At 44.1% G+C, this 130,754-nt stretch overlaps 10 protein-coding genes across 20 annotated transcripts; 6 read left to right on the top strand and 4 right to left on the bottom strand.

The window, feature by feature from the left end:
• Nucleotides 1-15,744: 15,744 nt before the first annotated feature.
• On the top strand, nt 15,745-41,940 carry aard (alanine and arginine rich domain containing protein). Of its 11 annotated transcripts, XM_086149350.1 has the most exons (44): nt 15,745-15,819; nt 16,672-16,953; nt 17,415-17,529; nt 17,626-17,799; nt 18,128-18,234; nt 18,315-18,452; nt 18,593-18,753; nt 18,910-18,936; nt 19,226-19,262; nt 19,339-19,408; nt 19,582-19,633; nt 19,722-19,912; nt 21,987-22,176; nt 22,314-22,369; nt 22,474-22,561; nt 22,816-22,911; nt 23,512-23,600; nt 23,682-23,745; nt 23,847-23,891; nt 24,533-24,760; nt 24,851-24,907; nt 24,992-25,062; nt 27,808-27,989; nt 28,160-28,231; nt 28,743-28,773; nt 28,887-29,028; nt 29,405-29,618; nt 29,767-29,950; nt 30,721-30,867; nt 30,993-31,455; nt 31,957-32,462; nt 32,559-32,711; nt 32,793-32,968; nt 33,075-33,168; nt 33,333-33,359; nt 33,743-33,820; nt 34,548-34,682; nt 35,410-35,522; nt 35,915-36,032; nt 36,140-36,430; nt 37,016-37,251; nt 37,344-37,569; nt 39,393-39,438; nt 39,519-41,940. In XM_086149350.1, exons 2-44 carry the CDS (start codon nt 16,754-16,756, stop codon nt 39,644-39,646), a joined length of 6,018 nt encoding a protein of 2,005 aa, XP_086005476.1. In that variant the 5' UTR covers nt 15,745-15,819; nt 16,672-16,753; the 3' UTR covers nt 39,647-41,940. The 11 variants fall into 11 exon arrangements, 10 of the variants coding, with proteins under 10 accessions (XP_086005476.1, XP_086005477.1, XP_086005469.1 ...); XM_086149351.1 differs by lacking the exon at nt 18,910-18,936; XR_015106363.1 differs by lacking the exons at nt 15,745-15,819; nt 18,910-18,936 and adding an exon at nt 37,876-37,933 and having other exon boundaries at nt 16,885-16,953; nt 19,722-21,770; nt 39,519-39,610.
• Nucleotides 41,941-42,839: 899 nt separating this feature from the next.
• On the bottom strand, nt 42,840-46,192 carry LOC147232490 (uncharacterized). Its single transcript, XM_086148787.1, has 4 exons — nt 45,988-46,192; nt 45,609-45,698; nt 44,930-45,016; nt 42,840-44,064 (listed from the first exon to the last, which is right to left on the bottom strand). Exons 1-4 carry the CDS (start codon nt 46,046-46,048, stop codon nt 43,820-43,822), a joined length of 483 nt encoding a protein of 160 aa, XP_086004913.1. The 5' UTR covers nt 46,049-46,192; the 3' UTR covers nt 42,840-43,819.
• A 678-nt stretch (nt 46,193-46,870) lies between these two features.
• LOC147232489 (uncharacterized) lies at nt 46,871-49,384 on the top strand. The gene is made up of 6 exons (XM_086148928.1): nt 46,871-47,167; nt 48,251-48,365; nt 48,453-48,626; nt 48,816-48,922; nt 48,997-49,134; nt 49,219-49,384. Exons 1-6 carry the CDS (start codon nt 46,998-47,000, stop codon nt 49,382-49,384), a joined length of 870 nt encoding a protein of 289 aa, XP_086005054.1. The 5' UTR covers nt 46,871-46,997.
• Nucleotides 49,385-49,541: 157 nt separating this feature from the next.
• Nucleotides 49,542-65,675, top strand: LOC147232488 (uncharacterized). The gene is made up of 16 exons (XM_086148927.1): nt 49,542-49,683; nt 52,078-52,338; nt 52,441-52,511; nt 53,595-53,916; nt 55,182-55,572; nt 55,671-55,740; nt 56,620-56,729; nt 59,612-59,662; nt 59,774-59,849; nt 60,039-60,194; nt 60,281-60,436; nt 61,486-61,905; nt 62,732-62,922; nt 63,825-64,002; nt 65,253-65,298; nt 65,386-65,675. The coding sequence occupies exons 1-16, from the start codon at nt 49,542-49,544 to the stop codon at nt 65,511-65,513; spliced, it is 2,769 nt and encodes a 922-aa protein (XP_086005053.1). The 3' UTR covers nt 65,514-65,675.
• Nucleotides 65,676-67,376: 1,701 nt separating this feature from the next.
• ptdss2 (phosphatidylserine synthase 2) lies at nt 67,377-82,228 on the top strand. Its single transcript, XM_086149340.1, has 13 exons — nt 67,377-67,591; nt 68,434-68,735; nt 72,733-72,834; nt 73,648-73,730; nt 75,094-75,161; nt 75,307-75,441; nt 75,780-75,830; nt 76,059-76,172; nt 76,808-76,926; nt 77,158-77,272; nt 78,246-78,391; nt 78,484-78,669; nt 79,610-82,228. The coding sequence occupies exons 2-13, from the start codon at nt 68,545-68,547 to the stop codon at nt 79,776-79,778; spliced, it is 1,479 nt and encodes a 492-aa protein (XP_086005466.1). The 5' UTR covers nt 67,377-67,591; nt 68,434-68,544; the 3' UTR covers nt 79,779-82,228.
• A 473-nt stretch (nt 82,229-82,701) lies between these two features.
• LOC147232486 (transmembrane protein 168-like) lies at nt 82,702-87,080 on the bottom strand. The gene is made up of 5 exons (XM_086149339.1): nt 86,928-87,080; nt 85,662-86,748; nt 84,829-84,971; nt 84,298-84,572; nt 82,702-84,138 (listed from the first exon to the last, which is right to left on the bottom strand). The coding sequence occupies exons 2-5, from the start codon at nt 86,727-86,729 to the stop codon at nt 83,555-83,557; spliced, it is 2,070 nt and encodes a 689-aa protein (XP_086005465.1). The 5' UTR covers nt 86,730-86,748; nt 86,928-87,080; the 3' UTR covers nt 82,702-83,554.
• Nucleotides 87,081-87,401: 321 nt separating this feature from the next.
• samtor (S-adenosylmethionine sensor upstream of mTORC1) lies at nt 87,402-94,733 on the bottom strand. Its single transcript, XM_086149341.1, has 5 exons — nt 94,490-94,733; nt 91,583-91,724; nt 91,144-91,266; nt 90,612-90,726; nt 87,402-89,860 (listed from the first exon to the last, which is right to left on the bottom strand). Exons 1-5 carry the CDS (start codon nt 94,647-94,649, stop codon nt 89,228-89,230), a joined length of 1,173 nt encoding a protein of 390 aa, XP_086005467.1. The 5' UTR covers nt 94,650-94,733; the 3' UTR covers nt 87,402-89,227.
• A 3,969-nt stretch (nt 94,734-98,702) lies between these two features.
• ppp1r3ab (protein phosphatase 1, regulatory subunit 3Ab) lies at nt 98,703-104,463 on the bottom strand. Its single transcript, XM_086149338.1, has 4 exons — nt 103,660-104,463; nt 102,638-102,702; nt 102,444-102,541; nt 98,703-101,511 (listed from the first exon to the last, which is right to left on the bottom strand). The coding sequence occupies exons 1-4, from the start codon at nt 104,427-104,429 to the stop codon at nt 98,902-98,904; spliced, it is 3,543 nt and encodes a 1,180-aa protein (XP_086005464.1). The 5' UTR covers nt 104,430-104,463; the 3' UTR covers nt 98,703-98,901.
• Nucleotides 104,464-110,812: 6,349 nt separating this feature from the next.
• On the top strand, nt 110,813-122,179 carry LOC147232483 (forkhead box protein P4-like). Its single transcript, XM_086148926.1, has 13 exons — nt 110,813-110,917; nt 111,534-111,617; nt 111,878-111,984; nt 114,616-114,708; nt 117,013-117,100; nt 117,372-117,475; nt 118,240-118,277; nt 119,291-119,361; nt 119,590-119,691; nt 119,788-119,909; nt 120,073-120,130; nt 121,841-121,959; nt 122,055-122,179. The coding sequence occupies exons 1-13, from the start codon at nt 110,825-110,827 to the stop codon at nt 122,056-122,058; spliced, it is 1,083 nt and encodes a 360-aa protein (XP_086005052.1). The 5' UTR covers nt 110,813-110,824; the 3' UTR covers nt 122,059-122,179.
• A 4,383-nt stretch (nt 122,180-126,562) lies between these two features.
• LOC147232482 (uncharacterized) lies at nt 126,563-130,386 on the top strand. The gene is made up of 4 exons (XM_086149337.1): nt 126,563-126,726; nt 127,247-127,336; nt 127,554-127,748; nt 130,032-130,386. The coding sequence occupies exons 1-4, from the start codon at nt 126,666-126,668 to the stop codon at nt 130,301-130,303; spliced, it is 618 nt and encodes a 205-aa protein (XP_086005463.1). The 5' UTR covers nt 126,563-126,665; the 3' UTR covers nt 130,304-130,386.
• The last annotated feature ends 368 nt before the right edge of the window (nt 130,387-130,754 follow it).

The raw sequence follows: 130,754 nt of genomic DNA, 5'->3' as shown, positions 1-130,754 counted from the left end.
GCCCACCACTCCTCTTCCGTCAGCTGCAGGGAATCTTCAAATCTTTGTAGTTAACAGTTAACAGTTAAGACAATCTATATTTCATTGTATTTCTTACTCTTCCTCCTTTCTACTATTATCTATTACTGTGCTGTTTTTACTTGAAACTCCGGCACAACAATTTCCTTCGGGATAAATAAAGTTGTTCTCATCTCTCATATACACATACCTGCTCAGTTATACATATCTCTTTTTAAAAATATTTCTATATATTTGTGCCATCTGAAAGCTAGTGGTCAGAAACCTTCCCCGGATGAGTACATACTTCTATATGAATATTTAAATGATCACATGGGTTGTCACTTAAATGATATTGTTCATGTGTGTCTTCCTTTCTCAAAGGCTTATCCGTCATAAAGATGAGACAAAGCTAGAAATGGATAATCTCTCACATCACGGTGAAGTCCCGCTTCTGGAACGTCAGGTTTTCGAAAGGCTTACTGCCATTCCTTCATTTAGGATTGGCGTGGATTCGAAAGGCGGCATGATAGAAACACATCCGGTAAATGAAGACCCTGAGATGATTACTCAGGTTGAATTTTCACCCAAAGCTTCAGGTCAATTCGGATTTTCTCTCACGAACCTGGACTGCGAGAGCACCACCCCGCCGCAGACGGGCGGCGGCTCACTCCCAACACAGCAGTCCTTTTTTTTTTTTCCTCCAAAAATGCCGGAGAAGATCTCGCTCCCGACCACTTTGCGCTTCCCAAACCACGCTTTCAGTCACCGTCGGCCAGCGAAACCGCACGGTCCGTAACATCTCCGGGTGCTTTCACAGGTGACGGACACCCACGTGCTCCACACGCTTCCTTCCAGGGAAACGGACGCCGCTTTCACTCCGAGTACACGAAAACAGCTCCTGACGGCGGTGTTCCAGAGCGGCGGTGTTCCAGAGCCCTCCTGGAGTTCAAGCTCTCCGCTGGAAAAGGCCGGATGTTCTCCGATTGAAGGCTGGACTTTACACAAGGCTGGGAAATAGCTTCATTTCGAAGGTGTTTCGCCTGTTCATCTCGCTGATCCCGACCGCAGGCGGGATATCCGGCTCTTTGCGTTTGAATTTGTTTGAAAATTACCTATTTGGATCAAATTCTTTGAAAAAAAAAAAAAAACTGGCGGCTCGTAAAGTGTCTGTTCAAAACCTGCAGGGGTTACCGGTCTCACTCTTTTTATTACAACCTCTGAGGCGTTTGGAGATATAAACCCGTCCGACGGATTGATTCTTGGAATATACGGCGATGGCAGCGGTGATTTTTTCCATCCCTCGGGCGTTTCACGGCGAGTCGGGGTTCTGCTTCTGTCTCGGGGCGCGGATTTACCGAGAGAATGAATCTTAATGTGAGTCAGCGGCGAAAGATGAGGACAATAATGTACGACGGAAAACATGCGATGACGTTATTCACCTGAAATTTCAGAGGCGGGCTCAGGTTCCGGGCCGAGGGGGGAAACGTCGTTCAAATGTCGAAGAGACGGTCGCGAAAAAAAAATGTAAAAAGCGCCCCCCCCCCCCCCCCATCTGGATAATTTGACCGATTCGTCTTGGGCTTGACAGATTCCACTGGTTCAACGCAGACGCAGAAACTACCCGTTTATCACAACCAGGTTTTTATCATCGTCATCGCTCTTCTGCTACTAATCAGAAAGAAGGCGGGCCAAACATCAGAGATGGAAAGATTCTAGATCAGGGGTGGACAATTATTTTGGCTGGCGGGCCACATTTCTTATTTAATTTTTATGCACGGGCCAACCAGGTGAACAAAATTAAAATTGCAATTTAAAAATTTCAATTTTTTGACATTTTAATTCAATTTTAAAATCATTAATAATAATAATATAAATGTACCCCCAACCGACATTATTTTGGAAGAAAAATTAAAGGAAAAAAAAAATAACAAGGAAAGAATTAGTTTCTAGATTCAATATTTATTGAAAATACTTGTTAAAATATTCAAAGAAAATACTTTGGCGGGCCAGATAAAAATGCAAAACGGGCCGGATGTGGCCCGCGGGCCGTAAAATGCCCAAGTCTGTTCTAGATTGTCGAAAGAGCGAATGGTCTCTATCTGGGTTGTAACGGGACGGTATTTCTTCGCAGTGTTTCTCCGTCACCGAGGGCGGATGGAAGGGACAACAAACATCTCCCTCGCCAAAAGTCTCGCTCCGCGGTGCGCCACATTGTTTCGGAGGACGGAGCCATTAGCGTGTATTGTTTTTGAGAGCCTGCCAGCTCTCCGACTCCGTGGCACATTTTTCATACTTGGCCAGGACGAGAGGCGGAAAGGCCTCGTGAGCCCCAGACACATATCTGCGCACCAGGTTACTTTGGAAGTTAGAAAACAAGAGAAGTAAATAAGAGGGGGAAGGGGTTCTGTGTGGAGACGTGTGAATGGTTGTATATATATACTGCTCAAAAAAATAAAGGGAACACTTGAACAACACAACACCAAGTCAATCCCACTTCTGTGAAATCATAGTGTCCACTCAGGAAGCAACACAGATTAATTTTGTCTTCTTTTAAGGACATTACATCAAAGTTGGATCAGCCTGGAGTTTGTTTTTACACTTTAATTTTGAGTGTGATTCTTAATCCAGACCTCCATGGGTTGATACAATTGATTTCCATTGATCATTTTTGTGTGATTTTGTTGTCAGCACATTCAACTGTGTAAAGAGCAAAGTATTTCATAAGAATATTTCATTCATTTAGATCTAGGATGTGTTTTTTAAGTGTTCCCTGTATTTGTGACAATTGAATGAAAGAGTGACTGGCTGTGTGATTTTTGTTTTTGTTTTTGTGTTTGTTTTTGTTTTTGTGTTTGTTTTTGTTTTTGTTTTTGTTTTTGTTTTTGTTTTTGTTTCTGTTTTTGTTTTTGTTTTTGTGAAGCCTCCCTTTGCCTTCATCGGTTATCGTACAACAGATGTCATCACAGAATCCGGCTGAACCTGCGAAGGTGCGAGCGAGATTAGCGTTCAAACATCGAGAAATATACTGGCACGTAGCGAAGAAATTAAAGAAAAAACAAATCCTTGCGAACGGTTGGGTTAAAAAACCGTGTCCTTCTGGCCGTGGCGGTGGAGAGCCAGTCGTGTACTTCCGAGGTTATTTGTACATAATAACAAAGACAACACAAAATGGAAAAAATAGCCTAGCATTTTGTCTTCCTCGCTGCGCAAGGCAGAAAAAAAAAAAGATATTCTTGGCTGATTTGAATCTTACATATAAATAAATACCACAAAAGATATTTCCAAGCAGGCAGACCTGTTTCCCAGGGTGCACTTCATCGGTGGTCCTCCCATCAGGGGCATTCTCGCCGAAAAATAACGGCCTCCGTGAAAAGCGGAGTTCGCCGCCAGTAATCACATCCCTGAGTGTTTTTGTTTTGGCTTTTGAGAAAAAAAGCGGAGACAGGAAACTTCCTGTTTATATAAGGGAAATTTCGATGCCATTTCCAGGGCTAATCACGCGCTCTCCATTAGCGCCACTCATCGAGATTTTTGGAAAAATCGGGCGGTTTTCCGTCGGGGCGTTCGCGTCGTGCCAGCCGAGGGAGCAGCTGGAAGGAGTAGAGGAATGCGGGTCGAAAAAAAAAAAAAAAAGAAAAGAAAGAAAAAAAGGCCTCAGTCGGAGCTGAAAACACAGAGCCAGCGTGATGTTTCGACGTCCTGCTGCTTAAATCCTCAAGCAGGTGTGAAAGAAATATTGACTGCAGCATTGAGTGCATCGGTCTGCTGTCGCCGGACGCCGAAATTCTCCACCTGAATACAGCTGCGGTTCATTTTTGCCCTTTAAATAACAAAAAAGCGATCAGCGTAACACGTCCGTGACCTTTCATCGGCTCTTGTTGCCTCTTCAATGACCCCCGCGTGGATCGTTATCTTTGGCGGTCGCACCGGACTCGGCCCCCGACGGCGCGAGGATCCCACGCTCGTTCCCGCGAGGAACCCGCCGGGATGAAACGTGACGCCGTCTGACTCGGGTCGGTCCCCGACTTCATTATTTAACCATAAATCTGAACGGACAGGCAAACAAAGTAGACGCCGAAGCGCACTTTAACCATCCTAAGGGGTCACGCTCATTGGTCGACCACGTTAAGATCGGCACGGGATATCTTTTTGTTGGCACCAACTTTTCCCTGTAATTACAAGTCATTTGTAATAATAATAATAATAATAATGATAAAACAGCTTGAACACTATAGATCATCCGTAATTACAACCAGCTTGCAGAGTGCGACGGTAAGGTTACGCAGTCATGTCTCGGTCGCTTTTTTACGACAATTATGCTCTTGGCTTTTGGATCGTGCTTTTCCTCTGCAACTAATGAGTCCGCTACAATATATGTAACAGAAAACAGCAGGCCTAACAAAGGGTACAAAAGGCCAAAACGTCTCAGAGAACCCTGAGGACCCCATCATATCTCAGAGGATCCTAATAACCCGACAGCCCAGTCAGATCCCTGCGCTCCCAGGATGCGGGGCTACCTGTGGGCTACCTATGGCTACCTGTGGGCTACCTGTGGCTACCTGTGGGCTACCTGTGGCTACCTGTGGGCTACCTGTGGCTACCTGTGGTCTCTTAGTTACAGAGCTCCTCTTCGGTGGTACCCTCTTCCGATCTACATCTGACACAGCCGCATTTACAAATAGGCTTAAAAGCTGTCTTTTTGGGAAAGCTTACAGTTAGCATTAAGCCCCTAGTTCAGGAGTTGGCAAACTTTTTGGCTCAGGGGCCGCATTGACTTTAAAAAAAATTTAAAAAAATGCATTTGTTAACAGTACACATCAGTCTTGTCTGACATTTGCTTTGAAAATCGAACCAGCTTGGTTTGGAGGGCTCTGACGTTTGCTTGCATTCACGTACAAACCGTTTTTTCCCTTGTAGCTTCACATCCAGCTCATTCATGTGTGTCGGTATGTCTGCAGTAAAGGCTACATCACAAAGCTAATTTGTCACATTCAGCTCAGGAAAATTCTCATGTGTTCTCTAGCAGCTCCCAAAAACGAAATAATCTCCTATTTGAGCTCCCACGTTCATTGATCCGATCATTCAATCGTTCACATCAAGTATGAATTCTGCACCAATCTTTGGCGGGCCGGATTAAAAAGATCCGATGGGCCGGATGTGGCCCGCGGGCCGTAGTTTGCCCACCCCTGCCCTGTTTAAAGGCTAACTCTGCCGAGGACGTCCCATGATGCACTCATGTCCCTTCATGACGGTAGCCTCATATCTCCTGCCGAGTCACTGTGGACGCTACAGCCCGGTGTCTACCAGTTACTTTCTATGGATAGAGCTATCAATGTCATGGTTTTTTAGCAAGTACCCGATCCAAATGCAAGAAAGTCTCTGAGGAGGTTTCTGGAGTCTGATTCTGGAGTTGCGGAAGAAGTGAAGAAGAGAGGTGATGTATCATTTCAGCTATTAGCATGTATACTGTTGTTACCGCTACTGCTATTAGCAGAAATAGATTTCGGGTTTCCCTTCGACCCTGAGGGAAGGAACCCTGACGTGACTTGACTTACTGTTGTTTGGACTGCATTCATCATCAAAAAACTGGATATTTAACACACTTTAAAACACACGCATGTGTGAAAAAAAAAAAAAAGTGACAGTTTGAAGTCAAAGTTAACATAACCCAGTTCACACACACACACACACACACACACACACACACGGCGCTTTCTCACACTCCTCTTCGTGGCAGAGAAACACACACATCACATTATCACAACCAGCTAGCGTGTCTGAAAAAAGTGACATAGCATTGCTATTTCCATGGCAACAGCAGCATCCCTCTACGCTAATACCCAGTGTGCTCGATATGGGAAAGATGCTACAAGTAGGGTGTTCCTATGAGAAAACACCAAAAGTAATCCATTACTACCGGTGAAATAGTTACCGGAGGATAAGTTAGCAATCTGGGATCATCTTCGGGGTGTGGGGTTGATCTTATTAACAAGTACTCCATCTATTATCAAGAAACATCCCCTTTTTGAGCGTTTGATTTAATTCAACCCACGAAGATCTGCTTTCGGAAACCAGATGACGAAGATCTCCATCATTTGCCGATTTTCTGACCGTTTCCCTGCATTTATACGCCTTTCAAAACCGCATGGCAGGACGTAACATATTCAAATAAATCCAAATCAAGACGTTTGGCTAAACTGGACATTGCTTTTACTCTCTTATGTAAGCTGCATGTAATAAACATTTGCCAAATCTGTACAATGTGGCTTCACTCTGACATGAAATGAATCTGTTAAAATTAATTCAGAGGGAAACTTTTCAGCATATATCATCATTATTTTTGTCATCGATGTCATTATTATTTTTGTTGTCATAGTCCTAGTCGTAATAGTATTATAATTGTTACCATGTTTAGGTGTTATTTCTTAATAGGGTTGTTATATTATTATGAGTAGTAGTGGTATAAGTATGATAGTATCGTATTATTATTATTATCTTTACTTGCATTAGCTTATAGCTATTTGTCTGCCGGATGTGTCTTTTTTGTTTGTAAGACAAACCCTGGCTCGGCCTCCTGGATTTTCTAGTATCTTCTCCGGATGAAGCCGCTTCCCTTGCAAAAAAGAGCGCCGCGATGATCCCTTGAGGAGCGGGAGGCTCGGGGTACGAATCTCTGATGAATCGCTCCCGGCGTTCTGCGAGCCACGGGAGTGGGCGTCCTGCTGCGTACAACGGCACGGCAACTTCGACGTCCGGATGAATTATTACAGTGACGGGGTCGGAGAGCCGGAAAGCGGGCCAATCACACGCGAGGCTCATCGGATCGCACGCCGGTGTTGATTTTCACACGCCGTCTCATACATAAACGCAAAAGTGAGAATGATTTGCACCGGGGGGAGTCACGCGCAAAAGTTTCGCCATCAGCCCCCGCTTTGTCGCGCATCTCATTTTCCCCAATGTAGCCAAAACCGTGTTTTTGTTTCCCCTTTCCAAATGCGAGTCTTCACATCTCTGACGCGTCTAACAGGTTTCCCTGCCTGCTGTCGCTTCGCCAGCGCGTCGCCACTTTTGCCGCGGTTTCGCTTCACGGGGAGGAAAATGGCAGTCGGGGAATCGGTCGCACCTGCAGAGCTTCTGAAGGGACGGTTGCTGCTGCGGGCGTTATCTCAAAATGACATATTGACTGTCACCTCCTCTCTGAATTTCTCATGGAAATATGAGCGGGACAGTCGGAGGTCAGCCGTGCTATTGGTTAGCGAAAAAAAAAAAAAAATTCCCTTCTCGAATCTGATTCGTCCAAGTGCCGAGGGACCTCCCGTCGCCGCCGCTTTGAGCCTTGCGTGTTTTCTCATGGTCGGCGACGACTCCTCGGGCTTCCACTCCGTCCCACCTCTTTGATTCTCAGCGTAATGTGACTTGCTGTGCTTTCCTGACTGCTGGCCAACACTCCCACCAGAAGATGAGAAACGGGGAAATAATTTCCAGATGTCCGGAGTGCAAAAAAAAAAAAAAACATTTCCTTTTCTTCAAGAATCGCCTCTCTGCTCGGCGGTTAGCGCGTTCATGGCGATGAACCCGTAGATTCCACGTTAATTGAAAAAGCACACATCAACGCCGGCCACTGAAATCCGTTGGATCGGTGCCGCAGACGATCAGATCAGCCCTTCAACCGCTGGACAAGACTAAACCACGTCTGGTTTGGGCTCTGAAAAAACAAACAAACCTGAGACGGGGTGGCCCACGTGGCCACCCTCAAGGTTTCCTCATTATTAACAGCAGTATTATGTCTAGTGAGAACCAGCGCCGAGGATCGCGTATCTTGAAAACAATCGTAATTATCATGAAGCAATGCAACCGGTACGGTCAAACGTACAGGAAATTTGGAAGAAACTGGTGACCGGGAGCTCTTGCGGATTTGTATTCGACCAGGAGGACTCCGGTAAACGGATTTGAAACCGTCCGTTTGGGCCGCACCTGCACCAAAGAGATAGAAGAAGAAGAAACAGAGGCTCATTCATTCTTTCATTGTGTTGTTTATAGCACCTATTCTGTGCACTCAGCTGTCAATCGCAACCGACCCGCTCTCTCTTTCACACCGACGAGTCCCTCCATGAAGCTGCTGAGCGTCTTTCGGCTTAGGGAAGAAGATGGGAAGCAACCTTTGGGGAAAAACATGGGGACGCAGAGGGAACGCCCAGGCAGGAATGGAACTGGGGATGTTCTTGCTGGGAGGCCTTCAAAATCCCCAAATTTCACCGAAACTCTCAAAGGATGGATAGAAACTGGTGTGGAATCGCAACACGAGAGGTTTGGATCACCCTGGATCCATCATAGGACCTCCTATAGAGACGCGCAACCATTCACTTGCACATTGACAGATCACCTTTGACCTTTCCCGTCGATGTCGGGTCTCCACCGAACCTCCTGCATGTGTTTCCCGGACTCCACACAGAAGGGACCTTCTTGCGGTGAGGTTACAAGCCACCGCAGACAACATCTTGTCTAAAGAACTTCCTGTCGGCCTGTTCCGGAGAGGAGTGGCCTGGACGAGGCTCCGGCGGCTTTAGTTCGTCTTCCCGGCGATGCCTAACACGCCCGTGGAGCCGCAACCGCTACACATGATCGCGTTGGAGAGCCTTCGAAACCCAATTGGTCTTCTGACAACTCTGACCTTCTCTGTACCGTCAAACCTTCGGTTCCGTTCCCTAATTCATCACTCAGGTATGCTTGCCTGATTAGTACGCTCCTCTTCAGATGAAACCAAACCCGCTCTGCCGTCTGACCTCCTCCGTCCGAAGTGTCGACCGCATTAATCTCCCGGTTGGCTCCCGAAGTTGAACATTCAGTCAAAGATTCATCGCTAGGAAAATATTCCTTCCAGAACACTGACTCAGCTGACACGAGTTCGCGTCGCGATGACTCGCAGGATTCTCAACGGGTAAAGACTTGGAACTGAATTCCCATTTTGCGCACACGGTGTCAAGTTATCTTGACCTCAAATGTTCTCCGCTATCATTACGACACACCGGGTTTCGTAATTGGGATGTTTGCTACCACCTTTGGGAAAATAATTTGAGACTTATCTTGTGAATGCAGTTTGCCAGTTCAAATGGATGCCGCTCTGATGACTCTGGCATGAAAGAAATGCAATCCTGCGCCGCGAGATAGCTCTGCTTCGGGAACCCGGGGCTGTTTGATAGCGCACATGAAAGCGCAACCCGGCTTCTCAATGTTCTTTCCAAAGGAGGTTATTTTTTCCCGTCATCCAGGGCCGCAGTTTAAACCCCGATGTTTGACCCGTTCAGCAGACGACTCTGCGAGCGCCCGACGGCTAATTGCGTTCCGCGCCGACACTGCCGAGAGCTGTCGAATCGCACCAACGACAAGCCACATGCGGGACGGCCGCTCTTTCACGAGTGGTTGCGAATGTTTCACCGGCGCCCACGTGAAAAGCGGTCTGCCATTTCACAGATTCACTGTATCCGGTGGATTCTGTGAAGAGTCCGGCGCCTGTTGATGACCTGGAAGCCGAGTTGTTGTGGAAAAAGGCAGAGACCGTCGTCACCGTTGAAGCCACTGCTGGAAACCAAGAAGTGGTCTAACAGGAAGTCACATGTGCAAAACGGGTACAAACAGTGATGGGCTGTTAGGGGAGGCAGCTATGGTAGAGCCTCACCTGTCGTCATGAAGAATTAAAAACTAATAATGATAATATGAAATAAATATGAATATTCGCCCAGTTGTAATTGTCTGCATGATTCTGATTGTTTTTAAAATTTTCTTAAGCAAAAATTACTGAATTTGCTCATTTTCCGATCAAAGCTTTTTCCCTTGTTTTTTTTTTTCATTCTATCATCTATATTTATATTCTTGCTGCTGCTGTTGTCACTTGTTTCTTCGATTTATACATGTCTTCTATTTATATTTCTATTCAGTTTTATCGATATCGGTATTGTTGCGCTGCTGTGACAAACAAATTTCCCCTATCTTATCTGGTTTTATCTTGTCTTAAACCCGAAATGAGGCAGCGGGGTGCTGTGCCTCACCTCTCAACAAGTAGACATTCTCAGCATGTAGCCAATACAATGTTTTGAAAAGGATTTATTAGGTGATGGGTACATATGTGAGCTGACAGGTGCTTGTTGCTGCCGTCCGGTAAAAAAAAACACACCCAAAAAAACACAAAATAAGGAGGACATTTACAACAAAGTATCTGAGCTCTTTGTGATGAAGGACAGGCAAGTGGACTTTATATACAAATAAAGGTAAGACCACAAATGGATATGAAAAAAACATTCTTTTTTTCTAGTTCTCCCGATGAACACCCTGTATTAAAATGGATAGAAGCACCAAAATTTCAAGTTTAAAAAATAGAATAGAATAGAATAGAATAGAATAGAATAGAATAGAATAGAATAGAACTTTTAATCCCGAAGGAAATTCTTTTGCTGGAAGGCTACAAAATGACACACATTCACTGGAAACATGGTATTGATTTTATTGCTTAATTTAAATTGCATTGTACACCACTCTGTACTTTTACTACTTTACAATGGGTGGGAATTGTTCAGAGCACATGGAAGTGCAGCGCGGATTTGAAGCTTACGCAGCCCCCGCTTTGCACATTTGTTCCTGCGTATGTGTGTGTGTGTGTGTGTGTGTTTGTAGTTAGTATGCATGGTGCCAATTGAATAGGGATTAAGATCCTCTTTCGAGTTCTCACATTGTAGTGAAAATGTGACTCCAAAGGAGTCATTGCCTCACCAGCCGTGAATCTCACCGCACGTCTCTGTGCAAAACAGATTCAGAATCCAGAAAGTTCTAATGCCGGACTCACCAAATCCTTCCTCGGTGTCTCGGAGCTCAGTTTGGACCGGCCGCTGCTCCCCACGTAGATTTGGCACGCGTTTATTTGCAACCAGCAGATGTGAGTGATGCTTCAGCGTGATGGATGAGGGGGAAGTGTGTTTTGTAAAAATGTGTTTGGCATGGCGTCCGGCCCCTGAGTGTGCAGCTCGACCCGACTCCGGACACACACACACACACACACACACACACACACACACACACACACACCCACGCTTGCACTCTCAACCGAAATGTCAAAACCATTGGTGTTTTTTCAAAGGAAATATATTTCACAAGAAATCCAAACTCTTATCAGTCCTTGGTGACGAGGCGTTGATACCTGGCATGTTTTGTTTGGGGAAAAGAAATGACTGAACTTCACTTGGGAAATTCACATTCAATGCTTTTTTTTTTTTCCTTTTTTTTTTTTTTAAATAATGACTCACTCTCTTTCCGTTTTGGCATCATGGAAACTGTTCATGTTGTTTTTAGTATAATAACAATCTCATGGTCCCTTCTTCCTCAAGGATGGTATTGAGTCCAGGCACGTTTAGATGAAACAACGTCACCACAAGACCACTTGATGATTCCCAGTATGTGTGTGTGTGTGTGTGTGTGTGTGTGTGTGTGTGTGTGTGTGTGTGTGTGCGCAGCACCTTGTGTGCTCTATGAATTCGTCCCCGCGGCGCAAATGAATGTTGTTCGCCGGTAGCCATCTAACAGGTCAGAGGGACAACTCCAAGACAATATGTGGAAGGGGAGATTTCCTTAATGCTTATCCCATCCTGAGCTAAAAATGAACGGGTCCTAACTAAAACCGCCTGGCTTGCTTTCATTAAACTACCACAGATTCCCTCTCAGACATGAATGACAATGGCCCTCAGATGAAAAACAGCAGATGGTCCAGATAAGGGATGCACGGACTTCCTGCGAAAAACCCATTATCCTCCGACCCGGAGAGCACTCCATGGGAATATGACGCCCCTGTTTGGATCTCAGCTTCCAGGCTAACGTGACGTAGCTACAGTCACGTAGCGGTAAAACTCTTTGCGGGATCCGCTTTTGAAAAGTTTGAAAACACGGGACCCGCCAGGTTGTCGCTGCGTTTCCGATCCGACGTCGCGGCTGCGCGGGAGTAGAGGGGGTTGCGTATCGGCCTTCGCTGGAAACCTGTATGCATGACATCTGCTTTGCATTTCATATGAAATAACGCTCAATAAATGTCTAATGAAAATAAATAAACTTTAAAGGTGAACATTCCACTTTTTTTTTTCTCTATTATCATTAAATACATTCTGGATTCATGACCACTCGGGCACATTGTTGAGAAATGACCCGGTTCACACTCTGCTAAAATAATTTATGAATCCCGAAAAATCCTTTAATCGCTAATTCGAACTAATAATAACATTGGAACGATTTATCGATTCATTTAAGATTCCAAACATTTCTACGCTGACAAACTAAGCCGTTAATCCAACAGGATCCAACAATAATAATGTTACATCGAGTGGTGTATTGATTTAAAACCCTAAAGTCAGTGCTTGGAGGTGTTTTGTAATTTCTTAAAATGTTAACCTGGATTGTTACTGCCACCGTGACTCTTTATGTCAATAATAATGATAATAAAGATTCCACGGGGGGAGAAAAGCTTGGTTCTCGATGCCGCGACGGGAGTCGCGTAACCAAATCCTTCTGACGGGGTTCACGATAAAGCCGCGGCCCTGACAGAGCGTCGCGACGAAGATTGATAGTTCGCAGATCGGGCTTTTGGCATTCACGATGAAATATCACCGTGTCTCTATCTCATTGATCCCCGGCTCAGATAGGATCCAGATTTCCAGGAACCCTCTGCAACAGGGAGCCCACGTTCATATGGACTGTTGTCTTCGGATATTACATCATGTCAGGTTTGTTTGCGGCCCAGCACCGCATCATTTCTCAACATGCAGCATGTTCCAGCTGCATAAAGTCTGTGCGACCCGATAAAGGAGACGCTCTTCAAATGTCAGATTATTTTATTTTCATCCTGTCCTTCTGTTCCACAACTTATCATCATAGGCTTAGTCTCCTCTCTCCCACCTTCACAGAATTGCACACAGAATGAGATTTAACCTAACGATGTCGAGGCGAGTTGATTTCGTGCGATTATATTTCTAGAAATATCGTGAAATAATAGCTGCCGTGATTCAGCGGAGGTGAAAGAACTAGACGGCATTTTAATGGTTCGCATTTAAGCGCTCCGTCCCTTTTTCGGATCATACACTTTTTGTTCCAGTGTACGCTCAATTACACGGTAATGTTATAAGACATCAGAAAAAAAAAGCTTTATATCAGGTAATTTGCCCCCTCGTGCGCACGCTATTGCACGTGTAAAGAAAAAGGGATAAATCACAACAGATCTGCTGGAACGGACTTAAAATACGCACCATGTGCTTGGAGATTCACCGCATGCATCACGCGGGGAAAGAAGATGAAATCATTTACGATACGTCGAAGAAGATGTTTTCCAACAGGTTTGATCGGACGATGTCGAAATCACGAAGCGAATTCTGAGAAGGGTCGAGTGGTGACAAGGTGTCGTAAAGGGACTGATGTTTATGTGTACTGACTCGACTTGGTGATCAACAGCGAATCCTGTTTCCAAGTTCCGTCCGATCTGCAGACCCTCTATAAATCTATCAAATGGGCAACATGCCTCCAAAAAATAAATAAAAGACGTAAATTTTCATCTGTGCAGCCTGATGGGCTCAGAGAAGCAGCTGCACTTCACCACCGATCCACATTTAGTGATGGAGAGAGTTCTAACCTTCCAAAAAAGAAAGCAGAAGGAAAAGAAATGTCATTGGACAACAAACCGGTCCTGGAAGGGGGGATGTGTGTGTCTGAGTGTGTGTGTGTGTGTGTGTGACACCATGTGTGTTTCCATAAATCACCCAAATGTTCTCTATCTCTATTTAGCTGTTGGCCCGTTTACCTTTTTTGCACATTTCATCACTGTCCTGGATACAAATACACAATATTCCCAATCCATGTGAGCAGACAACCCATAATAGTCCAGGGTCTAAATCATTGGAGAGACTGGGGTGTCTGCTGGGTTACTACAGGTTACAGCGGGTTAATCAGGTCATCCTGTTTTTCTCTGTTTTGTGACTCACGGCTGCTGTTTGCAGTGGTTCGAGGATCACTGGGTCCTCTACCGGTCTGAGACAGATATTTACACACACATTCCAAGTAAATGATGATTAAATTGATCATTTATAAATGCCTGAAGATCAGGAAAAACAATAACACCATCCCCATGTAAAATTGGAGCGACATACATTAGCATACTTGAAGAAAATATTGAAATCTTTAGGACCGTTAATACATCAGGTCAATACATTTACCAGCATTTGTAATACTAAAAAAACATCGCCTTTGCCTTCGTGTGGAATTTATCTATGCAGTTCCAGAGTACTGTATACTGCAGGAGTATATTGTCGTCTCACCACTGCAGTGATGTTGACTGCACTTTTGCAAGAAACATTAATCCTGTGCTTTTATTTTTTTAATTTTAAAATGAGGGAAAAAGCCTCCATTTTTATTGTACTTGTTTATTATGTTAAGTACACAGAAATATTTTTGGGTAATCACGTGTGTGTGTGTTTGTGTGTATTTGTACGACTTGCATGGCAGACGTTGCTCTAAACTTCTCTGGCCTGCACACACAATAAGCCACACGTGTTTTTCATCTCACTATCTGTGTGTAGCTGGTGCTTCATGTGCCTACCCAAACATATTTTTTGTGAAATTCTACTGATTCAAAACCACAATCTCTGATAGAATTTCAAGCGTTCTAAAGGAATTGCTTGCTGTTGCCAGCGCGGAATGGTGCTTAGCCACTTTGGTGCAAGGTTGTCTGAGAAGTATTCAGAATTTGCAATAATTTTGCATTTTTAAATGATAATGCCTGAGCAATAAGAAAACAAATATGTACAAATGTGGGCACAGGCATTTCTTATGCAAAATATATTTAAAAAAAGGTCATATTTTACAGGCTGCTTGGCCAGAGAGACCGATTCAAGATTCAAAGCGTTTATTGTAACATACACAGTGTAGAAAAGCTTTTACCTGGACAGCGAAATTCCAACTTTGCTGTCCGCAGTGCACTGGGATATGTATTGATAGGAAATAATGAGAGTGTAAACATTATTATCAAAATGAACAGTGTTGGCAGGTGCGTGTTATTAATGACTGAAATAGGGTGTAGGATGAAAACCAATTTTAGTTTTGCTTCTACTTCACTCGAGCCCATTAGCAGTGGCATTCTGAGACATTATCAACAGCAGTTTGAACGCCGTGTTTCCTTTTGCAAGACACTTGTGTCGTTTTCGTTTTGGCGTTATTATGAGAATTTGTATCCATGACGTGCCATCAAGTTGGATTGACATATTTGAATCATGCAAGTTTCTGCAGTGAATGCTTTTTGTTTTATTAAGTACTGCGAAATGCATGAATGATTCATTGTATAAATGTAAGTTTTTTATAGCGAACCGTAGGAGGTGTTCCAATTTGGATTTCATCATTAAATGTGCGGCAGATTGATTTTTCCTCTTTGATTTCCAACTTAAAAATTAATTTCGTTAGGCAAACGGTTAAACGTTACCGTTGGATTATTTTCTCCTGGTGTGAATCTACTCTGGGCTCTTATTGATGGAAGCCGGAGGTTTGCAGAGGATCTCCACTCCTGTCTTTAAATTATAAATGTCGCCATCTAGTGGCGAATTGTCACCATTGACCATTGTCCTACCAGTAAACAGACCTTCTATTTACATCGAAGCTGTTCATTGGTCAGCGTAAGTCTTCGTTCCTGTAACCCGTTCTGTGATTGGTTAAATTTGTAAAAGCCACAACCAAAGTGCCTTCGTTGGGTCTCCAATGTTGAGCTCTGTGATAAGTCGTTCGCATCCGACAATCAACAGGTTAGCGGTAAGAGTTTGGCTAAATAAAAGTGTAGATAGTGTTCCAGCATGCTGAGTGTTGCATGAATCATGGTGTTTTGCCCTCATACCTCTGTTTAATACTCCTACTTCTCTCTGTTACCCATCCTGGCCTCGATTTGTTAGCGCTTGCTAATGAGCCTTTAGTTGCGGTGTGTGTTTTTCCGCTCGCCGGTGGTTCATGACTGAAATTGGAACTTTCTGACTGTGCTGCGTAATAAGCCGAGCGACTTTGAACATTGAAAATACCGTCTACGCCTCCACCGCCGCCCCGCTGTGTCTCATTTTTGAATGGGGCGTTATTTGGGACGTGGCCATGTGAGAAACGTAGCGCAGCTCCGGCTACGTTAACTCGCCGAGAAGCTAGGATGTGTTGCTAGGCAACAGTTGTGACCCTCTCATTAAAATGATGTCCCTACAGTGATTTCAAGCTAATTAATCAACCCGTGTCATAATGGCGGGAGAAAACAAACGCTATATTTTGATCGCAATAGCAAGTTGCTAAACGTTTTACCATTCACCGCCACGTAAGTGCAGCTGTTACCATAGGAACAAGTCACAAGCTACAGCAGCTAAGTGTGACCCGGCCGTCCCGACCCGTTGTTTGTAGTCCACAGGCGTGTTTTAATACTTTGTCAGCGGTTGATAGCTGGCAGGTACGAGCACCGGTGACGCCCCCGCCGGGAGTCGGTGCCGGAAACGTCCGGATAACGTTACATGGGGAAGGTTTCCGTCGACGTAAAGTTAGCCGCGCTAGCATACCCCAGCCTCACACCGGGGTATGCCGCAGTGCTCACAGCGTGGAGTCCTGTGCTAATCCGCTTTGCGTGTCCTATTTCAGGGATGGGAGGTGATCCGGCAGCACCCAACGAGCGGTAGGTAGTAGAGGTGTTACCGCATACCTTTGCTGCTGTGCGTGTACGATGAAGAAAATTTTCAACTTCACCAAGAAGAAGAAGCATCCCTCCGGTACCCCTGACAACGGGAGTGTGCTATCCGCCGGCTATGAGCTCAGAGACAAGGACCTGGGGAAGGCTCACAAGGCTGCCTTCCAGGGGGACCTGGCCAAACTCAAGCAGCTCGCAAAGAAAAACGACCTCAATCAGCTGGACAAGGAAAACAGGTAAGTCAAGAATAAATCCCCTGGTTGATTCCATCATCACAATCACTTATCGTCCCCGCATCCCCCCACAGTAACAAATGTCACTGAATTATGTTTCGTCAAGACTCGCCGAGCGGTCTGTGCTTGTGGTGTGAATTCTTATTTCACTCATCAGCTCCTCGATAGCAGCTGTCACCCGTGAGTGAAATGGTCATGACACCCTCAGCTCCTGTTACAAGATGGGCTTTAGTTACCATCGTTCGAATGCGCCAGGTTTAAATTGGTGGTGTAAGTGGCCTCGATCCGGTGACATGCAGAAGGACTGCATTGGACATTTCGGATGAAAAGCTTTGAATAGTTAGGCCCGCACTTCAGCGACTGCGGAAACATCGAGTATCGTTTCAGCAAGTGCAAAAAGGCTTGCAATTCCAAAAATATTCCAACGGCAACAAGTGAAGTAAAAATACTCTCTCCTGGATCAGAACACCTCTTCACATTGCCTGTGCCTGCGGAAATGCTGACGTGGTACAATTCCTGGTTGAAAACAAAGCCAAGCTCAACCTATGCGATAATCAAAACAGATCCGCCCTGATGAAGGTAAGTGACTATGCGACGTAACCACTTTAACGCCGTATTTATCGCGACGATCATAGCCGGTCCTCACGTATCCATGTCCGTTCTCCACCGTACCAGGCGGTCCAGTGCCAGCACGAGCGCTGTGTGAGAATCCTGCTGGAGAATCACGCAGAGCCCAACCTGGTGGACATTAATGGTAATACAGCTTTGCATTTGGCGTCAAACATCCCATCGCTCTCCACGGCCACCCTGCTCTTGCAGCACGACGCTGACAATGGTGCTCCCAATCAGGTAATCCATGTCCAGCAAGATGAAACCACAGTTTTCAGCCTCAGTGGTGTGGCAGTCTAGGGATTGAGGCACTTACTAATTACGTAGTTAATTAGTAAGTGCCTTCGTTTTCTGTATTTCATCAGTCAAAAGGAAAGCAATTGATCACAGAGATGTTCACGTTGAAATTCAGAGGATAGTGAGACAATTTGTTGACTGGTTGTACTGTGGACAGTGGTTTCAAATACGAAAGACTGCCTGCATCTCTCAGTGCCTAATTGTACATGTGAAGTCTCTTTTCATAGTTCCTTATGTTTTAAGCCGTCACACAAACTGAGCGTATTTTCAGGAGGGTTTTACGCCGTTGACTGTGGCAGTCCGCGAAGACCACGTCGAAATGGCGGAATTTCTCTTGAGCGAAGGCGCTGATGTCAATTATTTGGACCGGGACCAAAGGCCAGTATGAAACGATATCCAAATTGCAATTCTTTTATGATACTCCGTTGCTAAAGCACTTGTGGTTGTTTAACGTGCAGGTCTCCGTTGATGATGGCGGCTGGCAACGGACAAGTTGGTATGCTACGGCTGCTGCTGCGGTTCAATGCAGACATCACACTGAAGGACTCCAAAGGATGGTCAGCCGATGACTACGCAGTGATGAACGGCCATCATCCGTAAGACTTCTTTTCTCAACATAAACAGACGGTCTTCTTCTTTGTAATCCGTGCGTGCCGCCTCTGTGTTTGCACACCTGAAACGGTTTGATTTTTGCAGAAGACCTCATGACATTGTCCATGTCCCACCTCTCTGGTAGTTGTTCCCTCCTTATCATCGAGCATGGTACCCAGAGGCGTGACGGGCCCTCGCTGTCCCATCAAGGCCCAAACAAAAAGAAGAAACCTACCCTGCTGGGTAGTCCGTCCCAGGATTTAGGAGCAGGCTTCTCTTTGGAAGGACCCGCCACCGACAAAGACGGTAGGCAGTAGTCGCTTTGGCGAGATCCTAAAATAAAAAGCAGAGTGATGATATTGATTATTTACGGTGGTTTAGCTGTACCCTTCCTGTGTTTATTCATTATTGACTGTGATCATTTCATTTATCCCTCATGCAAAACCCCTTGACTGGAACTAGAGCATGGATCAAATGAAGCAGGGGGAGGTATTGCTTTGCTCAGATGTAGATTTGTTTGCCAACTCGGCCCAAGCCTGTCAGTAAATCGCCAGTAAAAGCATGAAGTGTCAATGAGACTCATTTCTCAACCTACTTCAACCTTTGGAAGCCCATCCGTCACTCTGTAAAACAGATGGTCCAAACACACTTGTTTCATATGTTACATATCGAAATGTCATTTGCACTTTCTGATAAAGATTGAGATAACGAGGGAGAATTTAATATCAACCGATTCTTCTTTTTTTTTTTTTTTTTCTCTCTTTCTCACTTGTTTCAGATTTTGAGGACAGCTCTCAATCTGAGTCAATAAGCCGGTGAGTATGTCTTCTTTTCAACATCATGAAAAGACCCGTGACGTCCGGGCTCACGTCATTTTTCTTTTCTTCTCAGTGTTTCTAAAAGTGCAGCTGATGAATGGCCCTCGTCTGAAGATGATGATGAATCTGTTTCAGTTGAAAAGGTTTTGTATTAATATTTACACACATATATACACACACACATATACAGTTACACACATTTGTGTATATGCGTGAATGCATGCATATATGCATGGTTACACGTATCAATATTTGTATGCATACTTCTTTTATCTATTTGTGGCTTTCTTTTTCCTTGTTGTTTTCTGTCTTTCAGAAATTACTGAAGGTAAACCTCAGGAAATTGATCGCATCTAAAAAAGGAGAAGGTACTTGAAAACGGACAGGCTTATTTGGATCATCCCTTCATAGTTTGTGGATTCTGCTAGTAACCCTCCATCCCTGCCCGCCCTGTAGCTCCTGCATTGCCTGACAGAACCCTGAGCGATACAGAATCTGACCTGGAGAGTGAGAATAGAGCAGCTCCCTCCCTGCAAAGGGCCTTACCGTCCAGCTCCGCCCTGCAGCTCCCAGTAGACCCCTCTCCCGTGCCCTTCCTTTCTAAAGCACCCCAGATGACTTCCACCCCTCTACCAAGCAACGTGAAGGTAATATGTTGGTGCGAAACCTCGGTGGGATTCATTTTATGACGTTGTCCTCTCCTTCCTTTTTGCAAAAAAAAAAAAAACTAATAAAGAGGCAGGTGGTTCGGATGAACGGGAGAAAAGCAAACTCCGACCCAAAACCTCAGACCGCCAGAGCTCAGAGGAGGAGGATTCCGAGGGGGAGGACAATGGAGACGAGGAGGAAGAGGACGAGGAGGAGATGGAAGAAGAGGAAGAAGACAACGAAGACGATGATGACGACGACAATGATGATGATGATGATGATGACGATGAAGATGAAGATGAGGAAGAAGAAGAAGAAGAAGAAGCAGACGAAGACAGTGAGGAAAGCGACGCTGAGGAAGATGAGGATGGAACCTCTGAGTCGTCCGCCGTTGCCAAAATATCTGTGCCAGAGGATCTTCATCAAACAGCCACAGCTGCTGCTGCTGCTGCTGATGAGGAGGCACTTTCCAAAACACAACCTCAAAGTGATGACGTGTCCTGCTTGCAAAGGGCTTCTCCTTTTCCAGCGCCAGGCTCTCTAGGTGTGGAGGAGGACTGCGTCGTGTCCGCAATCAGGGTGGAATCCAAGTTTTCTGATGACGACGAGAGCATCGGAAGGGAAAGCACGGTGGCGCCGCAGCCAAATGTCTCGCCACGCCTGGTTTCACCACCCCAGCGCGGCGTGGAAACACATTTGGCGAGCGGATCTAAGGGGATAGAGAGAAAAAGACAATCGGTAAAGGAAGAAGAGGAGGAGGAGGAGGATGATGAAGGTGCAGAGACAGAACCTACCGGCAGTCCCTCAGCTGAAGATGACGACGGTTCCAAAGAAGAACAAGTCAAAAAGGAAAAGCGCAGATCTTCGTGGGGTTCTTCATTAGAGGACAGTGACGTCTGTGACTCGCCCAAAGAGGATGAGGCAGATAAAGAGACGTCAGCACTGCCCTCAAACTCCGCATTATCGCAGCACAATGAAGACCCGTTGGTCCCTTCATCACCATCACCTTCTCCGGACTTTGCCATCCCTCCTGAAAACCAGACCGATGAATACAAATCCTTAGCAGGGCCATCGAGAACCCGCACTCTTCAGTCCAGGTCCAGACCGGGTGAATCTGGTGCCGACGAATCAGATTGGGACTCGTCTGAAAGCCGCCAAGTGCCGTCACCGGTCTCAAGAACAAACCTCACAGAGAAACAAACGGTAGAGGAACGGTGTTCTGGAGGATCAGTGCACGATAATGACGGGTTGAGTAACGCCAAAGAGCCCAGGGACTTCTACCCCGACACGTCACCGGAGCCTGATGACCAAAACAAAAATGAGGTGGAGAACCCGACGGGCGAAGATAGCATGTGGGACACTGAAGATGAAGCAGAGGAATTGGAAAACCTGAATAAAGGGGAGGAAGAAATATTGAAGTCACCTTTATCTACGACGACAAATTTGCCGAGGCCAGAAGTGGAAGCCAGGAGTCCTGGGAACAAGACGGTAGAAGAAGATGAGGAAGTAAGTTTCGAAATGGAGGCGGATGAAGGCAGCGGGAATGAGTCTCCTGTAAATGGCTGCCCGGAAGGCGTCACTGGTGATAGAAGCAACCCAGAGGCTCGGACGGGCCTGGAATCAGACAACGAGGATCAAAACTTCCCCTGCCATGCCGCCATTGCAACGGTCACGGGGTCCGAGACAGAAGATGACTCCTGCAAGAACCGGGCGAGGTCCGCCGCAGAATCAGAGGAGAAGGTGCCTCCCGAAGACGTGTTACCTCAGACGGACATCGACGGTGTGGATCTGGACTCGTCTGATGATGCGGGCGAGGGGGGGGAACGGGTTAGAAAGATGGAAGGACTTGACATTCAGGTAAAAGTGTTTCACATAGTGGAATACTAGTGTTTTATTAGAAATGTAGTGTGAGGCTCATGGAAGCATATTCACTTCCTTGACTTGTTCTGTGCTTATCAGTTTCTCCAACACGTTGATTGATGGTTTTTGCAATGCTGATCAACGATACCTTTTTCGTCAGTACAGCTCTTTCCCTCCCATTAAAGATGCCCTGCGTCCTTTTTTTTTCCACAGAAGGAGGATTCCACGGAAGATGACGATGAGTATGACGATGACGATGACGAGGAGGAGAAGGACCGAGATGATGATGATGATGAGGAGGAAGAAGAGGATCCCTCAGATGAGGAGTCTGAAAGAAGTGAAGATCTCCCCGCTGCCGCCTCAAACGCTCCCCGGGCCGAGATTTCAGAATATCAGAAAAAAGGTAAGGCTAGTGAGAAATGCGTGAGACACTTGTTGTTCGATGGATATGAAAATAGCATTTTATATAATATTCTAGCAGTTACTGTTGATAACTTTCTCATGTCACCTTGATGACATTTGTGGAAAACTCATGCACAGATTCCTTTTTGGGTCTGGAGAAAGGAGACCCAGAGCAGGAGTCCTGGGATTCTGAGGTACAATAAGAATACGGCTTCCGTCCGATACCCCGCTAATGCTGATATTTTCCCGTCTTACCTAAATCCCAGCTCACACACCCGTTCTTCCTTCTCCCTGCCAGTCCGAGGAGCTCAGCGCGCCACGCAATGACAAACCGCCCTCGCAAAGTCAGGACGGAAACGAGGCTGCCAAGGAGCACGCAGAAGAAAGTACGTCTGACTTTCTATATCTGTGTTTTGTATTTTATATTTGGAACTCATTCCAAGCACCATTTCATGCTGCTGAGAAGTGTTAATATCAGATACATATCAGATTCTGAGAAAAATCACTCTTGTGAATTGTCTGTGAATATTGGTTTCAGCCTTTTTGAAAAGTCTCAACTCCTTCAGTTAGGAAAGACGGTGCAGTGTGATTGCCATGAATGGAAACAGCCTTTTCACCATGTTACACTTCCCCTCTGTAGACCTCTATGTTCCCTCTTTTTCAAGAGGGGAAGGAGGCAATAGGATGCTAGAGCCTTGGAGGAGTGTAGGCAGGCCAGGAGGCAGCCAGGGACAGGGTACGAATGTCTTGCCTCTGGTTCCGGGGACCGGCATGCTTTACTGCACCAGATTCCTCGCCATCCTCACCCTGTGGTCTCCATAAGCATGCAGCGCACACCACTGTATCCCGCTTTATTGCCACCGTACCACACTTTTTCATGTATCGGTGGTTCACATAGCTTGAAAGCAGCTTAAAGGTTGCACTCATGTGCCCGGTTGTACATTTAAACAAGTTTTGGATTGTAATCGTTACCCATCCCGTGCATGAGATCTCATCGTAATGCAGTCGAGGTGATTTTTTTTTTCTTCCGGTGTACACAAAACGCAAAAATACGAGAAACTTCTCCAAAAACAAAAAGGGAAACTATCCATCCAATGGTCACATTCGGTTCTGGGTCCTATATAGATCGCTAGATCCTCTCCGCATCCTAAGCTAACGCTGAGTTCTGTCATAATAACACCAGACAAAAGATGCAAGGGCTCTGTGTGCATTGTGATGTCTAATCATATATTTCCCGCTGATCATTTGTGAGCTCAGTTGCATGGAGATACTCAAACTCACTCAGCATCATCAGTGTCACATTAAGACAACCATAATTCCTTTCTCTTGCACACAGCAGGGGTTCACTCTCCCAGAGACACTAAGAGCAGTCATGCTGCGACTGGAAGTGAGCGTGTTTCTGCAGACGCATCTGCACACAAAGAGGTAGGCCCCGCATCCCAACGCCATGAACAATACGCTGTCATTTTACTGAAACCAAACGGCGGTGTCTTTCCCCTCTCACAGACTGACAAAGCTAAATGGGAGCCATTTTTCAGCAAACTTGAAGAAGATCACAAGAAAAAGACTGGTATATTTGAAAAAGCTGCGATTTCAGATCCTCTGCGACATATTTGAAAGGTCCTTTTTTTTTTTTGTCTTATACCATACTTCACTCTTGTATGTCAACAGACTTGATGGAAGAGCTAGGATTGGCCGATGTGGACGATCTTGAAGGTGAGACGAATTTGTCAGCCGTCGTCTTTGCTTAAGTGCTTTCAGTCCTTCCAGTGAAGGGGGAGGGGGAGGCAAAACTCACTCGTGATGAAGAAGGTCAGACGGTATCATCCACTTGCAATCCTGGAGCCTTGGGGTGGAAGTCTATCTCCTTGACACATCACACAGTGTCCAGGATCACCCCAGTTCAGTACCAGTTCAGTGCACACAAGCAGCATCCCATGACCCGAGAAGGGAAGCTTTTACCCCTAATCCTTGCCAAGCCTCGCCTATCCCATCATAGGCTTAACACTTTTAATTCAACGTGTCAGAGAGGGTGTAAGGCCTGCAGCCTCGATAGCCAAAGCTATCAACATTTACTTCCAGTTTAAATAAGCAGTGCTTTAAAACATCTCTATGCAACAGCAGAGGAAGGAGAAGGAAGTTCAACGGCTTTACAGGAAAGCGGTATTCTGGTTCCACTTAAGCGAACCTCACCTCCAAGAGCCAACAGTGCTGGCTCCACTCAGTCACACAGGCCCAGCTGGACCTCCAAGGCACTATGGTGCAGGACCTTTGTCCTCACCTAGTTTGTTCAGTTCAATCAAAATCACAACCAACGCCCTGCCTTAAGTTAAATACCTCATTTATGATTTTCTCAGACACATCGGACTGGGACAGCGCAAGCATTGCCAGTAAAAAAACCTTATCCGGACCAAGAATGGCGTCCCCTGGACATGAGGCGCTCCAGGGTCGCTCCAATACACCTGCTGAGAAGGAAAAACACCTTTCTCCATCACCGCCCCTTTCACCAAGCACCTCAGTCAATAACCGGCCAGTGCCACCTCCCCAACCCTGTGCACGGAAAACGGTGTTACAAGAGGCCGAAGGTACGTTGGGATTCGGTTTGGTTGCTCTTTTTCCGCTCAAAGCATACAAGTGCACGTTTTCACACCATTCCACTTTGTCTCTCCCAAAAGCCAAAGCAAACAATCAGCAGCGCCATACAGCTGAACTCCCAACAGCTGCAGGACCGGGTGAGACCCCCCGTCACTTTTAAACTAGCTAGTTTCTCTATGCATGGCCCATTTTTGTAAGAATAAAGATTGTCTGCTTCTTAGGTTCCAGTGAGCTCCCGGAATTGACAAGAGAAAGAGAGAGTGCTTTACAGCCTGATGAGCAGCAACAAAAGGTCAGACATAACCTGAAGAGAACACTAATGTGTTTTTAATTCCTCTCGTTTTTGTTGATCCAGTGATTTACAAATTACAAAAAATAATTCTGAATACCGTATTTTCCAGACTACTGAGCACGCCTGACTATAATCTTCACTGGCTAAAAATAAAGAAATAAATATGTGTACATACATAGGCCCGCACTTGTCTGTAAGCCGCGGGTGTCCACATTGTAACATGACATATTTACACAGAAACTTTTTTAAAACGTTTAATTAAATACATACGGGTAACATCCACAATTTGTGCTGGAAAAGGCTTTTTAAGATTAATGATAAATAACACAAGGAAAAGTCCATCTATCCATCCATCCATTTTCTATCCCCACTTTGTCCTACTCCAGCCGATTGCTATTGTCGTCTTCTGTCTGCGCTCTAAAACCAATAAAGTCGTCTTCTTCAGTGTTGAAATTGAATGGCCTCAGAATTTCACAGTAATTTCATGGGTCCCATGTGACGAGGCTCACTGTTTTTCGCGGCATAAAGCTTGTTAGCTTTAGCAAAAAATCCATAAATTGGCTGCATCATTGTTCAAGCTGCAGTGTTCAAAGCGTGTGACAAAAGTAGCGGCTTATAGTCTGGAAATTACGGTAAAAATTTGAACATCAGGGAATCCTCACAGCTTAACGCCGGTTAGTTAAAATTCATGTCAACAAAGGCGAGAAAGGTGTTTGCAAATAATAACAATGGTTTGTCATGCATGAAGGTAGTTGGTGTGAGAGAGGAGGATACACAGAATAGAGTTAGATGGAGTTTATTTCCAGTAGTTCTTCGGCTTTTTGTGTCCACACATTTCAATGGCATGTAAAATGTGTCATATGCGATGCGGGAGTATCATTTAATGGCATGTGTGTGTGTGTGTGTGAAAGATAGGAGCCACACACACCCTCATCCAGTACACTGGAGTGCATCATGCAAACCTCAGCCCAGAAGACGATCAAATCCATGGGATCACGTGAACATGTTTTGTTTCCCGTTGTAAAACCTTATATTTGATTCAAATGTAAGGTTGCTCACATGAGAGGGGGTGTGAGAATGGAGGGATGAAATCCCTCCGTTTTTTCATATTGTATGTTTCAGTGAAACATTTTGTTTTGTCGTTTTTCGTCCTGTCTGGTGTTTTCCTTGTTCACCCGTGCTATCCAAGGAGAAAGACCGCGCTTTAGAACCGTGCGCGTCAGGTCTGAATAACTCGTGCAAATCCGGCCAAAGGGCCCGCGAATGTGGCGACAAGGGAAACGGGTTGACGCGTCAGCGTGAAGACGGCGGCCAAACGAGAGACCTCCCGTGGGAGAAACGCTACGAGAAGCTCTGGGTCGAGGTGGAAAAGAGGGAAGTCAAATCCACCTTCAAGAATGTTGCCGGGGAATTAAAAGAGAAGTTTGGAGAGCTGCTGAATTCTAGGCGCGCAGAAGAAAAGCGGGCCGAATCTTCTTCCCCCGAGGATGAGTCAAGTGAGGAAGAGGAGGTGATGGTCGTCCCCGCAGCTCGAGCCAGGAGCGTAGTCCTCCTCGCCATACCGGAGCAAAGGGAGTCGGGACCAGAAGACTCGTATGATAACTCGAAGGAGGCCGAGGAGAACACACAGAGCGGCAGGAGTCCAGAACCAAGTCTAGGATCCGATCTTCACACCAGGTCAATGTTGGAAAGAGACCGGAGCCACAAACAGCCACCGAACCCGATATCAAAAAGCACAGAGGAAGATGGCAAGAAGATCTGCAGGCCGAGCTCACGACCCGGTCCGGGGGGGTCCGATGAAGAGCTGGAAGAAAACCCTGACAGATTTGAAGCGGAGGTAGGGACACCCAAGTGTGACTTCTTGGATTTGGAGAAACAAAAGACCCGACCCTGGAAAGAGGTAGAGGATGGCCGTCCATTACGCCGTTAGACCCCCTTTTAGTTTCCTCTCTTGCTCTAAGTATTCTAAAACTTCATTGCATTTCTCATGTGTGGGCTGTTCACCACCACGTCTCTATAACAGCTCTTCTTGTTAGTCGTCTCAAATGGAAGCAAGGTCCATTTTCTTCCATTGACATGATTCATGTTCTGTAGAATACATTAGTATTTCAAGGTAATTCCAACCACTGTCATCTCTCATGTGTGGACTTGTTGTCTATCCGGCGTGCTTTGCGAAAAGAAATTCAACTTCAGGACACCATCCATTTTGTTTCTCTGTGACTTGTCACCACTCATTCTGCATGGACAGTGCATGTTGTGTATTTTGATTTGTTTTTTGTTGTTGTTGCTGTTTTTTTTTTTTTTTTCAATAAGAGTTGCACACTCACTTTGTATGGACGATGTGGCATCAATATTAATAGCCCTCTTTTCCCCAAAAGAGGAGCGGTTGTCGCAATTACTGTTGTTGTCTTTGTTTTTTTTTCCAAGTGCATGTTCTGAGTTCTGTGATTAATATTTGTATACATTTTTTTTTGTATCCATATCATGTGCCTCTATATTCTAAATAGATATAGATCTTCTTGATTTGTAATCGGGGTATTCAAAGACCACCAAATGATAACCTTTACTGTCTGTACTATGATTAATCTGACTGATGCAAATGGTCCTTTACAGTACATGTACTTAGCTAATACCCTGTCAAGTAGAGTAACTACAGCAAAGTATTTGGTTTCCAACTTGCCAAATACATTATGTATGAGAAGGTATACACGTACTTGTGATTGAAAACACTTTTTGTGTTTTCAGGTGAGCAAAGAGACAACAAGAGCTGCTCACATGGATCAGAGTTTCAGCCCTACATTAGGTATTGATCCAACAGCGACTGGTTTACCCGGTAATGAGAAACCCCGGACCACGGGAGAATCCCGAAAAAAGCTGTCGAGTCAACCTGGAGCAGCTGAGCATGAGCTGAGGACTGCGACCAAGAGGTATACTAGATTTAAAATTCAAAAATCCGCATTCTTCTTGTTAACGCTTTCTGATGGGTTCATTGCCACAGAAAGAGGCAATCAGGAATTTCTTCTCCAGGAATCTCCTCTGCCATGCCATCTTTATTTCCAAAATCTAGATTTAAGCACTGGTTGTTTGGTCTCCGTAGTGTCGGTCGGAGCAGCAGAAGCCCCCGGGCCACTGATAGCAGCACAAGTGATGCGTCGGATGACGAAGGAAGGTATATATCCAGTATCGTGCTTCTTTTTTTGTTGGTGTACTTCTTCCCTCTTAATCAGGATTGGTGTGGTAATGGTTGTGACGCTATCACCGCATGAAATCACTGAAACACGATATTTAGATTTTGCACGATCGCCGGTAAATGTTCTAGTGTGAATCTGAAGTTAGTAGCAGACTGTCGCTACTCCCTGTAAACAGTTGCGTTTTTCAGGCACAGGAAAAAAAACACAAGGTTTGGAAAAGATGAGCTTTAATAACTGATATTGACTCTTTTGCTACGAGCTCATAGTCCATCAACCTCAGTGTCAATGTTGAAATACCAACGCACGGAACCGCCGATGGACATTTCATCTGTCTCTCTAGATTTTAATTTCCTGTCAACAAAAGTTGTCCGACTAACCACTGATGTTTGTCGTTAAATAAAAGTGTACGCTGCCCTGAACTTTTGACTCTGAAACCTCCTCCAAAGCTGAGTGACTTCTTTTATTCTTCTCCCTGTTTGCTGGCCTAAGGCTGAAAACTGGAGATCACCTAAAAAATGAGGTAGTTTTGTCAACATGTGTCTGTTTTTCACTTTTCATATAATTCAAACACAATTTCAATAAACTGCACAGCCTGAGTAGACATCATTATAAGGCGTTTTCATTTATCTTCAGAACCAGGAAGAGATGGAGATGGATGAGGACTTTGACGAACTCACTCAGTCATCAGGCACGGCGACAGATGACATGGACTCTCCCACCTCGGGCTATCGCCACGCATCCCTCCTCATCCAGAAGCTGGACTCCGTCACTTTTGGTACAAAACAGGACCGGAGGGCGAAAATTGAAATCTCTGGTTTCCATACACAATTTGAATGATTGATGAAAAGCCGCAAAACACTACGGAGATGTTCAAATGTAATTCCATGTGTGATGTTATTTTGTCAGAGTAGTATTTCATCATTTTGGACTTTACAGGGAAACCACTGCTGTGATATCGCCATGCTTGTTCTTGTCTCTCATACTTCTGGAGCCACACTCATGATTTGCTTGTTGCCCAGCTTTTCATTTCATCCGAGATACATTAAATTTTAGCAAAAGTGTCAATTTTACTGAACCGGCAGTTCACACTTGCGCAAAATTCTCCATTGAGACTAAATTTGAATTTGACTGTTCCATGCGATGTTCCTCAGACTCCAGAAGCATGGTGAAGCTGCAGAACATTTTCCACGAGTATGAGCGCTCCATCCAAAAGGCAAGAAGCCGTCAAGGCTACCTGTCGGACAAGGTGAGCCAGCTGGAAATGGAAAGGGCAGAGCTGAAGACCTCTCTGGAGGGGGTTAAAGATGATAAATCTGCCTTGGAGAGAAACCAGTTGGAGTTGCAAACTGAAATCACAAATCTCAAGTAAGAGCTGCGAGCGCTAAACCCTCTGCAATGCCTTCATCACCGATAACCCCCTACATGTTTTGCGCCTCATCCCTGGTAATTGGCATGATCTCGTGATTAAATGGACATTGGTTGACTGGGAATTTCTGTTTTAACACCTAAATAGATTTCAACTGAAGCAAGAGCAAGAGAACGGCCGCAACGCCACCATGATGTACAACTCCAGCAGAGACAAGCTGAGAAGGACAGAGGAGCAACATCAGTTGGAGGTCCAAGAGAGACAGAAGGTGGAACTAACTCTCAGGAATCTGGAGCTGGAGATGAGAACGATGGTGAACAACAAGAAACGGGTACATTTGTGGATACGCTATACGTCTGACTGATTGCAACCTGTAAACACTCTGGTAAAGGGTAAGATGGATGTGAACTGTGCTGGCCATGCACGTCCCTTTCAACAAGGTTTACGCACTTTACGTTTAAGTAGATTGTGCTCTGGCGGCTGACTGCCGGCATCCACTGCACTAAGACCGTATTAATGTTTCCCTGTATGTCGCTATTAGAAGATTTAAACACTTTAGCTGCATGATGTACATTTCCAATGTAGTTTTTTTTGTCGATAACTGATTGTGCGTTACTAGTTTCTTGTGCTTGGCGATCATAAAACGGCTGCGAAGAGCCTCTAAGTGAGGCACGCAGTTCTCCTGCCTCATGGTAGGGGGCGCTTGTGATTCCAGGGATTCTTCTTGCAACTCGTAAATCTGATTGTGATGAAGTCAGTGCCTCACCAGCAAACGTCACCGGTGTATTAACTTTGTACTATCGATTACAGATGCCAAACTTTACTTTCCACTTGTCTTATAAGACTACTGTCTCAACAACAAAGTGGAGCTGACAAAGGATTGTGCTTGCGTTGTTGCCCCGTTGCTCCAGGGCCGCGTCAGTGTTTTCTACTCGGCAGTGGGGCTGAAACGCTGCATCCAATGGTGGATAGAAATTACCGTTGACTGTTTTGGAGCTGAAGTGGACAAATACTTGAAAATGCTGCCTTAACTGGCCGTACTAAGTCGAAACAGGAACGGCGGGATACCCGTCGCTAATGCGTTGTCCGTTAACCACGCAGCTGGAGGAGGAGCACAGCCAGACCCAGAGGCTGCTGGCTCAGGAGCGCAGTGCTCGGACCATGCAGGAGAACCTACTCAACAGCCACCTCCGCAAGCAGCAGGAGATCGAAGAGGAAAACAAAAGGAACATGAGCAAAAGCAACGAGGTAATTCTCAGATTAATGAACAGGGAACGTGCTTGTGTCGGTTTGTGGTCTTGGAGCGTCGCTGTCTCAGTGGATACTTAACTAAGTCATTGGTGCCACAACAATGAGTACACTTTAATCCATAGGCGCTGTCTCAGCTCACCGAAGCCTCTGACCGGGAGAGGGAGCTTCTCCAGCACAATTCCTCCTTACAGGAGCAGCTAAACATGGTGAAACTTGACCTGGAGCATTCGCAGGCCAACCGTAGCATCAGAGACAGAGAACTCCTGGAGGAGAACGAGGCTCTGAAGGAGCAGCTGGAAGATGCCCGGAGGGATCTCAAACTCAACAGCGACGCCCTCAACCAAACCGTCCTCACCTGCAACAACCAAATCATCACCTTGAAGGCCGAGTTGACCATAAGCACCAATCGCGTGGAGAACGAGCGGCAGGCCCGTGAGACGCTGGCTGCAGAGGCGGAGTCGGTCCGCAGCCGCCTGGCCGGAGCTGTGCAGGAGGCTGAGCGTTCCATGGCGGCCCTGTCGGACGCAGAGAGAGCTCTGCTCCGAGAGAGAGAGGAACATCAGCGGCTTAAAGACAGACTGTCAGGTTAGTGGTGCTGGGAACTGCTTTTAAGCTTCAGCTTAATTCAGGTGAAAACATAAAGGGAACACTTGAACAACACAATGTAACTCCAAGTCAATCACACTTGTGTGAAATCATAGTGTCCACTCAGGAAGCAACACAGATTCATTTTGACTTGTTTTAAGGACATTACATCAAAGTGGGATCAGCCCGGAGTTTGTTTTTACACTTTAATTTTGAGTGTGATTCCTAATCCAGACCTCCATGGGTTGATACAATTGATTTCCATTGATCATTTTTGTGTGATTTTGTTGTCAGCACATTCAACTGTGTAAAGAGCAAAGTATTTCATAAGAATATTTCATTCATTTAGATCTAGGATGTGTTTTTTAAGTGTTCCCTTTATTTTTTTTGAGCAGCGTAGATCGCATATTTTAGAAACCCTCCAGTCACACGGATACACCCTGATTGTAAACACGATTCTGCAGCTCTTTCGGCGGGTTCACATTGATTTCGTTGTCAAAGGTGAAGCATCCAGTCAGCGCGAGGCTGTAAACAGTCTCTCCCAAAAGCTGACCAAGGAAGAAGCTCGTGCTAACAGCATGGAGAACGAGGTCCATCGGGTCACGATGCAGCTGACAGAGAAGGGCCTGCTTCTGGACGTCCTGCAGCGGGAGAAGGACCAGCTCGCTGTGCGCGTGAAGGAGCTGGAAAGCTCTCTGCAGGCTGAAAAGGAGCTGCTCGGTCGTGCCGGATCACGCCAGGAGGCGACACAGGAGCGGTTAGCCCAGGCCCAGAGTGAAGGAATGTTGTTACGGCAGCAACTAGAGGAGGTCCAAAACAAAGGCCTGGCAAAGGAGCGCGCCGTTACCGACGCCCAGGAGCGCTTCAGTGACATCCTGTCCGAGCTGCGCTCCGACTGCCAGGGGAAAGTCCAGCTGGTGGAGGAGAGAAACAAGGAGCTCGCCGCCAAAGCGGCTGATCTTCGAGACCAGGTCTACAAATTGGAGGAAGACAGAAATGAAAGAGAGGTAAGACGAGGGCTCTGGGTGGTCACAGATGACCTCCTCCAGATTTTATTCTGACCTTGTTTTGTATTTGCCTCTCTGAATGTCCCCTGAGCACAGGCCAGTATCAGGCAGCTGCAGCAGGAGCTGGCAGACTCACTGAAGAAGCTGGCAATGAGCGAAGCCTCTTTAGAGGTCAACACACACTATCGGAACGACCTGGGAAGAGAAAAGGCTCAACTCCTCAAAGATGTGGAGAGGCTGACAGGAAAGGTACGGTGAACTGTGGTTCCATGTTATCACCATGCATTTCATTTGACATGCATTCACATGACTACTGCTGGCCTCTCTTAGCTGGAGGAAAGTGAGGCTCAGCATATGCAGGCTGAGAAGCATGTTCACAGTCTGAAGAGCAGCCTGGGTGACAGGGAGAAGGAGCTCTCCATTGTTGCTCAGAAACACCAGGAGGCGCTGTCTGCCTCAGCGGCCTCTGAAAGCACCATCAAACAGCTGGAGGAAGCTGTGCAAAGGTAAATGTGGACACTCGAGGGGAACGGTCTGCATTAAGTGTACCAGCGGGCGCACACAGATACAGAAACACTGTGTTTTCCTTTCCCTCACGTCATGTCGTATCAGGTTGGAGATCGAGAACGCCCGTCTGGAGGCTGCTGCAAAGCAACAGTCCAACAAACTTGAAGTTCTTCAGAAGGGAGCTCAGGAGGCTTCACTGGTGAGTGTCCCGGGCCGAGAAACACACCCGCGTACCGGATCCAAACGAGGCTGCGGTCATCTTTTTAGCAGACTAGAATTATAAATACATTTTAAAAAAAAAAGCAATGTAAGTAGATGTCTTTCTAATCATTACTATATCTTAAGATATTCATTTTTTTCCAGCTACCTGACAGCCCAAATGGAGAAAGGGTTTGTATTATGGATGTAGACTTAGCCTCTCTGTGTGGGTCAACGGCTATCTTCTTTTTTCGTGTGTGTCTCCCTACAAACACTCGTGTAAATAAGTGTAGATTCCTACTGTATGTTTTTAAGAAGGTCTGTAACCCCGGGGTTGTGACCCTCTGTAAAAAAAATCCCCCAAAACAATGCAAATACACACTATTTAATTGGGGCACTGGGTTTTTCTTGGTGATGTCGCGGTTTCTCCTTCCATAAGCTCAACCTTGGTTTGCGGGCTCTGCATGAAGCATGGTACATCCTTTAGATCATAGCATCCTCTCAACACTATCCTGATTAACCCAAAGTAAAAAGAGAACCCCTATTCATTGGTAATACTTTCCCCGTATCTGTAGGCCAGAGGTCATTTGGAGGAGCTGGTTGCAGACCTTCAAAGAAATAAGATGACTTTGGAGGATCAACTCTCCAGAGAGGTAGGTCGTGTTCCTTCAGTGGGAATTTCTTCCTCCTAAATGTCCACGTCTCACTCAACGCCCTGGAGTCCGTGTGGATTCACTGCAGCAGGCAGTTTACTTACTGTAAAAAGGGGAAAACACACTGGGACAAACACGACTACGACCTTCAGATGCATCATTGGGGGTCTGGTTATGTTTTTCCCACCTTTTCTGGCTGGCATCCCATCATGGGCATCACGAGCTTCTCATCAACTGTCTTTTTTTACCCTGGAATCTTAAATTTTGGTCTGGCAATGATAGAAATAAATCAGCTGAGCAAATTTTGGAGAAAAAAAAAAGAAGGAAGAAAATCTAGCCGCCCTGTGATGTGGAAGCATAAAATTGCTTGAATTTGAATTCTGCTATGCAATAGTAGAATACATCTATCTTCTGCTGCTTATCCTGCATTCAGGGTCGCAATTGAAGGGCACTCGCTCGTTTTGGGCAATTTTCCCCAATTTTTTTCAAATTAACCTGTCGCATATTTTTTTAAAAAACCCCATGCAGACACGGGGAGAACATGCCAAACTCCACACAGAAAAGTCGCCTTGACAGAATCGAACCTCAAGTATTCTGTATTTGATCCACATGTTTCTGGCCAAGAAAATCACTGGCCTGATACCAGCATTTGACACGCAGGACGTGGGTTTTCAATTTTTACGTCATTATTGGTTTTATTTATGAAATTATTTTCCGTTCCTTTCAGGTCCAGAAACAAAGCATGTTGTCTCACACGGCGCAGGACTCTCAGGCTCTGTGGGAAGAAGAGCTGAAGAGCCGCTCCAAGTTGGGACTGCGCCTCGCAGAACTGGAGAAAGAAAAAGGAGAACTGGGCACCCAGGTGATCACACTTATACATTCACGTGCAGCCTTAGCGCACGGATTCGATAGTCGTCTTCAGGTCGGCCCGTGTCCCTCAGACCAGTGTTTCCAAACCACTGTGCCGCGGCACATTAGTGACAAATGCTCAAAATTATTTATCCAACGCAAATAATGTGTCTTCCTATGTCTATGTGGGCAGCGTGCCCATTCGATGGCAACGGGTAGTGAATTGACCTGTGCGTCTGTGTATCAGAGTGATTAGTGACGCTTTGCATGATACATTTTTAAAATAAAAAGTATCTGCGTAAACAAACAGGCAGGATTGTTGAAAACTACCAGCTCATCTCTAAATCCAAACAGACACACACCGTAGCAAAACATTAATACTACCTGCCGGCAAAATTATTGGAGAAGAAATGCTCGGCTCTGGCGTTGATAAAGGAATAGCCAATACCATTTTCAGACATGTCGTCAGACATTGAAAAAAGTGTTCTGGAAAAGTTGCACATCAGTGGGAAATTTGCATTGCAACTTGATGAATCTACAGATATTAGATATATTAGATTTCACACTAAGTAAATTGAGACTCCAATTTCATTCTGATTCGTTCCATTTTTTTTTTTTGACATATTTATTTGGCGGTGCGCCGTGTGATTTTTCTAATGTAAAATATGTGCCGTGGCTCAAAAAGGGTTGGGGAAACACTGCCTTAGACTCACTTTGTCTCCTGTGAAAAATCCCCCTAGATGGAAATAGAAAGAAAGAAAGCCAGGAAGATAACCGAGCAGAAGAAAGCCGTGGACTCCCGTCTGGAACAGGAGATAATGAGAAACACCGAGCTCCAAAAAGAAATGTACAGGTGACTTCTAAACTCCTCCTTGCATCCTTCTCACCCCTGGCAGAACCACCCCCTGTGTGTTCACGCTCCCAGGATCCCGTAGAGAGCAGTCTCTCCTTGCTTACGTGGCTATATTTGCATGTGATCGCGCACATTTCTTCAGTTTTATTTACGCAATGTATATCTGTTGACTTCGAGTCACCCCTTGAATATTTTTTACTTTTATATACTTCTTCGTATTTACATTTGTTGCTTTTCAAAAATAGCTTGGATCGATGACCCTCGTCAGGAGTTTTAGTTTTTGGAAATCCAAGATCTTAAAATTGCCATTTTGTCGTACGACTTGGCATTTTGGAAAATGCTGAAAATGTGGAAAATTCTGTCCTCACTGCCCGCAAACTGACGTATTTAAGGCAGCGGACTCTACTGAAGGCGGCAAAGAAGAAACTGCAGGCCCAAGACCAACGAGGAGTGGAGCTGAGTTATTCAGTGAGCAGACACAGCCAGGACGGGCTGGCCTTCGGAGGAAAGGTCCGTCCGCTACATCCACGGTTTATGAAGTTTAAAAAAAAAAAAAAAAAAAAAATGCGTGGCACGTAGCTGATCTGTTTACTGGCTCTCCCGCGACGTGACACAAGGTGGGCGATCTCCAGGTGCAGCTGGAGAAGGAAGCCACCCAGCGGACGGAGCTGGAGAAGGCGAACAGGGAGCTGAACGATCAGCTGGCCTCTCTGAAGAGCCTGAGCAGGAGCAACGATCAGCTGGAGAGGAGTAAGAGACAGCTGGAGGAGGAGGTCCTGGACCTGAGACGCAGGATGGAATCCACTCAGATGGAGCAGAGCCAGCTGGAGCAGTACCGCCGCGATATCGAGGAGAAGGCCCGGCAGGAAATAAAACAGAAACTGGCTGAAGTCAACCTCTTTTTGCAGGTAATATTTTCAACCAGTTGGAATTTGTCGGTAAAGTTCCGCAGCCTCCCGAATGTGTCTTTACAAAGTTTTCACTTTCAACAGGGGCTCATTATGAGTCCTCATGGACGGATATGTCTTTATAAAACTGTAAATACAGACAACTCTTGTCTTTCCTACGTGAGGCTATCAGACTTTTTAATTCCTCTTCCCTCCGCCGCAGGGAATCTTCAATCTTTGTAGTTCCAGTTAACAGTTTAGACAATTCATATTTCATTGTATTTCTTATTCTTCCTCCTTTCTACTATTATCTATTACTGTTATGTTTTTTACTTGAAACTCTGGTACAACAAATTCCTTCGGGATAAATAAAGTTGTTCTCATCTCATCTCATCATCTCTCAACTCCATCAATGCACTGAACTCGCTGGATTGCTGGAGTTCGCTAAATATGCAACACAGCCCAGCTCTTCCTCTATTTTCGCTCTCTGTCACCTTTTTGTCCGGCCGTTTCTCCCCGACATCGTGCGAACACATGCTGACCGACGGCCCGTTGTTTCATCACGGCGTCGCCGACTCAGCTGCGGTGTGGTCTTGCCTGTCCCAGTCCCAGGCGGCGTCCCAAGAGGCCCTGGAGCAGATCCAGGCGGCCAACGAGGCCAACCTGCGCTCTCATCTGGAGCAGAAAATTCGTGAGCTGGAGGGGGAGCTGGTCCGGGCCAGAAGCAGCCAGCACGACAGCGCCAGCCAGAGAGACTCGGCACGCGGCGAGCTGGAACGATACCGCCAGCTGTACACGGAGGAGCTGCACCTTCGGCAGTCTTTAGCCGCCAAACTGGACAGGTCAGACCCTGCGGGAGACGAGTCTCCGGGGCCGCCGCCGCCGCCGTAAAAGCCGGACCGCGGCTCACGTTTCCAGCGCTTTCTCTTCGCAGGGCCAACAGCCGACTCTCTGAAGCCAACTCCAAGCTGCTGAGCGAGCGCAGCAAGCCGCTCCTCACCGGCTTCGCGGGGCCGCCTCTGGACATGAGCTCCCTGGGCTCCCCGGCCAACAACGGAGCCTCTTTAGGGGCCCTGAACCGGAGCCTGGGTCTGGGCCTGTCCCTGCTCAGCCCCGGGAGCGAGGCTCCCAACAGCAGGGTGGAGGACTACCTGGCCAGGGTCTGTTATCCACATTTGTGTTCATTTGCGGTTCATGATTCCGATGCTTTGGGATAGAAGTCTTGTTTCCTTCGTGCCATTTTCATTTCCAGTGTTGCGGTGATGCGTTGTATGTTTTTGTGGGGTTTCGAGGGATTACCCATCAGCGGTACACATCACAGAAGATACAAATGTCTCCTAATGTCTGTCTGCACGCCATAAAAGCTCCTTTAAACCGAAATCCCTTTTTCTCCCTCTCCTCTAAACTCTGTCTTCTTTCTCGATAGGGCTCACACCTAACCTCTCCTCTGTTCCTCGCTCTTTTAGCTTCTAGCTCAAAAGTCAGTCTCTCACCTCTCCTCTCTTCAGCCAGACTCGTAATCAGGTGTGTAGACGCATTGAACTGCTTGCCGTTGCCTTCGTCCTGCCGGTGGTTCAAGCACCTATGGCTCTACCCACATGCAGCTGCTGCTGAGAGGGTTCCACGCCATTTATTTGTTTTAAGCGCCAATCGACCGATTCAAAATGAACCTACTATTCCAACTATTTCGTGGCGTGACCCGCTCGAGATTTCTCCTCGCAATTCCAAATGGGATTGAACATTTTTCAGACCAAATAAGGCAAATCATGAGCCAATAAAAGACAACACAGAGGGATCTATGAAGAAGTGGAAATGTGCATATGGGAGAGACATGACTATCCTTTATATCCCACCCACCTCTTGCGTAATCACTGCCATGTCGATTGCCATGGGGAGCCTGCGGTTGCACAATTCATACGTTCAGTCGTCTTACAAGCTATCTTTCAATTTATAGGTCAAAATGCGATGAAACCATGTGATAGATTTTGTGGAGCGCAAGAATTGTCCGCTACCCATTTAAAAACATCTTCTCAGGACGAGCAGCGCGTTCATATTGTAGCTCTCGAGTCTGGTCTTCTCAGCCTCCACGGTCAGCCGACATGAGGGTCAACGCCGCTAAATAGCGTTTTGCTCACCAGAGTCAAAATGTATGCTAGCCCGTCAACAGAGAGTCAAAGCTCCCGTCTGGAGACGAGTGACAACACTTTGTCCTCATAATGTACCGGTACTTTTCCCAAGCTAGTGTTGGTATCACTCATTCACCCGCTGCAGTACCTACTGAGTGCCGCTAAACACATATAGCATTATGTTAGCTTAGCATCTCAGCAGGGCACGACAGGGCAACCAGCACAGAAGAAAGCACAGCTCCAACTGCATTGGAACTGCTGTAGCTTAGCTGCCAAGCTCACCTTCACCCGCCCGCGTCCTCGTCATCTCCGAACCCACGTCTCCCGAGTCGGAAGAGATGATGACTTTTAGATTAACTCGGAGTCGCCGGCCGGCGTCGTCCGGACTCCATGGCAAACACGACATCATCCGCATAGCAGTGACGGTTTATTTCTCCTTCCTGTATTTGACTGGACTCACATGTAAGCCTGGGTGAAGTCAACCCGCGGCAGCACCCAGACCCATTTCTTGAGATGAGACGAGATTAGAACAACTTTATTAATCCCGAAGGAAATTGTTGTGCCAGAGTTTCACGTAAAAAACATAACAGTAATAGATAATGATAGAAAGGAGGAAGAATAAGAAATATAATGAATTCTTATTCGCTGGGGTCGGTGGAGTCCTGGCTTAGCTTGCATGCTGTGTTTCACACCGTGTTGTTCTTTGTTTTCTCAAATTGTCCTTTGCTCAGCATTAAATGCATCTCCACACTACAGTTGCGGATTTGGTGTTTTTAACAAATCCTTGTAATGGGTATGGAACCTCACACTGTTTGTTTTTTTTTGTTTGTTTGTTTGTTTGTTTGTTTTGTCTGCAGATGCGAAGTGAGTTGGACCGAGCCATATCCCAGGAATTAAGCAGCGGTGAGTGCAAACACAGACCGGCGTCCTGTAAAGTCTGTCAGAAAAAGTGTGTGAATTACAAAGGTGTGTGTCCTCCTTAGCTGCAGCGGAACTGGATGTGGCTTCTACTCGCCTGTCGCCGGTGGGCTCGGCCTCCAGGGAGCTGGACCCCGTCAGCAGAGCAAAGCAGGATTACCTGGAGGTCCTGAAGAAGAACTACATGATCTAGCCACTGGGGATATCCCAACTCGTGCTCGTATCGACCTTCTCAGTATAAGAATGGAAGCTCAGACGACGACGACGACGGCGGCGATCCGTCCGCCCACGAAAGTGCCACTTTATCCTCGAATTCCATCCCATCCGCCTCCCAGCTGGATACAGATGTAGACTATCCGGCGGACGAGCTCACCGTCCACCGAAGGCGCCGACAAGATAAGTGACCTGAATGTTTGTTTTTGCGATTCCTTTCCACGAGCGTGATGGTAGCTTGGAGGGACGCGAGTGTTCGCCTGACCTTTCCGCGACCTCCGTCCCGTTTCCTTTCCGAGATGCGCGTCCACGGCGGTGAATATCCAAGTCTTCTCGTCAGCTATAGTGTTAATTCGAAGGCGGCGACACGTGGCGCGACGCTGAATTCTCATCATTTATATATCGTAATTTATTGGAAAAATATTATAATATTAAATAAATATAATATTATATTATTATATGAATATAAAAAAATATATTAAATAGAAATATTCGGAATATTATGGAAAATGTGTATCCGTGTCGCAGCACATGGGGTATTTTCATCGGGCCACAAAAAAATCTTTTTCGTGAAAAGTTTCCTCTGCCGGACGGGTCCCTGCTGGTACGACACCAGGACCACCAACGCTTTTATTTTGAATCAACCACAACCCCAAAAATATTACGGGGGGATTTTTATCGTCTTTCTCGCTCTTAAGCTGTTGTTTATGTCATTCATTTAACAAGGTAAGGCTTGTGACAAGATATTTTATTTTGAAGGAGGGAATATAAGTTTTGCCTCCTTTTAAAAGGAAATGCACCTATCCGCTCAGGAATTAAGGTTATAAGTCATAAAAGAGTGAGTCGCTTTTGACGATATGAGAGTATTTTACTACGTGACCTTTCAGCTTAAGCACACCTGCCGGTTTATGAGGCGCATCTTCATGAAATCACATTGAGATCCTTTGATTTCAAAGGTGTTGTATTTTTATTATTTATATCAATCCAATTGGCGAGTCGGTACAAATATGAATATATTTAGGCTGGATTTTTCTTTGTGAATTGTGTTGTCGCTGCATTTATAAGTATTGATAATTATGCCATGATGTTCGGTACGTGCCATCAAATGGTGCAATTTTTATTTGGTCTTGCTCGAATAGACTCACGGGTGTGTTGAGTTTATACCAATCTATTTATTTTTGTATCGATGTACTTGAATCAGATGAGCCGGAAAACTTTTCTGGCTTTTGTCGGTAAAATGTTCAGCTTTTTAGGCGGCGCTAACAATGAATTATTTGTTCATTTTGCTGTTATCTATTACTGTAAAAGATATATATACATATGTATATATACATATATATGTGTGTGTAGAAAATTGGTGACGCCTGTATATTTCAGAAGATGTAAAGTTGTAAATAAAACTGTATGATACTTGAACGTCCGCATGTTCCACTGTTTCCTCGCGCAGTCCCAAAATCATGATATTGATTTAAAATGTTTTATCACATTTGGGTTCGTGGCCTTGTGATTGACAGGCTGCCGATTGAATGCGCATGATACAAAAAACATGCGTTAAAATGATTTTCTTCCTTTCTTTTCCTGTCCTTCTTTCTTTTTAGTTTTTACACTGTACAAACTCGGGAAGAAAATGTCAAAGTGGAACATTTATTTTAAGTTTATCAAGTTTTGATGGTCTCCCCAATACATTTAAAAACATGTATCGACCTGTATGTTTATATTTTTGCGTGTCTGGATTTGATGCGATTAGTCGACAGGAGTTAAAGGGAAAGAGCGGAATGTGAGGCACAACCAGTTTATGGTTAAAACTCATCACATAATTAAGATCATAATTATTTTATGCCATTAATGTTTGGAAAAAAATAGGTAAAGGCGTTTATATAAATGAACAGCACAAATACATGCTTCTGTGTGAGCTCATTAAATCCAGCGGGGCTGACTTGTTGAGAAATATATCTATTTATTCAGCCTTGACCTCTGTTGGGCCTGAGTTACTCCTCTTATCTGCAGTGCTTATTGTGATTATAACTTGTTTTGCCTTCCAGGTGTCTTATTCCGGAGATAAAAAAAACAGGACTTGCCATCAATATTTCATGCACGCTCATTTTTAACCCAACCCTCATTAGCTGTATTCTGATGTACTTCACTTTACCCCCCTCTCCCGAACACATGAGATGTGATGGTTTGCGTTGGCTTCCGAACGCTTCCCCTCACTTATTAAAATGAGACAATGTGTTTATGATCGCCCCCCTCTGGTTCGTCTCTCTTCCCTTTGATCCGTCCTTTCCGCGTCAGCCTCACAAGGAAGATATTCAAATCCGCTAACATTTATTTTTGTTTCCTCCGCAGCCGACGAGCGCGTCTGACAGACTGACTATTAGCTGTTTTTATTTCTTTTTTCCCCTCCGCACGGCACATATGAGGCTTGTTTTGATTGAGGAGGTTACAACCGTTGTCACCGAGCCTTGCAGGCAGGAGGTAATACAAGTAGACACATTCTGAATTAACAAGGGGGAAAAAAGTCCTTTTCAAAAAACCGAACCCGGCTCATTCTTCGGAACGGCCGGTCCGGCCCGGCTCGCCGGCCGATCCCAAAATATCGCTTCCGTTTTCAACCTCCAAAGCACAACAAGGAACAATATTTTGTGGCCCCCTGCCTGAAATCGAATCTTTGTGTTAGAGTTGTTTCTCACATGCATCCGGGGGTTTTATACAGTGGGTTTAAATAAAAAAAAAAAAAGCAGTCAAGGAAAAAATGAAAAAGTAACTTTGCAATGTATTTTTTGCTTCAAAATTTGAAAACAAAAATTTTTTGATGAAAAAACATCTAGTGACATTGTTAAAATGAACTTTCCTTTTCTCATTTCTGTAAAAAACACAAAAATGATAGCAAAAAAAAAACGGCAGAATTAAAAAGATTGATTTAATAACCAGAATAGCCACCATTAGCCTTGTAAACATTATACATGCTACCAATCTATTTTCTAATAATTCTAGTGGCAAATTTTCCCACAGTGACAAGATTTTCTCATTTAATTCAACATTACTTTTAGGGTGTAATTTCATCAATTCTTTTTTGATATTGATTTATCATTTATTCTTTTAAAGGAACAGTTCATTACATATAAAGATTTTTATCATTTACCTGTGTACCTTCTTTACACTAAAACAAAGGAAATTTTTGGACTTAAGAATAAGAACAACTTTATTTATCAAGTAAAACATATCAATGATAAATAATAGTAGGAAATTGTATGAACAGTATAAAAAAAGGGGGGAGAATAATTAATACAAATAATTATTTGGCCCCCGGACCAAAATGACTTTGACACCCCTGATTTAGACTCAAAATTGACAGTTTCATGGTTGCATCAGAAGGAACTGATACTGGAAGTCACAGATCACGTCTTAACAAAACAGTGGATTTTATCAATTTGTCCGTCGGTGAATTCAATGTCAAAGTATGTCTTTATATTCTAGCGAACGGGTGAGGTTTTTGTTTTTGTCCCGCGCAGTGAGACACGGCTGTGGACGAGAGGAGCCGACCTGGGATTACGCGGTGGTTTCTGCTTCGCGTCGGTTCAGAACAACAAGTGTGCCGCGGACGGCGGAGACACGTAATACCATTTCCTGCCTCCGACATGTTTTAAATGAGCCATTTGGCCCGGACGGACTGACAGCGTCGTCTTCATCTGCGCTTTGTTGTATTTTTGGCTGTTTACTCTGTTTCTGCGCCGTCGTCAACCGCCGCCGCTTTAGTGGAGACGACTTCCATCATGGAGACGTGGAGAGAATGAGCCTTCTTTCATGTTCTAAGTGCTTCTCCTGACAGATATTAGAAAGGATGTGAGGAAGAAAAGACAGATTGCGTTGTTTCTGTCTCACCCTTCAGTTTCCATCCTTGATGAATTATTTTAATCTCTCTAAAGGCGTTTGATCCGATGCCGCTTCTCGCGCGCATCGTGGCCTCACACTCCTGCTTGCTTGGCAATCCGCAAACGTGAAAATGAAGTCGCCGGGGCGACCGTTTGAGATGCAGCGAAATCCACCGACGCTCAGGATGTCGTTTTCTACCGGACAGACGTTACTTTGTCCCGCGTCGTTTTTGCCTTTTTTTTTTTTTTTTTGTTCCAATAAACGCTCAGCACAACTCAGCTCAGCTGCGGTGGCAAATCTCACAGCAGTCCAAGCAAAACTCCAGACACTCCTCCGGCTCGCAGCAGGACTCCGGCATGACCGAACGCCAGCTGCCGTCGCGGCGGAGCTCTTCCCGCCGAGGAGCCGAGGTGCAGCAGGAGGAGCAGAGGGCGTGCAGGCCGGAGGAGCAGCCCTCCAGCAGGGACAGGAGCAGCACGGAGCACTGACAGGACAGGCAGGCCATCAGCAGCTGGAAACACCGGTCTGGAAATGAGATAATCGCGAGTCACACCTTCTGCAAAAAAGCCCGTCGCAGGACGCAACGGCAACACTAATCAGGATATTAACCTGAAATGACTCCCTGCGAGCGTTCGCTTTGTCGTGCCGGCGAGGAGGTCAAAGCGATCGGGCGTGATTGCGTTTACTTAATCAAGAGTCTCGTTCGTTCCTCCGGGGAAAGAATAAAAAGAAAAGGCCGCCGAGGCTGCCGCTGATGAACAATAACGCGTGCATTAATCACTCCGGTGTGTTAGGAGTTCGTCTCTGGCGATCCTAACTGTTGTGTTATTACTCGTCTGCCGTTTTCATCCCGGCGAGGACGCGAGTGAACGCGTGCAGCCGTCTTATCTTGTTTACTTGAGGAGGTAAATGAAAGGAAGACGGTAGAATTCCCCGGAGAGAAGAGTTCAGCGTTCACTTCTGCTTAGCAGCTTAAATTATACACCTAACTATGCTAATACCTGTGTGCGGATGAAATACCAGCAACGTATGGGACTTTAGTATTTATTCCATGCATCGCTTCACACAGAATCCAGGAAGTGGTCTGTCACAAAACTGGACGTGCAGAGGCGAATTTTTTTTATTGTTCTTTTATAGATCGGGATGATGTGCAGCAGATGTTAAAAACGCCTCCACGTGTAATTATTTTAGTTTGAATGTCCTGCGGTTGGTTTATTGGTCCGTCTGCAGGGTTATAAGGGACGGAGTTTGCATCTGATGTCTCTCCAGCGAGGCCTGGGAGTCACGCTGAAGGAAACGCCCGTCGGAGACGGTTCTGGCCTCGACTCCTCAGACGGCACTCCGACTTTATGATTCATGCAGTGGAGGAGAGCCACGGGTTTCCACCTACCGCCACGTTTAGTTTCTCTTTTGCGTCTTCCTCTGCTGCTTCTGCGGGCCGGGACCAGGGGCCGAGCGGCAGCTGACCGAGGCTGGGCTGAAACAGAGAGTGAAGATCATCTCAAAAGAAGGATAAATAAAACACTTGGTGACCTTCCTGAAGGCATTCAGTCTGATTTACAAATTTTCAGAACACATTGGGACGTGCTTTTTTTTTTTTTTTTTTTTTTGTAAAATTGTTGATGGTAGCCTCAAGCTAGAGTATCCGTCCGCTCTGGGATTATTCAGACTCAACACAAATCAAGTTATTGCTATCAATCTAATTTTTTTTGAAAACTACTAGATAAAGCACTTGCAAATTGAAAAAGTGCACAATACCCGTGCACAAATATCCCCTTTATAAAAACGTCTAGGGTCTTCAAGAATGTAATATACATTTTTCAACACTGTTTTGAAATTCACACACCAGGATAATGTGGACAAAAACTTGAATAAAGTCCCTGCACATAATATGGCAGATGCAGTTGTTTGTTTATTAATATCCTCACTAGTGTATTGTTCATCCTTGTCCTTCGGAAATGTGTTGCGGGTAAAAAAAGATGAATATTTATATTATATATCCCTTCCCTTCAGTGGAATCCATGTTGTTATTTTTTTTTTTTCTCGTGATTCCAGAAGATCACACTCACTGATGACGGGGTCTTTCGGGGAGGTATTTCCTCCTCTAATGGCCCCGGACGCTGGAGCGACTTCCTCTGCTGATTTTAAAGATGTGGCACCTTGAAAAACATCAAGTGGAAGACCGTTAGCTGGTGAGCCGTAACAGAAGTACAGAAAAAAACTGCTTTTTGAGCCGTCGGATTAGTTATAATTTCCGTGGATTTCACACTGAGACATCATTTTCCAAAGGGCTTTGGACCAGTGTGTCTTTTTTTCCCCATGCCTGCAGTTTTTGGCATAAATATTAAACTTGTAAAAACATAATTCTAATGTTGAAATCACAAAGAGAGAGGTTGTTTTTTTCTGTGGGAAAACACACCGGTTCCAGATCAGATAACGTGCACTCGCCTTCAGACGCTGAGTCGGGTTCTTCCTCCTGGTCGGCAGGTAAATCCTCCCCAGGTGTCATGGCTGCTCAGGAATCGCCGCCGTATTTGCTTAACGGCTCGCCGCCGTCGTTGCCGCGCTCCTGCATCTAGAGGTCAGGAAACCACCGCCCGGCATGTCGGCCTGCGTCTGGGAAGGAGACTGGAAATGTGTGTGTGTGTGTGTGTTCATCCAGCGACTTAATAGCTCTCCCTGCCCAGTGGATCTCAGAAGCGATGACAGAGGCCTGTTTGTGTTGTTTTGTCTGCCAAGTGAACGCAATGGACATACAAGCCCAAGTTCATCACGTCATTAAAAAAAACGTGTGAACTTATTGGATGATTTCTTCAGAAGATTGATTACTGACAGGTGTTTAGTTTGGTTCCTCCATTTTTGTTCCAGTTAGAATCAAACCCTGCGTCCACCCCGGGCTCTGGTTCCTTGGACTCACAATGCCAGGAAGCCCTGAACCCGATTGTGTCTGGAAACGGCATTTCCATCTGCGGCTCCCATCCACTGGAGGAAGTTCTAACCCAGGAGCAGCTTTTCAGGCAATCACAAAGTCATCCAAAGATGGACGGAAATATTAAACTGCAAGACATAAAGTCAGTAATTTAAACACAAAGAATAAGACCATGAGCTTCTGTTTATCAATTAGGAGGAAAGAATGCCTTTTTCATTTTACCAGATCACCAAAGCTAACGGCTATGCTAGCCCAAACAATTTAATTTAATATTATTTTATTTTATTTTATTTTATTTTATTCTATTTATTTTATTTTATTTTATTTTGAAGGGGTTTTGGTTTTTGGAGCTTCAGAGCATTTTGGGGGTGGGGCTTCTGAGATCTCGAGGTTTGGGGGCGGGGCTAGTGGAGCCTTAATGTGACTTGAATATGTCAACTAGCTTTAATGTTTTCCATTGTTCTGTACTCGACATTTCCATAGTACCTTCCGTGGTGTCATGGAGATGTGAGGCTACTCCGGTCCAACAATGAAGAGAATTCTCCGTCTCATTGCGAGGCGACCTCCAGGCGGTGCTGGCTATGACTTCAAGGAGAAGGACCTTGGTGAGATACACAAAGCTGCTGCCTGGGGCGACCTGTCCAAACTGAAGCAGCTCGCCAGAAACGATGATATCGATCAGCTTGACAAGGACAACAGGTGATTCGTGTTTTTGTCTGTCCCAGAAGCACCGGGTGTGAGCACGCTGATTGCTCCCTGACTCGGGTGGACTCAACCCGGTGGACGAGAGGGTAGCCTCCCGCCCCCTTGGGTTTTGGGGAACTGTTCTGACTGCTGTGGGTGTCTATGCACCCAACAGCAGTTCGGTCTACCCGCTGTTTTTTGGAGTCCCTCGAGAGAGCACTCCTGTCGCGGGACTCCCTCGTTATACTTGGGGTAACAGCAAGACCTTGAAAGGTGTGATTAACAGCAATAGTCCACCCAATTTGAACCTGAGCTTTGTTACGTTATTGGACTTCTGCGCTCATGATGGACTGTCCATGACGAACACCGTGTTCAGACATAACCTGGCACTTGAGGCCGCGTGTTCTGGTGCTGTCAACCGGCCACCACCTGGTGGTGGGGTAGGAAGCCGGTCAGATATGGCAGACCCAAACGTATTGTGAGGGTCTGTTGGGAATGTCCGACAGAGTACCCTGTCAGAAAGTGATTCAACTCCCTCCTCCCGAAGAGCTTAAGCTACGTCCCGAGGGAGACGTAGCCTTCATTGCACAGCAGCAGGCTGGAGCTGTGGCCAGAAGGTGGTCGGTGACTGTTGATGCGGTAACTCCTGCATCCGCTGATGGAACCCTTCAGTGGTGTATGCTGTCAACCTGAAGGAGGAGTCCTACCGAGCCTTTCTGCCCTGGGAGGCACTGGAGGCAGCTGGCAGGTACGTGGCTTCCGTGGTTGCTGAGACACAAACTCAGTTGGCGGAGGAGTTGGGTGAGGCTATGGAGAAGCAGAGGGCTCCGAGGACATCCTGGTCCACCGCCCGGCAACTCAGGAGGGGGAAGCCGTACAACAAGGAATGCCTCCAAGGCTCACGACAATCCTTCCATTGAGGAAGAAGAGACAGCGGACTTTGGGGTGGACCCTCCTATTTCTGGGGTTGAAATCGCCCCAGAAATTGTCTTCTCGAGGGTGTTGGAGGAGCGATGTGGTTTTTCATCCTGGTCCCAGGAGGGGGGTTGAGGGCAAAAAAGACCTGCAAGGGACAAATAGCCATCACTTCTGTTACAGAACAGCGCTCCACATTGCCTGTGCCTGTGGACACTTGAAGGCAGTACAAGTCCTTGTGGAAAACAAAGCCAAGCTCAACCTGTGCGACAGTCAGAACAGAACCCCCTTGATGAAGGTAACAGAAGATGAGTGATCCCATCTGCAAACATCCAGAATGTTGCGTTGAGCCCTCATAACTCGTCCGTCAACCCTCTCGTCTCAGGCTACTCAGGGCCGACACGAGCGCTGTGTGAGCATCCTGCTGGAGAACAAGGCCGACCCCAACCTGGCGGACGTTCACGGCAACACTGCTTTGCACCTGGCGTCGAGTATGCCTTCTGTCTCCATCGCTACCCTGCTGCTGAAGCACGACGCCAACCTCAGTGCTCAGAATAAGGTAACCCGGTACTTTGGCATCGTCCACCGTGAGTCATTTAATAGCACAAACCAAAGGTTTTACCTCAAGTGTCTGCAGTATCTGCACCTGTGATGGTGTGGTGTGCAGAAACGTGCGCGTCAAAACAGGTTGAAACGAAGCAGCGCGGTATTGAAATGCATGACGAATGGACTGTGAGCTTGATTTCAGGAGGGCTTCGCACCGTTGACTGTGGCAATCCTCCAAGACCACATAGAAATGGCAGAGTACCTCTTAAATAGCGGTGCTGATGAAGACTTTCTGGATCGGGACCAGAGGCCAGTATGAAATAGCGGTATTTTTTGCAAAAATCGGTTGCTAAGCGACGCACTCAAGCCCCCTCCACCCGCAGGTCACCACTGATGATTGCGGCCGGTAACGGACAGGTCGGGATGCTGCAGCTGCTCCTGCAGAGTGACGCCGATACGGCCCTGAAGGACGCCAAAGGAAGGACGGCCAATGACCACGCAGTGATGAACGGGCATCATCTGTGAGCTGGTTTCTTCTTTTCCCCCGTCATTTTAGAGTCGCTACAGAAGCATTTCGGGGCCCGACACGTCATCGCCTTCTCCAGGTGTTCCGCTCTGATCCTGGAGCAAGTCGACAAGAGCATCGACGGGCCGGCCCTTCTGAAAGATCTCGGCAAAAACAGGAAAACCGAAGCGTCGTCAGACGACCTCGACGCCGCTTTGACATCCGAGGGAGCAAACTCTGAGAAGGACGGTAGGCAGAGCTTCTGAATCGGGCATTAGTGTACGTAGTCACAGGATTGGTGAACTGAAAATATTTTCCCCGGTGTCAGATTCCGAGGACACTTCTCCGTCGGCGTCACTCAGCTGGTCAGCCGCGTCTTCTCGAGTCTGGACTTTTTGATGGACAATCTTGGGGTGAAATATCATGGATGCGGTGTATTTCAGCTGCGTCCTCAGTGAGGACGCCACCAAGAGGAGCCACGGGTCGGCGCCGGCCCAAGACCCGAGCACCAAGGAGAAAACGCCACCGAAGCCGCCCTCTGGAGCAGCGGCCAAAAACCAAGATGGTACTGGATTTCTTGGATTTGTGTATTTGTTGTGTCCGGATGGATATTCGGATGTTTTTGGCCCGGATATGGAAACCAATATATTATTTGTCGGATTTTTGTATTTAGCCTTTTTTATTTTCCCTTGTTTTGGTCGTCTACCGTGACGATAGAATATTGCCAAAAATATTGCCAAAAAAACAAGCCAAATGCTACCAGCACCCTCGTGCTAACGGTCAAGCTAGATTCATATCATCTAAACAAATGCTTTTTCATGATTTCATTAAAAATCTGACTGAAAAGCACTCATGTGATGACAATGTGAGATGTATTTTTTTTAATTTTTTTTATTTTTTTATTACTTTTCCCAGATTCCGAAGACAGCTCTGACTCCGATTCCCTCAGTTGGTGTGTATATTTTTCATTTCACGGCCCACTGCTTCGCTTCCAGCTCACATCGCTTTGGTTCCACGTGCAGGGTTCAGAAAAGTAAAGCTGATAAATGGCCTTCGTTTGCAAAGGTTGGTTCCATCTTTTTTTTTTTTTTTTTTTTTTTTTCACGCTAAAACTGCTAAATTTCCCCTCAAACTCTGATCCAACTCTTTTCATCCTTTCTCCCAGGAACCGCAAAAGACCAATCTAAAGAAATTAATCGAATCTACATTCGGAGACGGTGATTAAAATCCCCACTGTCTTGCGATCTTAATTCATTTTGATTCGCTTTTTGACCATATTTTCTATGTTTCACCTCCGAGGCGGCTTTTACAAGATCGGTCTGCAGGAGCGAGCGGAAGAGCAGGATTCCTTTCAGTCAGAGGTAAAATTTTAACACATTTTAACTCCATTGCATCCAGGATATTGCACACTGGTAAAAACAGGCTGATCTGTGTTTTTTTAGGGGTCTGGCATGGAGGAGGATGACGCTGACGCTGATAAAACTGCAGGTAAAATGAAATAATAATAACACCCCTGGTTTTGCTTGAATATTTTTTCTGTTTCCTTAAGATTTTATTTTCGGGCGCTTCCATCGCCTCACCCGGGGCCTTTAGCCTGGAACATTTAGCGGAACATTTAGAAGTAATTCGGACTCAAATGCAAATGTCTGCAGGCCTGAATACTGTATAGACAATAACAGATTTAATTTGTCTTATCTTTGGTGCTGCATACATGATTTCTGGAATAATCACGATCTAATCGTTGCGTGGGTTATAAATAAACAAAGGAATAAATAAATGAAGGGTAATAACTCTGTCCAAGCTTAATAGAGCACAGTCTTTTTGACTGATTTGGAAAGTGGGATTATATCCAAGAACCGGTTCCATCTTCTGCGCTGTTTATTTAATAACATGTACCTTGAGCTACAACTGCTTGGCACGTTCCTTCTAGATCAGTGGTGTCCAACGTACGGCCCGCGGGCAGGAACCGGCCCGCAAGGAGGTTCGATCAGGCCCGCAGGATAATTTTAAAGTGACAAAATGCATAAAAGACATGGATTTAATTTTTTTTATTAAATGCAATTCAAGAATTATCCACTTGGGGGGGGGGGGGCTGTTTCGATCAGAGTAGAAGACAAGCTGCATCACTGAGACGGACCAAACAGCTGCTTGTTTGTTACGATGTTGTTTCTACCCTGTTCTCTAACACCCCACTACACCTTCATTAGCCAAAATGTCATTAGCAAAACAGAAAGAGGGTAAAATTTTCAAAGAAAAATGGACTACGTCCTATTTATTTACAGAGACAAACTGGAAACTTTTGCGCTTCGTGTGGTTGCAACAAGTTTTGGAATTTAAGGAACATAATATTCGGTGCCACTACAAGACTCATCACAGTGAAAAATATGACAGCTTGCAAGGACAACTGAGGAAACAGCGGTCCACTTTCACCCATAGCCGAGAAGTCAGTGAGGAAGCGCTAAAAGCCAGCTACCTAATTGCTAGCGAAATAGCATTAGCATCAATGCCGTATTCCGACAACGACTTTGTTAAAAGATGCATGACGAAGGTGGCCAAACTCGTATGTCCCGAGAAGCGACAAGCTTCTGCCAATATTTGCCTGGCGAGGGATACCATAGCAGAGAGTATTTCGGAACCATCGGCAGATTTAGACGGCCAATTGAAACGGAGAGTCAAGTCATTTATTGCATTTTCCCTTGCTGTTGATGACATTTCGGACGTGGCTCAACTGGCCATATTTATTTGGTGAGCGGATGAGACATTGACTGTTACTGAAGAGTTTCTTGACCTATGATGACCTATGAGGTGCCTATGATGGGAACCTAATGTTCTTGTACTTCTTTACACCAAAATAAAAGGAAAGACATGATATTTTGGTTATTTATAGCTGAGTACGCTATAATTTTAATGGTCCGGCCCACTTGACATCTGTGAAATGAGTTTGACGCCCCTGTTCTAGATGATTCACCCTGGGACACGCCCAGCGTCGGCAACGAAGACTCCCCTCCTGCGGCCGAAAAGCCGTTACCCGAACCTGACAAAGTCCAAGACAGCGCCGGTTCGCTCGCCGAACGAAATTCGTCTCCGATGGCGGCGCCTTCTCCGAGCAACAGCGTCCAGACACCCCTCCACAGACCTCCGCTGCCAGGACCCCTTCCTGGACCTCGCAAGAAGATACTGCTGCCAGAGGGGAGGCAAACTTATTTGTCTGAAGCTAAAGGTGTGAATCCCTTGCTAACCTTTAGCTCCATCATTTAAAGATATAATGCATTTTTTTTTTTTCTAAATGGAGTATCTATGTAAAATCTCTTCCCTCCTTCAGGCCACATCGAGTTCCCAGCAACGTCAGGGAGCGGGGAAAACACCTTGCAGCCAGACACTCGCCAGCGGAAGGTAATCAGTCCAAAGATTTACTTGCACACTCACTCTACGTCAGGGGTGCTCACGCTTTTTCACTTATAAAACCTATAAAATGACTAAGTCAAAATGATCTACTCACAACAAAAAATGAAAAACATTTTTTATATATACAATGTACAGGACTGTCTCAGAAAATAAGAATGTTATGTTATTTATCTACTGTAATGCAATTAAAAAAACAAAAATTACTTTTTCATGATATTCTAATATTTTGAGATAGGATTTTTGAGTTTTCTAAAGATGCAAGCCATAATCAGAATAAGAAAAAGAACAACTTTGTGTATCCTGAAGGAAATCGTTGTGCCAGAGTTCCAAGTAAAACATAACAATAATAAATAATAGTAGGAAATTGAATTAACAGTATAAAAAGGGGGGGGGGGATAAGAAATACAAATAAAACTTTTAAGTGACAAGTCAAGGCTATAAATAAAAGGCTTGCAAAATTTCAGTTTATCTGTAATGAATCCAGAATGTATAACATTTTTGTTTTTGTAATTTCATTACAGAAGATAAAGTACTTTATCACAATATTCTAATTTTCGGAGACAGTCCTGTATGTTGATGTGCCTCGCATAACCGCATGAGCCAATATTGCACTGCACAAAATAATGATGTGCACAAATGGGATTTTAGTTCCTTTCTCTTCCTCAGCTCGCTTTTCGGCGTGATGTCCGTGTCGTATTTTCCACCAACGGTCCGAAAATGTTGCTCCGCGTTACCCTTCTTTGGTATCGCGATGTTGGACCGGCAAATGAGGCGAACGCACTTCGAAAATGTCATCGTGAAAACAAAAGTCCTCCTCCAATTCCGTCTTCTGACTCGGTCCGGCTCCCCCGCTCATTTTATACCCTTTCGTAAGTTTAAGAGAAAAAAACGAGGGCTAAAAATTGGAGGTAACTTTTCGCTGTTTGTGCACGTGCCGTGACCTCAGTGTCAGAAAAAATCAACCTGTATAGACGGGATGGACGATAGGCTGACGTATATTTTTTCTAATATTAGGCGATCTACCGGTATTACGTGTAGCGTTTTTTTTTTGACACCTTCCGTCCCCTGCAGACGGACACGGTGAAAACAGACCCCGCGCTTTCACCGCCCGTCGGCAGCATCGCGGAACGGGACGCTTCGGACGAGAACGAGGCGCTCAAGCGACAGCTAGAGGACGCGAAGCGAGATCTGAAACTGCACAACGTCACCCTGACTCGTCTGGCGAGCGAGCGACAGGCCCGGGAGACGCTGGCAACGGAGGTGAGGTCGGTTCGGACCCGCCTGGCCGAAGCCGAACGCCGGCTGCAGCATTCGGCGGCCGCTCTGTCCGACGCCCAGAAGGCTCTGCACCGGGAGATGGAGGAACACCGGCGTCTCAAAGACACAGTCACAGGTTTGTGTTGGAGGTTGTCAGGTGAGGCAGCTGAGGCTCTGCCTCACCTTTCATCATTAAATACAAAAAAAACAAATAACTCAAAATCTTCTTCTTCTCCTTTCGGCTTTTGCCACAGCAAATCAACCCTCTGCATCTAAACCTAAAAATGAAAAAAAAAACACAAAATAAATATGAATATTTATCCACTGACCTGTGTATAAGTGTATTATTTTTAAAATTTCTCACGGAAAAAATCGCCGACTGTCAAATCCAGGGCGGTGACCCCAGTTTCTGCTTCTCAACATGGTGCTTATAATATTTGTAGAGAATATGATTTAATATATTCTCTACAAATATTACCTGTGTGCGCCTTCTAAAGCAATATAGCATGAGATAAATAAAATAAGGACTTTCACAACAAAATAAGAGGTTTTCACGGGGAAGAACAGGCGTGTGAATCTTGTATACGAATAAGGGTAGGAACACAAATTCTTTTCAGATTTATAAAAAAAAAAAAAAAAAATGGATTTGAAAGCAAAATTGACTTCAAGTGAATTATAAGAATAAGAATAAGAATAACTTTATTTATCCCGAAGGAAATTGTTGTGCCAGAGTTTCAAGTAAAACATAACAATAGTAAATAATAGTAAGAAATTGTATAAACTGTATAAATTGTATAAAGAATGATAAATAAAAATAAAACTTTAAAGTGTCTAACAAGTCAAGGCTATAAATAAAAGGCTTGCAAAATTTCAGTTGATTTGTAATGAATCCAGAATCTATGACATTTTCAAGTAAAACATAACAATAATAAATAATAGTGGGAAATTGTAAGAAATACAAAAAAAACTCAAATGTGTCAAAGTCATAGCTATTCTCTTCTGTTTCTTGACAAGCAACCTGTATTAATATTAATCGAAGAATTTAAAGTTTGAAAAACAAAATATGGCCAACAGTGGTTGAAGGAAAAGTTTAATTTTTGCAGTAACAACACTTTTTAAGTGCCCTTTACGCTATCATGCGACTTTTGCCACAGCAAATCAACCTTCTGCCTCTAGCCCTAAAAAAAAAAAAAAAAAAAAAAAACACAAAATAAATATGAATATTTATCCACTGACCTGTGTTACAAGTGTATTATTTATAAATTTCTCAAGGAAAAATCGCTGACGTTTCTTGGAAGCGGCTTTGGATAAATGGGTCTGTAACATAATGTAATATAATGTCATTATTTGAAAAACTAAGCCCTAATCTTGCAATGAGAGCTGTCATTCTGACACCCACAGGTGAAGCATCCAGTCAACACCAGGCTTTAAACAGCCTCTCCCAGAAGCTGACCAAGGAAGAAGCTCGTGCAAACAGCATGGAGAACGAGGTCCATCGGGTCACGGTGCAGCTGACGGAGAAGGACCTGCTTCTGGACGTCCTGCGGCGGGAGAAGGACCATCTCGCCGGGCGCGTGAAGGAGCTGGAAAGGTCTCAGCGGGCCGAGAAGGAGCGTCTCAATCGCGCGGTGGCGCAACAAGAAGCTCAGCAGATGCAGGTCCAGAGGCGCCTTAACAGTCCGACATGCAGCTCGGTTGGCAGGGAGAAGGAGCTCTCCAAACACCAGGAGGTGCTTTCTGCTTCGACCGCCTCCCAAGGCGCCGTCAAACCGCCGGAGGAAGCTGCGCAAAGGTAAATATAGACACGTGCACATCCACGCGGTGGGATTTGTAAATTCATGATGTTTTCTAAAATGCACGTATGTTTCCTCGCTCCGTCGGCGGATGTAGGCCGGAGACGGAGGACATCGAGGTGGAACCCGCTGCTGAAAAAGTCCACGTTCTTCAGAAGGACGCAGCGGTGGGTGTGGAACGCATGATTCCGTTATTTGCACATGCAAAATATTCACATGGGATTTCATTTGTGTCTTTTCTGTTTTGCAATAAATTCCCCACATTCTCTGTGATCATGAAGAAAAGTGGAGTCGCACATCGTGACGTCGCCGTCACCCTGACGCGTCACACTGACCGGTCGTGTTTGTCATTATAGTATCGGAAACATTTCGAATAACCAGAAATATAAATTTACGTTTAATTACCATCAATGATTTATATGTGCACACTAACCTGCTGCAGGGCCTAAATAAAATGTTTTGGTCGGCGTGTGCTTTGAGGAGGATCATCGAAGAGCATTTGTGTAAATTAAGAATACAAAGAATAAAAATAAGAACAACTTTATTGAGCCCGAAGGAAATTGTTGTGGCAGAGTTTCAAGTAAAACATAACATAATAAATAATAGTAGGAAATTGTATGAACAGTAAAAAAAAAGGGGTTGGAATCAGAAATACAAATGAAACTATAAAGTGTCAAAGTCAAACCTATAAAGTGTTTTAAGGTCTTGAGTACAAAGATAACTGTATATAGAATATTGTTTAAGGTAATCCAAATGATACACAAAAGAAATCAATTTTAAAATAAATGTCAAATGTGGAACTAGAAGAGCTAATTCAAATGAGCATTGAAAGATATGGGCCAAAGAAACAAAACAAAACTTGTTTTTTTTTTAATTAAATCAAGGCAAAGATAAGTTTTCAAATCCATGCCAACTGGCTGCAGTTGTACATATTTTACATATTCTAACATTTACACAGGGATAACAGATACTTTTCACTGTGTTGCAGGATTTGAACTATTTTTCATGCCGTTAAAGGCCTGAACATCCCATGTCCTGTTTTCCAGGCTAAAAAGGAGAAGAACGCTGGGAAAATAGCAGAGGCGATGAAAGCCGGAGACGTCTTGGCGGAAAATGAGACGAAGACGAACGCAGAGCATTACATGGAAATGCACAGGTTAATCTGAGCTCCATGCCAGAAAAACTTCCATTTATTGAAACATGATACACCAACAGGTCCATACATTCATTCATTAGTACACAGGACAAGGTGTGACTGTCCCTTGTGCCAAAATCCGAGGTAAAAACACGTCCAGAAGCCCAATCCAGGCTGTAGGGACAAAAAAAACAAGCTAGCTACCAGCAGGCTACCACCCCACCGACCAGACACCGCTTACGCATATCATCAGGGTTTTCAAGCGGGCACCTTCCGTCATCTGCGTTTCGTCGAGTTCGACCCACAACGCCTCAAGAAGGCTCGACGGTGAAATCCAGCGTCCTGGAAACACCCCTCCCCTCCATGCTACATAGCTGTTCCAAAAGCTAACTATCTTTCTTTAGCAACCTCCCCAGCTACCATGCTTCCTACCATTCACTTGTTCGTTCCGCTGCCTGGGAAATGTTACTGACCGCAAGTTTCAGGCTCTGTCCAACTCAGTCGGTGAGGCAACAACAGACTTTGCTACTAACCCGCGACAGCCAGCCTCTACATGCCGCACCCGAGCCGTCCAACCTCGCTGCGCTGTCTCTTCTGCCATCTCAGCATACCTAACCTTTTTAAGCTCACTAGCCTCGTCAACTCGATCCTCCCAGAGGACCGTAAGTTTGATAAAATATACTGTCCTCTCTACCCCAGACCACGGCAACAAATCTGGCCTTAGCCGGGTGCTAACTATGTACGCTGGTACCACCAGCTGCTCATTCAGATCAGTCATCAGCTCCCAAGCCCTGCCTAGACTTAGCAGCCCCTACGTGGTGTTTGGTCCTGAATGATCTAACCTTTTCTCCCTTGCGCACAATTAATCTGCCTAACCTCCCTATTCCCAACTACAGAATTTACATTGAAATGCTTTTCTTCCTCTGCTGCTACCAAACACTTCAAGACCTGGTTATGACGCCAAGTGTCTCGCCCCTGGGAAAGACTAACCTTACAACCTGTCAACATACTTGTATGTCTAAGCGTGCCCACCCCAGAACACAATGGGCAGGCAGCGTCCTCACCAAAAAATATCTTTAAGCTCTGGGGAGACACATAATAGGTAGCCCCCTATGATAAACCTAATTCCGGTAGCCTCCATGCTCCACAACTCTCTCCACTTCAGGGTTCTTCTTTCCGCATTCTCCCAATTTTCCGACTGTCCTTTACCTGCACCACTGCTCTAGTATGTCTTACTACCTTCTCTTGCCCATGTATCTCATCAGCTATCAACTTCCTCTTTTCTCCAACTGTTGCCTTACTCCACATTGGTATTCCTGCCCCCAACCCTAAGGCTCTATGCCCATGCTGCACCCGGCCAATGACATCCTATGACTGAGGGTTGCCTGTGCTTGCTGCACTGCCTCCTTTGGGTTCCACTTCCTCCCTGTCCTGACTATAAGTGCAACACTCCGAACCAGTGAGTCCTTTGACTGAGCGAGGTCATTTCTAGTGTAACCTTAGCACACTTGTACTCTTCTGACAAGCTAGACATCGGCAACTCCAGTATGCCTTTTCCCATACCAGGCTGTGCTACATCCTTTCAAGCTTCTCTGCCTTTGACAGGGGTACCTCATACATTGCTAACGCCCACATTGGCCGAGGCAACTGCCCAAACTGCAAACACCACAACTTCAACTTCCCTTGGATTCCCGACTTATCTATAGTAAAAATGCCTTGACTCATTTCATATCTCAACGGCTCAAATTGTCCCTGATCGCTAAGTCTTGCATCAAACCATCTACCCAGACTCGTGACCAGTTTCTCTAATACTCTAGTCACCACCGCGCCATTTGTCACAAACCTCTTGTTTACTACCTTCCCTTGAATGAGTGAAATACTCCCAGACTTACTTAGCTTAACTTTCAGTCTAGCCCACTGCAGACTACTATCTTAACTTCTCCAACAACCTACAAGTACATGGCGGTTGATGTCATGTCATCCATTCTGTAGTAAAGCAGAGCTGAATATCAGCAAAGTACGCTTTCACTAAATTCTTTACACTGTCTGGCGCTCAAAAGACAATAAAAAGCCTCCCATAACAGCCTATGTGGCACTGACCCAAAAGCATTCGCCCTTTCTAAAAACACTAAATGTAAATCTGTCCAAGCTGACTGGATTTGGTGCCAAATCACACCGGTGAGCTCTGAGCACTCGGGGATTCCAGCCTTTTGCACCAAAGTATCAATCAGTCTATTCTTTCCTGGGTTACTAGACAGCCTCTGCGCCACCACACTTAAGAAACACTTCCCTTCAACATTAGGGAAGCCGACTGGTCTTACTGACTTATTTCTACCGAATCCCCGTCCTTTGGAATGAAGATTTCCCCCCTGCTCTGCGGGTTTGGGTCACCTTGGTGGACTATCATCACACAAACTCCCCAATAAATGGAATATCCGAGGGGAGCGCCATCTCTCTATGTCCTTCCCTATCTTTGTGCATCTGCTTCTGCTTCCCTACCATAAGAGTACTCTTACTCCCTTTTACTTTTACTCCCTAAAAAGCTATTAGCTCTTTCCTTTTCCTATTTTTCCTTACTGCTCTTCTTCACACTACCAATCGCCCCTTTAATTCTACCTGCAGACAATCAATCCCAACCTTTTCAACCTCTGATGCTTTCTGTGAATAACGTAAGAAGAAAAAGTCAGCAAGTCAGTAAATTCCGTTGAATTTTGACTTGACGATTGGATGCACCAGCTTATTTTAATTAAAATAACCAAAGCCGCTTCCTAATGTGCCCGAGGGCTCTTTGTTTGGGGGGGGAAACAGGTAAAACGGTGAAGCAAAGCTGGTGATGAAGGGCTTGAGCTGAGGTCAACTGCGTGAACATCAGGTGAGAAACCAACGTGTTTGATTTGTTCTAGGAGGATGAAGACGGGCAGAAGAATCCAGAAAACAAAAAAATTAAGACAGAGGTGAGTCACAGATCTGTATACAGTATATATATATATATATATGTGTGTGTGTGTAAATATACATTCATATTTGGATTTTATGTGCATTCTTGTGTACTGGATGTGTTCAAGGCTGCGAGCGCTGCTGAGGACCGCAAAGAAGAACCTTTGGGCTCAAAAGAAAAGCAGAATGATGTTTGGTTCCTCCGTGAGTCGACGCTGCAAAGCTCAACTTACCATTGTGCAAATGAAAAGAACGGTGTGTGTGTGTGTGTGTGTGTGTGTGTGTGTGTGTGACTTTTGAAGCTGACTCCGTCCGGGCTTCCGCTGCATAGTTTTAAGTAGTCAAAAAAAAAAAAGAAAAGGAAAACGCTCTCTTATCCAGGTATGATTCCAGGTGGAGGATCTGCAAATGAGGCTGGAGGAGGAAACCCACTGGCGTTCGCATCTGGAGGAGGAGAGCAGGGGGTTCAAGGAGCAACTGTCCACCCTGAGGGGCTCCAGGAGGAGCAACATTGATCTGGCCAGGAAGAAAAAGCAGTTAGAGGAAGAGGTAAGAAGACATTCTCCATCGGAGCCTCCATTTCAGCCAAAGCCCTTACCTTTGTTTCCCTGTTGATAACCGTGATGTGACGCCAGGTGGGCGATCTCCAGGTGCAGCTGGAGGAGGAGGTATCCCGGCGCAACCAGCTAGAGGAGGCCAACAGGGAGCTCAGGGACAACTTGGCCCCCCTGAAGAGCTTAAAACGCGATAATAGCCATCTGGAGAGCACCAAGAGGCAGCTGCAGGAAGAGGTGTGCACCACTTTTCCTCCTGCAGGGTGCCGTATTCCTCAAATGGTAACCAAACTGTGGAACAGGGATGTCAAACTCAAATACACAGTGGGCCAAAATTCATAACTGGGACAAAGTCGAAGGCCAACATTGATATTTATTGAAAAAAACCTTCCGCTAGATATAACAATGAACCTTTTCATAGGGACCCAAACAAGTTTTGCTTAAAAACTAAATATGGAACAAGCATAGCTTAAGAATAATAAGAATAAGAACAACTTTATATTCCTGAAGGAAATTGTTGTGCCAGAGTTTCAAGTAAAACATAACAATAAAATATAATAGTAGGAAGGAGGGAGAATAAGAAATACAAATAAAACTATAAAGTGTCAATATGTAACTTAATATTGCACACATGCAAAATCTTATTTTCTGCCAGAGTTTCAAGTAAAACATAACAATAAAATATAATAGTAGGAAGGAGGGAGAATAAGAAATACAAATAAAACTATAAAGTGTCAATATGTAACTTAATATTGCACACATGCAAAATCTTGTTTTCTGCCTAAGTAGCAGGGTGCTAGTATTACCATAAGGTTGCTATGACTACTGTACAACAGAGGAGAGGGTGTTTATGGGTCGTTGTGATTTTTGTGCCAAAACACCAGCAGAAAATTCTGGGATTTGTGGAATTAGCGGCGCATGCACTGTAGGTTACCCCGGCAGACCAGCTCTTATAGTCATTTGGTACGGCTTTACGGGCCAAATATAATTACAGTGCGGGCCAAATCTGGCCCGCGAGCCGGAGTTTGACGCCTACGGTCTAGCTTATTTAGTTAGCCTCCCCAGGATCGCTGAAGCCACCGCTGACCACTCTAAACATGGAGGGCATCAAACCAACACTTAGGGATACCAATGAATCTAGCCTTGCATCACTTTTTTGTCTCAAATAACCAGTAATTGCTTTATTCCGACTCGTTGAAAGTGTTTTTCCTACACATTTTGCTCCATCTCACCTGTTTCGTCTCAGCATAAAACACCGACTATCTTTTATCCCAACTTGACACAAGCTGGACGATCTCCACGCGCAGCTGGAGAGAGAAACATCCCAGCGCTTGCAGCTGGAGAAGGTGAACACGGAGCTGAAGGACCATCTGGCTTCTCTGAAGAACATGTGTAGAGGTAATGATCAGCTGGAGAGGAGTAAGAGACAGTTGGAAGAGGAGGTCCTGGACCTGAGAAGCAGGATGGAGACCCAGAAGCAGCTGGAGCTGCACCAGCGTGATATGGAGGAGAAGGTCCGGCAGGAAGCCCCTCAGAAAAGGGAGCGTTGCGGTTTGGATGGTTTGGATGGTTTGGATGGTTTGGATAAGGAGGAGAAGGCCCGGCAGGAAGCAAAGCAGCAGATGGAGCAGCTCTGTCAGGACATTGAAGTGAAGGCCCGCCAGGAAATACAGGAAAAACTGGAGGAAGTCAATTACTTCTTGAGGGTAAACCTTCTGAAGACTTAATGACCGAGGAATATTATTCCAGGTTTCCCAATTGTTGAGTGAGCGGTGAATGGCACGTTTTGCACAACCAAGGCAAATTTTAGAAAAAGCAATGTTGTAAATAAAACCATTCCGGATTAATGGACGGATGTTTTTATTTAAACAAATAAGCAAAGTGAATGCGCATACTTGAATTGAATGCATTTTATGAATACTAGTTTAACAAAACTAAAAGATGCAAAAAGAATCTCAACTCGCAACATTGGTTTGGGAAAATTAACCAAAGGCGTTTCTTTCATTTGCACTAGGAAGACGAGTTACACGGAGTGGTAAATAGAAAGCAAATAAAACAAATGCATAAAGAAAAGAAATAACATTTTATTTAAGGAAAATTTCAAAATGTCCTTTGCATTTGAATTTTTTTCCATGTTTATTATTGTAATATTTGGTCACCGGTAATATATTCTGTAACCGTCATATATACAGGACTGTCTCAGAAAATTAGAATATTATGATTAAGTTCTTTATCTTCTGTAATGCAATTAAAAAAAACAAAAATTACTTTTTCATGATATTCTAATATTTAGAGAGAAGATTTTTGAGTTTTCTTAAGATGTAAGCCATGATCAGCAATAACAAAATAATAAAAGGCTTGCAATATTTCAGTTTATTTGTAATGAATCCAGAATGTATGACATTTTTGTTTTTGTCATTGCATTACAGAAGATAAAGAACTTCATCACAATATTCTAATCTTCTGAGACAGTCCTGTACGCATCCAGTAAACGGCCCTAACTTTGACTTCATATGATCCTATCTTGACTAGTGTGAAGCATCTGAGAAAGCGTACCAGAAACAGAAGATCCAGGAGCTGGAAGGGGAACTGAGTCGGCTCAAAGTCGTCCACTGCGAAGCCCTCAGCCAGAGAGACTCTGCACATGCAGAGCTGGAGAGATACCGCCAGCTGTACGCGCAGGAGCAGCAGCTCAGGAGGACCCTGGCTGAAACACTACACAGGTCGGCGTGCACGTAGGAGCCTGCAGGAACGCACACATTCATTCATTCGTTCGTCTACCGCAGAGGTGTCAAATTCAAATATTACCTTACATTGCATTTGGCAGACGCTTTTATCCAAAGCGACTTTCAATAGAGGATATGGTGGGCTAAAATTCAAAATGCAATAATAACCATCTGGACAGCACCAAGAGGCAGCTGCAGGAAGAGGTGTGCACCACTTTTCCTCCTGCAAGGTGCCTTGTTCCTCAAATGGTAACCAAACTGTGGAACACGGGTGTCAAACTCAAATACACAGTGGGCCAAAATTCAAAACTGGGACAAAGTCGCGGGCCAACATTGATATTTATTGAAAAAAATCTTCCTCCAGATATAACAATGAACCCAAACAAGTACTTGGGAAATATGGAACAAGCATATCTTAATACTGTACACTATATAACTTAATATTGTACACATGCAAAATCCTGTTTTCTGCCTAAGTAGCATGGTGCTAGTATTAGCATAAGGTCGCTATGACTATTGTCAACAGAGGAGAGGGCGTTTATGGGTCCTGTTGTGATTTTCATGCCAAAACACCAGCAGAAAAATTCTGGGATTTGTAGAATTAGCAGTACATACACTGTAGACTATACCGACGGGCCAGCTCTAATAGTCATTTGGTACGGCTTTGCGGGCCAAATATAATTACAGTGTGGGCCAAATTTGGCCCGCGGGCCAGAGTTTGACACCCTAGGATCTACCGCTTTCCCCTAGTCATGCAGACACGGAGAGAACATGCAGATTTCCACACAGAAAGATCCCCTGTGGGAATCCAACCGGGGTTCTTTCTGACACTCACGTCCGCAGAGGAAACACCAAATCAGGTAACCGCATCATCAGACATCATATATCTCTGTGCGCAGGTCCAACGGTCGGCTGGCGGAATCCGTTTCCATGCTGCACGATGACCTTCACAGGCAGGTTGTGGAACGAGGCTCCGAGTTGCGTAAGAGCAACGGCAGGTCACCTGTGACTTGCAGCGTTGATGAACTCTCCGGGACCCACGGACAGAAGAGCAGGACGGATATCTACATGTCTGAGGTCGGCCGATATCAGAATGAAATCAGGCGATCGGGGAAAACGATCCAAAAATTTTGTTCGTGCAGATAAATTAATTGTGTTTTCCAAATATTCTGTACGCGTGTGCCATGTCGAGGGTGGTTCATGCAGCGCAAGGAAATATTATAAGGGTGACATTCTCAAATATTGCTCCTGGAAAAAAGGGGTCTTATCATCACGATAAAATCTGTTGAACGGTTGCGTTACGTTGATTTAATTAGTTTAATTAGGCCAATATTTTGTGGCCCCCTGCCTGAAATCATATCTTTGCGTTAGTGCGGCCTGCCTGTTTTTCTCACATGCATCTGGGGGTTTTATACGGTGGGCTTCATAAGAAAAAAAAATGAGCGAGGAAAAAAATGAAAAAGTAACTTTACAATCTATTTTTTGCTTCAAAATTTGAAAACAAAATGATTTTTTGATGAAAAAACGTCTAGTGACATTGTTAAAACGATCTGCTCTTATTTCTATAAAAACCACAAAAACGATAGCAAAAAGAAAGGGGCAAGATTAAAAAGATTGATTTAATAAAAGGAATAGCCACCATTAGCCTTGTAAACATTATACATGCTACCAGTCCATTTTCTAATAATTCTAGCGGCAAATTTTCCCACCGTGACAAGATTTTTGTCTTTTAACTCAACAATATTTCAAGGTGTAATTTCATTAATTCTTTTTTAATATTCATTTTTAGTATTAATTTATCATTTATTTTTTAAAGGAACAGTTCATGACATATGAAGAGTTTTATAATTTACCTGTTTACCTTCTTTACACTAAAAGAAAGGAAAAATTTGGACTTAGTGTTACTTCTAGGTAATGATTTTACTGGTCCGGCCCCCTTGACATCAAATTAGGCCGAATGTGACCAAAATGAGTTTGACACCCCTGAATTAGTTATTTAAACTTCAATTAGAGTTTTCGAAACAGACGGCGCTCGAGGAGGCGACTTTATCCCTTGTTCAGTCCGTCATGGGTGTATTTGTGTGCAGCCGTGCAGAACAAACTCCACAATAAACTTTAGTCACACTGCATGAGTCTGTGGGTTTGTGTAAAGAAGCCTATTCTCATGGGAGAGTCCCGACAGTATTTTCTTCCTGCATAGAAGCATCATGTGTTGGTGTTTACTTGTATTTCCCATTCATTTTTCTTCCATAGCCACAAGCACGAGCAAAAAGCAAAGTAAAAGTTTACCGTTGAACGTATTTTAATCCACTATTTTCTTTTCCCAGATACGGAACGAGTGGGACGTCATCCTTTCCAAGGCGTTCGGCAGCAGTGAGTGCGGTGGATCTGTAAAAGGATTTAAGCATTTTCTTATAGATGTTCATAGCATGTTCAATGCTGTCCGTCTGTGCTTCGCAGTGGCGGCGGAGCCGGGCATCACTCCACCCTGGGCGTCACCACTGGGCCGTGTCTCCAGGGAGCAGGAGGCGGTTGCCAGGGCGGAGCAAGAGTACCTGGAGATCCCTTTGCAGAAGTACAAGATCTGACCACGAAGACAACGCGCGTCATCTGCAAAATGCGGAAAATATATTTGATTTTTTACAAAGTCCCTGCAGAACTAGTCCCGTCCTTTTTTACCCACGGAGCTTGACTTTGAATCTACATCTGGTACATCTGTCTGGAAACTGATCTGGGGGGAAATCTACCCAATTAAGTAAAAAAAAGTTTAAAAAAAAAAAAAAAGTAAAAAAAGGTAAAAAGTAAAAAAAAAAAAAAAAAAAAAAAAAGTGTAAAAAAAAGAAAAACGATGTATAACTGTCATGATCCAAAACATTTAAGGCTCCCAGCAAGTAAATAATTGTTTTTAATTGTTTTATAGGAGTCTGATGTCGTGCACCTTGTCACCACCATACAGCTTCTTCATTAAAAAGAAAAAGGAGACACTCGAATAGTTCATAACTTGATGAAGTCTGAAGCAGCTTGGGATTTTTCTCTGGCAGAGACTGGGGAGAAAACATCGGTTTCTCAAGAGAATGAGAAAGACGGGCTCACACCCTTTTTTTTTATTAATTTTTCAATTTAATAATTCAGTCCTTCAACCCAAAACCTGTTTCTGATCTTCTTTTTGAAGAATGATAACAACTTGTATACATTTCATTTATTCCCAGTCATATGTGTTTCTTAATTTTTGGAAAATACATTTGGTTTAGAACTGGTTCGTTGTGAGTTATCTTTGACCCGTAGCTATTTTGACAAGCTAACATGTAAGGCTGATATTTGGATCATCTCCACAAATTTGGGCTTCTAGCAAGTAAGAGATTCTTCTGAATGAACCCCCCATGCAAATATACATATTTAATCTAGGCAGTTAAATTAATGTTAAGTTGACCTGTCTTGGGACGGATCCCAGTACAGTGTCGTGCCCGCCCTGTGTTTGTGCAGAGGTTGTTTTGTCCCTCCGACATAGACGTCAATGCAGGAAGGAAGGAAAAGAAAGGAAATTTTCTCATGCTAAGGTGTGTCGTGGAAGCTTCCACTTTTTGCTTCTTGATCGTGAGACCTCAAGATCCAGTATCCGCGCAAAGATTTCAATCCAGGTATTAATCCTGATCCGGATGACTGAGAAATTGCTGTTGTTATTTGCTGGCTTGCTCTAAATTAAGTGTCACCACTATTTCTTTGTTTTATTGAGAGGAACAAGAGATAAAAAAAAAAAACAACATTATTTAAATGACTTTACAAACCAAGCTTGTCTCTCCGCCTTTTGTTTACTCTGCTGCCATCTCATTTGAGAGGAGCTGACGTGATCTTCAAAAGATTTTCAAAGAAAAAAAAAAGGCTAATTTGAAATTAGGATTCAAAGAGAAGGTGGAAAATGAGATGTTGCTCTATCTATCATTCAAAGAAAAAACAATGAAAAGGTCAAAACTGCAGTTCTCCAACATGAGACTTTGTTGTGGATGAATAAAAGAGGTATTCCTGCATTAATGGTTTAGCCTGGCAGCTCACAGCAATGGAAGGAATCGATCAACCATGTAGTTTTTCAAACGGAAGTCTTTTATAAAATGACTTTATCAGGTGTGAAATATTATTATTGCAATAGTCCATGACTGATGGGAGGGACAAACCGGAAGTGACGACAGATATTGTGATCAACGCCTACTTGGAAATCGGGCTTTTATCGGTCTAATTACGCGTTTTGCAGGGTGAAACAATGTTGATAGATCGATTGAATCATTTTATCACTGATTTGACAAATCGATGGAAATTACAAGCGGTAAGCAAGAAAATAAAATGATCTAACGAAAAACAAGGGGCTTTGTCGTTGCTGTGATGTATTTTATTTTGAAGCACTCAAACCGGATGTTAGCGGTATTAGTGCTAGCTTGGCAGCCAACAGACGCCGTGCCCATGTGACGCTAACCGGGTAGAAGGACCGCGCAGTCCAGTCCAGTTCTGTCCGTTGACGGAGTAAATGTCGTCTTTTCTCGCCACGTTTCCCCGCTCAACTGTGTTTATTTCGTTCAATTTCTTCTTATAAAACGTACACATGTTCGTACGGATGTAGCCGTTTTTAGCCTGCTAAGATCCCGGGAGCAGCTCGTAATCCCGGTAAATACAGTTGGTAAGTAACGTTATTGTTAGCTTAAAATGACACCGGTGTAGTCCGGACTCGATCCGTTCACTAAACTTTATTCGTGTCAAACGTTAGCCGACACTTTATTGCTACGGGTGGGTAACTGGCGACAAGCCCGCAGCTTCACTGACATAACCTTGCAAGGTCAAATCAAGCCCGGCGACTAAAGCCGGCTACAAATAGCTACCGCGCTTAGCCGAGCTGCGCCCGGCGACAGTGCTCCTCCTCGCGGGAAGATGTCGGAGGGTTTCCCCCCCTGCTCACGCCGGTGGTTGGCTCACCCAGTGTTAAAGGGTGTTAGCTTGTAGCACACCCGGTGTTTGCTTGAGGCACACCCGGTGTTTACTTGTAGCACACCCGGTGTTTGCTTGTAGCACACCGGGTGTCTGCTTGTAGCACACCCAGATTCTCCTTGTAGCACACCCGGTTTCTCCTTGTAGCACACCCGGTTTCTGCTTATAGCACACTCGTTTTTGCTTGTAGCACATCCGGTGTCTGATTGTAGCACACCTGGGTGTCAGTGTGTCGTAAACACATGAGAAATTTAATGGTTTATTGGTATTTTTTGAAGGAACTGAAGAATTTCAGGTAATCAATTTCCCTCTGGATGCCCGTATAACCCTTGTTTCTACTAACCACGCCAGGATGCTGACTGGTTTTTGCTTGTAGCACACCCGGTGTCTCCTTGTAGCACACCTTGGTGTCTGTGTGTAGTAAACACAAGAGAAATATGATGGTTTATTGGTATTTTTTGAAGGAACTGAAGAATTTCAGGTCATCAATCCCCCTCTGAATGCCTCTGTAACCCTTGTTTCTCATAACCACGCCAGGATGCTGACAGTCCCTTGGGTGTGGTTGCCGTGGATGATCGTACGAGGGGGACTAACAACGATTCTTCAGGCAACCGGAAACTGTGCAGGATCGCTCCATCGGGTGCAGCCATGACCAAGCCGGAGTCGAGGAAAAGCGGCGCGGCCGCCGCCGATGTGAACAACGGCTCTGTGGAGCTGTGCTGCCCGGAGCAGAGCGCCGCGTCCAAAACCAAAGTGGTGAAGCAGACCTCCAGGGAGAGCCTTCACCGGAAAAACACAGAGAGCGAGGTCTATGATGACGGGACCAACACTTTCTTTTGGTGGGTGCTTCCTCCTGGTGTCTGAATTTGGGGTGTTTGCAACACACTGGTGTTGTGTCTGACAGCAGCATGCCTCTCATTTTGAATAAAGAAACACGCCTAGTTGACCTGTCTTTTAAAATGTGATCTAAATGGCCAATATCTATAATTTTCCCCTCGATGTCCTTCACCATCATTACAAATCTCGGAGACGTGCAAGTAGGTTACGTTTCATGCATGTAATTGCTGTTGTGTTTTTTACTTCTCCATTTTAGCGAGCTAACCTGTTAAAATGGCGCTCTGCCTGCTCCCTCGGGAGAGTGCCTGTCATGACAGACTTGACGTCACGACACATGCATGGTAAAAACCAAAGGAGGCAGCTGTCTAACACCAAACTGTAACATTCATGGTGCAGGGCTCGTCGTGTCGATCTGGAAAAGTAACATTCTTGTTAGCCTGTGTTAATATATTGTTACCGTGCCCCCACAGCCCAGCACCTTCCGTGGGTGTGTGTGTGTTAATGAGTGTCTGCTGAGGTTTTTGTCCGCCAAGCTAAAAATCTTCAACTCATTAACACGCCCAGTTTTGCTGCAGAGCTGCTAGTGAAGAATTGCTCTTTAGCTATTTACTTTGTGGTCAACTGGGAAACCCGTGGCCTGAGTCACTCATGGCCATCCTTTTTATTTATTGCCCAACATGTTATTCTACCCAAAAGGCCACAGGGTTCTAATTGGGCAACAGTGCACATCATAGTAATGTGTCCATCACAGCCCACGCTTGCTATGAAGACCCATGGAACACACTCCTCTGGTTGTCAAACGTGGCCTCACGGTTGTGGATATTCAACCCATCTGAACTGGTTTGACAATGACGTTTTAACATGCCATTTGGGATTTACAGAGTAGACTGGTGACTGAAAACAGTCCTGATGCTACCAGATCATCTTCATCAATTCAAAATCCCCCTGAAGCTAGTTAGATACTACACACAGGTTTAGTGTTGGTGTTTTTAATAAAGCTTTTTTTTTCAAGGTCATCCAACAAGATCCACCAATCTGAGTGGATTTACTTATAAACATCATGGTAACCTAAAGTAGCATCTTGAATTTCTTCCCCACTGTCACGAGAAATTCATGTTCGCTGGTCCTAGCCATCATCGCTAACTTAAATACGCTAGGTATTTAGAGCTGATAAATTCCAATTATTTTTAGCTTGGAGTTAAGGAAATAGCAAACTGGTGAAACGCACCGTTTATTTTGGCTTACTTTGTCGACCTTTGCCAGATGGAGCATAGTTTTCTTTCCCCAGAGATTTCTTCAGAATATTTGTCTGATTTTAAAGATTTCTTTTAGAAAGTGTTTGAAGTGAGGCTCTAATTTGTGTATTCAATTTAATCTAATTGTCCTGTTTTGATATGATAGTCACAAGGCCTGTGAGCTGGTCATTTATAGCAACCTATGATGTGGCAAATGCAGAGAATCCTAGTCAGCCACATGGACCCGCGGTAGCTGAGCAAGTTCAATTATATTAAGTCGTTATCCTCTGCCTCAGCTCACACTAGTCTTCTGGGACCTTCCAAATTGGCATTCTGACCCTACAACCACCCAGGGTATTCACAAGATATGAGGCTGGTCGATGTTGTGGATGAACTCAGCAGGCATGGATGTTTTAGGGGGTTTAGACAGCTGTGTCTAGTAATATTTAGAGTATTTGCTTTTTTAATGATCTGAGTCTGCTGATCGGACCATATCCCTTTGCCTGAGATCGGGTGCTGCACTCTGTTATTCACTTTCACCTAGATTACATTGCATCGAGTGTTTCCATCGTTGTCGGTCTGTCGTTTCTCCCGGTTGTTAGTGTTGCCTTTTTTTTTTGATCCCGGTCAACAGAGACATAAATGGATTGAAAATTATTGACCATGCGAGTAGGATGCCTTTCAAAGTACACTTTCCCGTGGCTTCGATAGTACGCAGTAAACCTTGACATTGAACTCTGGGGTGGATAAAACTGGTGTTATAATCTGTAGGTAAAGGCAAAACTTGCAAACTTGCTAATTGAATAGAACCGATAGTGATCTCGACCTTTTGAGATAGCGGTCGTCTTGAAACCGCCAGTTTGTTACACTTGATGAGAAAATTGTCTCCCATCTTTCGGGGTTTGTTGACCTCAATGGCGACGTAGTCCTTTTTTTTTGTCCCCCTGCAACATCATATATGAATGAAAAGTCATGCGCAGGAAAGTTTATTTTACAGTTGGCTAATCATGTGTTTGGTCGTTTCCTCTCGGCATCTGGCTTGCGAGATGTCACTGCGCCGCCCACTTGTTGCACCAGGCATACACGTCTCATGTTTTCAGTATTTCCACATGAACAGTCATCTCCCCTGCGGTGTTGTCGTGTGCTGACAGACAGCGGGCCCTCCCCTGTGTCTCCTGCCAAACAGGTCGGATGAGGAGGTGAGAAGGTAAAAAATGCTCATGACACCTGTCATGCTGGCCCTGTTGCTCAGGCTCAGGGCTAAAGCCCTGGCAGAGAATTAGGTTAAGGAGGTCTGCGGCAACCTCCCCTCACGTTTGCTTTATGTCCGTAAACTGTTGGACACAGGAACCCTTTACTGATATGGTGGGATATTTTTTAAGACAAATGTGCACGAAGTATCTCACACAGCTCAGGGTAAAAGCGCGTGAGACGTATGATGACCGTTTAGCAACCGCAAGACGATTTGTTATCGTTTTCTTTTACACATTAAGTGCGGACTGCCTATAAAGCACATGGATGCACTATATTTGATTGCACAACTTGGCACTAATCTGCCACTTGGAAAAGACACACTCGCTTTTCTTTAAGCCGGTTTGATAATCTGCCGGTGTAAGAACAAACTGGGTGAAGAGGAGGTTTTATAAATTGTCAACTGTCCCGCTTTGCCCTCAAAATAACAAATATTGTGGTCAGAATAATCAGTGTTTTGTTGCCAGGAACCCGAGTAAAGCATCATTTTTAATTTTGAATCTGGTGACTGTGGTATTCGCTGCCTCCTCTCACTGGCAGCTCCGAATGTGGGTGAAAGCGCGTTGAATTTTCAGCTCCAGCAGACACTCTGGTGTTATCCCATCAGGCCCATGTTGTTCATTTCTTGATCTTTATTAGATTGAAATGACATTTCCTGTGCCATTTCAGTTAAGAAATGCAATGGAGGAATTTAAACTTGCATGCAAAACCGTTCTGTGTGTGTGAGGGGGCACAACAAAGAATTAACTGTGTAATCTGTGTAAATAATTGAGAGTCACCGTCACAATTATTTGCCAACATAAAAGCACAAGATGTTTTCTTCCATTTTTGTACGGACAGCAGATCATGTTTATAGAGCTATTTCATTTAAATTGTGTTTTGTTCTATGATTTCTATCTCTTTCCCACGGGTGTGTTGTGTTGCTTTAAAATGCTCAAGCCGCCTGGCAAAAGCTGGTTACATCAGAAAGTGTCTGGTATGAAAAAAATACTGGTTATCTGTTATTTGATTGGTAAAATGTGGATAGCATTGGCTAGAATTGGATGATCTTATTGATGCAAAATCTAATCACAGTCCAAATATAAAAAGCCATTTAAATTGGAAGAACAGGTAACTTTAGTGATGTCATTTGTAATTAATCGGAACTGACTCATCGTGTCCCCACTCCCGCTGATCACCTCATTTCCCGTGGTCGTAACGTTCATCCAATTTTTAAAGGATATTCGGGTGCTTCATCCCCTCGCCTCCCATCTCGCTCGGACTGGGTTTCCCGGGGTTGAATTCTCGTCAATTCGATCTCACCTATTTCCTTACTCACCCACACGGCCTGTTGTTGTCTTAACAAGCGGACGCCGCGTGGACGTGCGCGGAAGTTCGCATCAGATTGCCAAGAATGGATTCTGGCCAACAGTTCGTCCCATCAGGACACCGGATCGCATCAACAGGATATTCTTGTGCTTGGTATTAATACACCAAGACACACTCAACCTCATTCTATCCCCCCCCCCCACAGGCGAGCCCACACTGTGACGGTGCTCTTCATCCTGACCTGTGCCCTGGTCTACGTCACGCTGCTGGAGGAGACCCCCCAGGACACGGCCTACAACACTAAGAGGTCAGTGCAGACAAGAACCCAAGAATAACTTTGGGAAAGTGCATCGGCTGCTGGGCCATCTTAACCAGCTGTGTGGTGTGTGTGTGTGTGTGTGTGGAGCCTTTCTCACTGATGTCATGACATCACAGCTACGCAAGCGTCACGAGCCTTATCGTCCTCTCTTCGGCCGCTCTTACCTGGACGGCAGCCGCCTCTTTCATCGGGCTTTCAGTGGAAGGACCACGTAAAGAGGAGTGTGCTTTTCAGAGCGACGTCTAATTGAATCAACATTTGGCAAATATGGGCACGAAAAAGCACGTTACTCGCCTTTATTGTGTTAACTAAAGCATGGAGTCGTACACTGCGATTGCTGTTTGGCTAAGCTAAACGCGCATCGACCGGAAAGATGAAAATAGAAAAACAAAACACTGTTTAAGTGGTCTAAAATGGATGACCACTTTATTAGACTATGTAGTTTTGTTTTTCCCCTCTTAAAGGTCAGTGCTGTCAAGCTGCAGTTTGAAATGCCGCCGGGCAGTGTTGTTTGTTGTTCTATAATCAAGTCTTTCTTCGGGTTCTCGGGTTTAGAATGTCAAATAACAAGCACGAGAGGGAAAACAGTCTCACAGTTGTGGACCAGACCGGACTCTAGGAAGAGGAGACATTCCTTAGCAAGCTGCTGAGAAGGGATACTTACTTAATTCTGTGCCGTCACTTTTTCTCTTTCTGCTGTTTGTGAAACTATGATGTTGATTGCTAACAAACCGAATACCTGGCATACATACATATATACATACATTACAACCTGTTAGTGACTGAGATTTCCCTCTGCAGAGGGATCGTGGCCAGCATCCTGGTGTTCCTTTGTTTTGGAGTCACCCAAGCAAAGGACGGACCCTTCACCCGACCGCATCCGGGTGAGATCGTAATCCACAAATCTACCAAGGCCTCCTCATGGTCGTTTTCACGCTTTCACTCTCCTGTCAGGTAGCTGAGTGAACACCACATGTACTATGCAGCCGCAGGGATGTCACCTAGCGTCGATGCAGTAAGCATTAACGTATGATTAGGTAAAGGTCAGGATGCCGTTTCAATAAAAGTTGAATTTTCTAAATTTGATCGATCAGTTTCTGCACTGCCATCGTTAACGTCATTCAAAACACGCAAGGATTCTCTACCCGCTCCAACGAAGCTCGGGGGTTTGTTTTCAGACCGAGCCGCACATTAGCAGTAACACATTAGATAGAGCCATGCCATTAAAGTGTAGTAATTGACAGGAAGCGTGCTTTTTAGTCTTGTGCGCCCAATGATGAATGGATTTCCGTCCCCTTCCCTGTCCAGCATATAATGGAGCCTGAAAGCAGTCGCCACCATTCCAGTCAATAGCAGCTTTGAATATCTCTTCTCGATATGGACGTTCTGAGTGCTGCAAATCCATACCCACGAGCTCCTGATGGTAGCTGTGTGTGCTTCCTCACGGGATATTATGGGAGATCGCCCTTTCTGGGTTATTGATCGTCACGTAAACCCCCGTCCGCTATCGCAGACCCGACCTGCCGTCCAAACTTTAGGTTCCCTGTTGAACTTCAATATGTACAGCAGACCGGAACAGCGGTTTTCGGCGTCAGTGGCAGTAAATCACCACGGTCCGAACCATGTCCGAGGGCCGGTTTCCGCTCGTGGCCAGGAAAAAGAGGGGCTGGAAGACGACAGGGTGGGGAACGCAGATGGAGACCCATGGAGTGATGGCAGTGGAAAGCCAGGTTGCCTTCTTAAACTTTCCGGTGGCTCTTTGGAACACAAGGGGCAGTGGTTCAGTGAATAAACTGTAACATTGTTTATGACCTGTTGAACCAGCAGAGTATGTTCATCCAGTCAAACCCGCACAAACTGGAATACTGGAGAGCATCCGTGGGCGGATCAACATGTGGCTTGTGTCGTCACAAGCTGAGGGAGCTAACCTGAGTTGGAAAGGAAGCCCATAGACTACATGCTAACGCCAAAATTATCTTCACTTAACTCAATGCGCCATTATTCTGTCCTCCTGTTTCTATCGGCAAAGTTCCATTGTAATTCCTACACAGAAAACAGTCAAGATATAAAATCATCACCTGTAATTAAGACACTTCTAGTAGTTGCCAAATTAACAACTCATACAGTTAATGAATTTCTTGTATATTAGCTACTGGCGATAGGTAGGTTTTTAGGAGCCTCTGTTAGATGACAGTGTGATGGAGCAGAGCAGCTCTGACTTTGCATTCTTTCTCCTTTTCCCTGCAGCTTATTGGCGGTTCTGGCTTTGTGTTACCGTCGTCTACGAGCTGTTCCTCATCTTCATCCTTTTTCAGGTGACCGCGTTAAAGACCGATGCTGATATGTGACCCCCGCCGCATAAAATCTTTAAAACAGCCAACAAACATCAATGCCTGTCTGAAGTATTACCTGGGAAGAATAGCTACTAATTTTGATTTTATTCCAAACTCAACACCTCAGACGGTGCATGACGGGCGGCAGTTCATGAAGTACATCGACCCCAAACTCGGGGTGCCGCTCCCTGAGCGAGACTATGGAGGAAACTGCTTGCTGTACGACCCGGGCAACACGGCCGACCCCTTCCACAACATCTGGGTGAGACTGATTTGTCGATGTTCCTACTTAATCCTCGCCCAGACCTCCGCTGCTTCTCTTGCTCACGGCCTCTCCGAAGAACCGCACATTCTGCTGCGGTTCGACTGGCTCTGTGTCTGCAGCCACAAAACAGCTGCATACCTTTTCAGTGTGACCTTCACAATAACAAAAAAAAAACAACTCCGTTAAATTTCCCATCATGTATGCTAGGAGGAGTTGGTTGACCTCTTGTGAAGGTGGACACATTAAAACAGAGCTCTGTGCCTGTAGATGAAGATTTTATTTTCATAAATAAAAAGAAGCTAATCCTGATGGAACGCACCATGTTTCTTTGGCAGGACAAGATGGACGGCTTCGTTCCAGCTCATTTCCTGGGTTGGTACATCAAGGTATCTTTCACCAATGACCGCAATCATTTATTAGCTCCAAGCCAAGATGGCCTCTGGCTCATATCTCATCGGGGTTCGGGTTCAGAACGAGGATCGCTGGTTTTATAGAAGTAAATGTTGTCTACGCAGTAAATGCTCGTGCGTGTTTGTGTATTTTGTCGGTTTGTTTTTGTTTCGCCGACTCGAGTCCGAGCCCGCTCACCCGCCACCTCTGCCCTGGTTTCCCAGACGCTGATGATCCGGGACTGGTGGATGTGCATGATAATCAGCGTAATGTTCGAGTTCCTGGAGTACAGCCTGGAGCACCAGTTACCCAACTTCTCCGAGTGCTGGTGGGACCACGTATGTTCCAGTATTACTCCCGCTGTCATTACTCGCCATATAGCCGCCGGCGGATACTGGGGCGACCTTAAATATTAGGGTCGTCAGCCTTTAAAAGAATAAACGTGAAGCTTACGAGTCCTCAGGCAAGTGTAATAGAGGATTTCGATGTTGACCAAAAATTCAGTTCCCCCCCACATTTACTTTCCATGCATGAACTTAATCTGAATTTTAATTTTGCATATTTCCTCACGATGTTGAAAGCTGAATTATGAATTTGTTTTTCCAGATAACTATCCTCAGTTACTCCCGATCAGAGCATTTACAGCTGTCAGAATAAAAAAGCTCATAGTATTTACTGCTCCCCTTTAGCCTTTACTATTAGCTGTGCGTGCGTGGAAGAGCAACAGATGGGAACACCTGTTTGATTGCAGGGGCATAAAGAGGGGTAATAGTGAAGGGATTTCTTTTGGATTTGCCTTTTCTGCCTCAGGAAACAGACAGTTTTGGTCGGCTCAAAGTCGCCAGCAAACATAACAGGTGCCGCAGGGATCTCCACATATGCAGACCTGCAAAGAAAAGAAAAAAAAACAGAGGTCTGACTGTTCTTCAACTCCTGTTTTTTTTTTTTATTTTTTTTTTTTATTTCTCTCCAGTGGATTATGGACGTGTTGGTGTGCAACGGTCTGGGGATCTACTGCGGGATGAAGACCCTGGCCTGGCTCTCCATGAAGCCCTACCAGTGGCAGGGCCTGTGGAACATCCCCACATACAAGTAGGACTCCGTGAACTGCCGGCAAGGTCTATTCAGTCACAGAGCGTTAAAGCAAATTCACATTTAACACCGTGCGGCGTATCGGACTTCTCCACGCGTTCATTGTTTGGCATGTTCCCAAATTGCAGGGGAAAATGTGGACTATTTCTAGTTCTGTGATTGATGTGGATAAAGAAGTCTTGCTCCAGGAACCGACAGTCGGGTCTGATCTCTCCTCCTCCTCCTCCACAGGGGGAAGATAAAGCGAATAGCTTTCCAGTTCACGCCCTACAGCTGGGTGAAGTTTGAGTGGAAGCCGGCCTCCAACCTCCGGCGCTGGCTGGCCGTGCTGGGCATCATATTCATGGTGAGAGAACGAAGGGTTCACGGGGCCGGATCTTCTTCTTTACCTTTTGGCTTTTTCCGTCAGGGAATCAACCCTCTCCACTTAACCCTATTCTCTCTATCCTCCTCTCGCACACCAACTACCACCATATCTTCTCTCACCAGGTCCATAAATCTTCTCCTTGGTCTTCCTCCGATTCCAATATATTCATTATGACCTCCTCTGTACACGACCGAACCATCTCGGTCCGGCTTCTCTCACCTTCTCTCCAAAACATCTAACATGATAGACTCAGTCCCGATCCTATCCATCCTGGTCACTCCCAAAGAGAACCTCGACTCCTCCATCTCTGCTGCCTCTCTTTCCCTCAATGCCACGGTCTCCAGACCAAATACCGTTGACAGTCTCGCCGCTTTCTTGTTCACCTTTCTTTTCATTCTCGCTGATAGTCTTCTAGCTCTTCGCACCCCTGACACTTCTCTCCACTCCCTCCAACCCGCTTGGACCTTCACCTCTTCTCCACACTCTCTGTTGATCTGGACCTAAGGACTTGAAATCCTTCACCTTCTCGACAAACCCGAGAAACGCCAAATGTTGAGCGCGCTCAAAGCAAATCCTAATGCAATAAAACGTGACTTAACATAACCTGAGATTAATGAATCCAAAAAGCCGATCTGATCGCCGGTGGTTGATTCCAGTTTGGGATTGGACAGGATTGAAGTGAAGATGTTTTGAGCCAGGAGAGAAAAAAGACCCTCCTCGTCGGGAGCTAAAGCCGTTTTATGAACCGACCGGTGAAATACGATGAGAGACTCGGTGTTGTTCTTATCTTCCAGGCGGCCCGGTATTCAACTGTTTCCTTCGGGATAAATAAAGATGTTCTTATTCTTATTCAGTAAAGCATATAACGATGAAGAGTTTCCCAGCAGGACCTGTTGAGTGAGAAATCACGCCAAGTCAGTATTCAGACGATGTTCTCTGGTTATTTCTCAAGTTCCTCCTGGCGGAGCTGAACACGTTCTACCTGAAGTTTGTGCTCTGGATGCCTCCCGAACACTACCTGGTGCTGCTGCGGCTCGTCTTCTTCGTCAACGTGGGCGGCGTGGCCATGAGGGAGATCTACGACTTCATGGACGACCCGTGAGTCCCGGCCGTCGAGGGGGTCGGGGGTCGGGGGTCCCCCGTCCTTCCCCCTCCGTTCACGCCGTCGTCTCCCGACTTCCGCTCCTCAGGAAGTTCCACAAGAAGCTGGGCCAGCAGGCGTGGCTGGTGGCGGCCATCACCGTGACCGAGTTCCTCATCGTGGTCAAGTACGACCCCAACACCATCATGCTGCCCATCCCCTTCTTCATCATGCAGTGCTGGGTCCTGGGGATCCTCCTCATCTTCTGCTGGACCCTCTGGCGCTTCTTCATCCGGTGAGCAGAAGGCTTTCAAATCAAACGTCCCGGAGCCTTTTGAAAACAAAGCCCACTTTGGACAAATAACCCAGAAGCAAACGGGCGGATCATATGAATTCGTGACCGAACGGTGCCGTCTGTGATTCCCTCCGAGTCGCGAGTCGCGCTCCCCTCGTCCCCCTCGATTCCCGACGTCCCCTCAGCCCGGCCCGTTAACCCTCTCCTCTCTTTTCTCCCTCCGAACCCCCGACTCCTGGCCCACCAGCCTCTGTCAGGTAGGTGCGGGAGAACCCGCTCAGCCCCTCCCCTCCCCCGCCCGGAGCCCCACTTCCACACGGGCGTCACTCCACACGGCCGCCGGCATGGCACCGATTTGTGTTTCCACTTTTTATCCGCCGCCACGTTTCCCAGCAGCAGAGTTGTCAGCCAGTGAAGGGGAGGAGCATGCAGGGGTCGTCATGGGAACCGTCTCCACAACTCTCAGACCACTGACACACCCTCCCCTATCCCACACACACACACACACACACACACACATAATTGACCGGTCCAATATATTTTATACAAAAAAATGGTTTCATATGAACTTGACCCCCCCCCCCCCATCTCCTCCACAACAATGAATTCTTCCTCATCTTGTAAAAGATTTTCTGGCCTGATTTTGTTCTTAAATAGGAAGTGATTTATTGCTTTTTCTCAGTCTTTTGAATACGTCGGGACGAAATAGAGAGGAGAGTCAGTCCGGACTGAAAAGGACAAGGAGTGCAGGTGGTGACGGCTCGTGAAAAGCCCTGAGATTCGGATAATGGTTTCAGCCGGCGTGCTTAAAATCCATTTAAATTTCTGACTCGCGTGCCTCCCCTGTCTCTAAAGCAGAAGCACCTGAAGGTGACCTCCTGCTCCACGCGGAGGATTTAAACCAAAGCGGTCCTTTCTAACAGCCTGTCTGCTCTTGCAGTGACATCACCCTCCGCTACAAAGAGACGCGGCGGCGCAAGCAGGAGGTTCCCGCCGACCGTGACAGACCAGCGGGTGACGCCGCCGCCGCCGCCGCCGCCGCCGCCACCACCTCCGGCCGGAGCAAACTGAACGGCAGCTCCGACGTGCTGCGGCAGAGGAAGTCCTGAGGGGCGCCCGACAACGGACGACAGACAGGTTTGCAGTGTGCGCGGTCGGACTGGTGCCTCGTCACGCGGCAGGCTAGGAGCGGCCGCCTGCACTCGCATTTGGCAGGGATTTACCTCATTTTGGTCTGGAAGAACATCTTGGGGACACAAAAGTATTCGTAGAGGTCGGGAGGATCGGAAAGCGGCGGTTCTCCACCAGCAGGTTCGGCTGCGCTTCATGATAACAAGCCAACACTTTCTCCGGTGTAAATACGCTTCTTATGTTTCCTCCTCCTTCGTTTTGCTGTTACTAGCGAGAATGGCGGTGAGTCCGTGAAAGTGGTGCTCTTTCAGCAGAGGGTGATTCAGAGAAAACCAAAAGGAGGAGCGCCCCCTCCCTTTGGAGCACAAAGAGAAGAATCTGATAGCTGTGTGCGTGCGTTAGCCCAACCAGACAAACACCTGAATGTACAAACATCTTTCCGGCTGATCAAAATAGGACCAAAAGTGTAGCGTCCTGGTTTCCTCCCGCCGCGTCTGTTCTGAATACGTTTGGAACCCCGAGCGAGCCGACGACCCTCCCGATCCCTTTTCTGTCGACGACGCTTCTAATTTACTGATCCCTCGCGTCGAGCAGCTTTTAGTGCATCACGGCGCAGCGACAATGCACGATCGGGCGGTCTGCAAAATAATAGTGAACCCTCTGCACATTTTGAGAAACCACACACACACACAACGCTCGAACGACGACGTCCTCGCACTTCATCTCGTGTGGAGAAATGATGTCCACTTGCTGTCCGCCAGCTTACCGTCCAGGTGGAGCGACACAAACAGAAAGGGGAGGGGGGGTCTAAAGTTCCAAGAAATATCATGAAAAGCAAAGCAAAGAGGAAAATGAAAAATGAAATCATAGGCCTAATGATGTGCGTGTGTGTTCGGTCTGTAGTCCATCGCTATGCAATCTTCATGATCAATCTCTTGAGATTTCAGCATTCGTTTACGCTCACTTCATCTGGTTTCATTTTACTAGAAACATGACAATGCTGTGGATCTGATGTGGTCCACAGTGAAATGTTTGAGTGCCCACGTGCAGCATCTTCACACACACACACACACACACACACACACACACACCCTGCATGGTTCTGGTCACCCGGAGATGCTCCGCCGGTGGGACGGAGGAGGAACGCGGCCAATGCCTTTCTCTCCTCTCAGGTTTGTTCTTGAAAAGGACCATAGGTTTGTTAAAATAAATAAAAAGTACCATACTTTAGGTATCGAACTGCTGATATACTGAAATTTGGGTTGTAGTCGGGTGTCTTTGGTAGATGTTCTTGCTCTCGTTTGTTTAGGGAAATGGTGTCGAACACTGGATTGTACTCATTGATGACAATCACATGGAAAGACGGCCGCCGATTGGCTGGTCGACCAACCGGGCCAGCAGCTAAACTTAAGAATTTTCTCATTCCGTTACCAAGCCAAATATTTTTTGTTTTCTTTTAATTAAACCATTGACTTTTATTAAACTGCCAGATCATCTGCTGTTACTTGAATAAAGCGAAAGAAAGCGAGGTTTCGCCCTCGTGGCTCGGCTGCGTTTTCCCATCGGTTGTCGTCGAAGCCAAATCCCATCCTTCTGAAGCCATAAACGCCATCCAGCCACAGAGACACTCGCGCAGCATCTCTACTTATTTAACATTTATTTTTGTCTATTTCTACACTAAAGCTCCAAAGCCGCACCACTTTATGCTACCGTATCTCCGAGTATCTCAAACCAGATATTTCTGTAGAGATGGCGCAAAAAAAAAGCTTTAGTCCTTGTGTTATGATTTTGCGGGTGTCCGAGACCAGTTACACACTCGTGTGTTTGTCATCGTGAATGTAACGTCATCCATCAGCTTCCTTCGCCATAAACGAAAAAGTTTTGGACTTTTCTTCAGGGACCAGCCTCGTGGTATTCCGGGTGTTTGCACCTTTTTCCTTTTCGTCCGTCTCTGCAGACGTTTAGCTGATGTGTCGGAATTAGTCCTCGTTCCGTGATGATACGGTGGCCGGTAAACCTCGAACAGAAAGATTTCTCGGTGCGAGGCTGAGAAATCTTCTACTTGGGAGTTCTTGGCTGGCCACTGAGCTTTTATGCGACTTGAACCAAAACCGTGTTGTGAATTTGCACATTGTTTTAAAATAAAAATGAATTCCACCGGTCACACGCGACTTCGGTCTCCAATGGGAATTGGCAAAAAAAAAAAACACACAAAAAGAAGCTGGCCTTTTCTCCCATGGTGTAAATTTAATGGCGTATCATTTGCAGCTACGGGGGGGGGGGATTCGATATCCTGTTACTGGCAACTCGCTTTAAAAGCCATTTTTAAATTGGTTTGTTTAAATGTGAATACGATCATGAAAAACTGAAATATGCTGCTGCACCACATCATTTTATAATGTTTTCAATAAAAAAAATTATGAAAACCTTCATGACTTTGTGCTTCTTATGAAAATTGCATGACTTTCATAGATACATTTAGTTTACCATGTCACAGGGGCAAAGTGGGACTTTACATGTTGTTGAAAGGCATCTTTAAAATTTGGAGACAAATGCTTTTCCCAACGGGATCACTAATTCCCTACTTTTTTTCTTTGCAACTTAAGTTTTCCTTGAGTTTCATGTCATTTCCAATCTGTTGCAAAACACACTTGCAGATATTCATGTAATTGCATGTTTGTTGGATTATTATGGATTACAGAACCATGCTGATGGCAGGATGTTTAAATTGGGCTTTTTCTATCATCTGGAATTGAGTCTGATTGTCATAAATTATTACTGGGAGGCCTATTAGCTTCTAACCATGAGTATTGTGCTGCCTGTTTTCAACGGGAGGCAGAACCTCCGCTGTTGGCCCAGTTTTTGAAGCACCGACACAAAGAACGAGGCACAGTAAGTAGAATATCAAGAGCTGCATTTACTGAGATAAAAGCTGTAAATTTCATTGCTCTCTCTTTCTAGCAAAACAGAAAGATCTGTATTTTGCAAAGCGGAGTGGATTCAAAATCACCTTCCGTGTACCCTATCGTTCTGTAGCAACAAACAATAAAACAATGCATTCATTTGCTGTGTTCATTAAAAAGAACCAGAGAAGTGCAAGAGTATTAAATACAATATTAAAGTTCAAGCTGCTAAGAATATCATGTTTGCCTGAGACGTCCCTGCAAATGTTATCTTTGGTTAAAGCCGAGCGAGCACAGCCGTCTTTGGTCATTCTGGGTGAGAGGCACATTGTGAACAATTTTAAATATCAAGGACATAGATCTAAGCAGTTTTGTATATTTTTTTTACAAAGTGCAAAATATAGTTTCTAATATCAAATCTAAATTACAATTATAAAACAGTTTGCCCAAAATAAGGATATTACAACTTCAGAACACTCATCAGTAACCAGTTTTTTTTTTTTTTTGCCTTAACCTTATGCATAGTTCACATTACTCCAAACTGCTGGATTTGAACAACTCCAGAATGGAACCAATCTCGTCACATAAGCTGCGGTTGTGAGGGGAAAAAAAAAAAGATTTGTGATTTTGTGCTTCTTATCATTTCTAATAAGTGAAAGTGTGAGTCAGACATTGAACCTGAGTGATGTTGTCTCTTAACTGAACTCATTTCCTTTTTTTTTTTGTGAATACAGATTTGTTCATGCATCTGGCCTCAGGTCAGCGGCGTGGGAATGATGAGGCAGTATGAACCGTAGCGTTAGCTGCCTCTGTTCAAGGTATGAAAGCACTTAAAAAAAAAAAAGTTTGTGTTACATGTTTGCAAATGTAAACCCGGAAACTGGGCGTATCTGAGATCCGACCAGTTTGAAGCCCTGGCCCGTGTCTAGGATGGCCGGCGGGAACCAGTTGAGTTTCAGTCTCCTGAGGCATCGCAGGCAGGCGCTGCAGAGCCACAACAAGTCCAGGCTGCCGCACCACAGCGCCAGCCGGACCAGCGGGTAGGTCACCCGGGGGAAGTACACGCACCAGTTGTCGGTGACATCACTTCCTGAAGGCAGGCGAAGCGTGTAGTCGCCCCAGTGTTTGGAGATGCCGTAGACGGGGTCTACAGCGCCGGTCCTCTCCAGCCACTGGATGCTTCCAGTCCTGCAGTTATACTCCACCCACTGCGAGCTGAAGTCCCCCAGCTGTGCGGCGCGCTGGAGCTCGACGTCCGTTCCGCGGGCGAGTACGGCCCCTTGCACCGCCACGTACAGGCCCTCCACGTTCCTGACCCCCTTCACCCAGGGCAGGGAGTTTTCACAGTCCAGGACCAGAATGAGACGAGAGGAGAAGGTGCCGTTCGTCTCCCGCCACCAATTCAGGATTTGACCCAGGCGGAGAGCGTCTCCTCCTAAAGACGCACCCAGAACGAGAAGATACGAAATATTTCAATCATCCTTGGCTTCGGCAAAACAACTGCGATTTTTTTCGATGACAGAAAACTGCAAAACGAAAACATCGATCTTGTCCCTTCAAGAAATGAGGAGGAGATGAACCTGGCTCCTCTTACCCGCCAGGGCCCAATCCCCGGACTGGTGGGTGTGGCCGCTGTAGAAGATGATGTAGGTGTCGTGACGAGGGCCGTCGGCGGTGCGCAACTCCAGGAAGGCCTTCATCTTGGCCTGCAGGGCCTCCAGGGTTACTCCGCTGGACGAGTAATCGCAGCCGAAGGACTCGATCACATGGTGAGCGAAGAACCGCTGAATGTTGTTCAGCATGCCGGTGGAGCGTCGGTTCAGCTCCTGCACCTGGTCGGGGGGCAGCAGCAGGGGCTGACCGTCAGGGCTGCACACACACACACACACACACACACACACACACACACACACGCGCCACTGGAATCAGCCTTCTTTGCTGACTTACCAAAAAGTGAAGTGAATAATTAACAATTTAAAAACACTTCTGTTTTCTTTTCCTGTTTCAGACTGGGTGAATCAGCAGAGCGTCAAGAGAAAAATCCGTATTAACTACCAGATAATTCTAACTTGTGAATGTCCAACGACATAACTCATTTGGGGAGCCGGTTCGCACTGCGCCCCACCTGCAGTAGTTGGTGGGGATGACCAGGGCGTAGCCCACGCAGGTTCCTCCCAGGCTGTTCCCCAGCTCGCGGAACAGCCCGTGGAACAGGGACTCCAGCGGCAAGACCAAGAGGAGCACGCTCAGAAAGATCCTGCTGGAGGCCTGAGGGAAATGGTCATCGGAGTCGGTGAAATGCAGGTTCATCGTAATACACACACACACACACACATACACACCCTGCATTGGATCCTGTCAGTGTAACTTGATTTAGTGTTGAAGCCTGTTGGACATGTTTGAAGATGAGGCAAAGACGTTGCATAAAGTCATTATACTATTTAAAATACAGCTGAAATGATTAATCGTTTATTACCGACTATTAATCATTAAATTAATTCAGGTATATCCTATCTTATCTGATCTGATCTTGAACTGGTCCCGGTCATGGAAGTGCAATGTTCTTGAAATTCGCCAGCCACAAAAAAAAAAAACAAAAAAACCCTTTGCGGAACTGGTCTCATTCAAATGTGCCCAGACGTCTGCAGACACCGAGCTCTGCAGGTTCCTAAAACAATGTTTTGAATTTATTTGACTAAAGTGTATTTGGACTCCAATTGTTCTTGACTGGCCGGGTCAAAGGTGACCTAAACGACCGCAAAAATGCGTTCCACTATATTTGAGACATTAATTTTGGCCTCTGGATAAATGTTCTAGATAGAAATTCTAGAGTACTAGTGTTCCCACATAAATCTACTAGGCAGGCGTTCCATTGACCGTGTCACCATGTTAAGCTTTTGGGCTCGCCGGCACCCGGGCCGACTTGGAGGTCGGCCCCGGCAGTCCGACTGGCCTCACCTGCCAGGAAAACACAGCAACTGCTACGGTGGACGCCAGCGTGAAGACCAGGAGACGTTCGGAGATGAGGCACAAGTGTCTCATGCCTTTGGAGGCCATGACCTTATCCAGCCTGCTGGCCTCGGACCCCTGGAACCTGTACAGCCTCTGGCAGTCGCTGAGCTTGACGTGGAAACCCCACGCCGCCGTGAAGAACACCAGGTGCCACACGGCCCAGAGGACCAGGCAAAGGACCAAACCCGGGACGGTCAGGTACCAACGCTCCGTGAACGCCGGCTTCTGAGCAGCCACGACCACGAAGAGCACCTCCACAGCGAGCAGCGGCAGGAGGGAGAGGTGGCGCCACAGCCGGGTCCGCAGGAGAAGAGGCTGCCAGCGCTCTGTCACGGACAGACCGCTGAAGTAAAAGTCCAGCAGGGGGTCGCAGATCAGCTGGCCAAAGAAGCAGCTCAAGGCGAAGGGGTTGGTGACGTGAGGGTAGACGGAGAAAAAATACCCGCCGACGGCAGCAAAGCAGGCCAGGTTGACCAGCGCCAGGATGACTTTCACCCGGAGGGTGACCATCACCGCGGCAACCCCCATCACCAGGAGATGGATGCTGAGGGAGTCCTCGGAGGTGAGTCTGCTGGCTGTGCAGAAACCCGCCAACCCAAGCCACTCGGCCGGGGTGAGGAAGGCGGGACAGTACCTGGTGGATCCCAGCAGCCTCCCCAGAAGCCCCCTCAGCAGTTTCACGGCCACGCTGGCCAGCAGCAGGATGTTGGACGTCTCCTCCTTCCAGTCCAGCCTCCAGGAAGGAGCGCTGAGGAAACACAGCAGACCCAGGAGGAAACCGGCACACAGGTGCAGGAGGTTGAGGCTGACCCTCTCCAGGCCGAACAGGTGGTACAGCGCGCCGGCCAAACCCAGGACGGTCAGCGCCGAGACGAAGACCACCGTGAGGAAGAGGTCCCCGGTCTCCTCCCGGAGAACGCAGAGGCCGAGGACCAGGGCGGCGCACTGGATGAAGCCGTGCAGGAGGCCCAGCCACAGGCTGCCCGCCCCGCTGACCCCATCCACCCGGCTCATCGCTGCATCGAGGCGGCGGCTGGAACGGCAACGTAGAAAGCGACTCGCATGAACAGAGGTAAAGTAAAGTTACGCGGACATGTCGGCGCGTTATTTAAATGTTCGCTAGAATAAAAATATGACGACACGAAGTTTAGCCGGGAGGCAGCTAGCTTAGCACACCTAACGGTTAGCATCTCGCCGCGCTTGAACACTTACACTGTTTCAAGAAGTTATATTTCTTCTGCTGTTGATACGATGTCGAGTGAAGCTTCGAATCAGTCAAAACTTTGTACCCCGGGCGCCGCTTCGAGGAAAACGAAAGAAGTTTCACTTCGAAACTTTGTCGCGTCTAAACTTTCTCTACATCACCCGCGTACGACAACAACTAGGGCAAGCGCGGAGGGACAAAAAGCATCGCTTCGCCAATTCAGACAGAATTAATGTTGGGATTGACAACTATTTAATCCTTTTTTTTTTTTAAATACAAAAATATATAATAAAAATAATATATATATACATTTTTTTACACACACACTGTCTAAGAAAGCCTCATTCATAATTCCAAGTATTTCCCTGATTATAAAATATGTGCAAACCTATACGGGAATTCAAATCTGTATGGGCCGCATCTACAAAAAAAAAATTAAATAAACACATACAAGCACAAAAAGAAAAGAGACACAGCCACGGTTAATTTTTTACATTCATTTATAAAAGAGAAATACAACCATACTATAAGCACACGTTGTTCTGCATTGTTGAAAATGTTGATAATGAAGATGAACAAACCATCTCATGCAAAATGGGCCAAAAGAAACACTGGAAGACAAAAGCACCACTTTATCAAAAAAAACACGCTTCTTTAAAATCTGACTGTGATCTTATGAGTTTTTTTTCTATTAAATAGTACTATCAGCAGAAAGATGAGCGTTACAGCAATATGTATTTCATTAACCCGATAACAGAGTCCACGCTAACCCTAAATATGACAAAAAAAAAGACGACATATTTGGTCAAAGAAGCTTGACATCTTTTTTTTTTTTTTTTTTTTTTTTTTTTTTGCAAATGGAAATGAAATATGGACAAAGAAGGCACCTTAGACTCACTTGTATTATCTTACGGGCCCATCCTACTGGTGGTGTTACTGTCATATGAAAATAAGTACATCTGTGACACCCTTTGGGATCAATTGTAAAGTGCCACCAACAAGACAAGCATAGTCATTCCACCATTCACACACACAAATTCATCCACGCCCATAAAACTGACACACGGACATGCCTTCTGGTAGTGTCTTTAGCTAAAAGCTCCCCAGCAGGAGTTTTGCTTGCTATTGCTAAAATGTTGAAGTTTTCCCCTCCGACCTGCTCGGGAGGACCGGTGTGACAAGAACAGTCAACTAGTGCAAATCTCATCTGTTAAGGTGAATTGTTTTGAATATTGGGAGCTCAGACCTGAATCTTCTCGAAGGCAGAGTACTCGAGATATTTTCAAAAAGATACAAAATTGTGTCAAAGGATACTGGTGCTGTTAAGTCCATTCCATACTGGAAAGACTGTGTGTTGCAATATTTTATTGTGTCTTTGCTTAAAAACAGAAAGAAAAAAAAATGTATTGGAGTATTAGTATTTGTGAGGACAACAAGAAGGGAAAAAAGTAAATACCTACATCAAAACACTCGTACCTTTTAACACAATGAGTAAACAGTTACATTTTCACATTAGTAAATCTAGTAATACTCATACCATACGGTTCTGAAAATGTTTAAAATGCTACAAATACCACTTTCTTGTAAAAGATACACAAATCATTCAAAGGAAGCCAAGTTAAAATGGCATTGCCACACTTAACACTTGACTGAATGTTGAGAATATATAGATATATTTTTCATGTCTTGAGAAAAAAAAAAAAAAAAAACTAAATGCACATCAAGATTTGATTTTTTTTTTTTTCCAGAAAGTCTAGCTGCAGGATTGTGAAAGAAGCAAGCGTACCAAGTTCAGTCATTCTTTCTCAGTGTCTCCAGTGCAATCAAACCCCCATCAGACCACTTGGGTTGCTGTTTTTGGCTTTTACACAAAGCAGCCTGCCGCACTAGCTTATTCAAAGAGACCAAGTGGAGATTAGACAGTTTTCTTATTGAGAGATGGGAAGGGAATCGAGGAGCGGGGAGTTTGGATGTCTTGAAGGCATTCGCTTTCCAACTCTTAAAAAAATCTAGCTATTTATCAAAATATATCCATCTTAAGTGTGCATGTGTCTACGCGTGTGTTCCTGTACGTGTGTGTGTGTGTGTGTGTGTGTGTGTGTGTGTACTCTCTGGAGAGTGTTGATATGAGATAATAATCTGTAAACTTCTCTCTTTCACACTGTGCAAACTGCATTGTTTTGAGGAGAGGAAGGATAGAAATGCAGCAGGTTAAATTTGGCAGCGCAGCAGTAGAAGGGGAGACAACATTTACCTTAAGAGATAGAAGAGGGGGGGGGGAGAGAAGGAGGGATGTGCTGGTTTTAGCCTAGCTTTGAAGCAGGATCGGGTCCTCTAGCTCGTGGAAGCTGGGCACTGAGCTGCTCTGGCTTTCCCCAGAATCCGAATCGTAGGGCGTGTCGGGCAGCTCCGTGAAGCCCCAAGCCAGCTGGTCGTCCTCAAATTCGGAGCGCGCCTGCACGGGCATGTCGGCACAGTCTTCCTCTTCATTGGAGTGGAAGTCCTGAGGGATGTACAGCATCTCGGGGTAGTTGCGTGACACCAGGTCGCTGGTGGTGGCCAGAGATACCTTACGGAAGGCGATGAGATGCATGTGGGAATATTTGACATATTTGTAGCGTTTGAAGCCCAGCGACTCCACCGCCACACGCCAGCTGCGCATCATCAGCGCGTGGCGGTTCTGGTGGGAGGAGTCGGGGGTGATGATAAGCAGCAAGCCATGCAGCTCCAGCAGCTCGTGAGCCTTCTTGCAGCAGATCCAGCGCTGGTATGGTGAGGGGAAGTAGGAGAGGAGCAGGGAGAACACCACCACATGGAAAAGCTGGGCGGGGAGAGTGTCAATGGGATTGCGCAGTTGACGGAGGAAGGCCTCTACAGCATCACCTGCGAGCTGGAGAGGCCGCTGGAGCTGCAGGTTGAGGAAGTCACACTTGTACACGCTCTGAATAAACAGACAAAGAGTAGGAAGAGGAGAACAAATGTATTATCAGTCGTACCTGACTGTTTGCATATCACTGTCTACAGGATTCCTGCAACTTAAGGAGAGGTGGGTCTGAGACCACGAAGGTAAACGACAAACTCCTTCAGAAAACAAGCACTGGAGAGCTGTGTGCTCGTCATCTGTGAGAGGTAAAGCAGCAGCATCGCCAGGAGATCAGATTAAATGCAGAGAGGATGGTTTTCACGGGAAACCCCTCGACTGATGGAGACACGGGATACAAATGAAAGCAATGACTGTTGTGAATTTGCCGTGGAATTCACAATCTCTGGAAAATGTAAAATATATCATTTTTCAGAGCTGAGTCAGAAGGAAGGTCCCCAAATTGAGACCTGCTAAAGTTCCCTGTTGGGATATGAACTAAAATTTACATGTTGGTACAATATTGTAATCTGCTACTGCATTCTGTGACTGGCATTACGTCCCATTTTAGAAAAAAAAAAAAAAAAAAGATGCAAATGATTAAGTTTAAAACACTGATGCCAGTTCAGGTGCTGTTTTTTCATTGATAAAATGAATGCCTTTAAGAAATTTAAGAAATCCCCATTCAATTCCATTTTTTGCTCCGAATGTAAAGTGTATTTTCGCTCTCGGCAGAAAGTGTTCAATGTCCAATGTTGCTGTTTAACAGTAGCATCAATCCAGAGGGTAGAAAACATAAGACATAATTTCAACGATAAAAAATATCTCTTACCTCGACCGCAGGCACTATGTCAATACCAACTGTAAGAAATTCATCAAACTTCAAGAAAGGGTTAAAGCAGCTTCCCACGTCCAGAAGCCGCATTTTCCCCAGTTGAGAGATGGAACTGCAACAAAGTTGTCATAGAAATAGGGGGAAATTTCACTCCAACAAATATCCGAGTAGAACATCTGACACTTTGAAAAAGTGACATGTGGAATCATAGAACCAATACTGTCCAAAACTAACATCTGTGTCACAAGATAAAAAGAATGCGTTTCATACCACTTATAGCAAATATATCATTTCAGGACTTGTTGTTATTCATACCTGATTCATTCTGATATATGTTTGGCCCTTTCAGTATTTTTTACATTATGATGAAGTGATTTCTTGTATATCGACGCCCTTTTTTCCTATGCGCCTATTTAATTTCTTTCAGAATTTTGGACACTGTTTGCACTTTTGTATTCAATTACTCATTTGTTTTTAAAAAAATTAGAATCAGACTAGACTATTCCGGCAAAGGAAATGTCCAGCTTACCTGGGGATGGTCCGGGATGGCTGGGCACTTACAGGTGTTGCAGTCAGACCCATGGTGGCACTTTTCTCATCCTTTTCTAACATTTTTCTCATTCCGCCGTCCAAATAGTATTCTTGACAAACACTGGAAAACACGGGCATTTAAAAGGAGTGTTTATCATAAAGCACCATCCAGGGAAGGGAGGAAGTCTGCAGCGGACCTGAAGACAGTTTCTCAAAATGATGGTCAGAGTCTCAAAAAACCCAAAAGGAAATTTGGTGGTTGAACTTTTTTTTAACCCCAATCAAAGTTTTTAGGGTGCAATTTTTCATTACTCGTGTTAAGGTGTTATTTGGTGTTATTTCTCGAAGAAAATAGTCCAGTTTGACACAGAGCCATGAACAGTAAGATTGTGGTTGTGGATCAGTGTCTCGTGGGATATGTTAACGTTAAGTCATACCTGCGACACCATTCAATCCGACCTTCTCCTTCACAGGATATCGCCCAGTGGTTGTCTGCGAGGTTTTTCATGGCGAGTGCGTACTCACTGAGAGTCTGCTCATCCTCACAGTGCTCACGCCAGATCTTGTCAAAGTCGCCCACTAGTGGGGGGAAAAAAAATGGCATGGATATAAGAAGGAATTGACACAGAAGCTACTCACGGTGCAGCCGGGTTTTGTCTTTGACTCTCAAAAAAATGTTTTCAAAGTTTTGTTTACTAGTCAGCCTCAGGCTCACACTTTAGCACCAAAGTTCGCTCTTCGGCAGCTCCGCCGGCTTTCGTGCTTTTAAGAAAATAAACAGGAGCAACATGGCTGCAATTCACAGGCCACTGCTTGTTGCTTTTCTCTGCCAACTCACAACACCAACTCCAAACCGTGCTCAAAAAGCCATTGCTCGGCCAGATTTCAAATCAACGTGAATTTACAGCGGCGGTTCTTCCCGGCAGCACCCAACTTTTCCAGGCTGTAAACAGGCTGATAAGGAAAAAAAAATTAAAAAAAGGAACCCCATGACCACAACAAGCAGCCCTGCATCAGATTTGCAGAAATGAAAGGACAACAAGGGGAGCAGTGGTGAGCCGTTGGAAGCATGACTGCTGTGATTCACTGTCGAGCCTATCCGATCATGCTTTCCTTATTAACCAATTATGAGGTCTGCTAGCTGGGCCGCCTCTTTGCATTGACACATACTTTCTTAGATTTCCTGTGAAAAATGAGAAGGCACGCTCATGAATATAGGTGTCTTGTTTCCCAAATAAGTTAAATGGGAACCAAGTCGTATAACTGACCGCGTGAGTTTCTTCATCGTTTACTGGACAAGTGACGACGGACTCGCTGCCCCGCGGCAGCAGCAGCTCCCGAAACTCCCCTTTGCAACTCAGAGAAATGAGAATATTTCATTAACAAGGCAGTTTTGACATTATTACAAGGATTGAAATAACCATCAATCTTACAAAAAATAAAACTCCCGAATGCAGGCATATATCTGAGTGAGAGCTGCAGGTTAATCCCGAACTTTTTGGCTTCTTGCTCTGGCATCTTTCCATGAAGTAAAAAACAACTTTCACTTCCATTTACTGAACCTCCGCAGAACACTCTTGTAATCGCGCTTTAAAAACCCCTGTGTAACATCAAGTCTTTCTGTTAACTTTCAGCTCATTGTTTGTTTTGGATTTTGAGCCAGTCAAACCAAACAAACCCATCTGAGAGGGGCAATAGATTCAAGCATATCTTCAAACCGGTGTTATCACAATGTCAAATAAAATCCAACTTCCTACTGCGTGCCCTCATCTCATTCTGCGACGATCGTATGATGTGAGAATACAGGAATTGGCGAAAGCAATCTTGAATTTGCTAATTTGCCTTTTTGTACTCTCCTCCTACACAGCCTCCGGTAGGACTGTGCATTTCTTAGAAAAACATCAGCACAAAGCATCTGCGTGGGTAGTCAATGTTGCAACTTGTTATTTCCAAAGAGCCTGGAAGACACTGAAAACTTCAATAACAAACTGCAACTCCCCTGTCAGTGACCTAAACTAACTGCAACGAATTACCTGAAAATCTGTGAGAACATTAGGCCACTTTAAAATAATTAAAGGGATATTAGCAAGTAGTAATAAGACATTTGCCAGACACATACCAGAACATTACTTGCCTGGTAAACATTTCAAATCACTGATATCCCAATGGTTTCTTTTTCTTTTAAATGTAGGAAATGAATAGAGTGCAGCATAAGCACTAGATAATGGATGGATGGACGGATGAAATTAACGACAACATGAATGGAAAGTTATTGGAAAAAAAGTGTTTTTTTCCCTAATGTGGCTTGTAAATCGATTACAATTTCAGCCTCGGTGTTTTGCCCAGGTACTTACATTACACTCCAAAATGAATATGTAAGTCGAATGTTGGACTTAAACAGATTTCTCAGTGTAAAATATTAAGACAAGAGTTGAGAAAATCGGCACGTTCCTGCAGGCCTGATAATGAGAAATTAGACAAAGACCCCAGGTAGGTTTCCATTTTATACCAGGTCAGGTGCCACAACAAAAATTAAATATGTATCTGCAAAAGTCTGTTGCGGCGTTGCAAATGCCGCGTGCCTTGCTCTCTGCAAAACTAAAAGCCGGTGCTGCTATTTGTCATACTTTGCAGCTTGACAAATCTGTCTCAGACACAGGGCCCCTGATAAGAGTGTGACTTTGTGAACTTAGTGCTGCAGTGAGTGTGCACAGTCTCTCGCCAGAAGGCCAGTTCTGCATTTATTTCCTTTACACTCAACAGTTCCTCGCCTAATAGCAGAGCTGAGCATATTGTCTGGGGGGGAAATAACAAGACTTGCATGTCGTCAAATTCTCCAACGATGAAAACCAAGAGTCCATCCAATGACTATCGATGCGTTAAAACCTGGTTATCCATGTTCTCGATTGTGTTTCTGTATGAAAACAACATTGAAATAACCTGCACTGATTAGAGCAAAGTTACTTTTTCCACGGTGATGATGCAATTGGGGGTCATTTAGTGCCAGGACGTCTTTGGACCGGGGTCCGGTGGTCAGTCCCCGGTCCTGGGGTTTCAATCCGTGTTTACATCCACGGTTCGCAATTTACAAACAGCACCAACATTTTCCGTGTTAATGATATTGAGATTAAGTCGATTTGGAGGCCTTGCTTGCATGAATGCAGCCTCTATTCCCGACTAGCTAGCACACCTTTTGCTAAATATGTACGCCGGTCTGTCGAGAAAGTGAAGAAGTAGAATGCTTTAATTGTATTTTAGGTGATATTTTTGATGATTTTCGTTCGGTTTGCCACCAAGCAAGAGCAGGGCCACAGAGAGACACCCGGGCCCGCTGGGCTGCTTACCTTCTCTGTATTTCCTGCGCAGTTTTCTGTGGACATTTTTAACGACCCCCGACAGCTTCTCCTGCTCCTTCTTACTCGGTGCTACATCAGGAATAGGCACGTAAAACAGCTCCAGGTTGTTTTCGGTCTCCCCTGTCTCGACATTGTCCCTGGGGTCCATATCACTGCGCGGCCGATGCTGCCTCAGTAATTCGCTTCCCCCTTTCCCCAGCTGCAACCCGACCGGCGAACCGGTGGACCGGCCAACAATACGCAAGCTGATTGGTTCAACGAGACGCACGTGCTCGTGAAGTGACAGCGCCGCGTCCAATCATAATCATGGATACGTTCTAGAACCACGGTGTTTTTCGTTGAGTACTTCACTGTGCCTCGTAAATTAGCATTTATCGAAAGTCCTTCCTATATCCAAGAAAATCGAATAAAAATATTATTTTTCGCATTTTTTCAAGTTATCGGACTGATTAAAAGTAATTATTTGCGTTTGTGTGACTTGTAAATGTTTGCGTTTCAACCATTCACATTTCTGTGCACTATTTCGACCCGTCGAGCTAAAATGTTTACTATTTATTTGTTTTTTTCCACGTATTTGGCTTCGCTATGAACAGCAAAATAAGAATTTAGTTGCACAGGGAAACACCTTTCCACTCTTTAATATGACAATTAACTCTTTTTATCTTGAATCTTATAGGTTATGACAAATCTTCTGCGTGTTGTCATTTCCATCAAATATTAAAGTAAGTAATAAAGCTCATTAATGAGCATTCATATTCATTCAAGAAAGTCATACAGGAATGATATGTAAATATAAAAAGAAACATCCCCAGGTGTCTGATCACTATCATCTGCATGGGAATGGACCTGATAGGAAACAAGAGTCTTGCCAGCCGGCTCCACTTGTAGGATGATCTGGAAAGGCCCGACAATTGGATAAAGTCAGAATCAAAAATATAGGAGTGTGTGTTTGTGTGTGTGTGTGTGTGTGTGTGTGTGGAGGATAAATATCTTGGATTCTGCACGTGAAATCGACAGCGAGCGAAGGTTACGTCGACCGGTTTGTGCAATTAATTTCACCTCTCGCTTCATGCAATTTGAATGATAACGGGTGGAACCAAGCAGAAGTTTATTGTCATCACATATCTTTGCTGCATGTAAGGAAACTGTGGAAGTATTGTGACTCTGTGGTTTAGTTTCACGTCTCACTCTTTTACTTCGTTATTATCCCAACGCTTACAATGTAAATGAGCATTCAAAATCACATTTTCCAATTTCAAAGGAGCTGTTTTTTTTGTTTTTTTTTAAACCGATTACTTTTGGCATTTCTTCTCTTGCTGGCTGCTCTACATGTCTTCAGTGTTTACTGCTGCATCCAGTACTTTGAAACCAAGACCAATGCTATAAATTCTTTAAATTCCCTAAGGGAAATAGAACTATTTCAATCTCCCAAAAATAACACGCAGTATATAATGGACACTGAACTGTTTATTTAGCTGCTTAACTGCCTGCTTGAAGCCCTGTAATACAGTCATGAGTAAAAAAAAAGTGAACAAAAAAAACAAAGTTTCAGGAGCGCAGTCTTTCATATTAATCAATAATGGGCAAAAAAGTTGAACAGCAATGCAAGGATACGACCATATTGATCCAGCATGTGATTATTTCTAAAACCACAGCGGTAAATTAGCAGTGAGGTTTCATCAATATTGAAATATAAGACACTATAAAAGGAGTTATGTGGTAAAATGGAACTCAGTCATTTGTTTTGCCGGAAAATGATCATGCACGACATACTGTGTGGATCAGATGACGCTGATTTTCCACGCAAAGAATTTCATAAAGGCACTTTTTCTCAGCTGACAGATATAATAAGAATGTCCCAGCTTTCTGTATGTCTCTTGGGTTGCATGCTTTGCTCCGTTTATGTTTTAAAAATGAAAGAACAGATATTGGAAAAAGTCCATTGTTGCCCCATGTCCTATTCAGCATGTGTAGAACATGGGAAAACATACCGTGCATACACACATATTTTGTTTACATGTACAATTTACTTTACAGATGTACAATTTATGATACAATTTATTGCAGATATATATATTAAACATTTACAGTTTATCATACAGAAGTACTGTTTATTTATAGCTGTGTGGTTCTTTGTATGTTTATGTGTATGTATGCATGGAGTCATGCATGCATACATAAACACACAAAGGCATATACACAAATTTATAATATATATTATATACATAGTAAAGTATTCATTCGTTTATCTATTATCTGTAATATATCGGGTCGGACTTGGACCTCTATTGCATGACTACTACTACTACTACTACTTCTACTACTATTACTACTACTACTACTACTACTACTACTAATAATAATAATAATAATAATAATAATAACAATTAAAATGAAAATAATAACAACAATAATAATGCCAATAATGATGATGATCGTCATCATCGTAAACCCAGAAGGATTCATGGTTGAAAAGTGTAAAAATGTTTGAATTATTTGACACAGATTAAGTACGTGAGTTAAATCTCTGGCAGCTGCAGATGGTAAACTGCACTTAAATGGCACAATCTGATCAAGTACATCCAAATCAGGCAACATACAAAATGGCCTTAAAAATATATTTTTGGGGAAAAAAAAAGACCCCAGAACAAAATGTCAACTCGTCCGGGTCAAACCCTGCCCCTCGTTCATCGTCATTCGTGATCGTCCCCTTTCCCGATGAATAGTTAATGAAAAAATAAATGAGAAAAACCATGATTTCGAAGGCTTTCATCAGACTTTTATTAAACGCCATGCAGTTACTGGGATATTATATGATTTACAAAGTGGATTTTTTTCAATGGGCAGACCCTTGAAGTCGTGGAAAATCACTCAAAACACGATACAAGAATAAAAAGGATCTGAAAACCGAACCCCCCCCACAAGTAAACGTCCAAGGTTGTCCTCTGTTTGGACCAACTTCATCTTGATTATAAGCCTGTTATTTTTTTTCTTGGGAAAGATAAGAAATGCAGGACAAAACCAGATTGGCTTTGTGCTGGAGACTTTCCTTTCTTTGTATTTATTTTTTTATTCTTTCCATGTAGTTTTTGTTCATTTGTAAATACTTGGCTAACCCTCATAGCATGGCATCTGAACAGTAAAAAAAAGAATACAGAGGATAATTCTCATGTTTTTCTGCTTGATGCCAAACATATTTTAAAACTGATAGCCGGTGATAAGAAGGTGCTGTATTTGAGCAGAATGTGGCCTGAGATAAGTTAAAAAAAAAAGGATTTCAACACACCAGAAAGGCAAATAAAAAGCAAACAACGTCCATGTTCATTCCGTCCCTGAGTTTCAGGTAACGACCGCATATCTCCGACATATCGCTCCAATGATGACCCTTTCTTTTCGGTCAATGTTTGTCGTCCGCAGCTGTTCTGAAGAAAGTCTTCTAGCGCAGGTCTGCAAAGTCCAAGATGCGTGAAGCGGTTGATATTCATTCATAATCTATATTATTTATACGACCATTCACTCCCTCATTCACACTTCACATAGAGACATACAACCATTCACTACTTCACAATTTAGTAAATAAATAGTGGGTTGATATTCATTTGTTTGTTTTTTTGTCACACCATTTTAATTTCCACTGAACTCGGGGGAAAAACAGCTTCATGAACTGGGAAAAGTAGCTGTTGTTGTACTTTAAAAATACATTTCTGTGGCAAAAAAAGTCAACTTTTTTCTTCAAAGAAAAAGAATGGATTTGGAAGAAGAAGAAGAATGGATACACCGTTTTTATTATTATTTCTTCCCCTATTTTTGGATGTATTACCTATCTGCTGTTCATGCTCTTAAACCCAATATCATGCAGAAAGAAATAGGAAGGAAATATTACGTTACGAATATTACGTATATTAATATACGTAATATGACGTTATAATATTACGTACATTTTTCTGCAATATCATGCAGAAAAAAAGGGAAGGAAATATTACGTTATTTTGTCTTTACCGATATGAAATTGGCCACAATCGTAAATCATCGGTCCTGTCGACTAATGAAATTGTTACGCACACGGACACTTATACGTGTTGTTTTTAACAAACCCTACAATGAAAAAGCTATGATTAGAGAATAAATGTGTGTTGATGAACACGTGATCGGTGTGAGTGTCACTCTGTCACTCTTAATAAAAGAGATCGGATGTACTTCATTGGGGATATACAGCATTTATTTATATATGCCACGAAAACATTGCGTCTAATGCCCGTTGTTGTTTACCGTTGTGCATTTTTCGTCCTTTTCTATTCACGTTGAAAAGAAAAAAGCATGAAATTTACAGTTTCTTGCAAACGTGTGAGCCCTTTACACACTCTGAAACCTCTGCATTTGAGTCTGAATCGAGCGTAACCTCAACCGATCCTGTTGTTTTTCACCGGCTGCCTCTCTCCTTGACACAAGAGCCAGACCACGGACACCAAGTAGAGGCCGAAACAGGCGAGGAAGTCATAATGAAACGCCACGACTATGAAAACCAGCAGCGAGGCGATGTATAGTAATGGTTTTGAAACGTTGCTACGGGAAAAAGTCTCTTTCCACCTTGAAACATCTTCCTGTCCACTTGACTCGGCGAGACCTGCAGCAGCAGCGGGTTTGAAATCTTCTGCCCGGATGTCCTGGCGAGCGTCCGGCAGGCAGCAGGGGTGCTGGTCTTCGTCCAGAGATTCGCTGATGGACGGCATGGGCGTGGACAGCGGTTTACCCCTGCACGCCGCGGGCCTTTTGCTCACGACGATAGCCGCCTCTCCGCCGTGGTCTTTGGAGGCCCGCGCTCCGGCGTGCACGGCCCGCAAGCAGCGCATGTAAAGCTCCACCTCGTCGTCGGAATCGGACTCGTCCGAAGCGTCGGCGCGGTCGCTTTCGGGTTCATCTGTTAAAACCCGCGAGCTTCTCTCGCCGGCGGCGCAATCAGTTACCGCGGCGTCTGCTCGGTCAGGTGTCCCATCGCGGTTGTTTTGAAAGTCCCCGGTTTTATAACGATGCCTTTCCGCTCGGATCGGATCCGCTCGCCCTTCGACGATCTTTTCTTTGTCGATTACTCTCTTGTCAACACTCTCCCGCACATTGCTCGACGGAGCGGCTAACCCGTCCTCAAACTTGTTTGGCGTAATCTCTAACCTCTCATCGGAGCGGCCGACTTCATCTCCTCCGCCTCCCGCCGCTGCGTACGCTGACTCTGCAGCTGCAATTTCTGCTTCTCCTGCTTCATCGACTCGCATTTCCCGCTCAGGGTTCTCCTCTCCTCCGCCTTCCCGCTCTGATCTCACTTGCTTGACTGTTTCATCTTCATGCTTGAATCTTATTTCCATTTCCTCCTCCCCTCGTGGCTCAACCTCTTCTTGAATGCCTGTACCTTTTGTTTTCCCAGATTGGGCATCTTTGTCATTTCCGTTGCATACATCATTTCCCGCCATCTTGGTTTCTTCTACACTCTCTGACTCTTTCTCAAATCCTTCCCCGTCTTCAGAAATCTCCAGCTTCTCCGTCCCCGTCACTTCTTTCTCTTCGATCTCTCTCCCGTATTCGTTTTCCTCTTTTTCGAAGCCCGTTAGGACGCCACGCTTTTCTTCTATCCTTTCCCTGCTATCCGTTAACAAGTTTTCCTCCTCTTCCTCGACCATCATTTCCCAGTTTTTTTCGGCGGCCGTCCCCGCCGACTCGAGTTCTCCGTGTTTTGAAGGTGTAGCTTTTGTTTCAAACGGTCGCGCTTTCCCCAACGGCGCCTCGCCTTCGGGCTCAGAGACGGCGTCGCCGTGTTGGCGGTTGTTTGGTCTCCCCGCCTTCGCCGCGGAGTCGGACGCTCGGTCGACGAGGCCGGTTTCAATTTCAGAAACGGGAGATGGACGTTCCTTCATCGCTGAATAATAGCCGTCTTTAACAATCAAAACTTCATAGAGTTTATCCTCTTCTGGAGAGACACTGGAAGTTGATCTTATATCAGCGTCAATGCCGGCGTCCTCTACATTTGAGTCATTTGAAGACTCAAAACTGGCTGTCGATTGACCTGCATCATCCGCATTTTCCGCCGATGTTATTCTAGGAAGCGACGAGACCGAGATGTGTTGACAGGCCGCGTCAGTTTGTGTCTTACTCCGTCCAAGCGTTTCAGTCAGATGCGTCGGCTGATCTGCTTCCGCGTCGGTTCGGCTCTCGGGGTCAAAGGTCACGCCGTCCTTCCGTGATTCTCCCGGGCGGCTTGTTTGAGCGTTCGGCAAACCTCCCTGGTGATGTGGGAGAGGAGACTGTGGTGTATTCGCGCATTCCCCGAGTGATCTCACGATTGCATCCTGCACAATGTCTGCAGGAACATCTGGACTTTCTTCTTTTTCAGGGAGCGCAGGATCCGAAGTATCATCGAGACTTCGCTGATTTGACTCCTTTCGGTCAATGTTACACGCCCCCGTCGGGACGGCAGAGCAGCTCCAAGCGGGACTTTCCAAAGACTTCACTGGATTCCCCCGATCGCTCGAGCCTCGGCTCGGACTTCCCGCTCGGCCAAACACCTGGCAATACAGCGGAGCGACCACCGTTCCGAAGGCGACGCTTCTGTTTTGCTTTTCACCGCTGTCCGGGGAAATAGCGGCGTCTACAGCGTCGCCGCAATAGTCCCTGCCGATGTTTTGTCGCTCCGTTGGAGAATCTGTGGTCGTTTCACCCGCTTGATCGACGTCCCGTGCGCTTTCGTCAGCTTGCGCCCGTGACCCGTCGCGCCGGAGATCCGGACGGGTCTCGCTGCCTGTTGAGGGGGTTTTCGAAGAAACGTTCAAAACGTCTCGATCGCCATCTCCTTCTGACAAAGCCTTGGCGGCCGAACGCCTCTCCACTTGGTTTTCTTCTGTCTCTGGATGTTTTACTCTTCTCTCATCCTTCAGAGCGGCGTCCGTTTGAGAGCCGAAAGGCGCCCGAGCCGCCCTCGGCGCTTTTCGTCGACTTCTTCGGCTGCGGTCCTGTCCGCCCTCCATCTGCGCATCGAGAGACAGGAGAGTTTAATTCAAGTTTGCGGGGATGATTGACCGGCATGTTACACTTGGTTACATTCAATACCAGCCTTGACCAATGTTCCCTCTGATTTTTCATATGTCCGGGCGTACAAACAACCTCGCTGTGCACACCGTGAGCAACATTACACCAGTATCACACCTGGGATCATAGCTTCCATTTAGGCCATATTTTCCCATCAGAAAACTCGCTTGTTTTGCACATACTCCGACAGCCATACCCACTTAAAAGAACCACGTTTCTTTTTTGGTTTTGGTTCGGTGAGCGGACGTATCACATTCACTGTCCGCTCAGTTCGCCATGATAAGAGGTTTGCATGTTAGCATGTTAGCATGTTAGCATGTCAGCATTACCATCACTTAACTCTGCCACAATGTTATTATTGTTATTTAGCGTGTACGGGCAGAGCACGTGCGCAAGTACCGTCAATGCCGTGATTGGCTGCGTAGCGTAATTGCATCGGATGGTATGATTGGCTGGACACTTGTCACTCACTGAGTTACACAGCAAAACGACACCGAAAAAAATGCTATGTATGTCTAATTTATTTGCGGTGCGCTTAATGCGCTGGATAGGTTTTCTTGTGCGTTGAGAGTGTGTGAGCCGTGCGCTATTGTGCAGTTGCGCAGCTTAGAGGGAACATTGGCCTTGACTTTATTTTTGCATCAAATACAAAAGGCTGAAACGGTGTTAAAAGTCAAATGCGTTTAAAAATGTGAAAACGTTTCCCTTATTTTAATCAACTTGTCAATTAAGAGTACCGCCGTTCTCAGATCGTGTCAGATTTCACACCATATTGCCTTTTATACTTTGAAATGTAGAAGGCAGGAAATCATCTTGAAGACATAAACCAACTATTCATTTATTTCATATCGCAAAGTTGAGTTCAAAATACCTGTAATTTATTTTCATCTTCCTCCAAAGTTCCCGACTGCGCGTCAGATGTTTGAAAAGATTTATTAGCATCCGCCATCTCATTGTCTTTCGATACATCTGGAGAGATAAAATATTTTTGCTATTTATTTCATGGCCATATTAGAAACGGCACATGTATTCATTTCAACTTGAGAAGAAGGAGAATGTATTTACCTGTCGATGCGGTTTCTCGTGAGGAAGTTTCCGGAGCCCACCGGTTTTCCACAGAGATGATCTGACTGCAGACAAGGAAAGAAGTCCTGCATCTTTTGAGCAAACTATTATATTATCACGCAAAAATGTGTCTAAAGAGAAGAAAAAAAAAAGCAAAACCACGAAATATTTTGTTTCATGCTTAGTATCAAACGGCCTTTTATTTATTTCACTTTTATGAATCCATTTGACTCAATTTTAGAAATGTGACAGACTTGATCCTGTTCCTTTCAAAGTGTATCGATCATATTTGTAGCTTATGGAATTGATCGTTTACTAAAAGTTCAAAAATGACAGCAGAATGTGATGCGTTTACTCTCATTTTCCCAGACTAAGAAAATCTGAAATACTTTCAATACACGCTGAAAGATGAATTCACAAGTAGAGTCACAAGTGCATTTTGACGGTCAGGAAACATTATATCCTGTCTATAAATGGCTGATATACCATCTGTCAATGCATAGCCTGGTGCAATGGCTTCTCTGCTGTTTTTGTTGTTTTGTTTTGTTTTTTTCAGACGGGCTGATAAATTCCTTATTTTTATTTAAGCTGTCAAAGAGATGAAAAAAAAAAAAAAAAATCCACCGCATGAGTTCATTTAGCTGAGAGGCATTTCTTTTACTCCACTGCCGTCGTGCGCGTGAACGGTGGCCAAGATGTTCCACATATCTTTCATTATAATGCCGCACATTTCAACTCCGCTGCAAATCCTAACCTCGGTAAGTAGCTTGCGGCTACGCTAATGGCGCCCTGAATTTAATTGACTTATAGCTGAATTTATGGCGGAGCCGGAGGGTTGAAGACAGCCTTGACAAGGGTTGCGTAGGTAGTGTTTGGCAACCTGACTTCATTTTAGTATTATTAACCATAATCGGAATAAAAAGCGCACATTTAAATGAGCCAACTGCTTGCACTTATTGTCTCGTCATTACTGCTCTTCATACAGTTCGGCCAAGAGTGGTGACATTGAGTCGTGTCCTCACCTGGATGTTTTAAGGCAGCTTTTTAGATTGACATTTTCCTTGTCGGTCGTCGTCCGCTGGCTGACGGGTCTCTGGTGACAGAACAGCACGTAGTTCTTGCCGTTATTGTTCGCCCAGAAGGTCCCCAAGGGAGTCTCGAACCGCAGGCAAAAGTCAACTCTGGCTCCCTGCTCCTGGAACGGGGGCACCAGAGTGAGTTTGAAGGAGAAACGGTCCATCCAACCGTCGCCGGAACCCGGGATGTACTCTGCCAGGAGATCGAAGTGGCTGGACCAAGAGTCCAAAGTGGTTCGGACGTAAACGGCCTTATCGAAAGAGATGTTGTGGACGCAGATCACGCCTTTCAGCACCGTCGATCCCGGAAGTAACTCGATGGTCTCCAACTCTACTTTCTGGCCGTGGACCTTGACAAACAGTTCCTCGGCAGGCAATTTCAGAGGAAAAGTTAAAGGAGACAGGAAATACTCCACCGCGTCTTTACCGTCGCCTTCAGAGGCGTCGCCTTCTGCATCCCACAAGTCAAACTCCTTCACTTGGACCAAACACAGGCCTTTAGCGTCCGCAAAGGACACTCTCCTGGAGCCGGAGGGCGGCGACTCCGGCTCCGAATCATCATCGGGGAAAGAGTTCCTTCTTCTCGGAAGAGGGGAGGATTTGGGCCTGATCCCGATCACAAAGTCGCTCTCGTCTTCGTCCACGTCCGGGGAACCGAGGCCCGGCACCGAGAGGTTACGGGCCCCGGAGCGACCCGGTTGTCCCGCGAACTCCATGGGACTCCCTGTTCGAGAGGCAGCTGGAGGGGAAGTGCAACGCCTCTCTTTCTGGCAACTGACATTCAACATGCTATGACTTAACAGATGGCGTCGAGTTACAGATGACATTGTCGCAAGGGCCAACGCTATAAATAGGTCAGAAGGGAACTGGAATACGGACAGTCGTCTGAGCTCAGGAGGGGAAAATATCAGGGTCTGCGCAAGATTCACATGATACATGACATGCATTGATTTAAACTCGAATAAATCCTCCTGGATGGTTTCACGAAACGTGGACGTACCGTGCAGCGGTGCAGCCGGCGTGGATTTCTCTACCCTAGTGTGACGTTCGACCGGAAAAAATGGAAATCGATTTGCCTCGGGAACAAGAAAAATTCACTCGTCCGCTGGATGTTTTCTGAAATTGTTGGATCAGTTAAATTCACTTTCTTAACAATTCAAACACGGATTGTTTTGTGTCTGTTATTTTCAGAAGGTTGTCGATTTGACATCCTGCATCTCCAAGGAGACGGCGTCATTACGGATAACAGAGCTTAAAGCTCGGTTTTTGCTGTAAATCAGGAAATGCCATCGATAAGAAAAGTGTTTTTTTCATTGATAATTAACTGTAAGATGAAAATAACACTGGAAATCCACCAAAAGGACATTTTCTGAGAAAAAAAAAAATTCCAAGAATTTTTAGCATTTTTTACTAAAAATTAAAACTTCATTTTTTAAAACTTGATTATCAAATGTCATATTTTAGCCGCAATTTAAAATACAAAAATAATACAAAATACAAAAAAAAAAAAAATGTTTGGCCTAAAAGTTTAATCTTCAACTATGCATTCCACATGAGATTTTTATTTCCGTTTCTTTTTTTTTTATCGCTTTTATTCAGTTTTTAAGCTTTGTCTGCGCTAAACCGAACGATAGCTTCCAGTTATGCATTGTCCTTCTACCACCTCCTGTGTTTATCCTCCGGCACTGATAAACCACGACCAAAGCGGTAGCTCCTTAATCTTACTGAGTAAATAAAACACATTTTTAAACAGTGAGTAAGAGTGTCGTGTCATAAATGAATAAAAGAACAACGCGCCCTCCCCCCGATTCGAACGAGAACTCTATAAAGCGGGTGCTCTCCGAAGCTCGCCATGAAGAGAAGATTACATTTCTGTCGGGTATTTTTCCTGCGACGAAAGAAAATTAAAAAAAAAATAAAGACGGACGAGCGAACACCCGGTCGGACGACCAACATGGAAGAGGAAAATGTAGCGTGTAGTCAGAAGATGGCGGACGCCAGACCTTCGCGTAGGGATACAGATCCCTCCTCCTCGAACCGCACGCCGCACTTCTCAAAACCCTCGCTGTCTTACATCGCGCTGATCGCCACCGTCATTCTGTCCTCCCCTTGCCAGAAACTCAACCTGGCGTCCATTTACAGAGCCATGGAGGAGCGCTTCCCCCACCTGCAGGGCCGCGGGCCGGGCTGGAGGAACAGCGTCCGGCACAACTTGTCCGTGAACACCTGCTTCGTGAAGGTCGGCCGCTGCGAGGACGGACGCGGCCATTATTGGGGCATCCATGGCGCCCACCTGAGGGACTTCCAGCACGGGAACTTCAGACAGTACAGGAAGGCCGGGGGGAGGAGGGAGACGGATCGTCCGATTGAGACGGAAACCGGAAACGGGTCGGACGCGCGATCGCTCGGGTTTCGCCGGAACCTTCCGAACCGCGACCTTTGGAGCGTCGGGACGCGCTGGGACGAGCGACCCTGCTGGGTGAGACGTTACTGTTTCCCCCGGAGGATGGAGGACGCGTACGGCCACGCTTTGGCGAGGAGCTCACCTTTGACCTCTGGTCTTCCATCTTGGAAAGCGGGCGGCCCGGGCGCGGCAGAGCCGTACGACGGCGGATTCACGGCGCCGCCGCTGCAGCTTTTCGCCTTCCCGAGGTGCTGCTGTGACTCTCCGGTCCTGTCGCGTCTCACACAACCTTCGCCTTACTACTGACTGCGGGAGACTGAACGCTTTCTTACTCTTTACTGCGTAAAATCGCAAAATGTGTGTTTTTTCGAATCATGAACAACCACCTGGGATGTAAATAATGATCCAGTAGGTGGCAGAAAGTTACCTTGGAAATAGTATCTTCAAGGAAGCAGAGAAGCTAAAAACACAGATTCACAAAAATGGAAACGAACGTCGATTCTTCTTTTTCCTTGATTTTTTTTTTTTTTTTTTTTTTTTTAATTGTTGTGCAACCATAACAGATTTAAATTGCATGAATATTAAAGGATACGCTCAGAATCCTGCTCGGAAGCAAAGCGGGACGGTTCCCGATGATCGCGCGGCGGACGAATCTTTGTTCCTCGTCGCGTACGAACGCGACATAAAGCCAAACGTGCGGGAAATCGGATAAACGTGGCCGTAAAGAAACTGCACGATGCAAAAAAGGGGGGAAATGTTTGGATGTTCCATTTAACATGTTGCTGATGGAAAACCAGAGTATTTCAGCCTCAGGCTATCATTTTGCCGTTGCTTCTAGATGATGTGATGAATTCCGCTTGCAACTAAATTAAAAATATGATTCTTGTTTTCCTGCTATAATGTGCTTTTCAAATGAAACTCTGTAAACAGTTCTTTGATAAAGGTTTGACAGCTGTGTTTCTCCCTTAGTTGCTCAAAACTCTCAGATACTCCGTATCTAAATAAAGTCACGGATAAATATATTTGTCTTTTCTCAAAAGAGAACCCTGCGGTTTTAATCATAAAAGACAATGGATTATGCTTATTTTGAGTTTGCTTTTTTCCTTAACGCGTGTCATATATTTTTCCGGCAGAGAAAAAAAAAAAGCAACGCTTTAAAAAAAAAAAACAAGACGACTACGAAGCGCAAATCCTTTTCCCCGTGTGACACCAGACTATACGCTTACATAATGTAAATATATACAGCCAAATTTAACAGCCGATTTTTTTTTTTTTTTTTGGGAAGCTATATTTTTCTCTGAATTGAAAAAAAAAAAAAACAATTAACTGCTATTTCCAGCGCATCACACGCTGGCTGACATTGACGCTCCTCCCACTCAGGTAGAAGCTCAAACACACTTCCCTCTCATCCTCACACAAACCTGAGCAAGTTGAAGACATCAATCGTGCCTGGCTGCTGCGCCTCACAGTGAGTACCAAAGATATTTGCCCCACAAAACGGGGAACCACATGATTTTCTGACCCTTAAAACCTAACTTGTTTGTGCTGGATTTGTAAAGAATGCTGTTTACTTCCTCTTGCTCTCTCTTATCATCATTGTAGGGGTGGGAGGGTGATGAATTATACTTTAGTAGATAAAGTTTAAACTCCCTGGAGGGTGCAGCGGCTCACCCTGGTCAGTCTCTCTGTGTGTGAATGCAAAATGATGCGTCAGAATTAATGCAATTTCATTTAACCCTCTTGTTATGTTAAGGGTCAATTTGACCCATTGGGTCAATGGGTGAAATGGGTCAAACTGACCCTTAACATAATAAGAGGGTTAATTTTCTTTCTTTCCGTGTGACACAGATTCTGCATGAAATCAATTTCCATCTTTTTTTTTTTTTTTTAGTTATTTTTTTTACATAGAAATATACATATGGGACTGTTACAATTAATATTCCAATTAACCTGGTATCTTTATCAGAAACAAAGGGTTTTATTTCATTTTTTATTTTTTTCCAGAGACTATTCCAATTAATCTTTTATCAAAAACAAAACCTTTTTGTGCAAAGGTTCTTTTTTTTTTTTTTTTTTTTTTTTCCGGAGATTTTCTTCCGGGCAAAGTTTTTGTCGAACAAGATGCCGAACTCCATGCTCCGATAACGAACCGCATACTTTTACCGCCGCTCTCAAGGCTCAGCGGGGGGGTTGACGGCTCCGCTCCCGTTCTCTCAGCTCCGAAACTGTCCGTCAAACGTCGGCCGGCCGTTTCCACGGTCACACAGGCAATATTACGGCGGAGAGCGTTGCTAATGGGCACTCCTGCAGTGCAGTGAGCGGACGTCTCCATCATAAACAGGTACCGTCCTCTTGTTTTTCCGGAGGTTGTTTTTCTTTCCTCACAAAGCAGCTGTAAACAACACATTTGATGAGAAACGGCCGCGTTTTAGACTTTTTAAGACATCAAACCCGCATCTCCGTCGACCTCATATGAGCTCTTGACGCCAGCCGGGAGTCGAAACACCGCAACCGTGTTTGTCCTTCTTTATTGGTTTGTGAGTGGAATAAGCGTCTCCGCGCCAAACAGATGCAAAGTGAACGGCAAATAAGCGTGCCGTAATTTTATGGTTGTCTGTTAGAATTCCGTCTTAATCTACGGGATCGACGGAACTGAGGAGATAATGAACGCCTGTTCACCACACTTTGCTCGTGTTTGTTCTCTCATCACGTCGCTTTTGCTCTGCTCTTAATTCACTTTCACTTCCAACTCCGCGGCGATGCCGACGTTCACGCTCGATTTTCAGACGCGTCTTTGTTCGTCCCGATGTCACCGTTGCGATCTCACCCGGCTGCCGGGTGGCTGTTTTTAAATTTCAAGGTGCAATCCAAGCACCTGGTTTAACATACTTTAAATTTCCATGCTGGGGAAAATAGAAATAACGAGGGATACTTTTACTATTAAGAATAAAAAGGACCGATTCTGTATCTTATCTATGGAACGCACAAAAAGTACAATAACTTGGGATTATTTTTTTTCTTTTATGAAATGATTATTCATTCAGTAAAAGGACGTAGGGTCGCGATCCAACATCAGACAACAAAGATGATATATTTCAAACTGAAACAGTGAGCGTCGACAGGCTTGGGTTATGTATTATAGACTAATATCGCAGATGTTTTACCCCAAAGGAGGGGTTTTCTCGGGTTTCTCGTGCATCGGTGGCGCGTTTACATCTTTTGACAGACGTTTAACAGCGAACCTGGAGCTCCCTCAAGCGTCCCTCATCCCCTAAGACGCATCTCCCGAGCTGCTGAGACGTAGCGCAACTCCAGAATACAAACATCACGTTCTGCTCTGTCGGCATTTACTCGACAAATGGTTGATCCAAGTAACCGAATGGGGGTTATCGTTTTGTCATCGATATAAAATATGGATGGCGGTTAACTGTCTAAAATCTCCTAGTAAGAAACAAATGTTTTATTCTAGAAATGGAGCAAAGATAAAATTTTGGGCGATTCGTCCAACGTTCAAGCCGCACGCAGAAACCAGTGCATCTTTTTTATGACCTGCATAATTAATGGAAGTGAATTCAATTCTTCTCTATTGAGTATTTATTCATCACTTATCTATTTACAAAATGTTGTTCTCAATGCTAAATATTTTTCCCTCCACAACTTGTTTTTTATGTATACCATATTTGATGACATTTTCTTCAGTTTAGGTCTGAATCAGAAATTAATGTGCGCTAATGGGTATTTGATATGATTTCATTTTTTTTTTTTTTTTTTTAATGGAAATATAGCTACTTGGGCCTGTACAGAGGTTTTAGTTTGTTCTTCGTGCAATGTCAGTAATGTTTGGATATAAAAAAAAACACACAGGGTTTTCGTCACCCATCGTTTGTCGTCAAGATCAGTTATTATTCCGTGGGTGTTTGCGTATATTAATAGCCATACACTTCTATTAGGACTTTTGAAAAAGCATGTAATTGTGTTGCTAATTAAGCGGTCAGCTTATTCTCCGTCTCATTTAGGGTTAATGACACTATTCGGCATGAGGTTGTGCACAAAAGGTTGATGGCAACTAGAATCAGAATCAGAATCAGAATTCTTTATTGATCCCGGAGGTGGAAATGGCCTTTTTGTCAAAAGCAGCTCCTGCTACAGTATAAATAATTTTTTTAAATCTCTGCACTTAAGGCCTTAAAACACTTGATAGCCTTAACCTTGAAAATGTATATTTTATTGTATTTCATATTCTCCCTCCTTCCTACTATCATCTATTATTGTTATGCTTTTGCTTGAAACTCTGGCACAACAATTTCCTTCGGGATAAATAAAGTTGTTCTTATCTTATATTATCTTATCTTAAAAAAAAAGAATAAAATAGGGAATAATGAAAATTAAAAAAAAAAAAAAAACGGGAAAGATTGAGATAAATAAATAAAGTTAAAAGGTATTTAAAAATAAATGTAATGTATATACATGTGTATTTACAAGTACGGGCATATGAATGTGTTATTGCACAGAAAACAATGGAACTCTTGCACAAAGGGAGAATTTATTGTACATGTAATTGAAGCACGCTCCTGCAGATGTTAAAGGACCTCAGCTCCGGCCCTTCTTGTCCAGGGCGTCAATGTTCTTTCCCCAAACGGCGCCGCAAAGTGTAATACCCGACGCACGCCTGAGACGTCCTCGTCCCACCGACAGGTTACCCCGGCGATGATGGCTCCTCAGCAGATGCAGCAGCTTCTGTCTCCTGACCAGCTGCAGACGCTGATCCAGCAGAAGCAGCAAGCCCTGCTGCTGCAGCAGGTATTTGTTCGGTGCAAGTACCGCTTTTCATTCCAGAACACAGATCGCTGACTATTTAACTGTATTTTGTAATAAGCGGCAAGGGCCAAGTTTGTTTATGTGGCTAATTTAACAATAGCAACACTTACTTTTGCCATTGACCGAAATGCAATCGTACGAGACGATCGTTCATGCGCTTGGATTAAATCTGTTAAAAAAAAAAAAAATCTTTTAAATTTAGCATTTGCTATTTGTTTACAAACCAAGTGCACGCATCAGTGTCTCCCGGTCTGACCGACGCCGACGTTGGAAAAGATCTGAGTACCCAAGAGTTGAAAGAGATCCTATCAATCAAACCCGACATCACATTTTTCGCCGTGTCTCCAAACAGCGGAATACATGACGATGCAATTATCCTGCTTTTCATAGCGGCATAAGGGATGAAATACATACAGACGCATTTAAATCTGAGGACCAAACAGACATGAAACAAAGGTGCAAAGGTGTCATAAAAGAAATATCATTTATCCACCGATCTGTGTCCAATTATTCGCTTTTTCTCCCGCACAAATCACTGAATTTGGTATTTCTTGCCAATACGGATCCTGATCAATTCCATATTTTTTTTTTCCGGCAGCATCTTAAAGAGTTTTACAAGAAGCAGCAGCAGCAGATCTACTTGCAGTTGCTTCAACAGCAGCCGGGAAAGAAAGGCAAAGAGGTGAGAGGTCGTTGTTTATCTTGTTGTCTTGTTTATAATCTTTCGCGATCATGCTGGGGGAGGCCGACGCCGAAGATCAGCTGGAAATGCGGGAAAAGGAAAAAAAAAGTCACCGGAAAGTTAGAGTTAGATGAATTTGAAATGTGAGTCAGATAATAGTGGTTCCGGCTCAAGACAGCTACCGCTGAGAGAACTTGCCTATTTCACAGCGAGGAGTTTTGCGAGGACAAGTTTATTTTTTTCCGCTCTCCGTCCCTCAGCCCCGCTCCCAGCAGCTCGTCTTCCAGCGCCTCCTCCAGCTGCAGCAGCAGCAGCTCCTGCGGATGCAGGCGCCGCTCCCGTCCTCTCTGACCTTCGCTCCGGGTTGGTCCTCATTGCGTTTTTTTCACCGGCATTTTACATTATCTCCATGTCCCACGTTATCGCCGTGTTTCTCCTCCCCATTCCGGGACGCGTCCTCAAAGGCCAAACATATTTCAGACTCCAGTAACGTTATCATTTTGTCGTTTCAAATCGAACCTGACATTTGAAATATATTCTTTATGCTCTCAATCAAAGAGCATGATATGCATGCGAGAATTATTCTAAATAAATATATGACAAAATATTGTGTTGTGAAGTAAGGATGTCACTGGAAAAAAAATATTTTTTTTGTTTCAAATCAAACCTACATTTGAAATACATTCTTAACCCTCTTAATCAAAGAGCATGATATGCATGCATGAATTATTCTGAATGAATATATGACAAATTACACGTTTTTGCACTACACTGTTGCATTGTTGTGTTGTAAAGTTAGGATTTTAATGGAAGAAAAAATAATTGTATCATTTTGTTGTTTCAAATCAAACCTAACATTTGAAATATATTCTTAATGCTCCTAATCAAAAAATATGATGTGCATGCAAGACTTATTCTAAATAAATATATGACAAAATATACGTTTTGCTGTTGCATTGCTGTGTTTTAAAGTTAGGATGTTAATGCAAAAAAAAATGTTTTATCATTTTGTTGTTTCAAATCAAACTTAACATTTGAAATTTATTCTTAATGCAATATTCAAAAAAAATAATATGCATGCAAGAATTATTCTAAATTAATATATGACAAAATACATGTTTTGCACTACCCTGTTGCATTGTTGTGCTGTAAAGTTAGGATGTTAATGGAAAAAAAAAATTGTCATTTCAAATCAAACCTAACATTTGACATATATTCTGAATGCTCCTAATCAAAGAGCATGATATGCATGCGAGAATTATTCTAAATAAATATATGACAAAATATTGTGTTGTGAAGTAATGATGTCACTGGAAAAAAAATATTTTTTTTGTTTCAAATCAAACCTACATTTGAAATACATTCTTAACCCTCTTAATCAAAGAGCATGATATGCATGCATGAATTATTCTGAATGAATATATGACAAATTACACGTTTTTGCACTACACTGTTGCATTGTTGTGTTGTAAAGTTAGGATTTTAATGGAAGAAAAAATAATTGTATCATTTTGTTGTTTCAAATCAAACCTAACATTTGAAATATATTCTTAATGCTCCTAATCAAAAAATATGATGTGCATGCAAGAATTATTCTAAATAAATATATGACAAAATATACGTTTTGCTGTTGCATTGTTGTGTTTTAAAGTTAGGATGTTAATGCAAAAAAAAAAAAATTGTATCATTTTGTTGTTTCAAATCAAACTTAACATTTGAAATTTTTTCTTAATGCAATAATCAAAAAAAATAATATGCATGCAAGAATTATTCTAAATTAATATATGACAAAATACATGTTTTGCACTACACTGTTGCATTGTTGTGCTGTAAAGTTAGGATGTTAATGGAAAAAAAAAATTGTCATTTCAAATCAAACCTAACATTTGACATATATTCTGAATGCTCCTAGTCAAAAAACATGATATGCATGCAAGAATTATTCTAGATAAATAAATGACAAAATACTGTGTTGTGAAGTAAGGATGTTGATGGAAAAAAAAAAAAATGTTGTTTCAAATCAAACCTAACATTTGAAATATATTCTTAATGCTCTTAATCAAAGAGCATGATATGCATGCAAGAATTATTCTAAATAAATATATGACAAAAGACACGTTTTGCACTACATTGTTGTATTGTTGTGTTGTAGAGTTAGGATGTTAATGGAAAAAAAAATAATTTCGTTGTTTCAAATCAAACCTACATTCGAAATATATTCTTAACGCTCTTAATCAAAGAGCATGATATGCATGCAAGAATTATTCTGAATAAATATATGACAAAATACATGTTTTGCATGTTTGTCTGTTTTTGTTGTGTTGTGAAGTAAGGATGTTAATGGCCAAAAAAAAAAAAATACTTAAATGATCTATTGGTTTATTTCTATTCTGATCCGCCAGCTCGGAGCAGCTCTGCAGAGATGCAGCGGATGTGGAAAGAGATGACAAACAGAAGCGCTGACGTTCAGGCCAGTCCAGACTCTCCTGCCAACAAGATGAAGCCCACTCAAGTCGCGGGGACACGTCCTGGAGACCAGCGGTCTTCGTCTCCGTGCAAAACAGTCTGGTAAGATTTCTTTCTTTTAGAAAAAGTGTGAGAACTCGGCTGACGTCGGCTCGCTGTAAACATCAAACGCTTGTCATTATTTTCTTCTTCTCAAGGTGAGCGCAGAGAAGGCGTTTGCTTTAGCAGCAAGACTTCACTTTTAATTCCCCCTGGGACGATATAGTCTGTTTTATTTGTTTTCTTTGTATTCCGCCACCTGCGGTGGTTCAGCGAAGAAAAAAAAGTTTACTCGACATCATGTCCTGAATCAAAAGTAAATAGTTTCTCATTTGTTTTTCCATGCACCCCTCCACCTCTCTGTCACATTTGCTACCTGAAATGAAAAGGTTTGATTTTTATCTCTGTTTCTGCTCTGGTTTTATTGACGCCATCTGGCTGCTCTGCTTTTTAATAACAACGCTTTTTATTTCTTTCCCTCCTCTTCATCTAGTGGTCGAGCCGCGGCCGACGTCCTTTACGGTCACGGTGTGTGTAACTGGCCCGGATGCGAGTCGGTCTGTGAAAACCTTAGCCAGTTTATGAAGTAAGTTTTTAATAATGTGCGCATTTTCTTTGCCAATTGAAGTCCTTCGTTGAGAAATTAAAGCTAAAATAGGATGTTTGCGGGTCATCGTATTTTTTTTTAAATCAATCTTACAACCAAATGTCGCTGTTTGTGGACGTGAGGACGAGCACGCAGGGGGAAAAACACAACAAATGACTCACTATTTAGTTCAACCTCACTAATTTTGTTCGAACGCCTCCTAATGAGGTTTGAAAATGCTTCGGTTTGAGCCTCGCTGTTTCTGATAGTCCAAGATGACATTCTTTCAATATTTGTTTTACCGCTTTTTAGAAACACACAACTACCAATATAGTTCAGTGACACACCGTTCAGTGCGTGACTCAGATTGTGGGTGATTTCATAACGGGGGAAAAATATGTTGGATCTTTTAGATTAAGGAAAGAATAATCCCAGGGATTACAAGTGAAAGTAAAGTTATTTGTGAAGAGGAGGCTTAGACAGAGATCCATCCATCCATCCATCCATCCATCCATCCGTCTGTCCATCCATCTGTCTGTCCATCCATCCATCCATGCATCCATCCATCCATCCATCCATCCATCCATCCATCCATCCGTCCATCCATCCATGCGTCCATCCATCCATCCATCCATCCATCTGTCTGTCCATCCATCCATCCATGCATCCATCCATCTGTCTGTCCATCCATCTGTCTGTCCATCCATCCATCCATGCATCCATCCATCCGTCCATCCATCCATGCGTCCATCCATCCATCCATCCATCCATCTGTCTGTCCATCCATCCATCCATGCATCCATCCATCTGTCTGTCCATCCATCTGTCTGTCCATCCATCCATCCATCCATCCATCCATCCATCTGTCTGTCCATCCATCTGTCTGTCCATCCATCCATCCATGCATCCATCTATCTGTCTGTCCATCCATCCATCCATGCATCCATCCATCTGTCTGTCCATCCATCTGTCTGTCCATCCATCCATCCATCCATCCATCCATCCATCTGTCTGTCCATCCATCTGTCTGTCCATCCATCCATCCATGCATCCATCTATCTGTCTGTCCATCCATCCATCCATCCATCCATCCATCCATCCATCCATCTCTCTGTCCATCCATCCATCCATCCATCCATCCATCCGTCCATCCATCCATGCGTCCATCCATCCATCCATCCATCCATCCATCCATCCATCCATCTCTCTGTCCATCCATCCATCCATCCATCCATCCGTCCATCCATCCATCCATCCATCCATCCATCCATCCATCCATCTCTCTGTCCATCCATCCATCCATCCATCCATCCATCCGTCCATCCATCCATCCATCCATCCATCCATCCATCCATCCATCCATCTCTCTGTCCATCCATCCATCCATCCATCCATCCATCCATCCATCCATCCCTGCAGTGTGTGTTGCAGAGATGTTGTAGCCACTCCAGCAGCCTTCAGGCAGGAGTCGTGTTCACCCTGAACTGTTCGCCAGTCAATCTCAAGGCCACATAAACAGACATGCAACCATTCACTCTCTCATTTGTGCATCTGACGCTGTACGAGGAACAAGGTGCCGCTAAACAAACAGGATACTGAACGCCCGCTGTGTAAAATCGGGGTTTCCTGCTTGATTCGGGGTTTAAGGGAATCGAGAAGAGGGAGAGGCAGACGCAGATGAAATGTAGCAGCTACGGAGAATTAAGCAGCCAGTTTTGCGAGTAAGTGACAATATTCATCGTATTTCTGGATGGTAAAAATCATTCACTCATTGAAGATCGTGAAGAAATGTGCTGTTTGGGTGGTGTGGAGCTATAGATGGAAGTGACAAACATTGTAAGAGTTAAAATGAAATTACAGATCAAACTGTAAACGCAGTATTAACATTTTGAAAGCGTCACTTCTGTAGGATTATTTCAGTTGAGAACAATTATTGATGCAAAACAATGGCAGCACTTTGGGGAAAGGATGGGCCCACTTTCACATCAATTTTGCACAATAACGTTTTATTTAATGAAATAATAATCCCGAGACGGTGTGTGTGAATGGAAGAACTCATCAAGTCATCAAAAAAGGGCTGAGGATGGTTTTAGTATAAGGCAAGGTAGATGTCCGTTAACTCTCGTTCTAATGGATGTACAAATATTTCAGGAAATATGAATAATAATTGTCCACAATTATAATTCTATGACCATATTCTTATTAATATATACATATTGGTGGAGTTTTAGTCCCCCCCAAAATTTTTTTTTACTGTTACTACACATTTTTAAGTTTTCTTGTGTGTGTGTGTGTGTGTTGTAGACACATCTGCTTTGAACACACCCTGGATGACAGAAGTACAGCCCAGTGCCGAGTCCAAATGCAAGTTGTTCATCAACTGGAGCTTCAGGTTTGCCATTTGTCACTGCACAGACTGTCTATTATTTACATCAAATATATTTTTTCTGTTTTTCTCTGATTAAAAAAAAAAACAAAAAAACTTGCATTTCTATTAAAGCCTTATTTGTAATTTTTTTTTTTTTTGATGTAACTTTCCATATCTTTCCGACTGTTTCCTCAGTGATATTTGACACAAACTGTTTGGCGAAATCCAGTTCACCGCCCTCCATTTAATTTAACGTTTCCAGTGAAGCGTCTCCCTTCTTCATCTTCTCCCGCAGCTCTGTAAAGAATGGGAGCGTCTGCGAGCGATGATGGCTCACCTGCGTTTGCCATCTCTAGAATCTCAGTCGCTCTCCGCGCCCCCACGTCAACCATCTCCGCGGTGCAAAACGCCGGCCGACCCCCTCGCTGTGCAGGTTTGCAAAAATAACTGTATGAACAACAGGGACGGACCCGCTGAACCATCAAATGTCTGTTTTTGGGTATTTGAAAAAAAAAAAAAATCCATGTGATGGGGAGTGAAAATAACATCCGTGTGGTTGCAGCTTCATTATCTCCCGAGTGCATGGATAAAATATGTTGCTTATGAACTCTGCAAATATTTTGCCCCTAAAAATGTATTGCCATTTCAAAAAAAAAAAAAAAAAAAATGTGAACATGGAACCATAAATTTGAGCCATTTCTGGTGAAATGATTTGACTTTCCGGCGCTGTGACACCACCACATCCTTATTCTCCTGACTGTGTCCAAGTGGAAGCTAATCATCTGTTAATCTTGCAAATGTTATACCCTCATCATAACATTCGCCAAACAATTTCACCCCATAATTAGCAATAATTGTCTCCCTCCTGTACGCGACATTAAGTCTGTTCCCCCCTCGAAGAGGCGGATCGAATCCTTCTGTCGCACTTTGCTGGATCTCTCCGTCTCTTTATTTCCCCGTCGATCTTTTTGTTTCTTTGTTAAGTCCAATGTGTTCTTGCGTGGCTTCCAGCTCGGCTCCGTCTCGGCCACCGACGATCTTCCCGCGGCGAGTCCGTGCAGCCCGGCCGAGCTTCCTCCCGGTCCTTCGGTCCCGACCGGCTCCCCGTCCCGAGGCCGTGAAGACGAATTCCCCGGCCGCTCCTCGTGCACGGGGCTCATGAGACGGCGGCGTCATCCTCTGGTCTATTCCCTTTCTACAGGTACTACAAGCAGAGTAAAAAAAAAAAAAAAATGTACATTTATACATGTGAATGTAAATAAACCACCTAAGACAGGGGTGAGGAACTTTATGTAAGCCAAATATTTCTAAATATATTTTATTAAGAGCCATTTAGTATTTTTAACGTATAATAAATTAAATATGTCTTATACGCTGCATGGTTTTGTTCAAAGTGCCGCTTTATATTTGACTGTTTTATCAATGCAATTTTATCATTGCATACTAGACATACCGCGGATCCAAATGCAAATTTCCACGCGTCATCGTTTTGTTTTTCTTTTCGCCATCTTTTCTGTTACAAGGGTTGAAGCGGATAAACAAGTTGGCTATCTGATAAAACTGATTTCTTCACTTTTACGATGACCAGGAAGCCATTGGTTCCCGACCTGTGAAATTTATCTTCAAAACGAATTTCTGTTTACTTTAAAGTGACACAGTATTATGAAGAAATATCACAAGTATTTAAAAATCAGTTCCAAACTAATTTTTTTTTTCAACTTTCTTAACTCAAACTCGAATGCCATCACCAGAAGAGCGCTGACCTAAGATATATTTACACATATGGGTGCCATGTTCAACAGGTCATAAATAACTGGATTAAAGTGAAAGTCTGGTCCAATAAATAGAAAATATTTTTTCTTTACATTATAAATCCATGACATTTTTTTTTTTGTAATGTTCAGAATTAGAATCAAAATTATTGAATTGCTCGCAAAGGGGAAATAGCTTGATAGGCTAACCTGAGGAATAGATATTAACCTCTGCAGATGCAAGACATTTTATTGACCAGTTAACTTTTGAATAAATTCTGAAGAAATTTCGGTGCACGTCCCCATTTTACAGCTCAAGAAGTAAACTCTAAACATTAATATTGGGCCTAAATTTTGGTTTTCATGAATGTCCCTTGCTGAAGGTGTAAAGAAGCGCTCAGTTAACATTAGCAACATAAGCTTTGACTTTCACCAACTTCTTTTGTTTTTTATTTTGTTTCAGAAAATGAATTTGAGCTCTACAGAAGCACTGATATCAGACCACCTTTTACCTATGCAACTCTGATAAGACAGGTAATAGTCTGGATGTCAGGTCGTATATTCATGATATTTCCTGTTAATGTATATCAATATATCATTTAAGATGATCGTTTCTCCTAAATTGATGTCTATCGACGGTAAAAATGGCCTCCATTCATCTGCTTAATCACATAAGGGCTGTTCATGTCATTATAAGTTAGACTTCTAGTAAGTTCCTTCACATAACGCCCGCCCCTTTTTTGATGTCCTCTCGATTTACAGGCTATCATGGAATCATCAGAAATGCAACTAACACTTAACGAGATTTACAACTGGTTCATACGGACCTTTGCGTATTTCCGGCGAAACGCCGCGACTTGGAAGGTACCGCGCATGCAGATAACGGCGCGTCGGCTAAATCCCAAAGTGCGCGCCATGCGCTCCCCTAACATCGACCCACTCTGATTTTGTCTGCACCAGAACGCGGTGCGCCACAACCTGAGCCTTCACAAGTGTTTTGTGCGTGTGGAGAATATGAAAGGTGCTGTTTGGACAGTGGACGAGGTGGAATACCAGAGGAGGAGAGCCCAGAAGTTTACTGGGTGAAGTACATCTACCGACTTACCGTTTATCACGGGGCGACGATCGAAAGAAACGTGTTGTTTTTGCATATTGCATTTTTTAACCACCGCTACCAGAGATCATCACCTTGTGTCCGTTGGGTGTTTTAGATGCAGATTGTAATCGGCCTCCGTTGTCCCGCAGGAATCCGACGCTGATGAAAAACTCCACTTTCGGGAGCGCTTTGGATTCCAGCTTACGGGTGAGCGCTCACTCGTTTGCCCGTCAGACAGCGACAACACGCGTGTTCATACTGGTGCCGTATTTTCCGCACTATAAGGCGCATTGGACTATAAGGCGCACCTTCACTGAACAGCCTGTTTTAAAACTGTTTTCATATATGAGGCGCACCGCATTATAAGGCACATAGAATAGAAACTACTGTAGTGGCTGGGGTAGATCAGGGGTGCTCACACTTTTTCAGCATGCCAGCTACTTATAAAATGACCAAGTCAAAATGATCTACCCACAAAAAAATGCAAAACTCTTCTATACTTCAATGTATGTTGATGTACCTCACCTAACCTCATGAGCCAATTTTGCACAACACAAAATAATGATGTACATCTTTTTGTCATGACCCACGTTCACTCTGATGACTTGCACTGAATTCAATCCCCCAGGGATGCATAGTCTGGAAAATAACAGTAGTTTGAAGTTTGTTGTGTGAAAAGTGACTGCTGTCCGGACGACTGGGATTTTAGTTCCTTCCCCTTTCTCTTTCTCAGCTCACTTTTCGGCAGGATGTCCTTGTCGTATTTTCCACGAATGGTCCGAAAACGCCCCTCCACATTACCCTTCTTTGGTATTGTGATGTTAGACCGGCAGATGAGGCGAACGCACTTCGACAATGTCATCGTGAAAAAAAAAGTCCTCCCATTCCGTATGAAAGTGATAAGTTTTTGTCTTCTTACTTGGTCCGGCTCCCCCCTCATTTTATACCCTTTCTTAAGTTTAAGAGAAAAAAAACCAGGGCTAAAAATTGGAGATAGCTTTTGTCTGCACTTCGGGCCGAAAAAAATCAGATGTCATCTGACTGGCTTCCCTGAATACCAATAAAGTGACGGGATGGACGATAGGCTGACGTCTATTTTTTTTTTTAATGTCATGTGATCTACTGGTATTACACTTGCGATCGACTGGTAGATCGCAATCGACGTATTGAGCACCCCTGACCGAGATGAAGCTGCGCTAAAGGGAATGCCAACAAAACAGTCAGATAAGTCAGTCGGTCAAACTGCATTAATAGAGTTCAAAACAAACATTCTGACAACTCAATATGGTACAGCACGTACCGGTAGCTCTTAGCGGTATTTGCGCTTCGTTGAAAACAACGTTTTCCCAACTCCACCTGTCACAGTTCGAAGCTTTTCAGTGAACAAAAGCACCGAGAAGGACCTCCTCTAAATTCACTGACGTTCATGTCGCTAGCTAGCGCCGTTGCCTTCATTCGAATATTGACTGGAGTGACGCCTCTTCTTGCCGCTCTCTGTTCGACAACCCACAGTTCGAGTTTGTCCTCCAACCATCTCGCTTTGTTTCCTCGGAAACTCTGTTGGTCATCTTATTGCTTCGTTCACTTCCGTACCATTGATTCATTAATGTCGAATTCTCTCGCTGCTGCTTCATTCCCGCGTTCCACTGCGTGACCGATCGCCTTGAGTTTGAACTCTGTTTGTTTCTCTTGAAATGTGCCATTTTGGGGTCTTTATCCACACACAAGCGGTTTTGGACCGGAATTCCCCTTTTTACCGCTGCTACCGTAATTGACCAATACTGATCCATATATGAGGCGCACTGTCGGTTTTTGAGAAAATTAAAGGCTTTTAGGTGCGCCTTATAGTGTGGAAAATACGGTACTTTCAGGCCAGTTTGACTTTTTCCTCCACTTCATCTCGATCAATCCTTGCAGGCAGAGCTTCCAGACTCCGGATTAAGAAATGATTGCGCGGGCAGAAAGTCAAACAGACAAATAGAAGAGACGTGTGCACCGGAGAGCAAGAGTCCTGAACCACCTGCACGAGCCCAGCAGTGAGTTTTGTCGACTCCAAATTAAGAAACAAGTCCTTGAGACAGATCGATAAAACACGCTTCAAATGTTCAAAATGTCTGTTCTTTCTGGAAAGATGAACCCGAACGACGACGCATCTCCGACTGCAACCACGAAGCCCTCAGGTCTTCAGCCAGATGTCGCTGAAAGCGATGAACCGACTGATTCCTTAAAAAACTCACAAATCCATGAAGCTGTCGAGCTAGAATTCATCAAGCGCCTGTTGCTGCAGCCTGAATAATATCTTCGTATTTATCTTCGCTCGGTGGGAGTTTCCTGTAAGTCTTAATTATACTATCTGCAAATGAATATGAAATTTTCGATTTTTTTCCAAAAGTTTCTTTTTCTTATCTGAAATTACTTCTATATATTTGACCTTGTTGTGTAATGATGTCATTTTATAGAGTAAAACTGTCTGAATTGTCCTTATTTTAAATAATCTCCTGAGGTTTGGCAGGGTAGACGTTTTTGTTTTACATGTCATTTTGTCTTATATTTCATTTGGATAATTTTTTTTTTATTTTTAATTGGATACAAAAAAAGAACATTTAAGACATTAAATCCATTACGAACCGACCCACGATCTTTGTGGATCCCATTTAATCCCCCACCAAAAACTTTTTTGTTTTATTTTCAGAATCAACAAAAGGTTTTTCAGCAAACATTTGAAATAGAATTTTGCATTTTCAAGCCTCGTTTTATTTTTTAAAATTCAAAATCATGTTCCTTTTCATGACTTTGCTTACTATTCCCATAAGTATAAAGTTGTCACCTGTATTCATATGAAAATGCATTTAAGACATGAAGTGTGGAATTATTTTATCATTATTTTTTCAACATTTTTGTCCCGTTCTGAGAGGCCGCAGTTTTTTTAAATGTGCTCATAAACTCTGCAACTGTCATCGACACCAAACGTATTAAAGATTCCTTCACAATTAACCTTGTTGCACTCTTTGTTTACACTGTTCCTTCGACTATTGTAACTGAAAACTAGTTTTTGGTCTTTGCAGATCGCTGTCTCATATAATACCTCGTCTTGACAAACATAAATGTCCACCACTTTCTGTTACTTTACTTGTAAATGACATAAATCAAAGAAATTGTGAGTCAGAAATGTGTTTTTCTAATGTTGTTTGGATAGCATTTTGGTGGATTTGCTATTGTTGTCTGCAATTAACAGAATAAAGTATCACAACATTTGTTTTGTGCCAATGAAATTGCTAAGGGTGTACAAATTATTTTGTTTTCTTGGTACAAAAAAAAAAAAAAAAGATTGAACTTGAGAAAAGATTGTATTGGATTTTATGTCCTCCTAGACAATATCCATGCTTTGTTAAGTGTGTTTTTTTTCTTTTCTTATGTCTTTGTGTGAACTTCCAGATCGTTCCAGCAACTTCTCTTGTGAATCAAATGCAAGATACTGGGTATTTGCTGATGAGGTCATGTGTTTGTCACAGGTTTGAAATAAATATGGTATTTATTGAGATGTTACTTTCACTTTTATTATTCAAAATCCACATTGGAAAACAATGTATGATTTGTAGGTAGGTGACCGACGTTAATTTTCTTTTCTTTTCATTAAAACGTAGTCAATTTATTATCAATAGTAATAATCATCAATAGTAATAGTAGTCAAATCGCCTCTTTTTTTTTTTTTATCATATCGTTAATCATGTTTGTAAAATTTGAACCCATCCATCAAGTATTTTTACTCTGAATTTTTTTCATCTCCGTTGTGTTTCATTGCACGGGAACATTTTTTTCGGTCGGTTTCCGTGTTATTATTGTGCGGCTGATCTGCAAAAAATAAAAAATAAAAAAATCATTTACGCCGCCTTTATCGCATCATATCAAACTGAAATTGTGGTCTTTTCTATCAAAACACAGAACAAAGGCCTGTTTCCGCTCCCTGTTTTGACTAATGTCAGTAATTGTCTTACCTGATAACAAGTTAGCTTTAGCTTTGCTGTCGCCTCTTAGGGCTCCTTTTGATTTGCTGTCAGCCTGGGAGGCGACACCTTTCCGTGATTGCCGTGTTTATTGACTGAAAGTTTCCACGGCGTGAGACAACTTCAACAATTTCACTTATGTGCCTCTTTGAAGTGCCATCTACTCACCGTAAGTCAACATGTTTTTTTTTTTTTTTTTGCAATTCGCCACTTTTTGACAGCACTTATCAACAGCTCCTGCACAGAAGGGCTGGTCTCATTTGATTCAACTCCTCATCAAGACGTGATGATGATACTACTGAGTGGCTGTACCATCACAAGTCACTGGAAGGGAAAAAAAATAAACTTAAAAAAAAAGATCTCATTAAATCACGGTATGCCATTTTCGCATGTTATTGTTGATTTAAAACTGGTTTGATTCGGTTTATCCTGTTAAAATCGTAGCAGTGCATTACAAGAGGAGAAGGGGTTACTTTGTTTAAAGGAAAGACGCAGAGTAAATACATCAAATATTTGGTAAAAAATGGTAATAGATATCAAATGTAAGTAGAAGAGATATCTAATTATGTTTAATTTACTTATTACTGTGTTGCAGATGAATCAGGATGTCCTGGTCTCCTTCAGAGGAGCGGGAACATAAAGATTTTGTTGTTGTTTTTTCTATTGATTATGAATTTGAGATAAAATAAGAAATATCTTGCGAGAAGACATTCACCTTTTTTTAAATGTAGTTATTTAAGCAATAAGCTTAAGCCGCCAAGAACATGATCTGAGTTGGTTTTCATCAGTTATCCCTTGTTTTCTACATGCAGACTGGGTGTAAATTGTAATTCGCCACATTTATTTGGCTGAATACTCCCCTGCAGCTTTGCAGGGACAAAAAATGTCTGCATCAAAACCTGTCATAGTTGAGACTAATACAGACTGACTTGGTTTGAGTGCAAACGGCAACGACGACGACTGAACGCGTGACCAAAAAATTCCCACGTTTACGGAGGAGGAACGGTGTCAGAAGGTTTTTTTGGAAATATCTATGGAGCTTCTCAGTCATCCAGGTCAGGGTTAATCCTTGTCACTTGTCATCCAACACACTTCTTCTTCTTCTTTTGTTAATTTTTCAAGGAGCCGCAAAGATCATCAAAAAACAATAAAAATATCACAAAGAAATGAACCAGGAGTGGATTATAAAATGATCAAACTCACATGCCTAAAAGAGGTTAATTACTCCTTTTTCTTTTGTTTGTTTGTTTTTTTAAACGCTTGTCATATATAATTAGCAAAGTGCGAAAGCCAGGTGTTAGACAGGCATATTATCAATCTTAAACTGCGCTATTATTTTCATTAATTATATAATTACTTTATGTATTAATTATTAATTTATTAATATTATATTAATTATCATTTTATTTATTATATAATTTTTATAATTTTCAGTACAATATCAACTCATATTTTACGGGAGCATAATATCTTTCACAATTCGAGCAGAATGCTTTTTCATTTTGGGAATGTGGCAGAATATTTTGACTCATAACTAAAATGACTAATACGTTATCCCAACGCAAAGAAAGGAATCAAACTTCAATTTGGATTCAGGATCCCAAGCGATCAGTGGTCGATCTTCTATTGAAAATGAAAAGGCATCTCTGATATTGTATTGTAATATTCAAATTTGACAGTTCTAATAGAAATGTAATCACAATTTGCCGGTTTTGAAAATTAAATCCTAAATGTCCTAAATTGCTTTTTCATTTGGTTCAAGTCACTGAATGAGCAGTCTGGAAGAGGGAAAATAAAAAGGCAGTTTTTGGATTGCTTATTATTCATTTTATTTATGAGTCTATGCTGCTACATTCTGAAAATGAAAAAACATTTTTGTTCATGCATTTTAATTTTCAAATTTGAAATTTGATAACAATTTGCTGGGGTGTGTTTTGAAAATCGAATCTTAAATACCTTTTTAATTTGGATTAACTCACAGAATGAGCGTTATGGAAAATAATGTTAGCATGACTCATTTTAGACAAAATATGATGCCACATTCTGAAAATGTAAAAGCATTCTACAAATAAATTGAATTTAAATTACAAACCTATCTGCTTCCATAATATTTTGACTTACAAAAATCTTTCTTTAAGATGACCATTTGACATATTTGAATCACATTGCTATAGTTTCCCCTAAAAACGTCTTCCTATACTTCTCTGTGAATGAACTTTGAATAAAATGGCGAGATCATTTCAGAAATCCTCATTTTAAAGAGAATATTTTCTAATCTGATGGGGGATAGAAGAAAATGTTTGCATAGACACTAAAAACTCACAGAGCATGGATCATGATATTATCAAAGATGCTTTGAAATATCAAATATATCTTGGAAATAATTACAATGATGGCCTTTGCTTAATTAAAACTAATGTTTATCCCGCTCACACACTCGTGAGACATGTGTGTTCACTATGTTAGGTGACTAAAAGCAGGACGGAGTCGGAAGCAAAAGTCACACAAACAGGCCTCTGTCATCAGTTGTTTGGAGCCTCCCCCGTGACCTCACACACACACACACACACACACACACACAGAGAACAGCTCACAGTGTCCTGTGCAATGACTCACGTAAGTGTGTTAGGTGACAACGGGGTTTCCTGGCCGGTTGCTGCGGTTCGAGGCCGGAGCGCGATGGCGGCGATCAGCTGAGCGAATACGACCGAGATCCTGAGGTGTCATGTGCGTCAGACATGAATCCTGGCGAGGATTTACCTGTGCACGAGGAGGAAGAGCCCGACAAACCATCTGAAGGTCAGCGCACGTTATCTGATATGAGATCCCTCTATTTCTTACATGCAGGCATGCAGACACACCTGGAAAATTTAATGTTGATTTTTGTTGGAATGTGTGCATGTGGTCAAATAGCCGGACGTAGTGTTTTTCTCTGCTTTCAACATCTGGAATGTCACATGATCTGTTTGTGATTTTTTACCAGCCATGGATAAAGTATTTATAACTGTATGAGAAGTTTTTCACGAGTGGTCCCTTTAAAATGAGACTTTATCATGATTATTTGTCTCGGCGTGGAGCATTTGTGACAAAATATGTGCATTGAAACCCTATTTAAAAGTGTGAGACTGTGAAATCCATAAAAGAGGAGTGGCAGTATACAGTTTAATATTTAATGGTATATTTTGAAAAAAAAGATACCGACCTGTATTTTGAATACAGAGCATACGAGAAACATTTGATGACCAGGTTTTACGGTCATTTATTTCTCGTAAATATCGAATAGTCGGTCAGATAACGAACGTGCTTTGTCTTTTCAAAGGTAGCACAATGTTAAACCCAGCAGAGGAAATCCTTTCAGCAAATGACCCGACTAGAGGAGGAAATCCCCTTCAAAATGACCTAATCATCAGTAAGTGGAAACTCTGAGCAGCGAAGCGGCAACAAAACAACGTCCAACTCCAAGGAGGAAATAATTGAAATTGCAATTGCAATTTAAATGTCTAAATAATGACATGCTGAGGAAAATGATTGAACTGCTTCTTGCAAGTGCCTTTAACTCACCAGATCTTAGATGATCCCCCACCTGCAAAGGTAAAATGAGATGACGTTCACTCCTTCTGTTCCAGCCCAGCCTCAGTCGGCCGCCGTTTCGCGTCTCAAGATCCCTGAACCCGACGGCCCGACGCCCGCGTGCCCAAAATGTGGCCTGGCAGTCCCAGACCGCAGACGGACCCCCGTCTCCCGGGGCCCGACGCCGCTCCGGAGCTCCGGCTCGTCCTTTCACGGCAGCGGAAGAGGAAGCGGACAAACTAAACGTGGCGGTCGGTGAAAACCCGTGACGCAGCCCATAATAACATATTTTTTGACGTTTCGCGTGTCATCCGAGACCGGCTCTAGATCCCAAAACACCCGCAGCGATGGATGTGCTGTAAATACTAAATGCATCTTCAGTTTTTTCCTTATTTGCAAAAAATCTCTTCCTTCCAGTCTGAAGAATCGGCAGACGACGGGGGCGATCGGTTAAACGTTAGTAATTGTTCATTATCAGTGTCTGCGTTGGCCTCCGAAATACACTTAGACACTGAAATGTGTCGAATCCAACAATGCAAATTACAGGATTTCGCAACACACTAAACCAGGGGTCGCAGGCCAATTGTGGCTCTCGGAACAATATTTTGTGGCCCTTGCCTGAAATGAAATCTTTGTGTTTAGTGCGGCCCGTGTGTTGCATCTTGGGTGTTTTATACAGTGGGTTTAAAAAAAAACAGGGCAAGGAAAAAATGAAACAGTAACTTTGCAATGTATTTTTTGCTTCAAATTTTCAAAAACAAAATGATTTTTGATGAAAAAACATCTGGTGACATTGTTAAAAGGGGCAAAATTAAGAGGATTGATTTAATAACCAGAATGGCCACCACTTGCTTTGTAAACATTTTCTAAGAAATTCTTGAAGATTTTCTCTTTTAACTCAACAATATTTTTAGGGTGTAATTTCATCCATTCTTTCTCAATATTCATTTTTAAAATCAATTCGTCATGTATTTTTTAGAGGAACAATTCATAACATATAAAGATTTTTATCATTTACCTGTTTACCTCCTTTACACTAAAACAAAGGAAAATTCTAGACTCAGTGTGACTTCTAGGTAATGATTTTACTGGTCCGGCCCCCTCGGCACCGGCCCGCCAAACTATTTTCTTTGAATATCTGAAAAAGTATTTTCAATCAATATTGAATTCAGACACCTATTTTTTTTGCCTTTTGTTTAATTTTGTATGAATGATTACATACAAAATGATTTAACTCAGGACATGTATATGATCATTAATGATTTAAAAATTCAAATAAAATGCCCCCCAAAAAAATGAAATATTAGAAATGCGATTTTCATTTTGTTCACTGAGTTGGCTCGCGCATAAAAATTAAATAAGAATTGTGGCGCGCCACCCAAAATAAGTCCTGATTTAGTCAGTCACAAAAGCAGATGTTGGCTGTTCTCATATACAGACATGAATTTCACGTCACGTGTCGCCTGATAACCGTGTGGAAAATATGTGCACTCAAATGTCTTAATGCACTGCCACTGTTCATACTAAGATCTCTAACCATATTTATAATGGTGTTTACACTCTTCCAATCAGCACATATCCAAATGCACTGGGGAAACATGTTTCTACACTTTGAATTTTCAGTTATAACATTTAACCTTTTTTCGGAGGATTTCTGACGCTTCCAGTTGTGTCGGGTCAGGTTTGATAAGGAGATGGGGGCAAGAACCATGTTGAGTAGAGGTTTCCCTCGACATTATAGCAAGACCTGAAGACAGAAGTGACAAGATGAAATAAAGACCTGAAGTAAAAAAAAAAATATTTTGATTAGGTTTCTGCTCTTTTGGAAGACATTTGGAAGACGTGCTTGGTCCATGCAAGTGTCAAATTAAAATGAACACGCTCAGTCAAGATGATCCCAAATCCTGATACAATTCCTTTTCACTTTGATAAGTTAATATTTACTTTCCCCCAGTTTTGTCACAGCATGTGACAGACCACTTCCTGGATTCTGTGTGAAGCGATGCATGGAATAAATACTAAAGTCCCATACATTGCTGGTATTTCATCCGCACACAGGTATTAGCATAGTTAGGTGTATAATTTAAGCTGCTAAGCAGAAGTGAACGCTGAACTCTTCTCTCCGGGGAATTCTGCCGTCTTCCTTTCATTTACCTCCTCAAGTAAACAAGATAAAACGGCTGCACGCGTTCACTCGCGTCCTCGCCGGGATGAAAACGGCAGACGAGTAATAACACAACAGTTAGGATCGCCAGAGACGAACTCCTAACACACCGGAGTGATTAATGCACGCGTTATTGTTCATCAGCGGCAGCCTCTGCGGCCTTTTCTTTTTATTCTTTCCCCGGAGGAACGAACGAGACTCTTGATTAAGTAAACGCAATCACGCCCGATCGCTTTGACCTCCTCGCCGGCACGACAAAGCGAACGCTCGCAGGGAGTCATTTCAGGTTAATATCCTGATTAGTGTTGCCGTTGCGTCCTGCGACGGGCTTTTTTGCAGAAGGTGTGACTCGCGATTATCTCATTTCCAGACCGGTGTTTCCAGCTGCTGATGGCCTGCCTGTCCTGTCAGTGCTCCGTGCTGCTCCTGTCCCTGCTGGAGGGCTGCTCCTCCGGCCTGCACGCCCTCTGCTCCTCCTGCTGCACCTCCTGCTCCTCCTGCACCTCCTGCTGCTCGGACATCCAAGAGGAGCTCCACTGCAACGCCCACTGGCACTCGGTCATGCTGGAATCCTGCTGCGAACCGACTGAATGTCTTGAGTTTTGCATGGAGTTCTGTGACATTTGTCATCGGGGAAAATAAAAAGGACAAAAAAATAACATTATTGTCAATCAGTTGATAAACATTCCTTATCATATTGTAGCGAGTCACGAATGTTGGGGTTTACGGGACTGTCTCAGAAAATTAGAATATTATGATAAAGTTCTTCATCTTCTGTAATGCAAAAAAAAAGTAACTTTTTCATGTATTCTAATATTTTGAGATAGGATATTTGGGTTTTCTTAAGTTGTAAGCCATAATCAGCAATATCAAAATAATAAAAGGCTTGCAATATTTCAGTTGATTTGTAACGAATACAGAATGTATGACATTTTTGTTTTTGTAATTGCATTACAGAAGATAAAGAACTTTATCGCAATATTCTAATTTTCTGAGTCAGTCCTGTATATACATATGTACGCACAGTATCTGTCGACAGTATCTCATTCTGTCTGCCCCGTCTATCTATCTATCTATCTATCTATCTATCTAT

This window comes from Fistularia commersonii, chromosome 7 (genome assembly GCF_037954325.1).
Source record: "Fistularia commersonii isolate RoL2024-O1a breed Wild chromosome 7, RoL_Fcom_v1.0, whole genome shotgun sequence".
In the NCBI taxonomy this organism is placed as follows: Eukaryota; Metazoa; Chordata; class Actinopteri; order Syngnathiformes; family Fistulariidae; genus Fistularia; species Fistularia commersonii.
This window is presented reverse-complemented; position numbering and strand designations above follow the sequence as displayed.

Coding starts and splice junctions, on each gene's coding strand:
- aard (XM_086149342.1), top strand. CDS start 20,130: ATGGAAGAAGAGGAAGAAGACAACGAAGACGATGATGACGACGACAAT. Junction 22,177..22,313: donor TTCAGAATATCAGAAAAAAG/GTAAGGCTAGTG, acceptor ACTCATGCACAG/ATTCCTTTTTGGGTCTGGAG. Junction 29,029..29,404: donor GCTGGACTCCGTCACTTTTG/GTACAAAACAGG, acceptor GATGTTCCTCAG/ACTCCAGAAGCATGGTGAAG.
- LOC147232490 (XM_086148787.1), bottom strand. CDS start 46,048: ATGACACCTGGGGAGGATTTACCTGCCGACCAGGAGGAAGAACCCGAC. Junction 45,017..45,608: donor CCCGAAAGACCCCGTCATCA/GTGAGTGTGATC, acceptor TCTCTGTTTCAG/CCCAGCCTCGGTCAGCTGCC. Junction 44,065..44,929: donor AAGAGAAACTAAACGTGGCG/GTAGGTGGAAAC, acceptor TCTCATTTCCAG/ACCGGTGTTTCCAGCTGCTG.
- LOC147232489 (XM_086148928.1), top strand. CDS start 46,998: ATGAAGAGAATTCTCCGTCTCATTGCGAGGCGACCTCCAGGCGGTGCT. Junction 47,168..48,250: donor CAGCTTGACAAGGACAACAG/GTGATTCGTGTT, acceptor CTTCTGTTACAG/AACAGCGCTCCACATTGCCT. Junction 48,923..48,996: donor TTTCTGGATCGGGACCAGAG/GCCAGTATGAAA, acceptor CTCCACCCGCAG/GTCACCACTGATGATTGCGG.
- LOC147232488 (XM_086148927.1), top strand. CDS start 49,542: ATGGATGCGGTGTATTTCAGCTGCGTCCTCAGTGAGGACGCCACCAAG. Junction 55,741..56,619: donor TTCTTCAGAAGGACGCAGCG/GTGGGTGTGGAA, acceptor CCTGTTTTCCAG/GCTAAAAAGGAGAAGAACGC. Junction 61,906..62,731: donor AAGTCAATTACTTCTTGAGG/GTAAACCTTCTG, acceptor TATCTTGACTAG/TGTGAAGCATCTGAGAAAGC.
- ptdss2 (XM_086149340.1), top strand. CDS start 68,545: ATGACCAAGCCGGAGTCGAGGAAAAGCGGCGCGGCCGCCGCCGATGTG. Junction 68,736..72,732: donor GGGACCAACACTTTCTTTTG/GTGGGTGCTTCC, acceptor CCCCCCCCACAG/GCGAGCCCACACTGTGACGG. Junction 76,927..77,157: donor TGGAACATCCCCACATACAA/GTAGGACTCCGT, acceptor CCTCCTCCACAG/GGGGAAGATAAAGCGAATAG.
- LOC147232486 (XM_086149339.1), bottom strand. CDS start 86,729: ATGAGCCGGGTGGATGGGGTCAGCGGGGCGGGCAGCCTGTGGCTGGGC. Junction 84,573..84,828: donor ATCCCCACCAACTACTGCAG/GTGGGGCGCAGT, acceptor GTGTGTGTGCAG/CCCTGACGGTCAGCCCCTGC. Junction 84,139..84,297: donor CGGGGATTGGGCCCTGGCGG/GTAAGAGGAGCC, acceptor GTGCGTCTTTAG/GAGGAGACGCTCTCCGCCTG.
- samtor (XM_086149341.1), bottom strand. CDS start 94,649: ATGGACCCCAGGGACAATGTCGAGACAGGGGAGACCGAAAACAACCTG. Junction 91,725..94,489: donor GCGCAGGAAATACAGAGAAG/GTAAGCAGCCCA, acceptor TCCCCCCACTAG/TGGGCGACTTTGACAAGATC. Junction 91,267..91,582: donor CGGATTGAATGGTGTCGCAG/GTATGACTTAAC, acceptor CGTGTTTTCCAG/TGTTTGTCAAGAATACTATT.
- ppp1r3ab (XM_086149338.1), bottom strand. CDS start 104,429: ATGGAGTTCGCGGGACAACCGGGTCGCTCCGGGGCCCGTAACCTCTCG. Junction 102,542..102,637: donor ACGAGAAACCGCATCGACAG/GTAAATACATTC, acceptor TTATCTCTCCAG/ATGTATCGAAAGACAATGAG. Junction 101,512..102,443: donor AAGATGAAAATAAATTACAG/GTATTTTGAACT, acceptor CTCGATGCGCAG/ATGGAGGGCGGACAGGACCG.
- LOC147232483 (XM_086148926.1), top strand. CDS start 110,825: ATGATGGCTCCTCAGCAGATGCAGCAGCTTCTGTCTCCTGACCAGCTG. Junction 117,476..118,239: donor CCACGTCAACCATCTCCGCG/GTGCAAAACGCC, acceptor GGGGCTCATGAG/ACGGCGGCGTCATCCTCTGG. Junction 119,910..120,072: donor AGAGCCCAGAAGTTTACTGG/GTGAAGTACATC, acceptor GTTGTCCCGCAG/GAATCCGACGCTGATGAAAA.
- LOC147232482 (XM_086149337.1), top strand. CDS start 126,666: ATGAATCCTGGCGAGGATTTACCTGTGCACGAGGAGGAAGAGCCCGAC. Junction 126,727..127,246: donor GCCCGACAAACCATCTGAAG/GTCAGCGCACGT, acceptor GTCTTTTCAAAG/GTAGCACAATGTTAAACCCA. Junction 127,749..130,031: donor CGGACAAACTAAACGTGGCG/GTCGGTGAAAAC, acceptor TCTCATTTCCAG/ACCGGTGTTTCCAGCTGCTG.